The 123,332-nt window shown below is 47.2% G+C and overlaps 1 protein-coding gene and 1 long non-coding RNA gene across 6 annotated transcripts; one reads left to right on the plus strand and one right to left on the minus strand.

Moving 5' to 3' along the window:
* Positions 1-31,807: 31,807 nt before the first annotated feature.
* On the minus strand, positions 31,808-111,803 carry NNT (nicotinamide nucleotide transhydrogenase). Of its 5 annotated transcripts, none has more exons than XM_028519139.2 (22): positions 111,681-111,803; positions 106,930-107,133; positions 101,419-101,648; positions 98,407-98,624; positions 94,766-94,853; positions 92,450-92,538; positions 90,015-90,202; positions 75,444-75,577; positions 74,785-74,976; positions 74,092-74,245; positions 70,920-71,081; positions 69,763-69,873; positions 68,770-68,915; positions 67,309-67,504; positions 65,516-65,749; positions 64,315-64,475; positions 61,475-61,654; positions 55,438-55,597; positions 53,339-53,420; positions 35,926-36,044; positions 34,535-34,650; positions 31,808-32,790 (listed from the first exon to the last, which is right to left on the minus strand). In XM_028519139.2, the coding sequence occupies exons 2-22, from the start codon at positions 107,078-107,080 to the stop codon at positions 32,641-32,643; spliced, it is 3,261 nt and encodes a 1,086-aa protein (XP_028374940.1). In that variant the 5' UTR covers positions 107,081-107,133; positions 111,681-111,803; the 3' UTR covers positions 31,808-32,640. The 5 variants fall into 5 exon arrangements, with proteins under 5 accessions (XP_028374940.1, XP_035876057.1, XP_028374923.1 ...); XM_036020164.1 differs by having other exon boundaries at positions 106,930-107,136; positions 111,691-111,767; XM_028519122.2 differs by lacking the exon at positions 111,681-111,803 and adding an exon at positions 111,421-111,540.
* A 17-nt stretch (positions 111,804-111,820) lies between these two features.
* LOC118499407 lies at positions 111,821-113,099 on the plus strand. Its single transcript, XR_004901883.1, has 2 exons — positions 111,821-112,431; positions 112,796-113,099. It is a non-coding gene; the product is annotated as an uncharacterized LOC118499407 (long non-coding RNA).
* Positions 113,100-123,332: the final 10,233 nt, after the last annotated feature.

Here is a 123,332-nt window from a genome sequence, read left to right on the forward strand (position 1 = left end):
GCTCTGCGGCCCAGGCCCTGACAGGCCCGGACTGGTACCGGCCCACGGCCCGGGGGTTGGGGGTCCGAGCGCCAGCCAAGCTGCTGCTATCCTGGCACCGTGCCCGCAGGTCTGTTGCAAGTTGCTATTTGTTAGTCTACACCAGTGTTTTTCAATCTTCTTCAACTCATGGCACACATAAATGAATCGCACTAAAACTCTGCTGCCCGCCAAAAAAATCTATTTTTGCCAACCTGACAAAAACAGGTACAATTTTGATTCATTCATACCAGACTGCTGTTGTGTTGGCTGTTGTCACTTTTTATTTGACGGTCTCAGGGAAAAGAGGTCAGTGCCCCTGACTAAACAAACAGTCAGGGGGTGCGTGCTTTAAAAATTCTCGTGGCGCAAATTCTTGCGGTGAAAACTGCGGGCCTATCCAGGTGAGATAATGACCCACACGCGTCAGCGAGCCTCAGGTCTTCCCAGGAGAGCGGGGCCCACAGAGCATCGTCCACCACCGTTTCTTCACTCACAATTTGTCCAGATAGTCAAACCAGCTCAAGCTCCCTGGAAACACCCTATTCATTTCAAGGAACCCAGCAGAACCCCATCCAGCCGAAGGCTTAGCAAAATGCCTACAGCTAATCCAAGGCCCGCGGGTTCACTGGGAGCTCGTTGGAGAGGAGGTCAAAGCTTACACACAAGGGAAAACAAAACATGTGCGAACGTGGCTAAGCCTTTCCTCCCAGAGCAGAGCTGGACAACTCGTGTAAATACACAAATACGCCGAGCTGTGTTGTGAAAGGAGCCATTTGTTTTACTAACACAAGTTGGTATGGTGCAAGATTTTTCTTGGCAAACAAACAGAACACAATGGAAAAATTTGTAAACAATGGGGTTTTCTGGCAACTTTTTGCAAACTGAAGGAACAGCCTTTCCAGAAGGTAAAAACCCTCTCCTTTGCCTCCATCCCCCACGAGTTACCGCTTACACACAATCACTTTCACAGTCGAAGCAGATGAAGGGATACAGCTCAGGGACCCGCAAAGCATGTTCAAAGCACCGTGGGGTCCCTGGTGCGCTCACCTGACAAACGCTCCACTCGGGGAAGCGCGTGGGCCCAGCCAGTCTGGCCGGAAGGAGAAGTGTCTCGGCGAGGGTCGCGTGCTACATACAGGTCAGGAGGTGAAGAAATCGCTCCTCTTCCCAGAACTCCTCCCCAGGGTAGGGATCATCACAGTGACGGAGGTTCGAATACAGGAATTGCTTTCTTTACCAAATGTGACAAGGAAGACCAAATGTTCCTGTGTAAACACAGGTTTCATTGGAAAAGTGTTGGCCGAAGGGCAAAAATGTAGAACGGTTCCCTGGAGATCAGGTATACGATGCTGGCTTAAGAAGTCTCAGCCTCTGCGGTCACACCTGTCCCCTGAGCAGATCCCGGGGTTGCGTGGGTGAAGTCCCTCTGCCCTCGGCATCCTGTGGCTCTCTCTCTGCTCAGTCGCTCACAGAGCTGAACACACACACTGTTTGGAGTGGCCGTCAGACTCATCTCATCCACATGCTCAGAAAGTACATTTACGTGATGCATGCGTGAGAGATGCAAGGAGCTATGAATTAAATATTTTCTAACATCAATTTATGTCCAAACATTTCTGAGTGAAACCTGTATACACGTCACTGTACCTAATTGTACAAAACTACACCTAAAAGGTGAACATCAGGTTTTACTTTCCGACTCTGACTCCCCCTCCCTAAGGAACTGGTAATGATCCCTTTTTTTTAAGATTTTATTTATTTATTTTTAGAGAGGGAAGGGAGAGAGAGAGAAAGATCAATGTGCAGTTGCTGGGAGCCATGGCCTGCAACCTAGGCATGTGCCCTGACTGGGAATCGAACCTGCGATGCCTGGTTCATAGCTCACGCTCAATCCACTGAGCTACGCCAGACAGGGCTAGGAACTGGTAATAACCCTTCATCACTATGACCAGAGATTAATGCTGGTATAATTCCAGATCCTCTCCTCTGTGTTCCACACTAGGTTCATTCCACCTGCTTTGTACCGGGATCTATCCTTACTTACTTCAGGGTTTCTGCCATCAGAGTTCACAGGTGCTGTTTAAGCCTATCGGCCCTCAACCAAGTAACCGATGTCAACAACCTGTTAACCTGTCTGTGTATTTCATACTCTTCTGCATCCTCATACATTCCTATATAAGCACATACATAATATGTACGTATGTTTATGTGCCGATTTGATATATATACTAATATAGGTGTTGGGAATTTTTTTTATTTTTAAGAATGAGATTCCATACAAACATACAGACTATTTTTATTCTCAGCTAAGAGTACATCATGGAAAGCCCCCCAAGTTTAGCTCATTTCCTTTCATGGCCATTTGCAAGTTCCTAGTAAGTATTCGCCACAGTTTAACCAGTCATCTGCCTGGTGATGGGGATTTACCTCGCTGCCCGTCTATAAAGTAGTTCTATCCCACTAGGGGCGCAGACGATGGGATAGATGTAACAGCCACGTCTGCAGAGTGAAGGCGCGAGGCCACCTACAGACACAGCAGGAAAGAAGGACTATGCACACACACTGTGTGTCCCTTCGCCCCTCCGCTGGTCCCGTCACCACGCCAACGGTGCGGCGGTCCCCAGCCGGTCTCTCTGCTCCCGCTCGTGCCTGTCTACGGTCCACGCTTCACACAGCACCCAGTGAACTGTGAAAGGGATCAGTCGTCCGAGTTCATCTCCCTGCTGAGAACATTCCAACAGCCCCCATGCACGCAAAGAATTAAGTCCACAGCCAACCAAGTCCTGTACCATCCGGTCCTTGGCCGTCTCTCCAACCTCATCACCCAGACATGCTCCCCACACTCATCCCGCTAACCAAATTCCCTTTCTGGTTGTTCCTGAACGGCCCCAAGAATCCCCCAACTACTGACCTTTGTCCCTGGTGTTCCTTATGCCTACGCACTCGTCCCCAGAAGTCCCGGGCTCCCTTCCCCAGTTTACACAAGCCTCCGCTTAACTGCCCTCTCCTCAGAGAAGCCTCCTCGAATTACCCTACGTGAAATAGCCACTCACCTTGCTATACGTGTCTTCCAATCCCTGACCACTGCCTGATGGTATATTATTTAATTATGCAATTATATATTTCCCTCCATTAGAATGCAAGCCCCATGCCTTGTCCCCCACGGTATCCCCAGGCCTCAGAACACTGCATAGTATGTAGTAGGTGCTAAATAAATACTTGTTGAATACATGAATGAACAAGGGGACGCGTGCAGAAGGTTAAAAGGGGAATACTAGGCTGTAGATACAACACACGGAGACTCTGAGCCCTTTCGGGGAGCTGTAGCTGAGGGCATTCTGCTGGGGTGGGCTCTGGCAGGCACTTCGTCTGGTACGAGTGCTTTTTGCCACTAAATCGTCTTCTGCTAGAGTTAAAGTTGTCTCCGAAAGCCGACGGTCAGGAAAAGGCCCTGACGATTCCTCATGCCACTTGAACTCCTGCACACAGTTGCCCGAGTTGCCGGTCAACGTCACCCTTCGGGGTCTCCCCGAGCATGAGCCGCAGTGACGCGCGGAGACCAAGGGCGACACTGGAGAGAACAACGTCCCTGCATGTGAAGGGTGTTCTGTGTCCCTCTTGGGAGTAATACAAGAAGGACTAGTGGAAAGTGGATGCTGAGTTGCATTGTTTCCCATTTTCCTTGGAGTTCAATATAATTCAAAAGACAGACACTCCCACTATCGCCTGTTTACGAACATGGACACGCACTTAGGCTTCTTCAGCAGGAAGAGGTCGTTAACCAGTAAGGACCACGCGTTTCGTGAAATGGGACGTGGGACGCGCGTGGACAGGGCCGGTTCGGTTTGCGGTGGGACGGCCTCTCTGCTGACTCCTCGTGTTTTCACTGTTGTCTCTGCCTCCAGGACCCTCCGTCCCAGGCAGCAAACTGAGCCGTCCCGCTCCACCACAAGCTTTGTGGGTCCCGCTTCTTCTCCCGGGCGGACCCAGAGAAGTCTTCCAGCAGCGGGAAGGGTTCACCACTCGGTGGGAAAGCGTGGGATTCCCGTGGGAAGAGCCCACCGGGGAACCCCTCCACCGCTCCCTCAGCAAGGGCGGGGGAGCGGTGCCCTTCCCAGCCTGGGCAATCCCACCCCGACCTCTGCCCGAGGGTGTCTTTGGTGATGATTTCGATTTAACACCATTTGAGCTCAGATGCTAACAAAGAGAGCAGAGGGCAGTGCATACATTTTCTTTCTAATTTATCACAGAGTTGTACAGATTGCTGTTTGTCAGACATTGCTGGAAGAATTTAAAATGACAGCTCATTCACCCTTCATGTCAACCCTATTAGGTGGCAGGTATGATTAAACCAGTCACTGATTCGTCCAAGTCACAGAACCGCAGACTTGCAGACCCAGGGCTGACCCTGGTGTATGACTCCAGGGCCCACGCTTCCACCCCGACGGCACTGCCCCTCCGCCGTGGGCATGGCCTCTGACAGTGGGAAGAGCTCAAAGTCTCATCTACAACCTTTTCTTTCGAGTCCAAAAATCTATTTGTGAGAAGGGACCACCTCAAAATGTTTTAAAGCGTATCTACTACCTTAGCAAAACTCAGCTTGAAGAGGAAACTCTTTCTGTGAGGGGAAAAAAAAATGGGTAAAATGTTAATACTTAATACCCTGGATTTAGGTTAGACCACGACTCTCTGATGATGCTAATTTCACTCGCACCGGTCATTTGAAAACCTGCTCCAGAAAGGGGGTCCCGTTTCACAGGCCCACCCCGTCATAAGCCTTGTAATCTATGGTTAATTCCTACAGGACTGCGTGTGCCCCCTGTTTATCCAAACAAAAGTGGGCTGGGTTCCTGTCGTATATACATGTGAACTGTATGTACTTAACAATGCATGAACTCAGTTTTCCTATTATATCTAATATTACTTTACAGCAGTTTTTCAGAATGTTCTGTACTGTGGGGAATGTGTTTTACGCCATGTGAGAACAGGCAGGAATGGGATGAGAGATGATGTGCTTTGAGAGAGGGACATATCAAGCAGAAACTATTTATAAAATATGTAAACTAAAAAAAGAGGAGTTGAAGATTATAATCCCACTAGCTTCCATTCTACAGTTCCTCTCATCCCACGGTCTGAGGTATCAAATGAGATCTCCTCAGAGGAGATCTTCTCTCGTTTGGAAAAGCAAATTATTCCAAAAAGAGAAGTTTGTTTGCAGATTAACTGTGGAGAACCTAGGGTATTGTTGCCATCTTGCAATACAGTAAGGACTCGGAGTGTCCACTAACTTAAAAATAATCAATAAGAAATATTTTCTGCCTTATCAAAACAGCAATAACCCAAAAACATACTTTTAAAGTCGTTTAGAAGGAATGTTCAAAGCCTATCCGAGAATCACAAAAGGCTCTGACTCTAACAAAAGCAGAACAAACGGAAAGGCATCCCAGGGCCTCGAAGAGAACCCCGCGTCATATGGATGTCATTTCCCCCTACCTTTATTTATAAATTATGAAATCCAAACAAACACAGCTCTCAGAATTTTTGAAAACTAGACAAGTATGTTAGAACGTTTGGAGGGAACAGACAGACAAGCAATAACAGTAAGCAATAATCTTAAAATAAGAGCAATGAGAAGATGCGGTCTTATAGACATTAAATATATTTTAAACCCCCTATAATTAAAATTATATGATCTTGGCTCGCGTATAAACAGACCAGTGCAACAGAAAATCCAGAAATAGAATAACATACATATAGAAATTTAATGTGTAGTAAACACAGCATCACAAGTAGTTTGGGAAAATGAGTGGCTGGAAGATAATAAAAGTGGTTTGGAGCCAGTTAAAGAGCTGTATGGGGGTAAAAACATATCCAGCTCTCACACCAAGTGAATACGGGATCTAAATGTAAAATAAAAATAAAAAGACTACATGAGACCATGACAGAATTTCTGAGTAATATGGAAGTGAGGACAACTTTCCTAATCATGATGCAAAACCCAGATGCAATAAAGGAAAAGACTGAGAAATTTAGTATTTTTTTACAAATCTACTACTACTAATAATAATAATACAATTGCCCCCCTTACCCACCAAGGATACATTCCAAGACCCCCAGGATATGCCTGAAACCTCAGATGGTACTGAATTCTGTACATACTACGTTTTTTCCTATGATAAAGTTTAACTTCTAAATTAGGCACAGTAAGAGAGTGAGAATATCTAATAATAAAATAAAACAATTGTAACACTGTACTGTGGCACATGCAAATATGCTCTCTCTGTTAGCAAACTAGTTGTGTGTTCTTCTTCCTTCTTCACAATTTCAAAGACAGATTTGTTCTTACCATAGCTTTTAGAAACCTCAGCATATTGTTTTATTTTATTTCCTTATGAAGTCAAGAACATTCACCTTTTCACTTATACTTTGAAGGGTTTACAGGAACGAGTATAAAGGACACACGGATAAAAACTAGGGGAGGGTGGAAATGGGAGGGAGGAGGGGAGGGTTGGGTGGGTGGATTGGGATGGGAGTAAAAGATAGAAAATTGTACTGCAACAACAATTTAAATAAAATTTTAAAAATAAATAAAATAAACAAAAAATTTAAAAAGTACTTTGCAGCTTCCCTTTGGCATATACGGATTTCCAGCATCAGTTCTCATGCATCCTGGGGCCATCGTTAAGTAGAATAAGGGTGACTTCAACACAGGCCCTGAGAGGCTGCAGAAGCCAGTTGGGGGGTGGGAGGGGGGGCAGGGTGGAGATGCTGAGAAAGGGACGGGGCACCGAGGGAGCAAGCCTCTCGAGGTTTCATCATGCTACTCAGAACTGCCCCGCAATTCAAAACGTCACGAGCTGTTCATTTTTGGAGTTTTCCAGCGAATAGTTCCAGACCGTGGTTGACCACAGGTAACTGAAACCTCAAAAAGTGAAACCACGGATAAGGCGAAACTACTGTCATTTTTGCAACTCAGAACACTCCATAAGCAAAGTAAAACTGCAAATGATAAACTGGGGAGATTATCTGACATTCCTATCACAGACAAAGGGTGAATATCCTTAATATGAAAGAGTGATATCCATCAAAATAGGCTCGACTTGGCTGTAGCAACAATCGGAAACATCTCAGTGGCATAACTGTTTCCGACCCTGCAGGCTTGCTGCTGGCCAGCAGGGAGGGCTATGATCCTGTTGCCTTGGGGGCCCACACTGCTCGAGGCTTCATCTCATCACAGATGTCCACAATGGCAGGGGGTAGGGGGCACAGTCCTCCTACCCCCTGCCATTGGGGGCACAGTCCTCTGACCGAGCCGGGCCAGCGGGCTTGCGCAAACAATGCAGTCAAATAACCCCCAGGCCACATGTGACATCCCTTCCATGAAATATTTGGTGCTATCGGAAGAAGAAAATGGTCCCATAAAGAGCATCTGCAAGAACACTGTATACCCTTTTAAATGATAAAAGTGAAAATTCCGGAAAAGCAGTCATGGAAAGCACGCAGATTTTGGAGGCAGGCAATGTGCCTTCAAACCCTACTTCCGTCGCTCGCCCAGCTCCCAGGTGTCTGGCTGCTGGACAGGCTGTTTAAATCCTCCAAGCTTCGCCCTCTTCTTTGTCAGGTGGATGTGAAAATGCCTATTTAACAAAGCTGGTGTGGGGTTAAAAAAAAGTTTTACACACAGCACTTAGTAAGCCACACCATGAGGACTAAACAAATAATAGGCATTACAGTTAAGTGAGTCAGATTGACAAAACGTTCTAGCCATTTGAGATGGGAGGCTCTGAAACTACTTTGCAACAGAATTAGAAATAAAGGAATCCAATGAACCATTTTAAAGACTGTTTCAACTGCATCACAACACATGAATACTTTATGGATCATTAATCAATGCCGAATACCTGTCTCCCCTGATGCGACAGGAAGAGATCTCTAACTCCACATACAAAGACCAAACTACATTACCCAGAGTCCCTGGGGTAGAGAGAACACTTGGCCGGTGGAAGTCTCAGCTCTCTTTCCTACTGTCACTCATGAAATTTCCATCCGTCCATTTGCCACATCCCATCGATTCCTACCCAACCTGGTGTACAAACCCTGTGGCCATGCCCACCTTGAGCGCTCACCCATTATCTTGTCTCTGAAATGCACTTATCCTTTTCTTCGTGTCATACAAAAACTACCTGGTCCATTTTTTATAGTGTAACTTCCCGAATTTATCAGTAAGGTTATTTCTAGTGTGTGACAATTTGGGTAGGCTTTTACCTGTTGCTTTGCAAACTTACCATTTATGGAACAAACTAATAGTATAAACATGCCTTCAGTTAGTTGCTCCTTCTCTGACATTTGCAAAATACTGTATAAATTGGTATTAATAATAATACAGCTAGTCCTTGTATTCATCATGGGCTAATAATTCTACTGTGTCTAATATGCATCAAGTAGCTTAATCCTAATAACAACCCTATAATTAAGGTAGTATTATTATCTCCCTTATATAACATGCAAATTAAGGCTCAGAAAAGTTCTATTACTTTCTGGATGTCTCATAGCTGGCACATGGAGGAATTCTAGTAAGAGCTCAGTACGTCAGATTCCAGAACCCTTCTTGCTATTCCTATCACATATTAGTATTTAGGATTCTGTCTTGTGGTTACTATATAAGCTCCTATTATTTATCAAATAATAAAAATACAACTCTGAGCCAGTGAAGATCCTGTCTCATTCACCTGTGCACCAGCGCTGGAACGAGACCCTGGCACATGCATGACAATCAGTCTTTGAAGAATGAACCAATCAATTGATAGCACACAAAAATATGAAATCATCAGCAAAGTTGTTAGATTTTATTTCTTTGGTATTTTAACCTAATCTGAACATTTTAGTATTATTCATTTACCAACAGACTAACATATTAGGTTAAAAAACATTATAATCTATTAATTTAATATAAAACCCCTGAGAACTTTATATGAGCAATATTTTACAACCTAGCATGTTTTATGTGCTTCTAAGTCAACTCCCTTGCCCCTCTCACAGATTCCGAATGCTACTAAAATCTAATCCTCTGTGTATTGTATGCCTAGCCCTAAAAACTTGATGTGACTAGAGAAAAGCAGGCCACCACACAATGGGTCTCACCACACTTATTTGACTTACCTACAAAGGGCTCTTGGGGGCATATGCTAGGGGCCACTGCCTGGACCACTCAGCTGGCCATTGGGAGATTAGGAGACTTCTAGCCAAGATGGAGGCATAAGTAAACACACTTTGCTTCTGTGCACAACTACAGCAAAAATTACAACTAAACTGCAAAATAAACATCGCCCAGATTCATCAGAAAATCAAGCTGTATGCAAGCCCAACAACGAAGAATTTAAAGAAGCCATGTTTATCCAGACGGGTGCCTTTTCTACAGTAGGCCATGCTACTAAGACAGAGAGTCACAACAGCTCTACCTAATACACAGGAAAGGCTGACAAATTGACGAGACAAAGAAATATGGCCCAAATGAAAGAATAGAACAAAACCCCAGGAAAAGAACTAAATGAAATGGAAATAAGATTTGCTTATAATCTTATTATAAGCAACCTGTAAGATACAGAGTTCAAAATGCTGCTGATCAGGATGCTCAGAGAAATCACTGGGTACTGCAACAGTATAAAAATGACCCAGTCAGAAATGAAGGTTACACTAAGTGAAATAAAGAAAAGTCTACAGGGAACCAACAGTGGAGGAGATGAAGCCAATATGCAAATCAATGATTGAGAACATAAGGAAGAAAAAGAATTCAATCAGAACAGCAAGAAGAAAAAAGAATTCAAAAAAAAAAAAAAAGGATAGTCCTGGCTGGTGTGATTCAGTGGATTGAGTGCTGGCCTGAGAACCAAAGGGTCACCGGTTCAATTCCCAGTCAGGGCACATACCTGGGTTGTGAGCCAGGTCCCCAGTAGGCAACCACACATTGCTGTTTCTCTCCCTTTCTTTCTCCCTCCTTTCCCCTCTCCCTAAAAATAAATAAATAAAATCTTTTAAAAAAACACAAGGATATTATAAGGAATCTCTGGGACATCTCCAAACGTACCAACATCCAGATTATACGGGTGCCAGAAAGAGAAGAGAAAGACCAAGAAATTGAAAACTTACTTGAAAGAATAATGACAGAAAACTTCCCTAATTTGATGAAGGAAACAGATATACAAGTCCAGGAAGCACAGAGAGTCCCAAACAAGTTGGACCCAAAGAAGAACACACCAAGCCACATCATAATTAAAATGCCAAAGGTTAAAGATAAAGAGAAAATCTTAAAAGCAGCAAGGGAAAAGCAGAGAGTTCCCTACAGAGGAGTTCCCATAAGACTGTCAGCTGATCTCTCAAAAGAAACTTTGCAGGCTAGAAGGGACAGGCAAGGAGTATGCAAAGTGATGAAGAGCAAGGACCTACAGCCTAGACTACTCTATCCAGCAAAGCTATCATTTAGAATGGAAGAGCAGATAAAGTGCTTCCCAGACAAGGTAAAACTAAAGGAGTTCATCATCACCAAGCCATTATTACATGAAATGTTAAAGGGAACTAACTATATAAGAAAACCGAGATCAAAAATATGAACATTAAAATGGCAAAAAAATGCACAGCTGCCAGCAACTGAATCTAAAAAACAAACTAAGCAAACAACCAGAGGAGGAATAAAATCATAGATGTGGAGATCATTTGGAGGGCTATCAGCTGGGAGGGGGAAGGGGGAGAATGGGGGAAAAGGTGCAGAGATCAAGAAGCACAAATTGGTAGGTTCAAAATAGAGGGAGGGATGTTAGGATCAGTATAGGAATGGAGAAGCCAAAGAACTTACACACACAACCCATGGACATGAACTAAGGGAGGGGGTTGCTGGACGGAATAGGGTTACCAGGCAGAGGGGAGAAAAGGGGGAAAATTGGGACAACTGTAATAGTAAAATCAATAAAATACATTCTAAAAATATTTTTAAAACAGGGCTCTTGGTGTTGCCTGGCAATCCTCCTCTCACTCGCCCCTCCCCTGCCCTGCTGTCCCAGAAATCTACTTCACATTCTCTGTTCCAGCAGCAAACATCCCCTCTGCCTCCTCCCTGCCGGCTCCAGGCTTTAGTTCCTCTCTCACGGAGCAGGCAGAAGCTGTCAGAAGTGTGACTTCCCCATTTCCCCATCCCATCTACTACCCGATACACCCCACCTTCCTGCCCGTTAGAAAGGGCAGACTGCCTGGGCGTCCATCGGGACCGCTCGTCCAAGTGCACCTGGTTCCGCCTACTCTCATGTGATCAAGGTCATGGCGTCTGCTGCTGCCTCTGCCCTCTCGTGTGGCACTAACTTCACTCCCTCTTACATCAGCAGCATTGGTTTCTCCTTTTTGCATCAGTTCCTTGCCTTGCTGATGAGACATCACTTCCTCATGGTTCTTTTTCTTTTTTTTTAATTATTTTTAAAGACTTTTTTAAGATGTTTTATTTATTTATTTTTAGAGAGGGAAGGAAAGGAGAAAGAGAGAGAGAGTAACATCAATGTGCGGTTGCTGGGGGCCGTGGCCTGCAACCCAGGCATGTACCCTGGCTGGGAATCGAACCTGCGACACTTTGGTTCGAAGCCCGCGCTCAATCCACTGAGCTACGCCAGCCAGGGCTCTCATGGTTCTTTTTCTACTTCAGGAGCTGCTCTTACTCAGTCTCCTTTGCTGATTTTTCCTCATGCTCCCAAACTTGAAATGTTGGAGTGATAAGACCTTTCATGTTCTCTATCTATTAGCCACTCCTCCGTGATCTCAGGTCTGTACTTCACAGGGAGTCTTGTGAGTGTTAGGCATTAAAGACATCCTAGCTCCAAAGTGAAACTTGCTCCTTGAGGGATCAGAAGGTCTTGTGGCAAATTGTAGGTAGTTTACATTCTCACCATTCGCATCTGTGTTATTTAAGGATGTGTGTGTACCACCTGAACCTTCTTGTTTCAGCCCTGGGGTGTGTACTCCATCCCTTGGGAAATGATGGTTTAGTGGATGGTTGAACCCCTAACTGTATCAGCTCTTCTACCCTGATGTCCCCACCTTCACAGTGGATGTAACCAGCAGACTCACTGGAAGCTTCCGTGGACCAGGTAAGACGCACTTTATGCCTGGACAGTGCGGGAATGAATATCATCAACAGTTGTTTCTGACTTTATTTCTACACTTCCAAGCCCTTTCCTAATGCACAATTTTTTTCTTTGAATATGGCAATACTTACATCAAGAAACAGTCAAAGCTTTTATACCAGGAAACAGTTTCATTTCTTCAAAGTAACTTTGTAAATCTCTAATCTGATACGGGGCGTATTTATTATGCTTTTTGACTCTCAGAATACAATCTTATTTCTTTCTTCTTCGTATTTTTAGCAGGACATTTACTGTCACCTGTGTTCTCCTTGTAAGTGCATGGCACTACGACACTATTGGAGCAGGAGCGGCCGGTCTGTGAGCCGTGACAGGCCCAGTGCCAGAGGGGAGGCCACAAGAGGGCTCAGGCCACCAAGAGGAGTTTGCCCTTTCTAAACAGAGAGGGTAAGCAAAGTGCATCCAGGTGGAAGGAGCAGCATGGGCAAGGGCATAGAAGTACGAAAAACTAAAATATATTCAGGGATCGAAACTACTTACATACGGTCTGGGAAGAGATGAGTTCAGTTTAAACGGTGGATTATCAGAGGGCGCAGCCCCTGCAAAAGGAACAGAATCCGCAATGCACGCGGTAGCAATCGGCACAGCAGAGAGGCAGGAGACAGCGGAATTTGGGGGCAGGTTTGGGCTACGACCTCAGCTTCCAGTAGCATTCTTCCTATGACGCTGGGCAAACTACTTAACATTATAAGCCTTCACTTTCCTGCCTATAAAATGGGAAGCAATACAATAAATGATCCTACCTATTTCGCAGAGTTATTCTGAGGGTCAAATTAGATAGTATCCCTGACCACTGGTTCTCCATGGTGGGGCATTTGCCCCCCGGGGACATTGAGGACCATCTGGAGACATTGATTGCCAGGACCCAAGCGGTGCGGGGAGAGGCTGCGGTGGCCTTCGGCAGGTCAAGGTCAGGGAGACTGCTTCAAATCCTGCAACGCACAGGACAGCCCCCACCTCGGAGGCTATTTGGACCCGAATATGAAAGGCGCTGAGGAAGAGAAACCCCAGTTCAGCCTAACACCCAGCTGACAGCATGCAGTCAACAAACGTTCTCCAGAAAGGGAGGAGAGGCGGAAGGGGGTGCCGCTGGGCCGAGGAGGCGTGTCCACTGCAGCCGCTTCCTGCGACGGTGAACGTCAGGCCCTCGCGACCCACTGCCATGGAGCGCACCCCCAACCCCAGGCCCAGCTGTGTTTCTGCACGGACAATCGGTCACAGGTGCCTGGATAAGAAGCACAGACGAGCAGGCCTGGCAGAGCGGTCATGCCCCTGACCACAAGGAAGTCTTGTGCAACCAGGAGATGCACCGAACCTCCTCATACCTCGAACTCACAGCCACCGTCTCTGGTCCCTGCAAGCATCGCAGGCCTGAGAACAGCAAACAGGCACGATCCAACGACTAGGGCTGCAAGTTCCTTCGATCCACTAGCCTTGAAACAGTGAATCATCACAACTCAGGTCAAGTGGACCAGACACGTATTTAAAAAGGACCGCAGCACCCTGTTCGAACAGGTCTTGCATATAGAACCGGAAAGCCTTCTGATGACCCGCCCACCCACAGGCTAAGGACGGCTGGGGACCCTCAGAAGAGAGGGCGCCCTGGCGAGTACAGGGTTAGTTAGCTTCAGCTAACCACACTGTGGCAGCACGCGACCCAGAAGCGAGGCTCTGCCAACAGAGGCTCGAGCCACAGGCCGGAGAGCAATCTGCATGTATACATGATGTGGAGAGACGGCTCGTCAGCTGTTGGTTTCTCCCAGCCACAGCCTCCTCGCACGCGGCGGTGTCATCTTCAAATTAGGAAGGACAGTTGGGGTCTTGAGCTATGCGGGCGTGCGAGAAACGAATGAAGGAGAATGCCCTCCGCTGACAAGTTACTGTCTCAGCAGGAAAGGCCAATTAGGAAACGTGGCATCGGGGTGCTGCCTGTAATTCCAGAATCGGCTCAGACAACGTCTCTGTTTGAACTGACATCCCGGGGTAGCGGATAAAGGCTGAGGCTCTGGAGTTGGGCAGCACTGCCTCCGAATACTGGCTGCACCGTTCGCTGCCTAGGGAAGGTGCCATGTAATATGCCTCAGTGCTAGAAGGGGGATGATCGCAATGGCTATTGGGTGGAGCTGGGCTGAAGATTAAGTGTGATGTTTCAGGTAGAATTCCTACCACCACACCCAGCAACACAGAGGGGCCCTTTGCTGAATACCTGCTACCTTGTGACTATTGGTGTCCATCCAAGAAATCATGTAGCTCATTTTCACATCACCCCCTGCACTGAAGAGCAAAGGACACAGCTACTGTCCATTGTGTCCCATGCTGAGAGCCATGCCCTGGGGCACAGGGGCCCGTGGGTGCTACAGACTCCTGGCACGTTGGAACTGCGACTCCTAAATGCGTGATTCTCCCCACACGTGGACACAGCCCTTTTTCAGTCTTGATAGGTCCACACGGACATTCGTCCTATGTTCTTTGTCACGCCCATATCGCCACCGTTTGGGGAAGAAAACAAGTTTCTTTTGAATAATTTCTTCCCCATACACTTTTCTTTCTTTGCTGTGATACTGGGCAGCCACATGGCACCTGCCGGTTTGTGTCGGCACCTGAGGTTCCCCTGGGGAGAAGCCTGTACTGGTCAGTGCAACGTTCGTCTCAGGGCCTTCCCGGAGAAGACAAAACTCAGAAGAAGCTAAGGTACTACCCCCAACACCACGCACCGGACCACAATCCCTCTACTGAGCTCCAAGGGCCAGTCTGCTGCCTGAAGAAATGCTTGGTAACGTACAAGTCAGCTTCGTGGATAGAGGCAGGGAAGGAATACAATGAAAGAAAGGAGAGAAGCATGAATTTAATTACATTGGTATTTCCTGTGATTGTTCTGTGGGCTGTGATGCAGAAATGGCAAGAACGCTCACTTTTTTTTTTTTGAGGGCTTACTATGTGCCGGGCACCGTTTTAATTCTCTTGCTGTATTGTCACAACCATCTTATGAGATGGAAACTATGGCAGCCACGTTTGGCAAGATAAGGGAAAGGGAGGTTAGAGAGATGGTGTATCAAGATAACAGAGCTAATAAGTAGCAAGTCCTGGGTTTGAACTCAAGCTGTATGAACCCAGAGCCTTCCCTTAGAATTTCCACACTTTAATGCCTCTGACTAGAAGTAAAGGAATATTGCCTATCAGACACCATTGAAAATCTATATAATCACCCATTTCACAAAATAACATTAGGAAATGAAATGATGTTCTCATCATGGACAATGGTTTTGCTTGAGCCAAATAGTAAGCTTGTATTTTAAGGAGAGGAAAGAGATTTTTTTAATTTACTAGGCTGGACAGTTAGTCTACAAAACATTTAGAATTTGGTGACTATAATGGTCCTAATGAGCATTATTTTTTCTTCCAAGTGTTTAACATTTTTACGGGAAAGGAAGATGAAATTTTCTCCAAGTAGTCTAGCAACTATAAAGGGCAGTCTTAAATTTTTCTGATTTTTCATTGCCTCATTCCATTTAATTCACAAATTTCCCTTGTTTCCCCATAAGTAAATAAAGCATAAATTCAGTCTTTTCCTAATTGGCTCACAAGCACCACCTAGTGAAGAAACAGAGTAATTCCTACTAGCAATCATGATTTGATCTTTCCTAAGTAAAGCCTAAATGTGCCCCATTTTACCATTGTTCTAAAACAGAGACTTACTTGTTCAATTCGAACATGGCAGATAAGGTTATACATATTGTGTATTTTGAGTTCCGGTATTGTGTTGAATTTTTAGAAACTGAGAATTTGCTTGGTTTCTAATTCCCACTCCCACTGGCCTCTCTGCTCCCCACGCCTGCAGGTCCGCAGGCAGCAGTTCAAGCGCCATGTCTCCCTGCAGCGATATTTCAGGGCAGCTGGTCCTGGTCCTTTCTCCGTACCAGCCCAAACTCTGCTTCCTTCCTGCTCCCTTTCACTTAGCACACCAAAAGGAAATGCGAATACAGCCTCCCTACTCACTGGTCAAGGGCCATCTCTGCCCTCAAAAGGCTCACACTCCAGTAGAGGCAGACTCTAGGGAAAAGAAAGTATGGCAGGTGGAGAGGAGAGTTAGTGCATCGACTCAGAAGGGTCAGACAGAGTTGGCTACCATTTGGCAATTTCATCAAACGGGAAAAAGAGCATCTTTTCCTCCAGCAGCCACTTTCCTTGTCAACCTCCATTTAACTGACTCATCCCATTAACTGGAGCCCTCCACCCCATCTGTAAAATATCCGACGCATGCCCACTGCCCGCTGAATACTCAAGGCTATGCCTACTCCAAGACAGCCACGAGCTTCTGTTCCTACCCGCTGAATAGAACACTTCACAAGAGGCCATTGGATTTTGTCCCCAAATATCATAGAAACACGCCAGTTTAAGTTGCAGTTGCACAATATTAATTACACAGCTTAAGTAAATATAATATCAATTATATTTATCAATAAGTTCAAAAATTAGCCTCAAATTAAATACAGAAGATTGGACAAAAATTATAAAAATTGGGAAGGATTTTACATTTAGTTTGAATTGAAGATATTTTTAGATTCCTGCTCTAGTTTTTAAAAAAACAGAACCTGGAAAATCTTAGCTGACATTTGTGGGTACGTTTTATGCAAGAAAGGCAATGCACGGCATGGCCAGGATCTCAAACTTTGAAAGGAAGCAAAAAAAGATGACAAAAGGATTCATCACCAAGAAAAATATTAAAAAGTGGCACAGAGGTAGAAGACAGGCGCCAAAGAAAGCAAAAGTACAAGACGAACTCAAGACTGTGGAAAAATAGAACAATCGACATCAAATGGCATTTAGAGAAAGCGGAGGTCATAAGTGGTACATGTCTGGGGACTCTGGCAAGGGCTGCCACAATGACGAGGAGCAGAGAGAAAGTTGACATTCCTCAAACCCCCGCGTCCTTCCATCTTGGCAAAGGAAAGTGAACTTTTTCTGAAGAAGGAAGAAGAGAGGACTTCGTAAATAACCTCCTAAGGCCTCCAAAATGTGACTTGTATGTGCAATTCAGAAGTGCCTTGAGACTGCTCAGTCCGTTGTCAGTCCTCTTGGAGGATATCAGACAGGCAGGGGAAACCTTAAAAGACAGATTGTGGGCAGACACATTCCTGACCTTCCAGAAAGGGCGAGAAGCAGATATTGCAAACGATGACCTAGAAATATGCCGATCATCCTCAACTACACTCGGCACAAAATATTGAAATGGCAGGCGATGAGCATTTGAAAAGGGAGCAGTGTTGAGTAGGAATCACCATCAGTTTGTAGGGAACGAGTTCTAATGAAACTAACTCACCTGTTTTTGTAGGTTTCTTGGGTTATTTCATTTCCTGTGTGTGTGTACTTTTAGAAGACATTTGACAAAAATGTAAAGAGACCCTTCTGGACCAAAAAGTGAGGACATTGCTGTTTATGCCTGGATGGTCCTAAATACCAGATCAAAGCCAGGCCCAGAGAGTAGTCTGCTACATGTGCTATCCAGTTTCAACCCAGCCCTTCAAAATCAGGACGATTTTTTTTTCCTCAATGAATTTAATACGAAAATTGGTGCCATACTTGCAGGTGACCTGCAAGGTTAGGACTCGTCAACTCTCTGGATGGCAGACTCAGGATCCTGATCCCAAAGGATAGGCAATGGGCCCAAAGGAGTCAAGGTTAAAAAAAAAAAAACTATAGAGTGGACAGGAGACAGAGATTAATTTTCAGCAGAGCATGTGGGAAAACAGTAGAGGATCTTAGTTAAGTCGTACACGTCAGCGAGGGAGAGGTGATGTGCTCATAGACCGTATTAACGGCAGTAGCAGCGCCCTAGGAGAGGATGCGTCCTCCATACTGGCTGATCGGTAGTGCCAAATGCTACAGAGATGTCTGTGAAAGTGAGTTCTGAGATGCACATTCGGTGCTAAGGAGGTTGTTGTTGACTTCCAGGAGAGCAAGTTTAGTTCGGTAACCAGGACAGTACCCAACACCAGAGGTTTCTGAGGGATGGAGAGGGCGTGAACAACAAGAAACTACCCATTGGAGACCTTTGATTGGTAAAAGAAAGAAAACAGTTTTTAAGTAGAGAAGATGAACTAAGGCTGAATTAATGTTAAGTTCTCTTGTTTCAGAGAGCTTTGATGATTTTACACAATTAAGAGCAAAACACAAAGCCAGAATTAAAGCGTGAGGACACTACGCGTTGGCGTCTTAGACGATCATGCAGCGGCAGCCGTGCTCCGCCTCCGATAACCCACAAGTGTTTGTGTTTTATTTCACTTTTACATTTATTGTATAAATAAGCATATCAGAAAGACTGGCTCTTGGGTGTTACAGAAGAACTAGAACATAGTTTGGCAGAATTATCCGGCCAGGAAAAAGGAGAGAGGGGTCTACTTTGTGAGCAACTACAGACAGAAAGACAATTTTCTGCAAAAACCCCATCAGCTCTACTGCAGAAAAGCAACCTCCTCAGGGGACATGGGCCAGGAGGGGACAAAGGGGAAGGTCAGAGGATGATGAAGAACCAGAGAAGAACGAAGAGCAGGACCAGAAATAGAGGCGGGGTGGAGATCCCGCCCCAACCAGATGGCACTACAGGTTACTACTAGACAGTTACTGCGTAAGTGCCTGGTAGAAAGGCATGGTAATTAACACCAGAACCATGATGCGGTTTTGTAGTTGAATTATTTGTAGCACACTGGGTGGATCTGAGTGCTTGAGTACTATAAGGCCTGCAGCTACGGCATTTAAAAAGGAAAACTCAAGAGCGACGTGCCCTTTAAAATGACTAGCTCATCCTCGAGTGAAGCACAGGACTCCTTTCAGGGCCCCGACCCCAAAATGACAGATTCCGTATTGCTGAAAGGTGAAGAAATCTCTCGGAAAAATTGACGCTGCCAAACACATGCATGGAGTTAAGCAAATGTCAAATTGGTACATTAATCAGTTCTTCTTTGCTTCTTTGTTTAGCAACCCGAAGAGTTCATAAATTACAAGTAGTTCCCAACTTACCAAGAAGTTGTTTTCTAAAAATTAGTTGGCAGACCAGTTCCATGACAGCGCAGTACTGAGGATTGGAGTGGAGCCGGGCCACCCAGGTTCAAATCCAGAACCTGCCACCTGCCGAACTCATTGGAATCTGGCTTCCATGGCTGTAAAATGGGATACCTGCTCCAAGGATTGTTTTGTGGGTGATTAGGGAGCTATTGCTCTGAAAGTTCTTAGAATCATGCCTGGCACAAAATGAGTGGTCAACAGAGGCTGGCTATTATTATAATTAGCGCAGTTATAAAAACAGGAACACAGTAAGTATTTACTAGAACAGCAGGACCAGAGGGGACAGCAGTTATGGGAAAGGACAAGGGAGAAATATGTCACCAGGGATTTGGTAAAATGCCCATACGTCCCCATAGGCATAAGAGGAGACTTCTCTCTAGGTTATATCTGCCAAAGTGTTTAGCAAAACACATTTACATTCTAAAGAGTGCCCTAGGCTGCTGTGGCTCAGTGGATTGAGTGCTGGCCTGTGAACCAAAGGGTCACCGGTTCAATTCTCAGTCAGGATATATGTCTGGGTTGCAGGCCAGGTCCCCAGTAGGGGGCACGCAATAGGCAACCACACACTGGTGTTTCTCTCCCTCTTTCTCCCTCCCTTCCCCTCTGTCTAAAAATAAATGAGTAAAATCTTTAAAATAAATAACTTCTAAAGAGCATGTTAAGCATAAATAAATATGCTTCATTAAATTGTAAAATTCAGTAATCAGATGGAAACAGGAAATGGTGTATATATATCATATCTTAGGGATGCACAGTGTACGTTATCCATCCTGTAATTAAAAGAAGAAAAATCCTGTTGAACTTGGTTTCATCCAGCATCTTCTACACTTCTGTGCCCCTGGAGCCAGCATCTTCTTCCCCGCCCCTAGGAGGAGCACAGATGGGCAAAGGCCGCTCCAGCTTGGGCACTTGCCAGAGACTCCAAATCGAAGCACAAAGACCAGCTATCCCCAAGGAAACCAAAGTGGAGGCCTTCGACCCACCACCCTCGGGGAACTGTGAAAACACTCTCCATAGTCGGAACATTGGCGGAGTCTTGACCGCTCTTGTTGCTCCGCCCCTTCGACGTCAGACTAGCGACGTTAAAATAACACCTAGAATGCCAGCACTTCCTTTTCTCTGCTCATTTTAGTCAGCCCGCTCTACATCATTTTTCTGTTTCATTAAATCTGAGAACTGTAAAGTCTATTGGTGCATCACAGTTCTCCCTTAATAAATCCGAAATGGTTTAATTTTTAAAGAAAGGGAAGCTTTTAACTACTATTGCATGGAAAAACGGGTAATACAGCCACCCAGTGGCGTTTTTACAATGCATGCTGGGACTCCTGTTAGTGCCCACTGGTTTTCTTGCTGGCGATTCATCTGTGAGTTCAAATGTAAATGGCTCGGGCCTTGCAGAGGGGCCCACGTTGCTCTAATAAGTCTTGACCTCAGCAAAGCTTCCTCAGCTTTCGCTTCCCTTTACGAAACCTCTCATAGATCTTTTAGAATGCTGGGTGCCTACTTTCTTGCCCACAGTAGCAATAAAACACTCCGTCTAGGCACAGACATTTCTCATGTAAGAAGTAAGAAAGCATCTAATTGTTCAGACTCAGCCTCAGGCTGCATGCCCCTTGCTAATAGCCCATTAGCCAAAGCAAATCACAAGCCTGGAGTCAAACAATTGATTCCCACATGCAAGAACAAAGGAATTGCTAAAACTGGTTATGTCTTTTTCTGCATGTGCACCTACACTATCAGCAAAGCATCCTTAGAAATACTTAGCCTCCTCCTTTTATCACATCTGCAAACATCCTCCACACACACCCCCACTCCCTGCCACAAAGGAAACAGACTTCACAAGTGTCTCCAAGTCCCTCGTGGCATTAAATTGTGCCCTCTGCAGAAAGCAAATATTTATATCGAAGAATCACCAAGTAAATTTATCATTCGACTCATTTGTAAAAGACAGTGAAACATGAGTCACCCGATTTTGCCATGTGTGAGGCGAGATGGTTGAAATTACTACATAAAATGTTAAATCATCTGTGATTCCAACGACTTACGCCATCCCAGTTCCTCCCCACAAACCAGCTATGTGAGGACGCATGACGGGTCCAGTAAATCAACCGACGACAAGCGCGGGCGAGGCTGCGGCGAGGAGGGAGCCCTCGTGCACTGTTGGTGGGAGTGCAGACTGGCGCGGCCACTGTGGGGAACAGGATGGCGTTTCCTCAGAAAACTAAAAGTGGATCTGCCTTTTGACCCAGTGATTCCACTGCTGGGGCTATATCGTGAGAATCCTGGAACATCAATTCAAAAGAACCTATGCACCCCTGTGGTCACTGCAGCATTATTTACAATAGCCAAGATCTGGGAACAGCCTAAGGGCCCACCCGTAGATGAGCGAACACAGAAGCTGTGGTACATTTACGCAATGGAATACCACGCAGCAGTGAAAAAGGAGGAATGCTTACCTTTTGCAACAGTGGAACGGGAGACTATTCTGCTAAGTGAAGTAAGCCAGTCCGAGAAACACAAATGCCATGTGAGCTCACTTATATGTGGAAGCTAATGAACAAATGAGCAAAATAGAGCCAGAGGCATGGAAACGTGGAAGAGACTGACAGCTGTTGGAGGGGTGGGGGTGGGGACTGGTTGAACGAAGGTGACAGGAGCAGCCAAAGAATGCATACGCATGACCCACGGACCTGAACAACGGTGTGGGGGTTGCCTGAGCTAGTCGTGGGGGGCGGGGTGTAAGGGGGCAAAGGGGGAAACGCTGGAGCGACTGTAATCGCATAAGCAATAAAACATAATTTTTCAAAACAGAATTCATGGTGTGCGCTCAGGGAACTGTGCCAGTGGGGGGTTGATCAGGGGAGCAGAAGCACTCCGCGGGAAAGGAAGAAAGCGGGTCACTAGGACCTCAGCTCCGCACAGTGCGGGTGCTGGGAACCAAGGCTGGGAACGGCTGTGGCTCTGCTCCTGCTGGTGGGTGTGAGGGGGCAGTAGGCGAGCAACGACAAGCTGGAGCCTTCGACTGTGTCTCCCGCTCAGCCGCACGGGTCACTGCAGAAGCCGGGGCCCTTCCCCACGGACCTGCACACGTGTCCTGCCCAGGAGGGTGTCCAGAAGCTAAGAAGGTCTCTACCCAGCAGGAACGGGAGGAGCTGAGGTCCCACCGGGCGGTCAAGACCAACAGCAGGCCTGGAGATCCCGGTGGGTGTGCACAGGCTCTGAACAGGCTTCCTCCCGGTCCACCTCTCACTGCGCTCCTCCTGGGGCTGACCCAAAACCGGGCAGGGAAGGAAGTTCTGGGAAACGGACTCCCGGCTGAGCGCAGTGGACGCTGCACTGCGGGAACCGTGCCCATCACCCCTCCGAAACGGCGCCGCTTCTCACCTGATAGACTGATCTGAAGTCAACCCAGAAGGAAAAAAAGAAAAAAAAAAACAGTCTCCAGGAAAAGGCAGAGAAACTCGAGCCACGGAATTGCTGCTGCCCCCGTGGACTCGATGTTTTCTTGGGAGCAGGAGCCCCCTGTCACCAGAGCACGGATCTCCTCCTTCCCGCGTGCTCTGGCGAGACGGGGTCGGGACAGACTGTGGGAGTTCCCAGCGATGTCGTTTTTTATTCCGCTTTTGCTCGAGAGCAGCAGCAGAAGGAAAGGGAGACTAGTCAGCATGAAAACTGACAAATGACCATTGGAAGGCATTTTTTTAAATGTGACTGTTCCGGGAGTTACGACCTCAAACCTGTTCTTCACGCTGACACTAACCATGGTGATCCCATAGCGATGGCACTTATTGAAAACGTTAAACACTATTCATTAAAACACATTACTGTGTTACGTATTTCAGGAGAATTACTGCCTTTGACGTGTCTTGACTCGGTGAATTGTCGCCTGCTTTCTCCTCCGTTTAAACGCCTGTCTCTTCCTTGTCGGACTTGACTAACCTTCTCTTACTCAACCGCCAGGACCCTCCTCTGCACAAGCTCCCCAGAGTGCACTCCGCTTACCCCAGGCAGCAATAATCCGTCTCTTCCCGGAGCTCCCGCCGTAACTTGCAAAGCTTGTCATTTTCACACTTACACCGAATCATAATTTTATTGTCCTTATACGCGTCCCACACGGCCCAGCATGGGCCCGTGTCGCATGCACCTGTTACCTGGTCGGGCTTCTCACTGGCCCTCCTCGATAACGTGTTTTGCGGACGGGAGGCCAAATGAAGTCAGAGGCGGAGGGACCAGAATTCAAAACATTTCAGGTGTGAGCAATTTCTCACATCACCCTCAGATCTCAAAGAGGGCACTCACAACTACCATTCGCTTTTTTTATGGCGTCTTCTCATTTGAATTGCAAGCCCTCACGGCCACATTCCTTCCAAACATCTTATGCTAATGACGTCTGCTTCTCCGCCCGGTGGACATTCCCTGCCTCCATCTGGAATCTAAGAAAATCACCGGTCCTTTGGGTTGCACCCGCCTCAGGAAGGCTCCTTTGGTCCCTCTCTCCCTGGGGGCTTCCCCCCTCCCCCGCCCCGCAGCCCGTGCCGTGGGAGGTGCGTGTTCCAATGCAGAGGGCTCCGCGCCCCGTGGACACGCCCCTCATGCCCCGGGCTCGTGCATGAGAAACAGCTCTTAGGCTAAGCTCTACCTTAGGGCCCCACATTCTCCCTTGCAATCAGTTCTAATTTCATGCTCAGGTAATGGCATGAAAATATTAAATCGTGGCCATTTTTTAAACATGTTTTTCTTCTTTGTTCCATTTTGTTCAACTTCCTTTATTTCTGGGGAGAAAAAAAAATACATTATTCCAGAGGAGCAGAAAGCTTATGTACAAAATAGGAACCGTGACATTTTTTGAAATGACCAAGCACTAGTAATTTAAGAAAGAAATCTAATGAATTGGCAGAAGATATGGTTCTTGTTGTTCCATCTGCCACAGAGTAATTATGGGAAGATCGTGATATTTGTTTCTGCGCCAGTTTCTCCAGTGAAAATTACAATTAATAACATACACAGAAATCGCCATTTTTTAAAAAGTTGCACTAGTACAAAAAAATTAGGTGGACTAAAAATGCTAACTGGTATGCTTAAAAAGACAATAATGACCAAGAGAGCTGTGGTTTGACCCTTCTATCTTTGTTTCAGATGCGCTCCAACTGTGAGTGAGGGGTTCTTCTCAACGTCTGGCTATGGATGTGATACCAAAGCACTGCTGATAAGCCAGTAGAATGTGGACGATGGAGCATTTAATACTCCTTGCAGGGCAAGGGGCGAGAAAGGAAAAACCTTCTCCAGAACAATTCAATGTCTCACGATGTTTTTAAAAACACAGATATCTAAAGCAATTCAGTCCGTCTCAGAGGAATAATCAAATGGCTCCTCTAAATGCTTTGCTTAAAAACACTTGGTTTTTATTGGTTTTCTTAAAAGATGTTATTTATTTTTAGAGAGGAGAAGGGAAGGAGAAAGAGATGGAGAGAAACATCAGTGCGTGGTTGCCTCTTGTACGTCCCCTACTGGGGACCTGGCCCACAATCCAGGCATGTGCCCTGACTGGGAATCGAACTGACGACCATTTGTTGGTTCACAGGTGGGCACTCAATCCACTGAGCCACACACCAGCCAGGGCTACTTAAAGGCATTTGAATCTATTCCATTTCAAATTGTCTAAATAATACAGCACCTACTACTTTTTTGTGCAAATACATTAATATTCCATTCTCACATAAAACCCTTTTTAAAATTTTCACACCCAAAGACAGATTGTGGTAATGGATAAATTTGCCAAAATATGCATAGTGGTTGCCACACCCCCTACCTTGTGAATTTGTTCCTTCCTATTCCATATGCTTGAAACATTTTGTAGCTTCTTCCCTCCCATTTAGCCCCCAGAAGAACTGGAGGATGTCAATGGGGGAAGATACTGTGACCAAGGCTGGGTGGACAACACTCACTTCAGAGGACGTCAGACTGGACAGAGGAAGACCAAGGGCCCGCCCCACTCCACTCTCCCTTGGATGCCGTGTAACTCACCTTGATGGCCACCCCGCTCTGTCCCCCAAATAAAGATGTACCCCCAGGGGCAGAATGAGGAGGCGGAAACACCCCAAATTAAGGTCAAGTTCCCATCCTCAGGGAAAACGGGAGCTCAAGAGAGGGATTTGGTTTGGTTACAGAAAAAGAAAAGTCCTGTGTTGGCACATCTGAGTGAACGACCTGAGCGATGAAAACTCATAGCAAAAAGCTTCGGCCTGCGTGGCTGTGTGGCTGCCAGGTGGGAAGGTGTCAGAAGTCCAAGCTGGTTGGAAGGTTGAGCAGGTCTGGTCCTAGAAAGCAAACCCCAAAAGAGGAGACAAGGGACCTGAGCCAAAGCCACCTCTACTCTGCCCCCCAGGAAAAGAAGTATCCTGAGGGTGTAGGCTTTCGTTTTGAGGCAAACACGGCAGCAGCTGCTCAGAGAGAAAGGTGGAGGCGCACACAGCGCCATCTGCAGGGCTGTCCGAAAGCAGCGGGTGGGCGCTGGCTTCCTCCAGGGGGGTGGGTGGACACCGGCCTTCCCATCCTCCTGGGAACAGTCGGCACCTTCTTGCTGGACTTGCAGCTGGGCTAAAACATACATACATACGTGAATAGTTTGGTTTGATATGGTTCGTCCTGTCACAAATGGCGCCAACCGAGTGGCGAAGCAGGTCTTGCTGTCAGCCGGATCCGAGTTGGTCCCGCTCTGCTCATTTCTGCGGATGCCCGGGTAGGATGCTGCTCTGCACACGAGGAGTCCGCGTTCGTTCGCTAGTAGCTCCTCTCACTACGCCCCGCCCATCGAGCTGCCAACATGAATGAGGGGCGGCCTTTCCATCCAGAATTTTTTCAAAGCTCAGATACGCTTTCAGTCAATGAACACTGCCTACACGCGGTCAGTGTGGAGCGCACACCGTCACGCTTTGCCCTTCCTCCGCTCTGCAGGGCAATGAGCCCTCGTGCTTATTTTACCAAAAGGTGACGTGAACCCTGGAAACGTAAGCGTGATCGAAAGTGATTGGTGATGCCGAAAGCAGTCCCACCTCCACAGCAATGCGATTACGTAACGACGCGTCTTGGGCTCATCTCCTAAATCCACGCTTTGGTGCCGCTTACACAGACAGCATCTGGGGTGAGATGCTTCCAGCAAGGACCAAAGCCGGCCTAGGTACTTCTAAATTCTCATGTGTACAGAATCCTCATCAGATTTTCTGTTATGGTCTTTGAACGTGCTATTGGTCTCATTTACACTAATGATCCTAATCTCTGTACGACCGTGTTTCCAAGTTACATAATTAATAGCCAACAGCAATGAAGCAGTTATCCCCAATCAGACACAAGGGGGGACCTGAAGTATGTCTAAATCTCATGCCCATTTATAGACCAAAGGGACAAAACCACAGAGTTAGCTATAATTTGCAAGAGCAAAATTTTCCATGAATCGGTAAAGCCCAGAAACCTTTCAAAGGCCTCTTCGAACAAGTAACTTCTGAAGCATGGTGCTCTGGCGAACTCAGAGGGCATCCGTCCCCGCTTGTCCAGGACAGCTGTGTAGCAGGACCCGGAGTGGACGCCCGAAACGAGGGGGAGTACCGAACCCCTCTGTGTTGCAACACCTTGGGTTTTCCTCTACATACACAACTTTTCACTTAAAAGAAGCACTTCCCTTTGAAACAGTTGAATTGTCAGCATCACTACTCTTGGGCTTTGGGGCGATAGTGAAGTAAGATAAAAGTCACTTGGACACACTGTCAATCTGACCAGCACAGCGGCTACTCCACACGTACAGGGTGGAGATGCCAGACAAAGGGGTGACTCAGGTCCACTGTTGGGGTGGGGCAGAGCAGGGCGCACAAAAAATTCATCAGGCTATTCAGGACGGTGCGCAATTTAAAACTGATAAACTGTTGATTTCTGGAATTTTCCATGTTATATTCTTAGAGCATGACTGACCATGGAAACTGAAGCTGCAGATTACGGTGGGGGGGCAGGGCGGTGTGTGTGACATTCTGTTCCAGGCCCATGGGGAGAGAATCACCTCCCTCCTGACATGCTCGAAGGGGGTTACTTGGACCCCTCTCTCCCAGGCCTCTGGGGAGTTCCGGGAGGGCCCGTGCAGCCCCAGCCCAGCGAGGCCCCTGCCCGTGTGGGGGGCAGGACGAGACTCACAAGGTGGCAGGAGAGCTGATGGGGCACAAGGCCCTGCTGTGATGGGGCGGGGGAAGCACCATGCTCCAGTGGGCAGGGCTGGCTGGTAGCAACTCACTGGCTTTTGGAAAACCCGTTCCAGAGAAGGACTGGTTTAGACTAAAGTTCCTGGGCAAAACTGAGTTGTACACTTTATGGTAGGAGCTTCCAGGTTCTGCCTTTCCTTTAGTAAACCAAAAACAAAGTAGGATAGAAAATGATGGCCCACGTCAGTGTCTCCGTGGTCCCTGTCCATGGGTCGCTGCCATTCCCTGCATCCCATCCCATCGCTGTGTGTTTTTCCTCTTCCATGCAACGGAAGGAGGCAGAGAACAGGCTGGTGAGATCCTCATATTCCACCTGCACACCTGGCCTCCAGGAGCAACTCCAACCGCCTTCTCTGAGTTCTCACTTCCCCTCCCACGGGTCTCCATGGTGGCAGTAAGGAACTAGCCGCCATCACCCTGCGAGTCACCTGTGTGGTCCAGATCACAGCCCCGCCTCAACTCTCACAGCCCAAGACAAGCGCTGCTGCCCGCCACATCCTACTGCAGCCACGTGGACTTGCCCCTGAACTTGGTCACCCTCCGGGGCCCCATCGCGCAGGCCCTCTCCAGCCCAGCACCTCACGTCTTCCTCATCCACCACGACCCAAACAACGCTGCCTGAGTGCCCAGTTCCTGGGGGCCTGCTTGGATCCAGGGGTGACATGTAAGAGGCCCAGGGGCCAACTGGACCTCACATCTGTGAGGCAATCTTTCCATTAGTATTACGCTTCACAAATAGGCTTTGGAAAGAACTGGAAAGCAAAGTTCAAGGTTGTCATCTTTGGCAAGAATATGAAGTGCAAATACTTTATATAGAACAAGGCTTTGACAATCAACATAACGAAGATGTATTATCTCCCCATTACTTAGGCTTCAAGATTTTAAAGTTCTCCATAATCATGAACTGACGGTCCTCTACCTCTCTCCAGGACGATTTTGACTCTTGCCCCAAGAACTTATCTATTATGACCTATTTTTTCCTAACACTATCTTAATCATTATATATGAGAGTTTCAAATGTCTAATTTCTGTCTCATCACCTACATCATTGTTTTACCAGAATCCAAAAGATTTCCATCCAGAATTACGCTATACACTGTGTTAAACGTCTATAATCACTTAAATAGTGAAGAACACAGCTCAATCCCTTAGCCCAATATGTCACTAAGAGATAAGAGTTTAAGAACAGCAATCTTAAGGGCTTTGAAATTCAAGTGTTACCATTTCTGCTACTTGGCTAAACAAAGTTTCACAAGAAAGTTTTTGTTCCTCTTTATTAATTAACTTAATTCTTCTTTTTAGAATCTAAAGAGCAGCTGGGTTATGCAAGTTGTTGCCACTCCTGCGAAGAGTTTTGGGGGATTTTTACCATTCTGACCCTATATAACATTTGTTTGCAAAGACTCTCGAAAACTGGCAAGAGCTATGAATTAGACATTTGAACTATTCTCCAACTTTCCAGCACTGAAATGCTTTACTTCACAAGACTCAGGCCTTCGGGGACTAGACCGTTTGCCTGTACGTCAGATGAACACAGGGATTATGAGTTATTATTTATACAGAAAACTGTATGTGATCAGAGGAATTGAACTAAACCCTAAGGCTGACTGATCCATAATCTATCCCACATTTGTGCTGGATGAGAACACAGCAAAATCTGCAAGACAGGGTGGTCACGACCTGAACAGAATCAGAAAGTCCACGGCCCACTTTCCATGTTCTTGACCAAATACCTAACTGCTACCCCTGACTCAAAGAAGGCCAGAAAGCAAGAAGGGACTGTCCGCTCCACTCCAATCCCACATCTACTTATCTGTGCTCTTTCCTTAGGTGAGTCACTTAGTCACAGGCTCCCGATTTAAGGAAAAACAAGGAAAAAATAAAGAACGGTTAATAAGGCCTAAAAGACAAATCAGTATTAGCTTTTCACTGCCTAAGAGGGATTCTTTTCCTTCTCACACCAGACAATAGGATACAATGGAATAAAAAGAGATATTTCTGTTTGGACAGCAAAAAGATACAGTCAACAATACAAGAATAAAAGTCAGTCATTTCTTATCAGTTGTTATGACCGAACAGAAAAAGAGGAACAATCAAATAGGATAGGCCCTGGCTGTGGTGGCTCAGTGGATTGAGCGCAGGCCTGCAAACCAAAGGGTCGCTGGTTGGATTCCCAGTCAGGGCACATGCCTGGGTTTCGGGCCAGGTCCCCAGTGGAGGCCACATGAGAGGCAACCACACATTGATGTTTCTCTCCCTCTCTTTCTCCCCGCCTTCCCCTATAAATAAATAAATAAATAAATCCCTTTTTTTAAAGATTTTATTTTTATTTTTAGAGAGAGAAGAGAGGGACAGAGAGAGAAACATCAATGTGCGGTTGCTGGGGGTCATGGCCTGCAACCCAGGCATGTGCCCTGACTGGTAATCGAACCTGCGACACTTTGGTTTGCAGCCTGTGCTCAATCCACTGAGCTACGCCAGCCAGAATAAATCCCTTTAAAAAAAAAATAGGATAGAAGAGCCCCGGCCAGGTGATTCAGTTGGTTGGAGCGTTGTCCCATACACCAAAAAAAGGTTCCATGTTTGATCCCTGGTCAGGGCATACACTGAGGTTTGGGGCTGGACCCCCAGTCGGGGCGTGTGCAGGAGGCAGCCCATCTCCACCCACATCCATGCTTGTCTGTCTCCTTCTCTCTTCTTCTCCCTCTGAAATCAATAAATACATCCTCAACTGAGGATTTTTAAAAAATAAAAATAAGAGATGAAATTTATGTTTGTTGATTTTGGACTTCACCGTAATTAATAATCCAAGACCAGCAATCTTGGAGTATCTTTTGGAGTACTGACTTAGAAAATTATGTTTAAAAAAAAAACTCTTCAAATATCCTACCCAAAAAGTAAAACAAAACCAAATGGAGCATAAATTTTCAATTCAACTAACACAAACTGATAACAAAGGATTACTGAGTATCAAAGAATGAGATCATCCTAAATTTTAAAAATATTTCATGTAAATGATGAAAAATAAATCAATAAAGCCAACTGTAATTTCTTTGGTTTGCGGTGAATGCAGGCATTTCCTCAAGAAAACCACCCAAGCTGCTGCTGTCCAGAGGAACCTACAGCTACCCTGAGAGAAGTGCAAGGGCGCAGCGACGCTACCTACCCTCTTCCGGGAGAACATTCATGATACAATTCAGTCCCGAGGTCCCCTGCAGCCTGAGCCCCATTAGCAAATCACATTCGTCACTTAAAAACTAAAAAGGAGTTGTTTCTGTCTCACAACAAATACACACGCATACACACAATCTCAATTTCATGCATAGCCAAACTGAAAGGGATCGCCAAACTGACAGGTATTGTGAGTTGTGAACTCAGAAAACAGAAGCATCACAGTAAAAACTTTCTCACCGGGCTGGGCTGGGTGGGTGGGTTGGGATGGGAGTAAAGGATAGAAAATTGTACTGCAACAATTAAAATAAAAAATATTATTTAAAAAAAAAAAAACCTCAGCCCTGGCTGGCGTAGCTCAGTGGATTGAGCGCAGGCTGCGAACCAAAGCATCGCAGGTTTGATTCCCAGTCAGGGTACATGCCTGGGTTGCAGGCCACAGCCCCCAGCAACCGCACATTGATGTTTCTCTCTCTCTTTCTCCCTTCCCTCTCTAAAAATAAATAAATGAAATCTTCAAAAAAAAAGAATTGGGTAACCATTAAAATGTTAAAAAGAAAAAAAAAACCCTTCTCACCAGGCTGGGCTGGGTGGGCGGGTCGGGATGGGAGTAAAAGATAGAAAATTGTACTGCAACAACAATTAAAATAAAAAATATTATTTAAAAAAAAACCTTCTCACCAGTTATTTCTTTTTTGTTGCTTCCGAGATAGTTCTTATGTGTTAATAATTGTCTCAAGAAACTCAGTGCCCCATTATATACAGAGACATGTATTGTAAACAATCATCACACATCCAACCTATACAGAGCTTTAGGCAATGCAGCAGTCACAAAAAAAATAAAATCTACACTTTTACTGCAAAAAAAGACGTGGTCTTTACTGGTGCTCAAACAAAAAAGGTAGCTAAAAAAAAAAAGTGCCATCATTTCTCCCCGAATGTGATCAATTACATAAGACTTTAAAGCACACTCCGATTTGGGGAATAAAACTAATAATTTCTTGAGAAGTGAACTTTTAATACAGGTTAATTTCATCTATTTTATAGTAGCAAGTCTTCCCCTGATGTTAATAACAAGCAGAGCTATTCAATGTTAGCATTTTGTCGCCAGAGACAATTGCTACGGCACTGTGCAAACATAATGAACTCATTTTATTAGGCAAATAGTTGAATTCCATTCAAGTGCACTTAGTACAGTACTACACATTATAAATTGATTGAAATTAAAGAGATCTCCGATTACAAATGGGGTTTTAAAAAATACAGCTAATACTGATTTCACATTATGTTTCATCGGTGTTCTAATGAAACACACAAAGCGAATGATTTAACTGCTTCCAGCATCGCTGGAAGACCACCTCATCCTTCAATGTATTAAAATAGAAGTGAGAAAACACACCCCTGAAATCTACAATTGAAAGTACAGTTTGGAGAACCGAAGCCCGTGTGGTGTGGATGACTCAGGTTACGGTTAGAGGTCAGAGGATGGCTCAGGAGCTGACGAAAGTTTCAAATTAGTCACATTTGTCGAAAAACCATAACCACAGGTGCCTGTGATGTTCACGCTGCATTGGATTTTTCAGATCCACGTTGGGTTAAATCTTCCGATCCTAGCCTTAATTTCTTAAAACTTGACTGGCTACTGAGCAGGAATTTTTAAAAATCCAAATGGAGTACATACAAAATGAGGCTGCTCTTTCTCCTTTTAGAAAATACTTTTTATTCATAACACCAAAAAAAAAATATGCACAGAAAGACATTCAGAATTTTCGATCCTTTTTTAAAACCGAGGGATGGTGGCTCTTGAAAAGTCTCCCTGAGTCCGCTTTGCTTTCTTCAGGGCCTCCCTCATCTTCCAAGAGCTTTGCCCCAGCTGTGTATCAGCTGTTTCTAATGATACTTGCATTGCCTGTTCCCACGACCGGAGAGGTGGCTTTGTGAGACAACAGCGTCCCCTCTGGAGGTTACTTCTCGTATGATTCTCGAACTTTCGCCTGCAGGGCATCACACGTCTTCTTGGCGTCGCCCAGGAGCATGGACGTGTTGGGTTTGTAGAAGATCGGGTTGTCCACTGCAGCGTAGCCAACACCCAAGGACCTCTTCATGACAATGACCTGCAGCCGAAGAGGAAGGCAGAGAGTGCGGTTAACAGACCTGGCGAGGAGGCGCCGGGCACACGAGCACGGCCCTGCCCTAACGCGGAACAGGCTTTCAGAGACTTTTCCAATACACAAGGAGTGTTTTTAATGCACACTTACATTGCATTAACTTTAATTTTTTAAGTGGTCCCATACTTTTATACCCATGAGAGAAAAAGTCATTTCAATAGTTTATCACTGAGTGAGAAGACTGTAGGTGATTTTCTTCCTAGCGTTTTTGTCCATCAAGACTATGCATGGCATTTACTAGTCAGAAAAATAAGCATCTTCCTATGAATGGGCTGAGGAGAACAAACAGAGCACGTAAGCTTCTACTAAAAATTTTAAAATAAATGTAGTTGAGTGGGAAAAATGGTATGATTCCTATTCTACCACTTTGGCAAACTACATCAGAAAGTTCTAACACAAAAGCTCAAAGAGCAACCCAGCTTGTCACAGGGGCGTGTTAATAACTAGTAACGCCACAGAGCAGAGTGGAAGGGGTCGGTGCACCTCTAATGCTGACGGGCTACAGTCGTTTACGGTTACGCAGCTTATGGAGGGTGACGTCCCATTCAATATCCAGGCGGTTCCTAAGCAATGAAAAGCCTTTCTGTGGTCCTCCAGGACAGGTCATCGATCCAAAAATGAAAGCAGTGCAACGGGCTCATGCTTCAAACAGCACTAGCACAATAATGCCCTCTGCAAACTCTCAAATGTTAATAATGACCAAGGCGATAATGCTTCATACTCACATGACCCAGCGCATGGCATATGTACTCACGCACCACAAACACTAAGGTTTAAATTTACGTATGTACGATAAAGAGGAAGAAACTGAAAGGGGAAATGTACATTCTGTAATTACAGTTCTTTTTTTCAATTTTTTTAAAGATTTTATTTTATTTATTTATTTATTTTTAGAGAGAAGGGACGGGAGGGAGGAAGAGGGTGAGAAACATCCATGTGTGGTTGCCTCCCATGTGGCCCCCACTGGGGACCTGGCCCACAACCCAGGCATGTGCCCTGACTGGGAATCGAACCGGCGACCCTTTGGTTCGCAGCCCGTGCTCAAGCCACTGAGCCACACCAGCCAGGGCTGTAATGATAGTTCTTAAAAAGCAGCTGTGACTCGGGAGCGGTGCAGAGATGCGCCCACCGCTGGGGCCGAGGGGAACTGACCAGCCTCTGAGCCCCCTACACCTGGCCATCCGCTCCTTCAGAAGTCAAGTGCACATGCAGAACTTGCTTCCTCGCGCCGTGCTGTTGTTCGGATTTCCAAGGTGCCCTCCTTCTAGACACCCCAGAACAACACAGACATTCCCCTTCAGTAACACCAAATGGAAATACGTGCTCGTCTTCATATACAAGGGCGACGATGCTGACTCGCTGTCCCGGAGAGAAGCCACCGGCTTCCCTGGACTCACGCTGGAATTCAGCCAGACTCAGCCCGGAGCTCTGGCCTCCGCAGGGGCTACAGACCCCGCTCCCCCAGCCACACAGTCCCATCGAGCTCCGCTCAGGACCGGGGCACGCATTCAGACTCTCTGCTGACCACGGAGTGGACAGAGGCTGGCTCGAGAGAACGGGACCCTAAACACACTCGAACCCCCGGGCCTCCTAAGCCTTCGTCGCTTCTGGCGGAGTGACCCGGGAAAGCTCTGTGTGTGCGTCTGAAGCGGGTGTCGAGCACGGCACGGAGCACAAGTCTGCGCCGTACCTGCTTTGACTTCCAGACCTCGAGCACCGGCATGCCTGCAATGATGGAGTTGGGGTCTTCCTGAGCCGCTGAATTGACGGTGTCGTTGGCTCCAATGACAAGGACCAAATCAGTGTCTGCGTCATGAGAGAAAAAAGAGAAAAGATCAACCTCCAGGGAGTCGCTTTCACTTCCCCTCAGGCGAATTACTGTGGTCTGACTTCAGAAAAACAATAACAACGAAAGCTAGTATTTATAGGACCTACACTTCTGCCAGGCACCGTACAAAGAGCTTTACCAGAGAGGTTCAGTAACTTAGCCAACGTCACACAGCTAAAGAGCCATATTACCCTGCATCGAAACCTGGGAATCCCGGCTGGAACGTGCGTGCTACAATGCTTTCGCTCCCCACAATGGACCTACCTAATGTGACTTCACCTACTTCTTTCGCTATCCCAAAAGGATCTTGCCAGTTACATTATTTTATAATGTTTGCATTCCACCTTTTAACTTCTAAAGTGACCAGTTAAATGCAACTTGATGTCTAAAAGAAAATGGTCGAAGAGTCTATACTGCGTTAAAGCTGTGTCCATAATTCCCGGAACTGGCAGCCTTCACACATAATTAAGCAACAATGAAATCTGAAAGAAGGCATAAAACTAAAATGGCAAAAAAAAAAAACCCTAAAATGGCCTAAATGCCCTCTTTAAGCCCTATAATATAAACTGCCTAGAACTCTGCCAAAATGCCATGTGAATCTGGACGTGCACATGAGTTCATTGTTGTTCTCTAATAAACAATATTTTTTTTTAAGTTTACAGTGGATGCTTGCCACAGGGAACCGGTTTAATTTTAACAAACACGACCCTGGGCCAAATGTCATTAGCGTTCGATACCCAGGGACCGCCACGAAGTCCAGCACCTCACCTAGTCAAGTCCCAGCACTCCAAAGGAAACAGAGACCTGCTTTACTGATCGTGAACTGACACAACGGGAAACCAATAAACACGGTGAAAATGAGACACTGATTCACCAACAGCAGTTTTACAAATGAGGAACCTGACGCTGAGTAGCTAGTTCAAGATCACGAGAGAGAGAGTCGGGGCCTGGAGTGCAAAGCCGGGGGGCCCCCGAGTCCCCGCGCGCAATTCCCGCTGCGCATCACCGCCCAGGGCCTGCAGTATCCCTCCGCTCTCCGCACAGGGACACAAGGAGCTGCGCCGCTTACAAGTTTGGCGACCCCCGGTCTGTACTGGTTCATTTATTTGGTTTCCACTGCGTCCCTACTGGGAGCAGGTTCCTCTCCCTCTGACGAGGAGGTCTTCCGCGATCCCACGACCCACGTCTTAAGACGGGCGTAGCTTCAGTCACCCTAAGAAGATGTAAACGCCCCCATCGGCCCCATCCCTTACCTGGGAAATCATGGTTGATCTCGTCCATTTCCAGCACAATATCGTATGGCACCCCGGCCTCGGCCAGCAGCACATTAAGCTGGCCAGGCATCCTGCCGGCGACTGGGTGGATTCCAAACCTGGACATGAAACACACGAACAGCTGGCCTTACTTGACGGGCCCAAGCGCACAGAGACCCCGGTATCACCTCCCGATCTGCACGGTCTGTTCTTGGCACCCCGGCCTCTGCTGGTACTATCTCATCTCCACAGGCAGGAACAGAATTAGCCCCGATATGCGGTCCATTTACAAATGTTGAAGTTGGAGATTCACAGCTCTGTGTACACACACGAGAACGCCCCTCAGAAAAATAAGTGTAACTTTAGAACCTGACTCTTCTATGCACGCTTTAAGTACAATGAACTTTCAACAATATTAATATATAATATCGCCTTACATTGAATAAGCAGTGTTCTTTCACTATGCTTTCTGACATATCTTGAATCTTTAAAAACGTATGGAAGTCAGCACGGCATTAAGCAGTTGGCATGGAAAAAATCAACATTATTCCGCCAAAATCTGACTCTACATTCAACTTTAACCTCTATGTTCAAAAGTGGGGAAATAACACATCATTGAGGACATAGCTATGGCCTCCAGTCTTCCAGAGAGCGAGACGAAGCATTGCTCCACGTCACAGAACAAATGTGTGAGTAACACGCTGGAGTATTTAAAAGCCAGAGAACCACACGAAGCAGAGCTCCGCACTTGACCGAGGCGAAAGAAGCTGAAGCACCGAGTCACTTCTTTCAGCCACGGCCACAATGGGGTCTCTGCGGTCATTGAATCCGACTCCTCCCCATCGTACTGATCACTGTCTCCCATCACGGGGCACAGTGCCCGTCACATAGCAAGGGCTCAGTAAAAAGGGAGTGAGCGAGTGAATGAATGAATCCAGTGAAGAAATGCATTTTATAGAATCCCTTGGCTGGGATCCACCCAGTCTCAGCTTAAGTTCCTTCAGTGACCAGAAACTTACTCCTTCCTAAGGTTTACTGCATTACTACACAATCCCGATAATGACATATAATGCATGCACGTGCACGCACACTCACTACAGGAAGCCAGGGAGAACCCCCACCTCAGGGCTCTCCCAGGCCCGCAGTTTTGCCATCTGGGACCGTGAGTCTACTCCCCCTTTCATACGGGAGTCCCTCTCAGCTATCCTAGGATGCCCACTAGGCAAAACATCCTCAATCCTTTCAACTATGCAACGACCAGCAGGATGTCCTAGTTACCTGTCCCCGCCTCCACTGGCCAATGGCCAGCTCAATCCTCAGTGCCCCAAAGAGACAGTATGCTGGGTGTGATCTAGATGCACAAGGCCCAGCAAGAAAATCACATCCTCGGATCCACCGCTGACGAACGTCCGTCTGGACGGGCACCTACAGCCAGAGCTCACGCCGCTCTCTCACAAACAAAACATGCGGCCACTGGCCGTGCGCTGCTGCCCGCTGCTGCCCAGTCAGGCCACCCCCACACACACACTCCTAACACAGGTCCTGTTAGGAACAGACTGAAGCACAAGAACGGATCCCCGGACAGACCTGAAAGGAGCTACAAAATGGCCTGACACCACCCGGACAACTGACCCGCACCCTTCCACAGCATTAAAACCGATCGTGAAGAGCACGAATTACTGGAAGGCTTGTGACTGGGAAAAAGGAAGGACATCAAGTGACAGACAGTCTCTTTTACCAAATTCCCCTTTACATAATCCTCCCTCTGGGATCACTGAATGTTCCTAAGTAACCAACTCATATTTTAAAAAAAAACAGAACTCGGGCCAAGAGGAAACAAAACAGTGATCTGTAGGTGGCTGTGCAATGCAGCATCATTTCGTTTCTCCTCCTTTTAATATTTTTCTATGAGAATGCACAGTTTAAATTAACTATAGTTGAAATAAATTAACATGCCTTGCTTTTATATTGTGATACCATTTATAAGTAATTTCTCAGATATTATTTTAGTCTGTCCCTAACAATCTCCATCAAGAATTAGAATTTAGGGTGGTTGACTCAAATCTAGTACTTACTTATTTACTTAAATAAACTGGGTTTTAGAGCTGCATTCCTATACCCGAAAAAGTGAGCAAGAATGTACGCAAGTATAAACAATAAAATGTAGACAAATAAAACCAACAATGGAAGAAAAAAGAATGTACACCTGAGGGGCTGGTGTACATTGTGGCATAATGGCTACGACCGACAGTTTAGGATGCACGGCGCAATTTGCTGAGCCTTTCAGTAAATAGTTAAACTGCTATTCAAACTCAGGTCCTTCTTTCTGAAGAGTCTGAACTTTTTTTTTATTTTAATCATTGTTCAAGTACAGTTTTCTCCCTTTTACTCCCATTCCAGCCCACCCACCCAACCCTCCCCACTTCCTTCCCATTACCACCCTCCCCCTAGCTTTTGTCCATGTGTCCTTTAAATTTGTTCCTGTGAACCCTTCCCATTGTCCCCTGAAATTCCCCCCCCCTCCCCTCTGGTCACTGTCAGTCTGTTCTCTATTTCAGTGTCTTTGGTTATATTTTGCTTGTGTCTTTGTTTTGTTGATTAGGTTCCTGTTAAAGGTGAGATCATATGGTGTTTGTCCCTCACCGCCTGGCTTATTTCGCTTAGCATAATGCTCTCCAGCTCCATCCACGCTGTTGCAAAGGATAGAAGCTCCTTCTTTCTTTCTGCTGCATAGAATTCCATTGTGTAAATGTACCACAGTTTTTTGATCCACTCATTTCCTGATGGGCATCTAGGTTGCTTCCAGAGAGTCTGAACTTGCAACCACTATACGATGTGGTCAGTAGAGTCAGGCAATTTAAGAGATTCCGTTTAATTAACAGCTTAGGTTAACCAGCTGTGTGATGTTGGGCAAGTTCCTTACTGACCCTCCCTGCCTCAGTTTTCCCACAGAGCAGTGACCAGCTGTTCGTATAAGCCCACACCGTGCCTAGGACTACAAAAACTTGGTGTAGAGGAGCTCTGAGAAACACCTATTTATCTCTGCTTGAATGGGTGAAATAAGGAGTTCCAAGATCCAATTTATTGTGTGTTTTGAGGAAAACTGAGAGCCAAGAAATGTTCAACAATGCTACAAGCTATTGGAAAAGTTAAATAGTTGCATGGACACATAGACATAGGAGAAAGAAAATGTCTCCTGTATGCAAAGTACCACAACCATGCGAATCCTTTACCAGAACCCCTTCGATGCTATGGAAGCAGACTTCGAAAACATGGCTAGAGCGGGGTGGGAGAAACGAACTGGATAAAATAAACTACTAATCATCTAAGATTCGCTTGAAAGAAGTCACCACCTCTTCCTTCAGCGGGCCGCTGCGGTCGAGCAGTTACCCGGTTACTGCAGACGGTGCTCACCCAACCTCACCCTCTCACCAGGTTTTAGTTCTGTACCCGTACTTTCTCCGATCATTTTGGGGAACATAACAGTTCAACACCTGAGTGAAAAATTTTAAAAATGAGCCCTGGCTGGAGTAGCTCAGTGGATTGAGTGCGGGCTGCAAACCAAAGTGTCAGAGGTTTGATTCCCAGTCAGGGCACATGCCTGGGTGCAGGCACATGAGATAAATAAATAAAATCTTTTTTAAAAAGTGACTTCTTTAAAAAAATTTTTTAATGGTCTCTAAGAACAATATTGCTGAAATCCTAATGCCTCCTCTGTTCCACACCAGCCTCTTCGATCGCCCCTGAAGACAAGAGCGGTGAGGCAAAGGCTGGCCCCCGACGCTCGCGCTCTCCCCGCGGGAACACGAGGCACGCTCCACGCGGCTCTTTCCCACCGCCTCTGGGAAGGCGGCTCCAGGAGGCACCGCCAAGCTGTCACTCAGACTCTCCAGTTCAGATATCTGCTTTAAAACGTTCATATTTTTCCAGTGGCAATAAAACATTTGAAAAAAAATTTCTCTGGGTACCTAAGTAAATGGGAATTATTACTAAACTTTAAATCTGAGCATAAATATCATTTTAACATTTTAATAACAACAGCATTGTACACATGAACATAAAAGGACAGACTCGGAAAGAAAATGCACTATATTAAAATAACCAACACACACTCTTCAGCCTGCCAGTGGCCATGACTTCAGGACATGCTGAGGGGCAGTGTCCTCTAGGACAGGATGGCTGAATAATCCCTTGTGTTCATGGGCAACAGCAGCAGTGAGAAAAATACACTGTCAGGCTCAGAGAAGGTAAGGTCACTTACATGTAATAATTCAAACTTTAAAAAAGAGGGGAGACTGGATGTGTGTGATCCTTGCTTACAGTGAGAAAGAGGGCAGAGCCCAGGGCAAAACGAATGCACCCGAGAGAGAGGCTTGGCCATGCGGCTTTAGGGCACGCAGGACACTAAAGTATGCGAAAATACGAAAGCAATTTGAACAGCAAAATAAATAAGGATAGCAGTAGACTATAAACGACTGGAGAAAATGGGAATTCATTGGTCAAGACTGATAACAGACTCGTAAGTCAGTAAGGAAGGGAAGGAAAGAAGGAGGGAAGGAGGGAGAGAGGGAGACTCTACCCTACAGTGGTAGACCATCAGCTGATAAATGTGGTGGGTTACAAAACCACTATTTTGTAACCATCGTAATAAAATTGGTTTGGATAAAAATCAGCAGCATGCATTCAATCTAGGGAGTAAATTTGATGAGTGGCATTTGCAAGATCTTAAACAGAGCTCAAAGCAATGTGCCCATCCCTTACTCTTACCTCAGCAAAGAAAGAAAAAAATTTAAAGACGTTCAGTGCTTTCTCTGAGAGCTATTTTATTGCAATTGATCAAAAAGAATGAGTGATGATTGGAAATAGTAAACATCTATACTTTTTACACTACGGGCATTTGATTAAATGGACAGAGTCCATATTTCTCTTTCTCCTCAGCTAACAGTGCCTTGTGAATACCTAACAAAACAGATTACCAAGATTAACAAACTAAATCTCAGCCAAGAAGAACTTACAACACTGGGACTGTAATTTCTTATTTTAATGCACTGTTGGGCTTACATGGGTACTAACTGAACATTCTTCCAAGTATTATGCGGGAGAACCAGAGGCCCGGAGAACACACTCCAACAACGGCAGAGATCCTGTAATTAAATTGCAGGGGCCTGATGTGTCCTCTGTTTTTAACAACGATGGGACGGAATAATTTCAAACAGAACATCTTAAAATCAAAACTTGCAGTTTAGAAAGGTCGTTTCACTTTAAGGAGGTTCTAACGTATTACTAGTCAGCTGATTTTCATTCAAGGGTAATGCCAGTTTGCATGTCAACCGTGTCCACTTCAAGCCAACATTCCAAGTTAATACAGGTTTGTTTCCCCACCTTCACAAACCAGTGCTCTCACCTCTGCCACTGACCAGACCCAATGACGTAACCAAGTAACTAGATTTAGTTCAGGGAGTTGCTGCTTAAAAGCAACAGAGGTTCAAGGAAAACACAAAATACCCAAAGACTTAGAGAACAGCATACTCTGAGTGAAAAAAAAAAATTGGCAGGCTAGAAAAAAGGCAAAACATTACTTTCAAGCAGACCAAACAAAACAGAAGTTGAGCAAATAGTCCTCATTTTTTGGAGAACAGGAAAAAAATAAAATGGTCTTCAAATGCAAAAGCAGGAATTGGAATTAATTTTTTTTTTTTTTAAATCTTTCTGTTAATTTAAAACAAATGCGCTAGTGAGGGAATGTTACAGACTTCTGTGGACCAGGGAGAGCGAGCCGATGCACAAACCACCCATTCAGCACAAAGGGGAGTTAAAATATTTCACACAGAAATGCGGAGGATGGCAGGTCGGCAACTGCCGTGATAAAGCCAGTCCTAGCAGCTGGGACAGCCCCGCAGGTATGGGAGCGGGGAAGGGACCGAAGCCAATGGTCTGAACTACTAACAAGAAAGCAGCAGCTTAGGTGGGACTTGGGACTTCCAGAACCTAGGACATTATGCTACCTCGATCCTGGAATATTGATTGCCATGAATTACTCATCTGAGAGTCTTTTGAGATGTTAATAATAGTCTCGGACACCAAAAACTTAATCTCCCGATCCTTCTGATCACAAGTAAGTATTCTCTGCTTTCCCCGGGTCCCTTCCTTTTTCCAAAACCTGGCTGGTGAGACTTAAGAAAGAGGCTAAGAGTCATTGTACTGCATGACACGTAAGGTCTGAATTCGGTTCCCATTGCTGCTGTAACCAATGACCACAAATTTAGCAGCTTAAAACAACACACACTAATGCCCGTCCAGTTCTGGAGGCCAGAAGTCCGAACCCGGTTTTCCTGCACTGCAGTCAAGGTGTTGGCAGGGCTGGGTCTCCCCCAGGAACCCGTTCCTTGCCTTTTCCCGTGTCAGGAGGCTGCCCTTGCCCCTTGGCTTGCAGCGGCATCACTGTGACCTCTCTTCCCACTGTCACATTTCCTCCTCCGACCCTGACCCTCCTTCCTCTTTCTTCGGAGGGCCCTAGTGACTACGTGGACATGCCTGAACAGTCCCAGATAATTGCCCCATCTCAAAGTCCTCATCTTAACCCACAAAGTCCCTATTGCCATGTAAGGCCACACATTCACAGACTTTCAGGATTAAGAGATGAACTTATATGGGAGCCATTTTTCAGCCTACCACAAACCCCCTTTCCAGCCCTAGACTGCCATGAACCAGGGCTTCTCTTCTAGCTGAATAAGCCAACATACACTTTGTGATTGACTTTTGGATTTCAATGTTGTAGTCCTCCTTGATTCCAGTTTTTTGTTTGTTTAACTCTATTTGCCTTTAATACTGCCTTTACTTATCTTTAAATTAATCCATCTGGCTATATCATCTTCGTGCTTTCACTTAGGTGCCTTGGACCAAATCAGGAATCAAAAACCTCTAAATGTATTCATTATCATTGTAATATTTGATTAACTGCAGACTTCATGAAGACGAAGTTCCCTTTGAGCTGGTTGCGAAGGGTAAATAATCACACAGCTAACCAATATGTTATGCTGAGCATCCCAAAGGACAGATCACTTTATATCTGTTTGCATGATAATTTATTATACTAAACTTTAAGACGCTAAGATTGGAGGAAAAACACACGCAAGGCTATTACAACAGAATGCCAATGTTTTGAGAGAAACAACAGAACACACTACATTTATAGAAATATGTATGTGCACGTTGATGAGGCAATGTGAGTCTGTAACAACTCTGGCCCGTGTAACTGGCTGATCTCCAAAGTACGGATTAAAGTTAATTATATCAGACATCGGCTGGCCATTGCCGCCAATTTCCAGGAACCGCCGGCCAAAGCTCATCAATGCTCCATCATCACATGAAGAATATCCAGAATTCCAAACTGCAAAACCTACTGGCCTGTTACTTCTTCCCTTTGAACTACAAAAATATAATTTTTATTGCGTACATGCTTCACAAAACAGAGTCGACTGTCCCTGACCACAACAGTATCCTACCGAAGGGAGAGAGCTACTGAAACGAGATCACAGGAGACCTTCCGCCCCGCCCCCTGCTTCCTGTATGCACCTGCTCTTCCCACGCCCGTGACCTCGTGCCTGGTGGGCACGGCTGCGCGCTCCAGACGGAGAGCTCCTGGAGCACAGAGCTGCAGCTCATTCGGCAGCTCCCATGGTGCCTGGCACTCGCCCCTAAGCGGTCAACTAAGATGAGGGGGGTTTTAGGCAACATAGTGTGCCCCACATGGCGTGCTGACTCATAAACTTTTTACACCTCCTTTTAGACAAAGAACTTAGGGAATTCATATAGAGTAGCAGTTAAATGCTCTGGAGTCCCACTGCCTGAGTTCAAAACATTTGCTTCGTACAAATGTGCCCTGGCGGGTGTGGCTCAGCTGGCTGAGCGTCGTCCTGTAAACCAAAAGGCTGCAGTTCGATTCCCAGTCAGGGCACGTGCCTGGTTTGTGGGTTCAGCCAGTTAAGAAGCAACCAGTTGATGTTCGATGGTTCCTCCCACTCTTTCTCCCTCCCTTCCCCTCTCTCTAAAATCACTATGTTATCAGGTGAGGATAAAAAAAAATGTGAAGCCCTGGCTGGCGTAGCTCAGTGGATTGAGCGGGGGCTGAGAACCAAAGCATCGCAGGTTCGATTCCCAGTCAAGGCACATGGCTGGGTTGCAGGCCACGGCCCCCAGCAACCGCACACTGATGTTTCTCTCTCTCTCTCTCTCTTTCTCCCTCCCTTCCCTTCCCTCTCTAAAAATAAATAAATAAAATCTTTTTTAAAAAATGTGGACAATTTACATCTGTGTGCCTTCTGTCCTCATGTACACAGTGTGACTGATAAAAAAAAAAATGTCTCCAGTGGATCACTGTGAGATTTCGGTGAGACAGCCTCTGTAGAGAGCTTTTCATGCAAAGCACTTTAGATCGACCAAGGGCTGGCCCACACAAGCCGTCAATAAATGTAACCTATAATTATGACATTATATGCAAATACACTTTGGTAATTTAATGTTCACCTGTATTTTTCACCTAAACACACATTTTAGTGATCATTTACATAAAAAGAAACACATTTTTACATTAAAACAAATGCTGGTTTGATATCCGCGCTTTCTAAGTTGGTTTTCTAATTTTTACCTTGAAATCCTAGTAAATATCAATATAATCCAATAAGAAAACATAAATTATTTGTACTTACAACTACATCAAGACTAGAGAAATGTTACCGTCAACACAGACTGAGGCAAACAACGGTGAACACTGCACTCATTGGGAACTGGGTGGAAACTAACATTCGAATACAGGCTGACATTGACAGAGTCAGATTTCAGAAGGCCGTATTTAACCCTTCCACAGATACTACTGAGCAAAAAGTATCATTTCCTCGGCTGACAACGTCATCAAGTCAGGGCAGTCTCTTCAATTATCTTGAAGTGAGAAAATTTTTAACACTTTTTGCTACTTTCCTCTCTCACACATGAAAATGATCAAGTCTTTCGTAGAACATCACATAACAAAGGCTAAGTCTTCACTCCCCAATAAACATAGACCCAGGCACAGCTTTGTGGGGTTTTTTGTAGAATAATCTACTCAAATGAAACAACCTGATCTTCAGAGCCTTTTAAATTAATCAAAAAAGAATAAAAACAAATAAATGTGTATATAGGAGCTGTCCATGAATATTGTATGAACTGGGTAAAATTTGGTAAAGAAGCAATTTCTTTAAAAACCATAACCTTAAGCCTCGCTTATATGATACAAATCTCATTCTTAAACGTTTTTTACCACCTCACATTAGATGTCAGACACCACATGTTCTAAAGGGGACACAGCAAGGGGAACTTCTACGACCATGGGCCTCGGAGACAATGTGCCCCGACCGCTGTCTGGACACCACTATGTCCCGGCCGGGGTGCACTGTGTCAGGGGCTCTTGGCTACGTGGGAACATTCCAGAGCGTGAAACAGCCACATGGGTCCCACCACAACTGTTCAAATGCAAGAAGGAACTACGTTCTCCTTCTTGCATGATGGAAATACCCAGACTCAGTTCCATAACAAACCTCGAAGGAGAGCCAAGCACCCCCGACACAGGGACAACCGTGCCCTGTTCCAGAGTACTTGGAGTGTTTTCTCCATTTTACAGCCTCTTGCAAATAAACAGTGAAAAGGATCTCCGGATTGTTTTAATCTCTTTAGATGTTTTGGGCATCACTGTGCAAAACCTATTTTCATACTCAAGGTATTCAAAGGGTTCATTTCCTTTCTGTTCCTGTGTTTTCTATTCTAAAAATCAAACTACGGGACAATGTACATTGATGGGATTTTGGAACTCTGCCTGTCCAATACCATCATCCCACATTTACCGAAATACATTCGTTCTTCTCAGCTCCAAGGAGTAAGACAAATTAACTAGAAAAAAGACATAACAAAGGAAAAAAAATAAAAGGAGGGTCCCTTTATTAGAAGCCTACTTATTCTTCCTGTTTTGAATCATAAGTATTTATAAATCAATAAAACCTTAAAAGTTAACGTAGCCCTTAACGATCCTCCAATCCAACTGTTTCTTAAGGCAGGAACCCTTCATGTGGCATCGCAGCAAATATGTGCACCCGCTGTTCAGCCGCAGAACGAGCTGGGAGTTCCCCTGGGTGGCAACAGGTCGTCCCTGGAACGGGCTACACCTTAAGGACCTTTTATTCTACGTTTGCCTGTGGCAGTGCTCCACTCTGCCACAGAAGGGCCACTCTGAGAAGGGCCTGTGGAGGTAATAAAAAGATGTGCTGCTACAGCCAATATTTTTTAATTGTGCATTTCACCAGGGAAGAGTAAGGTGGCACCTGAAAAAGGCAGGTTCCTTTCGTTTCTCACTTTCTGATCCGAACTTCTGATTGACAGTTCCATGTCACTTGCTGAACGTGCAAGGAAAGACTATTTTTTGAAGCACTTACTAATTTTAGCAGATGGCGTTTGGGATAAAACAGGAAGGAGGGTCACTGTGACGTGAACGGCCCTCGCGGATGAAAGGCTGGGAGCAGCCGGGTGGGGCTGGCCTCTCCATCTCCAGGGGAACGTGGTAGCGGAGCGGGGAAAAGTCTTCCTCCCAAGGCGGACCGCGTCCACAAAGCCTGATTAATGACAGCGACGAGGGAACCAGCTTTCTGGCGAAGCTTCGTAGGCAAAAGGACAGAGACGTCCAGCTTTCAAAGTTGTGAAAGTCCTTCCTGCAAGCAGTGGCCCACACGCACGCACTCATACAATTCCAAGTGAAAAAAAAAAATGTTCAGTTGATTCCCCGGGATGGTCCGCCAGCCAGGATGAGAGAACAGTCTGTATCTTCCTGTCAGCGAGGGGGGGCTGAGCGGCTGCTCTGATCTGACGCCTGGTGCTCAGCCACGGCCCGTCTCTCTCCAGGAAGACAATGACAGAGGCTAAAGGGCTTGTGATAATGTCCCGGGGGTGCAGTTTTTGTAGTGGAGAAGAGCAGAACCTGTTCTATGGCGGGGAATGAGGACATGTTTGGTGGAGGGCGACGGTCACATCTTCCATGTGGACATGTGGCCTGTGACAGGGAGGCCACCCAAAGAAGGAGACATCATCTGAAGGGCATGCGATCGGGCCACTGAGTGCAAACACTAACCAACCATGTCACTTGGAGGAGACTATGAAAGATGGGGCCCAGATACGGCTTTTCTACCACCTAACCCGATCCAGCTACCAAACCCCAGAGATAATCGGAAGCACTACTAGAGCAGTTTTTATTCCAAAATAACCAGCGAGGCTGTGAAGAATGATACCAGAGAGAAAGCCAAACTTCTCCTTTGCCGCTGCTGCCCTAGACCATGACATCCTGACACGCTGCAGGGATTCAGTGCAAACTGCATGCAAGTGCCTCATTCTGTCTGAGGCTGCTGAGTGGCTCTTGGGACGCCATGGCGGGCGAGCACCCTAACGTGCAAACCGTAAGCAAGAGACTGAAGGATCAGAGCAGGGAGCGAGAAGAGGGCTTTTACTTCTTTACACCCCGCCGCATTTGCATGGCTCAGGGGGTTTGTTACGACTAACGCCAGCACGAAGAGCCCAGAGTCGCCCCGATGGCCAGAGTGTCCCAGGAGCGAGTCTGGAATGCACGGCTGGCGCAGGCTTCGGAAAAGCAGTAAGTCACAGGTTTCTGACACAGTCTTCGGTGGTGGGTGGTGTAAAGCGACAGGGAGTCCGGCGGACAGTCCACACCCAGGAGGGAGACGGCCACAGCAGTCACCTCTGACCTGAGAGGGCACTGGCAATGCCGTACGTAGGTTGGACAGAGATGTGAATGAGGACCCACGCCTTCTCTGGTTTTCCTCTACGCCGCTGCAAGTGCCACTCGCTGGACCAATTACACAGGTAATTCCCACCAGCCCCCCTCTCTCCGGCCACCGTGTTTTTCAGGAAGGCAAAGAAACACCCCATATTCTCTCAGAAAACCAGAAGCACTGGCTAAACTGTCACCAGACGGAGCCAGTTACGACTCTGAAAGTGACACTTCACTCCAACTGGCACCTGACCTGGAAACACAATGGGGTTCTAAGAGACTCGCAGTTCGGAGGATCCGAAAGCCTGGTAACCAGCCTCCCGCTGAACGTGAGCTCCGCCGCGTCAGGCGTGCCAGTCTGTGAGTTCACTGGCGTGTCCCCCTGACCCAGAACATGTCCCCCTGACCCAGAACAGTGCCCGGCACAACGCAGTGTGCACTTAACTACTTGTCCGGGGAATGGCCACTCATGCTCACAAACAGTCATGTCTGATAGAGGGTACTGCAGAGCTGGCAGGAAATGCTAAGGAATGTCCACTTCTTTACCCAAATACCCCACTGAACCTTTCGTCTGGCCCAATTTCTATTCTCTTTGGAAACACGTACCTTTACTGCTTTATAAATTTGCGTGTCTTACCTCTTCCGGCACCCCCAAAACACAACAAATCTAAGAAAGCTGAACACTGTTTACTTCCATTGCATGTAATCCATGAAATACGGGAAAATTCAGTTAGAGCGACAAAATCTTTCCGAATCTTCGAAAGAATGGGGTGTTTTGTAAAAATAACATACATTTACACCTCTAGCCATGTCAGACAAGACTGTAAAACACTATTAAACTGTAAGTACCACTGGCAGCTATATGTGTTAAGAGACAGAGGAAGAAAAAAATTAATATTTATTTTCAAAAACCTGCAAAAAAGGCTGGCTGGCGTAGCTCAGTGGATTGAGCGCAGGCTGGGAACCAAAGTGTCACAGGTTCGATTCCCAGTCAGGGCACATGCCGGGGTTGCAGGCCACGGCCCCCAGCAACCGCACATTGATGTTTCTCTCTCTCTTTCTCCCTCCCTTCCCTCTCCAAAAATAAAATAAATTTAAAAAATCTAAAAAAAACCTTCAAAAAACCTTTGTGTGATGAGTAGTGTAAGTGGGTTGCAATGTCCCCTGGGCAGTTACCTGTCCCTCTCCTCTGCATTCCTTCCCTACTTCTGCGCTGCTTCCCTAAGCAAACGAACGGAGAACGGAGCTCATCGGCTGCTGTGTTTGTTTCTAGATTTGTTTTCTTTACAACTATGATCTTGGAGAGCAGGACCTGGGCTAACGCATTCTTCTTGCAGTCTCAGTGCCCAGCAATAAATTTCTGTCAATAAATCATGAATAGAAAGACACAGTTGAACATCAATATGAAAGCAATATTTAGTATCAGTTAGTCAATCAAAGAAGTCGAAAGGTGGTTTGATGAGTTCAAAAAACTTCTGTGATAATCCAAGCTAATAATGTTTCACAAAAAGAAACTCAAGCAGCGATTAATGGTAAAAAAAAAAATTACACCTGTTCCTAGGGATGATTCACTAGGGGCACTAGCTCTGTTTCATAAGGAAAAGCCTATCGTATCAACGCAAGGATTGGGAAACCAAGACAGAAAACGTCTATGCTCTGGTAAGCTCTCCCCCTGAAACGCTTTCAGAAATCAGCATAGGTTAGGTGAGCTCCAGAGGCGCCCCGGGCACCTGGGCAGCAGCGGTACCTGGGCCGCATTACCCGCCCTCAGCCGCCCGTGACCGTGTTATGGCTGCGGCCGAAGGGGAGGCGCACGGGGGCGTCTCGACATCAGTCATGGGCCATGAAGTCAGGCAGTCTGCGTGACAGATGCGATTTTTCTTGGCACCGCGCGGGCGCAGCTCGCTGATGACAGTCGTGCGTCCGCACTGGCGCCTCTCCACCAGGGACGGGTGCGAACGCATCGCCACATCTGGACGCTGGGCACGCTGGGGTCCCGGCGCCCGGTGCGCTCCCCAACCGGAGCCCCGCAGCTGTGCTCAATGAACACAGCGGGAGCGCCACGGGGTGATGAAAGGGCTAAATGACCGCAAACTGTAAATACAGACTTCTTTCATTAAAACCCGAGGTAACCGCGGCAGCCATCTCCTGCTGCAAAAGACGGCCTGGCTCTTGAAAGAGCAGCCAGCGGCTTGTCTGTACGGATTCCTCACTTTGTAAAGAAAATACGCGTTTCTGCTAGGAAAAGATGACGACACGCTCGAAGCAAAATCAACAAAGTTCCTGTGATTCCCTTTAAGTTAAGGAAAAAAAATCTTCGCCCAGAAGAAAGGAAAACTGTGTAATCCAGTCGTCATGACATCAGTAAGAACCGCTCTCCCCCATTTAAATCAAATGTGAGATGTACATAGCTTGTTACAAAGCCCGTGCGCAAAGTTCAACCTACTGCAGTAAAAAAACAAAAATCTATTATACACTAACACAATTAAATATCTCCCGTAAACCTTCCGTCAAATAACCACTTTTCCCAGGCAGTGGGACAGATGCCACAACGGCGGTGTGTGCGTCCTCGTGGACAAAATGCAAACTTTGATGAGGTCAGAAACCGCACTTGCAGAGGCCTCGTCCTTTCCTTTCCAGACCACCTCTTCCACCCGCTCATTCCCCTCCTTTCAGTTCTCGCCTGCTGTCAGGCTGCCCAGCAGCCCGACAATGCTCCTCCGCTCTGCACCCACCTAACACTGCACCCATCTGCCACGGCGCCCAGCGGACGCGGCTGACCAGCGGCACGCAGGCAGCAACGTCGAATGAATCATTTTCCCTTCTCTCTCGTGTTGCCATGTTTGCCACTCATCTCCTAAACATTTATGTGGTGACAGAAGGCACTGCTAATACATCCGACTTTTCACATGTGGATCGAATACAGAGAGGCCATTTCTTTTTAGGAAAATCGTGCTTTCACAATTCTTCAACACATCTTTTCCGCTGGTGGGTCTGCAAATGCTCTGAGCGGCAAGCGTGACTAAAAGGGAAGCGGCGTTTCAGAGCCCACGGGAAACGAGGAGCGAGTTACTGCAACGAGACTTCTCACGGGAGAGTGGAGAGACAGAGTCGACGGATTTCTGGCCTTCCGTCTGCAGCGCTCTCGGGAAACACTAACTGGGGGAGCCCTGGACAGCCCAGGGATGCCAGGCCTGCCACAAAACAGTGTTTTAACTCTTTGTACGTAAAACACACACACACACACACACACACACACACGAGACCGCCGGGTGGCAGACATCGGAGGAAGGAGCAAGAGAAGAAAGGGTGGGGGAGAGGAGAGAAAGAAAGGAGAGAGAAAGAAAGTGCCACCTACAGTGAACATCTTAGGTAACGCCCCGCTTTTATCAGGAGTCTCTCACCACTACTAACAGCTGAGACATTGCAGCTGAAGCTCCGGGCTCTGCATTCAGTCCTGCAAACATCCTGACTAGTTCTAGTCTGGGGCACGCCATTTCACTTATTTTCTTTGTTTCTTTTTTAAAGGTTTTATTTATTTATTTTTAGAGAGGGGGAAGGGAGGGAGAGAAACATGGATTGGCTGCCTCTCGCACACCCTCCACAGGGGACCCGGGCTGCGACCCAGGCGTGTGCCCTGGCTGGGAATCAGACCAGCGACTTGATCACTCGCAGGTCCGCACTCTATCTGCTGAGCCACACCAGCCAGGGCCGGCTTCTTTTCTTATCATCCGCCCTCAGGCGAAAGTATAAGGTTGGCATCTACAAGAAATCTTTATTTAAGGACATCGGCAGTTTTGTCAACATACCTTAACATCCTGGGGAACAAACTAATTCACTTGACCTGAGTTATCCCGTCTCTCAAGGGGATGCACCTGCTCCCGCACAAACCACGGCAGTCTGCCTTCCCTCCGGGGAGAGGTCCGCAGTGCGCCTGCGCCACCTCCCAGGGAGAAGCCCGCACGGCGCCTGCGCCGCCGCCTCGCGACCCAGCTGCAGAGCAGGGATCCCAAGGTGCGAAGGACAGATGACAGGAGGCGCGAGGGTCAGCCCCCACTGGCCCCACGGTCACATCCCTCAAACCCGCTCTCTATCCAAGGCCCTTCGGAATGATCTAGAGGTGCAGAGTGCTCCCCTTTGCCATTCTTCCACCCTCCCAAGAGCAGAGTCCTTTGCCCAAATAGCAACTGGCCGCCACAGCTTTTGCTTCAATTTGTATTTCATAAACTGGATGGTTTCATAAGAAGAGAAGTGTCAGCAGCCTCTTCCACCCTGCGAGTACGAGAGCTGACTGAGTCCACTGTCAGCCCCTGCACGGGCTTCCCGGACCCCCTCTTTAAAGACCTCTGGCCTGTGGTGATTTCCTTTGGTGTCAGCGACAGAGGCCACGGCCACACCTGGATGTGGCTCAAAGGCCTTGCCTGACCTTCTTCCCTAAATCAAACCACAGAGAAACAGGGCTTCTGTTTCTCCCCATGAGCATCCTGGAATAAATATTAGCATAAAATCTCCCTTTCTGAAATAAGCCTATATGGCCCTGGCTGGTGTGGCTCAGTGGACTGAGTTCCAGCCTGTGAACCAAAGGGTCGCCGGTTGGATTCCCAGTCAGGACACATGCCTGGGTTGCAGGCAAGGTCCCCAGTAGGGGGCAGGCATGCAAGAGGCAACCACACGTTGATGTGTCTTTCCCTCTCTTTCTCTCTTCCTAAAAATAAATAAATGAATAATCTTTAAAATAAGCCTATATCTAGGTTCCACGTTATTAGACAGACAGCAAAAACCAGGTAATAAGAATAAGGCTAGAACAGGGTTTTCTGCAACTTAGTTTCTTTACCTAAGATTACACATGCAAAACTGCACTTCGAGAAATAGTCATAAATATCTAACTACTATGCCCTACTCCAGAAACCAATAAAATATTGAATGCCAACTGTAATTGAAAAATTAATAATTTTTTTTTACTTTTTTAACTCAATTTCCCAGTCCAAGCCCAGTAAAGTTAGGGGCTAAGCCCCGAGAGGTTAGGGGCTACCGCACTGGGAGCGGGCCGCTCTAGAACACTCCCGTTTTCCCAGAACGTTCCGGTGGTGGGTGTTGGAGCGGCTCCACTCGGGCCTCGGGGCCAGGATGTGGGCGCATCTCCCGGAGTGACATCTGTGCTCTCACCCTTCACAACCCCCCGGGGAGGGGGTACAGGGCGGCGGGAGGGAGACGGGTGCCCTCAAGGTACTTCTGCAGCGGGGTCACTAAAGGAGTGTCTCCGACCCTGCAGGGCACCCGAGACGGGGGGAGAGGGGTGCTGTTCAATGAGTACACAGGCACAGTTACCTGACGACCACTCTCACCTCGGAAAACAAATGCTTAAGTGGTGAGAAGGGGCCCAAAAAGGCTCCTAGGGACCGGGGTTACCTTTTTCTTCTTCCTATTTATGTATTCAGTAAGCACAATGTTCCTTTCTTAATTCACAGAAACTGCACTTCAGGTTGCGGACAAAAGGCGCAGCCCTGCAGGAACAGGCAGCGGTTCTCCTCTCGCACGCCCCGCCCACCCCTGCACCACCCCCACTCCCCCCACAAGCGCCGCCGCCCCCCCCCCCGCGCATGCGCCTACCTGACGTTCTTGCCCTGGGCGCAGAGCATCTTGACCAGGTCGGCGATGGGGTACTGAGCCTTGGCCGCACAGAGACCGTAGCCTGCGAGGGGCAAGGACCCACACGTGAGAAGGTGGGTTTTAGTTCGAAATATGTTTTTTTAGTTTGAAATGTTTTCATTTCTTTCTTGATCACATCATTTCTATGCCCAAACCAGCAGCCCAATAGCAGGACTAGAAATGAAAGCACGAGTTATAACGTGCACTTTTTAAACTACTGGCCCACATGTCAACTTCCAAATCTAAGGGCCCCTCCCCCTAGTGCCGGGCGCCCCCTCCCACACTCGTGTTCCCTCTGTCTGTCTGTCTGTCCATCTCTCTCACTCTTCCTCTCTCACGGAAATGTGTTCAGACCCTCTGCACACGTGGCCGTGATCACACTGCAGTCCCCGGTTCCCCTCCTCACTTCCTTCTCTTCTTCCTCCTTCCTCGCACCGGGCTTCTCCTGCTGCCCCCTTGCACCAGGAAGCTCCCCGCAGCCTGGCCTAGACCCTGCCTCGCCCTTTCCTCGGGAAACCTCAGCCGGCCCCGTGGCTCCCCGCCCTCCGATGGCTCAATGGCTCGCAGTCTGTCCCAGGCTCGGCCTGCCACTCAAGCTACAGGGCAGCATGTCCACCGCCCCGCCTCCACCTCACCTCCCCCTCAAGCTTAACGTCTTCAAGAAGAAACTTAAAAATCTCTCCCTATGCCAAAAAAAAAAAAAACCAAAAACAAAACCCTCCAGATTTCAGATGTTGGTACAGGTACAACCAAAAGCCTCAGTCCTCTTTCTTCTCTAACCTTCTGCCCCTGGTCTGTGAAGTCGCCCATCGGCCCCACTGTCCTGCCCCATTTCCCCGGATCCCACGCTCCTCTCAAGCTGTCCCCTCTGCCTCCCCCCCACCACTCCCAGCGCCACCCACCCTGCAAGGCCCGAAACAAACCCTCAGCTGCCGACAATCTCCCCTGCTCCCTGGGGCAGAAACACGTCCACACGGCCCAGCTCGGCTCTCTGCAGAACCCACCTGCATCAGCCGTCCGACCCTTGACTAGATGCAAAGTGCCCACAGGGAAGAGTGTGTCCGTCACATCTTTCCACCTCCAGCCCCGTGTTTCTCAACAGGGTAACACCAGCGCCACCCAGGCAGGGACAACTCTTCATGCAAGGGGGTGTCCCGGGCATTACAGCAAAAGGACGTGTCTGCTCCCACACCCGGCGGACGGCAGCCGCCCCGACTCTGAGACCATCGGAACCCGGAGCCCATGTGTCCAGCTTGGCCCCAGGTGGGAAGGCTTGCACCTGAGCATTCAGCTATGCTTACCTTTACTGACGGCTTAGTACATAACCAACCAAACTACCCCCGTGTCAAACCAGAAGATCTTCTTTACGGAAAACTCCTATGACACAACGTGAGCGAGGGAAAACCTTCATCAGAAACCAAGGTCTCGCCTGCAACACCACAGCATGCTGCTGTCGCAGCGGGGAGGGACTGAACTCGGCCTCGGAAAAGGGGGAAACTGAGGCCTGCAGAGATCAAACGACTCGACCAGGGTCCTGTCAACTGTTCGAAGCAAAAGGAAGCCAAAGCGAGATTCTGAGACTCCCAGACTCTCCCTACGGGGCCAGGGGACCTGGGCTTGTTGGAAACCACGGGCTTCGCAATGATTTGTTAAGCATTTACCTTTAAAAAGAAACAGGTTAACACTCCCTGGGCAAGGCTGAAGCGTGAGCTAGAGCCTTCCATAGACTGTATCTGACTTAATCCTGACAATAGGCCCAAAAATGATCAACAATAACCAAGACTCAAAGATGATTTACACATTTGTACAGAATCACTGAAAGACATGGTACACTTCATCAATCTGTAGAATCTCTATGTGATCCCCAAAGCATTAAGCTAAGCTGAGAATTCTCAGTCTTCTTCATTTTGTAAGGATAAGGTTGCTTCTACATTCCCATTATGTTTTCAAAAACAAACAGGTCCCAGTTAGATGAGTCCCAGTTAGCCCAGTAAGTCCCGGCTAGGTCAACTACAATAACTATTGCAAGTTGTTCGTTTGCTTTTGCTTTTTTCCCTTACCTGGAGTAATAATAATGCTATTAGCTTCTCGAATCATGTCGACCGCATTGTCAAGGTTGATTTCTGTATGCGTTCCAGTAATTTCCATAGGTTTTCCACCAGCTGTCGACGTGGTGCCGTAGCCGCCGAGAATCACGTTGGCCAGGGAGCGATTCATGGCCTGGAACACAGAATGATCCGCTGTGAGCGCTTAATCCACACAGCTTCCCGAGAATGGGCGGTGTCTGTGATATTCAGAACCCTTAAAAGAGGTGTATCTGACCACCGGAAACATTTTAACCACGTACTTTGATCTAGCTTCTGAAAATTATTTCAAAGAGGTAAGTGCAAAGAAGACACCTGGGAAACCACATACGCTTTTCTATAAAATCAACTGTACTCAAGTATATTTTCAATAAGAGAGTGAAATTTGTTAAGGCACTTGATGGAAAGTTACCAGTTACATTCAGAAATTAATGAAAACCGCAGATCTGGTTGCTGCCGTGCACACACTGACGGAGCAGGCTGCACTTCCGTACCCCCGCACATTTCACACGAGGAAAGAGAAAGCACAGGGGCGTGCAATTCTGCAAGGCGACCTCAGAGATCTCTCAGGTGAGTCCTGCTACCGGCGGCAGGCTGTCCAGAGAAGCAACCAGGGAGAATAAAAGGGTAGGGACTCATTTCGTTTAGAGCTCTGCTGCCCTCTGCTGTCAAGAAAAAAAAAATGTACAAATTGCTACTGTTTAGTTTCCAAATCAGCTTCGTGAAGCTGTACTAGAAGTGACTGGATGCATTATTAGACTCCTAAAATAATATTTTATTTCCAGAAAGATAAGTTACATGCTGTTTCATTAAACTACGTACCCACCCACTTAACCTGGAAAAATCATCGCGGAACAAACAGTAGGAAGGACTTCTTGTCCTTGTATCATCACCTAACGATGTCCTTCCCACACAAACAGCACAACTGAAATGTGACAGTAACCGGCTGGATTTGGAAAATAGTTCATTTGTAAACCCCTTGAGGTGAGGTGGTAAAAGAGAAGAAAAAGAAAAGACAGCCCTGGCTGGTCAGTTGGTTAGAACGCTGTCCCATAGGCCAAGGTTTGGGGTTTGACCCCCAATGAGGACACATACAAAAAACAAGCAGAAAATGCATGAATATATGAACAAACAACAAAATGGAACAATAAATCAATATCTATCTCTCTCTCTCTCTCTCTCTTTCACCCCCTTCCTCCCTCCCCTCCTCTCTCTGAAAATCAATTTTTAAAAAACAAAAAGACAGGAAGTCAGATGTTTTGAGCAATCAAATGCACTTTAAGAGTCCAAGTCCATGTGCATGATCCAAGCAGTCGTCCCACATAACCAGAACTGAGTTTATCACTTCAAAAAAAAATCCAAAAATTATCAAACCCTATATTAAGGGTCGTGATAAATATATCATTGATCCATTGTTTATACCCTTTATAAGCTATATAATTATCAATCTATTACTTTTTTTAAAAAGACACATTCTTATTAAAAGGCAAAAAAGCACCTGGAGATTTGCAGTGACGGGTGACAGAGAAAAAAACAGGACTCCCCACCTGAGGACAGCCCCGCCCACTGCCCCCTCAGGGCAGACGTGCCCCTACCCTGCTGAGAGGGACTGGGGACACAGGGACGGGACACAGAGACAGATGCAGACATACAACCAACCCCTCTATTCTAACTTGACTTAAAAGGAGCCGTTCTTTACTTCCCATGAAACAAAACGGAGAAGAAGGGAAGAATTCCTAAGGACACCTAATTAACACATACCCTCATCCGACGGTATCTCAGGGAGGAAGCTGGGGAACCACACGGTAGTTCAACAATCAAAGTCAACTTGTTAGACACGTACCCACAATTATATCGCCATTAGGCTAATTCCATGTGGTCTCTTAAGAACTAAATTATTTCTTGTCTCTGAATTGACCATTGCAACACCGTATTTTCAACAAATGTTTAGGGTTCAGGGCGTGGTTTCCTCTTTTCTTTTTCTTCCTCTGGCTTGTCTAAGTGCTTGAGTGATTAATGAGACTATCATGTGACCACCGATCCCCAGACTGAAAGAGTTCCCAGCTTCCAAGACAAAGCGTTTGCAACACTGTCCAAGACTGTTCCTTTCAAGTTGTTAAGCCCTATAATGAAATTGGTATGCTACATTAAAGGGATCCTTAATTCAAATAACTCTAAGCAAAATGTAAGAAAAAAAATACGAAAACAAAGAAAAGGTCACGAAAGAGACGAGACCAAAGCAATAACAACATATATGCCATTCGCTAGCATCTCTCGTTTCAGTGCTTTGTAGGTGCTAATGAATTGGTCACAAGGCAAAAAAAAAAAAATTAGTTTGGCACTGATCCCCTTCATTCTGTTCTATTGTCATTTGAACACAAGCGGCAAAATGCAAAAATTAAAAAATGTGGTCTGAAAATGCTGTTCCATTTCCCAAGTAAAATGGACTATAAAATCATAAAAAGAATAATATCTAATGACATCTGGATATAAGGCAAATCATTCCTTGGAGCTGGTTCTTTGAACGCTGTTGACACTTTTTGGTTTTTACAATGCTGGGTGTTGTGCAACCGCACCACTGGGCTCGGAGGACACCCAGAAGGACTCGCTGTCCGAGCAAAAACTCGGTGTCCTCAGTGTCGGGGACTGCTGCTCCGTCACCTCGGTGCATTCCATTCCCTCTCACAGAGCAAAACCACCCTGCTCCGGCTTGGACCTGCACATCTCAGCACAAAGTAAAATGAGGAAGGTCAATCTACTGGTGATGATAACAGGTATTGAGACACGGTGGTGCATCTGCTATTGTGACCTATCTAGAGAGGATTCCAAAATACGAAAGGAGCTAACGGATAAAGTCTGCATCTAAAAGTTATTTAACAATTATTATATTCATTCGGATGTGCCGGGTCAGGCTCCATAAACACAAGGCAAATAACAAGTGACATCTTAAAATACCTTCCTTGCACCATGAGGACAGCATTCCCTACCTCCAGACTTAGTGTGGGGAGGAAGGGAGCTACTGCCGGCAAAGCACCCGGCATCGTGCCGGCAATCTGGTGCAGGGCCCGACGCCGAGCACCCACTCCATGCTACTCGGCACCAGCCACGAAGAAATGGTTTCCTATCACAAACAAGCACGGGCTGAGCATCAGAGAAGGTGAGTGTGAAAAGTCAGAAATCAGGAAAACTGAGAAGTGAAGGAAACGCCCGTCTTCGGAGCGGAAGCATTCAGCAGGCTGGTTTTTGTCGCTGCTGTCTTCGGCCTGTGACGAGACGGAGGGGCAGAGAGCGTTCCGGAAAACGCCCACTCCGCGCATCGCCCCCTGGGGAGGACTCTCTGCGGAGAATCCCTTGTGGACATCGGTTTATCAATGTCAGCAGCCAACACACACTCCCTTGGACAATGTAACTGAAAAGAAACTGGCCTAAGGAAATCATCAGAGATGCACAAGGAGCATGTGCTGCAAGGAAAAGACAAGGCACAAACAGCTCATAAAATGCTCTTGGGTAAATAAATTACAGGGTGCCTACATGATATAGTTCCCTCTTAGCAGACACTAAGAACTGTTAGAAGACTGCTCGTCAGAAAATTAAACAACACAGAGTGTATTGAAACATGTGCCTGTGGGAAAAAAACTACAATTAGATTATTAAATGTTAACAGTTAAGTGGTAACGGAAATTGAGATGATTTTATTTCCTTATTCGTCCTTTTCTATTTCCTTCCAAATTTCTCACATTAAATGTCTTTTATCTTCATAATTGAATAATTTTTAAAATGAAATCTTCAGCTGTCCTTGAATCCGCATTAATGAAATTGGCTACTACAGAGTATTAGCCTGACCCAGGGGGATACTTATGGCCACAGACAGCTGTAAGAATACCTTCTTAGCCTTATACACAGTATAGGAATAAAAACATATTTACAGGATGCTGACAGTAAACGGCATGCCTGAAGCAGAGGAAAGAGAAACAAAAAAAAAGAATAAGTAGAGAAAGCAGATCAAGAAATAGGAAATAGAAAAAAATTAAGAGTAAAGGCTATAATAATACATAAGTATACCTAGAAAAGGGTATTTTCAACGTGTGCCTCTTTCTACTTTATTCTAGTTACTATTGTAGAACTGCCACTGTCAAAGTTACTACAGTTATTATAACCAAAAATAAGAGATTAAATGAAGAAGGGAAAAGAAATGGAGAAGAAATAAAGGAGACACAGACAGACAGAAACTGGGGAAACAGTACTGATCAACTTAAGAACGTAAAGAAAGCCATTTAAGAAAAAAAGAAGAAAGGCGAGAAGGTACCCATGATGCCACTCCAGGATCCAGGTACCAGTCCTCCCCTTCCCTCCCCATGCCGGAGTGCCACTAGCTTTGTTAAAATGTAAAGCCGCCCATTTAACTTTAAATCAGTATGTTGTGCAACTGTATTAATGAAAATCTGCTGCCCCCTGCTGGTCGTTCAAATCCACCACGTGAAGCCAAGTCAAACTAAGGAAGGGTTCAAGGTTCACTTTGAGAGAAAACTATTTCCAATAAAACTAAAGGAATGTTTTCTTCATCATAAACATTTGTTGTTGTTGTTTTTTAAAAAAAAAAACTAAAGCCTGACACTTTTCAAATAGGCTTTCCAAAATTCCCTGAACAATGTGAGGGATTTGATTTTAAAACCTCTTAACTTGTTTTGAACTTGGGCTATCAAATCCTTTTTTTTATAACATGACCAAAGGGAACTAATTTCTTAATAGAAAAAGGATAAATCCAGCATTCAATTTACAATGAGTTTTTCAGTTAAAAATATAAGAGAAATTCTCATTTGTAAGACATGAGTTTTTTTTAATAGTGTAATAAAAACGGAGGCGGGATAAGCATTCTCTTCTGCATCATTAATCAGTGTAAAGTTCACATGCTGATTCCACTCAGCTTCACGCTTGAACTTGCACAGTCATTCAAAACTAGTACTTAGACAGTAATATCTATAATTAGAGAAAGATTTCTGGTCAAAACCTCTAATTATTTGCAGGATATCTGCTGGCCATCAGGAAGAGAATTTTTAAAAAAGGAAGCTAGAGAGTATTTGTCTTGTTCATTTTTTTTCTTTTCTTTTTTTTTTTTTTAAGAAAAATCATGCTGACCACGACACTGCAGGAGGGCACTCCCACGACGACCAGCGGGAGGGTGCACTGCAGCACGCTCCCCGGAAACCCCTGGGACAGGAGCACAAAAGGCCCTGGAAACGAGCACGCCCCTTCCCGTCGACGGCCCCGAAGTGCAGAGGACGTATGTACACACAGAGAGAAGTAACCACCGGACGCCCTAACAGGTACAGCATCAGGGAAAGGTTAAATATATTTTGTACATCCACATGATGGATCAGGATAAAGTCCCTTCAAATAATATCTTAAAAGGCATTTCTAATGATAAGAAAATGGCAAGAATATCTAGTTTGTAAGATTAAAAAAATAAACATAAAAGTGTCCCTTATGATCAAACAAGTAAATACACAGACATATGTAATACACTAAAAAAATATAAGAGAAGAGCCCTGGCTGGCGTAGCTCAGTGGACTGAGTGCAGGCTGGGAAACAAAGTATCTCAGGTTCGATTCCCAGTCAGGGCACATGCCTGGGTTGCGGGCCACCGCCCCCAGCAACCACACATTGATGTTTCTCTCTCTCTCTCTATCTCCCTCCCTTCCCTCTCTAAAAACAAATAAATAAAATCTTTTAAAAATTAAAAAAAAATTTTTTAAATGCAAGAGAAGGAAATAAACCAAAACCTTCAGTGTTTGTCTCAGAGTGAGTGAGAAGATTGTTTGTATTTAATTTTCCTGACGGTCTACACTGGAGTCCTTTAGAAGCAGCCTAGCAAACGTATGCAAATACTACCCTTCGGTCCTCCGGCTGCAGAGAACATAAAGGGGGACCGTCACCGCCGCTGCCCGTGGGAGAACCGGCCGGCCCGTCCCTGCCTGCCGAGCACGCCCGCGTCCGCCCGGCGCGTGTCCCTTACCACACACATGATGTAGGAGAGGATGGCGCCGGAGGAGCCGATGAGCGCGCCCACGATGGTCAGCAGGTTGTTGTTGAGCAGGAAGCCCTCGGCGCACAGGGCCCAGCCGGAGTAGCTGTTCAGCACCGTGATGACCACGGGCATGTCCGCACCCCCGATGGCGGCCGTCAGCGTCACGCCCTGGGGAGAAAGGCGAGCGCAGCTCAGAGATCGGAAAGTAAAAAAGAAAGCCTCTGACCTGGGGCATCTTGGTTCCTAACCATCCCAATTCTCCAATTACTATACTTAACATACAAGTTTCTTGGCCAGTAACGACCAGGCGCCCCCACCTGGCCTACTCTCCCACAGACGGAACAAACGGACACCCGGGACCACCTCCCCACAAAAAAGTCCCAAAGTCCCAACAGGCAGTGCTGGAAAGCAGGCCTGGCCTGGATGGGGGTCTGCAAACACGCAAGAGCACTGAGGGAACATCCCAGCTCTTGTGGCGTTCGCCTCAGGGCAGGGCCTTGTTGGTGCCAAGTGTGCAAAGGCAAAAACAAGCCCTGGCTGGCGTAGCTCAGTGGATTGAGCGCAGGCTGGGAACCAAAGTGTCCCAGGTTCGATTCCCAGTCAGGGTACATGCCTGGGTTGCAGGCCAGAACCACCAGCAACCGCACATTGATGTTTCTCTCTCTCTCTTTCCCTCTCTCTCCCTCTCTCTCTCTCTCTCTCTCTCTCTCTCTCTCTCTCTCTCTGCCTCTCCCTTCCCTCTCTAAAAATAAATAAATAAAATTTTTTTAAAAAAAGGCAAAAACAAAATACAAGCCCACAGTCTCCCTAGACTCAGGATCCAAGGGTAGGGTCCGGGGTGGCTAAGGCAGTGGGAAAGTGAGAAGGTAAATTCCGCAAAGGAGGAGGCTACAAAAAGAAAGCCAGAAATTCTGTGCGGAAACTCTGCCCAAATTCCTGGCTGACTCCTGAACGAGGCACGTGTGGGCAGACCCCACGCAATCCTGTTACGGATAAAATAACGACAGATTGTTGGGGTGGAAACTACCTCCCAGGGAATGCCGTCAATGATACTGTAATGACTGTGTGTGGTGCCGGGTGGGGACTGGGAATACCGTGGGAAACACTCCGTAAAGTGTGACTTCCTAACCATTGTGCGGTACCCCTGAAACCAATACAAAATAATACTGAGTGTCAACTTCGGTTGAAAATTTTTCTAAAAGATTGCAGCTGCCCCCTACCATCGGGGAGCCAGATTTTGAAATCTGGACCCAGCCTGGTGAGGTGCCTACAAAAACAAATTTAAAACAGCAATAATCAATACTCCTTGGAGGAATACAACAGAATCCAAAGGTTCTATCTTTCACGAAGTCCATGATGTGACCCCCAAATCACTAAACCAGAAAGGAAAAGGGATGGTGGAGAGAAAGATTTCTGCTTTGTATCCCAGATACTCCTACATATTCTGAGTTTCTTATGATATAGATGCGTTCTTGTATTACTTACTGAAGTTGAAGCCAATTATATTAGTCCACGAAAGGTTTTACCTTACTCAGACATTCTCAGGGGTCCACTAAGCATCTCTTAAATATCGAATTCACCTCCTCTCAAAGCTAACAATCCTTGAAGTTTTACATTTCAATGCTACAGTTTTGATTTTTGAGAAATTTTTTACTTCTTCTGCCCTATTGGATAACAAAACATCAAAACTATTTTTTCTTTTGCTTAAAATAAAACAAAAATCAGCGCTACATAAGCCAGAATAAAATTAGATCATCAGTAGTCATAGAAAGATAGAAGTTTAAGTTACTTTTCAGTGTTCTAAAGGTTCTGTATTGAAATCACAGCCAAACTCTTAGGATTATGTAAAAATCAGTATCTTTTCAACACTAAATCTTGTGTTTCTACCAGTATTTGAAAAGCCATTGTTACATATCTATAACACTAAGTTATTTAAAATACTGAAAACATAAACCCTGCTTACAAAGTACACACAAGGCCAGATAAACGTAACACAACTCATTAACAACACAGCGGTACGCTACAGCATCGTGCACTGGTAAAATAAAATGATAGGTTGTAAATATAGACAACCAAAGAACACTGCATGTATGAACATCCTGAGTGGGGACACTAGAGAGGAAGAGGAGGACAGGCCTGTCATGAAAGGCTTCCCGGAGCTGCCTCACTGAACAGTTGTTGAGGCGCCTTTCACTTTACGGGATTACTAGACTTGGTGCCACAGCTGCCAACGAACGTGCGAGCGACCCATGGGCAGGGGCAGCCCTACCCTCGCTGCAGAAACTGCTTTGTAGGCCTCGTCACACAGCAGGCACGCAATGAATGCAACGGGAACGCGTGGCGTTTTGTCCTGGCGGGTAGCTCAGCTGCTTAGAGCACCGTCTGGACACACCAAGGGAGCAGGTTCAATCCCCGGGCACGGCACACACGGGAGTCGACCAGTGAGTGCATCCGTACGTGGAACAGCAAAGTGACGTCTCTTTCTCTTTCTCTCTCTCTCTCAATTCAATAAATATGAATGAGTGAATGGGTGAATGAATGAATGAATGTTTGGCCTTTTAAAACACACGGATCCAGTGAAATGACCCCAGAGCAATAAGGATGTCACATGAGACAACTTTAAAAGGAGCGATGAAGTAGAAAAAGTGATTTTCTCCTTACACCTTCCTCTACTTTCCAGATTCTAAAAACATAAACACCCAACATCGTTTTAAAACATTCTGACTCCGTCGGGGGTGTTGAAGCGAGAGAAACGTGCGACAAGACCCTAATCGGACACACCACCGGCGCCCCGGAGGCCGCCCCACCCGGGACCCGCCCGTACTCACCATGACCGAGGAGAGCGCGGACACGGCGCCCAGGCAGAGGATGCCCGTGCCGAAGCTGGGGTCCAGCATGAACGGGATGATCCCGCCCGCGCTGGCGGCCAGCAGGCCCGCGTTCAGCATGTGCCTCCCGGGGAGCAGCAGGGGCGCGGAGTTCAGGATCCCTAGGGCCGGGCACACGGCAGTCAGAACCCCACGCGCACGAGTGGAGGGGGCCGCCTCACCCGAAACGACCAAAAGGTGATGTTCGAGTGAAAACGTGGCACTGGAAATACCGCTCTGGGCCACCAGGTGGAGCTGCACGGGGGGAGCAGGGGAGAGTTCCCGCGGGTAGCGGAGACTGCAGGCGGCCGGGACACAACGCCCCCACCCCGCCGTTCTCTACCCGACTTGACTCCTGTGGGTCGCGGAGTCGCGAAAGGTCCCTTCCCCCCCACCCCCAGGACCGACATGGAAGTTAAATGTCTTATTTATTTAAAACGTCACAACGGAGTCCTAGCGCGTAAGCATTTCTGAGGCTATCAGCTGAGCCCAGACGAGAAGACGCTGGCTTGCTAGCTGTTTCTAAAGATACGTTGTCGTCTCGACGTTCTCTCTATAATGTTTCACTTCCATGGAAGCTCCCCCCTTAAATTTAGTGACTCGATGACTGAGAGGCGAGACGAGATTTTTTAAATCACAAGCTAGCTTTTCTAGAGACTCGCTTTTTCATGGAAACCCTGGAAGCAGTCTGTGTGGGGTTTTTTTTTCTTTGCTTCTATTTTCACGCTTGGGTTTCAGCAGTCGCAGAAGCTGCCAGACTAGAGCCCTAAAATGCGTGTTTGTTTTTAAGATCCGTGCTGTGTACGAATCACATAAACTTATTCAGTAAGCCTCCCTCTGTTCTGGAAACCGAGGACTGGGAAGACGTCGTTTTGTGCGTACATATCGGTATCCTGAAACACCACTCAGCCCCTCTGGGCGAGAGCCTGGGCCCTGTCTCTGCCCCCGGCTGTGCGCAGAGGAACAAGCTTCCAAGCGGTATGAGATTTGTGATGACGGTAGGAAGCCACCTCTAAGAGGAAAAAAAAATGTTTATCTACCCAGAGTGCTACACAAACTAACAGGTTCTACTGTTAAGCTACTTTCTGAACTCGAAACGGACCTCTCACCCCCTCACCCTGAACAAGAGCGACTCAGCCCCCTATCGGACGGGCCCACTTACCCTGCAGTTTTCCATAGGCAATGAGAGACCCACTGAACGTGACGCCGCCGATGTAGGTCCCGAGGTAGGCCACGATCTTGGTGAGGTTCGCTGCCGCGTCCGTGGCGAAGTGCGGGTACTCCACGATGTACTCGGCCACGCAGGTCAGCACGGCCGCCAGGCCCACCAGGCTGTGGAAGGCGGCCACCAGCTGAGGTAAGTCGGAGATCTGGATGCGCTTGGCGATCGTCAGTCCTGTCGGGAAACGCAGGCCAGAGAGGAATTTTAAAAACTGGACGGGCCCTTGAGAGGTAACCACAAGAAAGACCACGCTTAAGGATTTCCATCCTCGTCACTGCCAGTTATCTGCTTGCTGGCGTGGGCTAAAGACACTCTAGGGGGACTGGATGGGCGGTAAGGACACCGGCCACACACGCCCCTTCAAGGAGCAGGTGTTCTTCAACTCACCTGAGCAAGGCCCAGCTCCCAAGAGCCCCCGCCCTTCCCAACCGCCCCCCCCCACGCGCCCTGGCCGAGCGCAACCTCCCGCGATCGAACCCCCTCACATTCTCCCCGCGGCACGAACGACCAAGGCCCTGCACATAGGAAACAGCCAGATGTGACGAAGGCCTAGGTTTGCAGGTGGGTGGACAGAGGCCAAGGCCAAAGGCAGTGAAATGCACACATCTGGGGAGTCAATGTCCACATCGGGAGACACTGAAGGAGTTTCACGCCTCTAGCTAGGTCATGTAAAGGGGCTAAGTTCATGCCTGAGGGTTTTCCTGCCCGGACCCACAGCACAGAGGTCATCCTGCGAGCGTCTTTCTGGGCACAGCCAGGGTAAAGGGGGCAGAAGAACAGGGAGCTGGTAAGTGTTTAGCCAGCAGCGCCTCGGGCAAAAAGGTCTGTGTGTGTAGCTATGCACTCGACCTTTACAGACATAGAGGTATGCCGCACACCGTTCGCGAGGGATAATGAAATACACAGTAATAGTCTTTAGTGTAAATTGCACATGGCCAGCTGGCTTTCACAGAATGCTTTTGTTGGTGTTGGCCAGACTCGGGTATCACCGCCAACCTAGTGTCTGCCGATGGCCGAGAGTGGCTCCAGGTGAATCTGGGTTGGCAGTTCTGTCGGCAGTGAGGAGTAAGATGAAAGTGAGACAAGACGCACGTGAGAACGTCACTCACTGTCGGACACATGAGCGACAACCTCGCTGGGTCCAGCCCCAGTCCCCAAACACTGGAGGGACACTGGCTCAGGCTCTTGTGCTGTTCACGATGGAATGGCTACAGACACAGCACACTTTCCAGTTTAAGCTGCATTGCTAACATTTTCTCCATCGCTTTCCAAGGGCTGGACAATCGGCGAAACAATAAAGCAGCCCAGATGTGTAGCGCTTGGTGATTTCCGTGGTACAAACACAGCCACCACGGCCGAATCCAAGCCACCGACGGGGCCACGCAGCCCGGAGTCGAGAGGAGGTGAGCCCAGTGTCTCCGCCCCATGGATACAACAGACAGGGGTGACCTCAGGAGCCGAGATAAGAAACATATCAACTAGACAAGTATTGTAGAGTTATACTACCTCTGTTTCTAATATGATGCATTTTATTTCGGTGAAAAGTCATCACAATTGGCATAATTCTCATTCAAACACAAACACTTTAAAACATTTGAGTAATTAATTTATAAAATATCATCTATCAAATATCATTTATTAAATCTATCAAATATCATTTATTTGATAGAGTTAAAAGCGGCCTAAGAGGCGGGCCCGGGGTCACGCAGAGGCCGAGGCCCACGAGTGCTTACCTATGGTGCCACCCAGGGCCATTGCTCCGGACATCTGGGCCAACAGTTCGGGGGTCGGGTTCAGGCCTCCCAACGTGGCTGCCAGGCCGCCGGACACACCGATCATGCCCAAGGCATTGCCGAGACGAGCAGTCCCCTGGGTGGAAAGGCCGGCCAAGGCACCAACACAGCACAGGCCTGAGCCCAGGTACATGATCTTCCCGAAGGAGAAGGGAGAGGGAGGGAGGGAGGGGAGGAGAGAGAGAGAGGGAGAGAGGGAGAGAGAGAGAGGGAGAGACGATCAAAACTTTCAGTGTACCAACACAGGGAGGACCCCTCTTGAGCCAACAGGGTTCTCCAAAGACAATTTTAAATCCAGGCAACAGAGAGACCAACACAGACTCTTCCTCCACTACCTCAATACACTCTCCCATCCACTGGGGATGCTAAGGACATCATACTTGCAAATATACCTCCCGTGTCCATCGGTTTCTTCGGGATTCCATCAAACCCACAAGGCACAGAAAAGTACCTAACCCTAAATTATGTCGTCATGGGATCCCACCAAATGCCACAAAGGAAGCAACCGCCGACGCCCTAAGTGCCGGGGACCAGGCCACAGGCATCTCGGATGCTGCAACTCAGTCCCCTGAGACCCGCGGGGGGAGACACTCGTTGGCCTCACTTCACAAGTGAGAGAACCAAAGCTTAAAGGGGTTCCATGATTTTTTCCAAGGTCGGATGATCAGCAAATAGCAGCAAATCTGGGTCAGACAGGCCCCTCCCTGACTCACAGCTCCGAGTGTTGTCAGAAGAGATTTTGTTCACTCGACAGACGCCACGTGCTGGCAATGGGAGGAGTTGGGGGAGGGGGGGGACCCGATTTTCCCGCTGTCAGGGAGGCCGCGGCCCAGTGCCAGTCACGGCGAAGAAATGGAAAATGCTCGGTTCAAAGTGGAGTGTTGTAATTACATTTAGACCTTTCAAAGTTCAACTTGATTATGTGTGCTTCTACAGAGCATGTGTTTTTAAACTACCTTTGTTAACTTAATTGGCATAACATCCCTTAAAAAGAGATGATGTACTGAAATTGGGGGGGGGGGGGGGGGGAGAAAAGGACTGATAGTATTTAGTAACAGACACTTCTCAAATCTGTCACTGATTATTTCCTCGTGTCCCTCCACTGATCCAGCCAGGCACATAAAGAGGACACTAACAACTTCCTCGTCCCTTCCAAGGTGTGGGAAAACATGGACACGCAGGCACACCATACCTGTGCATCCAGGTAGCGGGTAAACCTGTCTCCAGGACCCACGGCCCTGATTCTTTGGGGATGGAAATGTTTCCCTTGACTAAGATGTCTCTAGAGTTGTTGTGGTATCTGCTTGACAGAGTTTGAACGTCGGTGATGACACTGTCACATCACTCTACTCAGGGGAAGAAGACAGTGGCAAAAACAAAACTTTCCAAAGAGCCTCTTACTTGTTCAATGTTATAACCACTGGAGAGAGCAGCTAAATATCCTCCAACGAAGGTCCCAGCGGGGAGCAGATACAGGTAATTGTATTCTGGGGGGTCCGTGGGACGCTTAAACATGTCCAACATTCTCTGAGTCACCAGAAAGCCACCTTAGCAAAGTAAACAGAAAACACAGAGGTCATCGTATTGAGCGACATGATTTCTTAAAGTGCTACAATTTTTCAATTTTACACACATCTTTATCATCTATAGATAAACATCCTTTTGAGTAACATTTTAGACTGTCAACATTAGAACATTAGAAGTTATTTTATTACTCAAGCCAGTTCCACTGAAGGAGGAAAAAAATCCCCTAAATTGGCTATTGGTGCAGAACCAACTATTTCCGCATGACTACAAGTGAATAGCCTTTCAAACAGCTTAGGAATGCAACCCATGAAAGGCCAGGATTTATCTTCCAACAGGTTATCCTGGTTGATAAACCCTGCAATGAAAGATAGAAACAAAAAGGACCACACCAGCAGGCACCAAGTTTCTTGGACCCATTAAAGAATCTTTAGCTACAAAATAGCATCAAATGAGTTTCACGCACAAATGCATGTGCTGGGCTTTCAGATTTTAGAAATGAACACAAGCCAGGCTAAGGCAAAAGGCTCAAGTTTTATCTCAAATTACACTCGTTTGGAGATGTTATGGCGATAGCGCTTCATCAGCGTAGCGCCAAACTATGCGTTAGTAACTGGCCGGCTAACTTGCAGCCAAGACATCCTTCTGTGTGTTTTGGGGGGTCCTGGGGGTTTTATCAAGCGCTCCTAAAAATCACAGACAGGCAAAATAAACTAATTTCCCCTCATAGATAGCATTTACAGCCTGAGTGAAACATTTGTTCAAGGCACAAAGTCTTAACATCAGAATGCCTATTCTATACTTCTAATTATATTCGTTTCTCATGTCTCCACCCAAAACAGCACTGGGCTTCTCGCGCCGACGCCGTACCTGCAATGTTGACCGAGGATATGAACGTGGCAAGGGCGGCGAGGCCCTGAGAAGTCGTGGAAGGGTACAGATGTCCTCCCATCAGCGCCAACCCCCCGACTGCAGTCAACCCTGTGGAGAAAGCAGCGGTGTGGTCAACAGTTACGGCGACGCCGCCAACCAGACGGCACAGGGGTCAGGCCTCGCACGCACCGATTCCTAAAGCAGAAAGTTCTCACGCACCATCCCCACTGACGGACTCTCTGGGCAAAGAGTTAACAAACCCCTTCTCCTTTGGCACAGAATCTTGACCTCCCCTTATCTTTTTCATCTCTGCTCCCCTGACAGAAAGACATGAATCAACAGGGCTATCAGGCCACGGGGCCTACGGTAAGAAGGGCCCCGGGAGGGAAGATTGCATCAGAACTGGAAGGCACTACCCCCGGACTGGAATGGGAGCCGTGGAAGCCATGGTGGGGGGGGGGGGGGGGGGCTTTCCTGAGGACAGTGCTTCTTGGAACTGGACACGTTATCCCCATGGAGATCCCGAAAGCTCTGCCTGCGACAAGGTTACGAGAGAGAGCCCCCCCCCCCGGGGCCAGGATGCTTCCAAGAAGGGCAGCTCCCATGTCTGTACACACTGGGTCTCACTCCTTAGAACTGAGCCTTCACTGGGGGCCGAAGGGAACAGCTCCAGGGCAGCGGTGCGGGCGGCGGCATGGGCCTGTGTAAGGACTCGCACCAAGAGAGACCCGGAGGCTGCCCTGCCAGCCGGCTGTGTTTCCTGTCCCATCAGCATTGGGGCCGGGGTGGCCACCAGTGCCCTGGCTACTCGGAAGGCTTAGCTGAATCTAAGGGCCCCGAAAGGATGCCACAGCTGTGATCCTAGGGGAAACACGGGTTTCCAAGTGCTATCAGAGGAATCCTTGCTTTGAAGGAAATCGTAACTGAAGGCAGTAACAGCGGCCTGCACGGCTTGAAATGGAGGCAGCCCAGCACACCCCCGGGCCCCGGGGGAGCCCACGTCACCAAGCACGAGCCCAGATGCCAACCCGAACAAGGTGCACACACAGACTCCGTAACCTCATGTGGCTCTGTAACACAGACTCCACTAACCTCATGGCGAGCGCCCTACACCCATGAAACGCAGCCGGGACGAGGGAAGGCGAGGAACAAACCTGAGATGGCATTGGTCACAGACATCAGCGGTGAGTGGAGGGCGGGGGTCACTCCCCAGACGGTGTGGTAGCCCACGATGCCGGCTAAGCCGAAGGTGGTCACCATCTGGGAAAAGGCCAAATTGGGAGCTGCGACGCCCAAGCCCAGGATCCCCGTGAGCCCTGGAGAAGGAGAGGGCGGAGGGTGAGCTGACAGCCAGGTGTCTGTGGACCGTGAGCAGCACACACCCCCCGAACACACAGAAACACACGTGGCACAGTCAGTGCTTTGCGAGTCCACTCACTCGCCAGCAAGGAGCAGAGCTTGGAGACATTTCGTGACTGGGAGGGGGGGCAGAGACAAGGTGAGAGGTACCGCAAACACAACCCGCCTTCGTGTCCACCAAGCCCCAAAACAGAATACGCTGTACAGATCTATTCAAGTTTATGAGTCACCTTTATAACTGCCTGCACGTTTTCCCTTGTGTGGCTCGTTCCCTTCCCTGGTTTAAGTTTCCCGGAAGATGGTGCCACGTGTGTTGGCACAAGTGTCTTTATCCCAAAATGACAGGCCTACAGAAGACCCACCAAGGCTCGCTCTACCTGGGCAAGAAGGACACCACCTTCACGTGACAGGACTTCCGTGAGGCCAGCTTTATGTCCCCTCGGACCTGGCTGAGGAAGCGGGGTTGGAAAAGAGTAGGAAGGATTTCATTCCCTCCGGCACCTCCCCAGCACACATGGCTCCCACCCACCGGGGACAGAGTTTTGCAATGGCTCCCGAATCTGGGCCGGACTGCTGGCCAGGGCAGCCGGCTCCGGCCTCAGCACCGAGTCAGCAAACGGGAGTGTACAAAGCAAAGGGGGGGAAAAAAAGCACAAATTAAATTAAGAATGTGCAGAATACAACCAGTCAGCTCTGAACATGCATCTTCAATTATCGCCTCTCCGGCCGGCAAACATGTGGACAGCAGTTCTGGGAGAGAGGGAAGGGCTGACCCCGTGGTCAGGAGACACAGGGGGACCGTGGGTGACCAGGGAGCTGAAGCTTACTTCTCCCGACTGAGCTCCTTCCCCCCCCCTTGATATGAACTATTTCTCTAGAAGTGGCGCAAGTGGAACATTAATTTTACCTTCAATTATTATTATTTATTATCCAATAAAACTGTAGTTTTAATTTCTACTTCCCCACATCCACAAGGTTTCTCCTGCGGGGCCTGGTAACCCTCTGGAGGGAGAGTTAGGTAGAACTGTGTGTCGGGCTCCAGTGCATCACGGGAGGAGCGGTGCAGGGCTGGGGTGAAGGGTACCTTTTCTTAAGCCACACTGCCTGCTGCGGATCCCGACTCTACGGTTTGCCAGCTGTGTGATCTCAGGCAGGTTACTGAACCTCCCTGTGCTACAGTATCCTCACCTGCAAAGTTATTAAACCTCTCTGTTCTCATCTGGAAAAAGATAAGAAATCACGTGGCTGAAGGTATTCCTATCACCTACTTAAGAAACTAATATCCTTTCTATAATACATGTAATAATGTCAATTGTGCTATTTCTATAGTCTGTATACAACAGGAAAAAGAAGAGGAAGGCAGAGAAAAAAAGAAGAAAAAAGAAAATCAAATTCCTTGAAGCATACCGTACAAATAGATTCTTCAATACATAGACAATAAAAATACTTGCTTTTATCACAAAGGAGGAAGTTCAAGGTAAAACAAAACAAACACAAGGCCATCCTCTTATTCCCTGGAATATGCTCTTGTCACATCCATGAAAATGCAATAACTTTGCCTTAACCAATGTAAGACAAACCCAGAAAAACAAATCATCATGCACGCCTCTCTGTGTTTCCTCAAGAATCTCGAAGACAGATGGCAGCTCGCAATGCTCCCGATAATACTCTCCATGTACACTACAAAAATTTGGCTTCTTTTCTTTCAGCCAGTGAGTGCAAGTAGGGACACTGCCCCGTTTATTCACAGTGTTCACCACCAGAGAGTCTCCTGGTCATTTTGCTGAGACTTGCTCTTCCTTCAAGGAGAGTTAGTTACGTACTTGGCTTCACAACAGCTGGCCTCACAGGGGACTGGGGAGAATGCTGAGGCTGCAAGAATTCCCTCCGCTGGTGCTGGTCCTTGATTCTGGGTAGCTTGCTTTTGTTTGGTTTTTGTTTTGGCTCTAAGCAGGCCTAAACATTCTTTTAAAGGATTTTATTTAGTTTTAGAAAGATGGGAAGGGAGGGAGAAAGAGAGGGTGAGAAACATCGATGTACAGGACATACATCAGTTGGCTGCCTCTCGCACGCCCCCAACCAGGGACCTGGCCTGCAGCCCCGGCACATGCCCTGGCTGGGAATCGAACTGATGAATTTTCAGTTCGCAGGCCAGTCCTCAATCCACTGAGCCACACCAGCCAGGGCAGGTCTAAACATTTTTCATTCATCCTATGGGAGAGACACCAATATAATATCAACTATCCCTATGTCAGACTCATTAATTCATAGCCAGAATGAGTGTCTGTCCTGACATCACAGTAATTCTTTAGTGTTTTCACAAAGATGGATTTAAAAGCAAAGAACTGACATTAAATTATAAAGAAAAAGATAAGCATTTGAAAACTGGGTGTTTGTTTTTTTTTTACCGGGCGAGCAGTTCAGAGTGCTGGGCAAACGTCCGAAGGCGGCGTGCCCGAGTCGCGGGCCTGCTCTCCGCGGAAGCAGCTGGGCCCCTCGTCTCTCCCAGCTGTGCGGGTGGTCGCAACCGCGGTTCCATAAACCACCAAACACACACGCGCGCGCACACACACACACACACAAGCAGCCACATAGCCACACACCCAACATCAGCACAATCTGATGGACATCATTACTCTCTCTACCTGATGTAGAGAAAAACAGTAACAATTACATGTAAGGTGTTTTTCTAAAAGGAAAGGACTAGCTTGTACATTCTTTCACACACACTCATCCCAGTGTTGAGCACAGCGCCCCCTGTCGCCCCGGCCGGCGAATCCCCACAATCTCCACTCCCAAAGGGGGCGGGGCAAAGAACACAGTGCACGAAAAAGTGCTCCCAACAGGCCCGATTCCGAATGCAATCCAAAGATGGGCAGGAGTGTTCCCCTTAACGGTGTTGACAATGAATGCATCACTTTCTCAAGTCAAAGAACCGCGGCTACGTCGGGACGAGCGGGGCCGCACCTGCCGTGTAGGCGGAAGCCGTGGTCATCGTTTTCCTGAAGGGAGTCACAGAAGCCGCTTTTTCGGCTTCCAGCTCAGCCACCGTCTTCGGCTTCGCCGGCGCACCTTGAGGAATATTTTTGGGTGTGGGAGCAGGGAAAATCACTTTGCCATCCTAACAGAAATTAAAAAAACAGCATTTTTAAGTCAATCCAGTATTTCAAAAATATACACCGTGGAGGATAAAATGTTCTTTTAAAAATAATTTTAAATAAATTCTAATAATGCATAGCTTATCACTTTATATAAATACATAATGCATGTGTGCATAAATATACAACATTGTTATTACACACATAGGCATCGATGTAATTTGTGTGTGCATAAAACATGCATGGAAAAATACAGATCAAACCCTTAAAAGCAAATAGATTTGAGAAACACTTCATTTTTATTTTTTCAATTCTGATTTTTTGTTTTATTTGTTTTTCAAAAGCAGTGCTTATTTTAGGTGAGTCACATATATACACATATATATATATCATTGCAATATTTAAATCATTCCGCATTTTTAAACAATTTTTATTGGCACAAACCCAACATAACAACACTATTAGAATAGATCTCAATTCCAGAACAGGACTCTTCCATGAGCAGAAAACCCAAAACAAACCTACAGTGAAAACTCAGAAAGGACCAGATCTCTTTGCTTACCTTCATCACCACAGTCCCTCTGATGACATGGCCCATTGTACCAAAGTCAAAGTCATCCTTCACTTCAAAGTAAAAGTTGTCTTTGTCAGGGCTGATGGCCTTCAGGAGCTTGGTGATGTTGTTGGAGTACAGCGTGCTGGCCTGCGTGGCCATTCGGCTGGGCAGGTCTGTGTAGCCTATGTGCGTGACACCCTAAATGGACACAAACACCGTCAGAAAGCTCTGTGGCTGCGAGCTCACACTCTTTCCAGAACAAGTCCCAGTCACGGGCAAGGGCGAGTTTAGAAATTCTGCCTCTTTAGAAATATATGCCTTGGCTGGCGTAGCTCAGTGGATTGAGTGTGGGCTGGGAACCAAAGCATCGCAGTTTCGATTCCCAGTCAGGGCACATGCCTGGGTTGCAGGCCACGGCCCCCAGCAACTGCACATTGATGTTTCTCTCTCTCTCTCTTTCTCCCTCCCTTACCTCTCTAAAAATAAATAAATAAAATATTTTAAAAAAAGAAATATATACACATACTCACAAACAAATACATATTCCAAAACGAGCCTTAAATGTGCCTCTATCTTTATTTTTAGCATTTCATTTCAGGCTTCGGTGTCTCTAAACACTTCAAGGCGTGAGCAGTCTCACGCGAACCACAGCAGCGGGCCCATACCTTGTGGACGTACAGTTCCCCCGGCCTCGTGGTCTCAAAGTTCCCGCCGGCCTCGGCAGCCAGATCCACAACGACGGAGCCTTCCTTCATCGACTCGATCATTTCTCGGCTAAACAAGACGGGGGCTTTTTTACCTAATGGAATAAAAGAAAAGCACAAACTATAGTTTTTTAAAGTGTATTCTGAGTATGACCGTAGTCCCTGGGCCCTTAGGAAGCTAACGTCTGGAACTGGAACTCTTCCCAGAGATGCCTCAAGTCCACACGGCGGGGGTGGGGGACACTGGTCCTTCTCCTGGGGAAGCAATGAGACGGTGGGCTGCGGAGCTGGCGTGCAGGCCGGAGCCCTGTGCGCAGCGTGGAAACCAAAGCACCGTTCTTCCCAAAGGGCTTATGTCCAGTAGCACTCCGGAAGAGAGAAACACTTTGCTTGTTCTTTTTTAAAAAGCACAATAATAAGCTATTAATGAAACTATATGCACCCAAATTGGACAATTCACGAAAACCACAAGTGTCAAGGGAATATTCAATACAAATGTTTTAACCACAGAATGGAATATTCCTAATTATCTTAACAAATGTCACCAGTTTTCCTGCTTGTTCTACTCATCTACCTTAATTTAACACAGGGTAACTTCAAAGAGAGTCAAGAACGTGCCACAACCAATGCACATGTGAAAAAGTGTTCAACGTTACTAACCATCAGAGAGGTGCAAATTAAAATCACAAGGAGACATCACCTCACACCTGTCCGAATGGCCACCATCACTAAGTCAACAAACAACAAGAGCTGGTGAGGATGTGGAGAAAGGGGAACCCTCCAGCACTCTTGGTGGGAATGCAGACTGGTGCAGCCGCTGTGGAAAACAGTACGGAGTCACCCAAAAAATTAAACATGGAACCTCCTTATGACCCAGTGATTCCACTTCTATGAATATGTGCAAAGAAACCCAAAACACCAGAAAGAATATGTGCACCCATTATTGCAGCATTATTTATAAGAGCCGAGACACGGAAGCAACCCAAGTGCCCATCAATAGACAAGTGGATAAAAAAGCTATGGTACATACACACAGTGGAATATTACCCAACCATAAAAAAGAATGAAGTCTTGTGTCATTTGTGACCACATGAATGAACCAAGAAGGTATTATGCTAAGTGAGTTAAGTCAGACAGAGAAAAACAAACACCATATGATTTCACTTACATATGAACTCTAAAGAACAAAATAAGTGAACAAACATTTTGAAACAGACTCGTAGAGACAGAAAACAGACTGATGGTTGCCGGGGTTGGTGGGGTGGAGCGGAGGGATGCTTGGGGGCTGGGGGGAAAAGCTGAAGGGGTTGAGGAGCACGGACTGGTAGTTATGAAACAGTCATGGGGATGTAGAGCACAGCACAGGGGATATAGTCAATAATATTGTGATAACCACGTGTGGTGCCAGCTGGGTGCAGGGAATATCGGGGGGCCACCCTGTAAAGTATTTAATTGTCTAACCACTATGCTGTACACCTGAAACTCATACAAAATTATACTGAATGTAAACTGTAATTAAAAGATAAAATTAGGTCCCCTGGCTGGCGTAGCTCAGTGGATTGAGGGCGGGCTGCAAACCCAAGTGTCGCAGGTTCAATCCCCAGTCAAGGTACATGCCTGGGTTGCAGGCCATGACTCCCAGCAACCGCACATTGATGTTTCTCTCTCTCTCTCTATCTCCCTTTCTTCCCTCTCTAAAAATAAATAAATAAAATCTTTAAAAAAAATAAAATTAAGAGAAAATAAAGTGCTGTGAAATGAAAGCAGTAGGGTGCCGCAACCCCAGAAGCCTTAGGGATCACGCACACACTTCCATTCCCACACAGCGACCACTCTGGTGGGCCAGGCCTTACACCTGGCGATGGGAATGTACTGGTAGAGAAACACAAAATCCCTCACGGAACATTCTCCTCGGGAGATACTTAGCACTTTAAATTCATTCGCTAATTCTTACATAAAACATTAGGCATCACCCTGGCTGGCGTAGCTCAGTGGATTGAGCACAAGCTGCGAACCAAAGCATCGCAGGTTCAATTCCCAGTCAGGGCACATGCCTGGGTTGCAGGCCATGGCCCCCAGCAACCGCACATTAATGTTTCTCCCTCTCTCTCTCTTTCTCCCTCCTTTCCTGCTCTAAAAATAAAATAAAATAAATCTTAAAAAAAAACATAAGGCACCAAATGCAAGAATTTTTCAAGCTCATAAACATCCATATGTTCAAGGGAGGCTGATACTGTCCATACATGTTCAAGATTCACGAAACAACGTAAATACCTGTGCCAAAAAATTAAAAGAAACTTGTGGCACTGGTGTCAGAAAAGCAAAGAGCTAGCAGGCTAATTATCTTTATCTCTTCTTTTCAAAGTTGCCAAATCCGTGCCTACAAAATTTTAGTGAGCACACTCATTTTATAAATGAAAACCTACTCAAATTAAAATCTGCATTGTAATCTGTTTTTCAGTCTCGTTGATTGGAATAAGTGGGATTTAAAAAAAATACTCCTGGTCGGGTAGCTCAGCTGGTTGTACTGTCAGCCTGATTCGCCAGGGCTGCGGGTCTGACCCCGGGCAGGGCACACACAGGAACCAGCCAGCGGATGAAAAAGCCGAGTGAAAAAGAGGAGAACAACAAATGAGGGGAACAACAGATCCAGGTATCTGTCTCTCCCTTCCTCCCTCTCTCTAAAGTCAATAAATAATTTTTAAAAGAAAAATTGCCTTTATTGATAGCACATGTGGAAAAAGAAGTGCTAAAGACACAAGTGGATGTTTATATAGTACCCCCTTTATTTCTGATGCACACTTTGTGCTTCCAAGATCAAGTCCAAACCCTAGGCCTCCTTCTACGAAGGACCCCAGGCTCAGGTCGAAGGGCTCTGTCGAACATTCTCTCGCACTGCCGCCCCACTGGACCCTCCACCCCAGCCCCGCTGGCCGGCTGCCACACGGCGTGTCAGATGACCTCCGGGTCTGTCTCCTGAGTCTCCAAGAAAAAGCAAGAATGAGGAGATGTTTTCCCCCATGACAACACCCTGAGCTCCTAGTAGTTTAATCACTTCTCAAAATTCCTTTCCTCGAACCCGCCACGGGAGACCAGCAAAGGCATCTTCACTATGTAACGAACCTTTACTCGAGCGTGGGAATTCAGGGATGCAACCCACACACATCTGAGGGGAGTCTTCGCAAATCACAGGCCGTGCTGTCCAGCTCCGCGGTGATTTGCGACCGTGGGCCATAGGGCTGTAGCCACAGGAAGTGACAAAGGTAGAGCGAAAACCTGCTCTTTCCAGGTGAATAGTGTGTTCACTGCCGTCGCCCTCCTCCCTGCTGACATGTGGTCCAGAGCCTCTTCCCCAGTAACCAGCCTCTGGCCGGTTCCCGCTCTCGCCCCGCCCCTGGCACCCAGCAGTCCCAGGCAGGCGTGGCTTACACGAGTCTCCGGACCACAGCCCACTGGGATCCGGGTCCACTGGCTTGTCTTCTGACTGCACCAACTTTATGGCCACCGACCTCACAAAATTGATTTGGCATCTGGTTTCTCCTGCCCTCGAAATTCTGGACTCTATCTTTCTTCTGAGACATCTACAGCTAAGGATCCTTCCCCGGACTGCAGTGCTGCCCATTTTAGGAGACAGCCAGTGGCCAAGACCATTTAGGCTCCCTAGAAAATGTCTGATGTGCCGCCTGCTGTCTTCCTGGACTCATTCGACCTTCGCAAAACAGTTACGCCGATGCTGACACCCTCCGCGTCCACACACACACACACACACACACACATGCCCACCTGCATGCCCCTCGGAAATCCAATCCCTTTGGAGAAGATAGCAGATTCTTTCACATAGACTAATTTATTTAGTGTCTAGTCAAATAACTCTGGGTACGTTTAAGAAGTTTACTTAAGTTATAGAGGGATGCTTACAACATGGAATTGTTATTTTATGAGCGCACAACAGCCCTGCCCTGTATGGCTCAGCTGGTTGGAGCATCATCCTGTAAACCAAAGAGTCGTGGGTTTGACTCCCGGTCAAGGCACACGCCTGAGCTGCAGTCCCCAATCAGGGCATGTGTGGGAGGCAACCTACAGATGTTTCCCTCCCCCTCTCTCTCCCCCTCACCTCTCCTCTCTCTACAATCAATAAGCATGTCCTCCTGTGAGGATTTAAAAAAAAAAGAAAGAAAGCATGCAACAAAACAGTATATATAAGATGCTCCCATTCAGTAAAAATAAAACATTTATGCTACATATATAAATGTCTCACATATATGTACACTCATGCATATATAAACTATTACTTATACTCTATAGCTTCTATTAAATTCTACATAATATGATGTTGAACAATACCAGGATATTTTTTGAGTGATGAGACTAATTTATTTTCTTCTTTGTGATTTTCCTTACCTCCTAAATTTTCTATAAGAGCTTGACTTCATTTTATAATTTAAAAAATTAACTGAGGGTGAAAGGGAGCACAATGGCAAATGTAACAGAACAGCCGCCCTCCAGAGCTCACATGTGGATTAGTTTTTTGAAAATTCTGCAAAGTGCAGAGATAAAAATTAAAAGCAGAAGGGAAAAAAACAGGGCCAAAAAAGAAGCAGGGTAATACATAAAAGTCCAAATGAGCAAGTCCTGAGAAGAATAGGTCAAGACACAGAAAAAGGCTGAGAAGGCAATTTCAAAATGTGCTATCTCGCCCTGACGGCCAATGTGACAGAAGTGTCACGTGTGATAAATGTGGCGTCACACAGGGGAAGGGACAAAGGGAATAAGACAATGAGGTAGGTATCGGGGGGGAAATCTATCCAGACAAAATATCACACTTAAACTAACCTCCACATTCTATGAATCAAAATTAATTCCAATATAAGATAATCAACCATAAAGAAAAAGAAAACTAAAAACCTTGGTGAATATCTCTCTAGTCTTTGGATTAGAAAGTACTTCCTAAATTTAAAGCAATGGGGAAAATACAAAGGAAAACGTCAATAGATTTAAATATGAACAATCCTCAAAAAAGCATAAATACAACAAAAATTTAATTAAAAGGTCACAGAAGTTTAAATAAAACAAAACACTAAGATCCTAGTAGATCAATGAACAATAACACAACTGGTCATTTTAAAGAGAAATGGAAACCAAATGAAAAAAAAAAGTCCACCCTCAGTGAGAATCAAAGAAATGTGAGTAAAAAAGTGAGATACTTTGTTTTGTCCCGCTAATTCAAAGAGTCAAAAATTATAAAAATATTGAAATGAAACAATTAGCTAGACAATCTATTGGTGAGATTAGGAGCTAAACAATTGTTCAGAAAAGTGTAGTTCACTGAGTACATACCAACTGGCCAAAATGTTGCTACCCATTCACCCAGTAAATCCACTTCTAAGAGCCAATTAATCCTGAGAAAATTCATGAAAATCCTGACACGGGAATAATGTAGAAAAATGTTAGAGTATTGTTTTTAGTAGAAAAAAATTAAAATAAAAAGCCCAACTTTGAGAGAACTGTTAAATAAAATACAGTACATTCGAACAAGAAAATTCTATAAAACCATTAAAATGTGTTTATTTACAAAGAGCTCTTAATGACTCTGCATATTATATTAAGGGGAAATTTTATTATATAATATTAAGTGGAGAAAATAAGAAAGATATTATATTTTGGTCTAACATGATAAAATACATAAAAGAAAGCTGAGAGGAAATGGAAAGTATTAATAGTATTTCTCACTAAATAGAGAGATCATGGATGATCTATTGCCTACTTGGCACTTTAGTGAGTTTCCAACAAAACTCACATACTATTTTTATAAAATAAATAATAAAGTATTCCTGCATAATCACAACCAGTTTCTGCTTTAAGTTGAAGACATAGGTTAGGTTGAAGACTAGGCCCTGGCTGGTGTGGCTCAGTAGATTGAGTGCCAGCCTACAAAGCAAGGGGTAACTGGTTCGATTCCCAGTCAGGGCACATGCCTGGGTTGCAGGCCAGGTCCCCAGGGAGGGTGCGTGGGAGGCAACCACGCATTGATGTTTCTCTCCCTCCCACCTTTCCCCTCTAAAATTAAATAAAAATTTTAAAAAAAAAAAGAGTTGTACTAGAAAAGTTAAAATAATGTAGAAATGCCATTAGACCAATTGATTTACTGACCAATTGGAATGGCTTCATTCAAAGTCACCTGCCCCTCCTGCCACAGCACTTGAAGCAAAGGCTAAGACAACCTTTCAAAAAGTGCATCACCACACTTTCAAAGGGAGACAGACAGAACTGAGGGTGGATGACCAACAGGGGGGATGAGTACAGCTTTTTCACAATGTAACACATAGAAAAAAAGATATCCAATGATTAATGCAAACCTTCAAATACAAAGAGATGTCTTATATACCCGGAGACAGCCTGGAACAGATCCTGGATACAAAGGTAAAAGATCAAGTGAACATATCAGGTGTTTCAAGACGTAACTGTAGAAGAGATTGGAACAGTTAATTTTAAAAGGCAGATAGGGGGTTTTTTTTTTTAAGATTTTATTTATTTTTAGACAGAGCGGAAGGGAGTGAGAGAGAGGGAGAAAAACAGCAATGTGTGGTTGCCTCTCACATGCCCCCAACTAGGGACCTGGCCCACAACCCAGGCATGTGCCTGACTGGGAATCAAACCAGCGATGCTCTGATTTACAGGCCAGCGCTCAATCCACTGAGCCACACCAGCTAGGGCCAGATAAGGTTATTTTTAAAGACACAGTTGGGATTTCCCCTTTCAACTGTCCATTTCTGTTAATTTTATCATTTTTCTACAAGGGATGAGAGATACAAAAAGACCAAAGTTGTTACGTTTCCACAAACCCACCTTCCTACCCCCCCAAAAAATATCACTGTGATAGAAAATAATGAGAGGAAAAATTTCAATATATCTCCTGGCACAGTACAAACTGTGGATGGAAAATCTGGCCTGATGGTCTACCTCCTGAACCATTTCTGGGTTCCTCCTGGTGATCACACTCTCTGGTAAGATCGCCCAGGTCCCTCCTAGCTGGGAGTATGTTCCCATACTTTTCTGTCAGGGCACCGGTGTGACATCATGTACTCACAGCCATCATTCAACTATCCACTCATTCATTGACTCTATTAATACTTCCTTAGTGCCCACCAAGTACAGGCTAGGTAGGGCAGGAAAATTTTACTTATAGCTCTGAGGTCTAATGTTTTAGGCCTAAAAGACTCTGCATTGGAAGGTTAGTGAACAGTTGTGTTTCTAGACTAGCCGAAGGATTAGAAGCACTCATCTAAAACTCTTAAGTATAGCGTTCCCCAGTTGGGTGGCCATTACCTGGGGTGAGTAGGGGCGCCACAGGTCCGGGTGAGGGGTCCCTGACCCTCTCTCTGCACGCACCGAGACCTGACCTGTAGCCTGACAAAACGCCTCCCTCACGCCCTGTTGGCACCGCGGCTGTGACTCGCACAGATCCACCCTTAAAAGTGACTCAGTTCGTAGTATCTTTTCACAGTCCTGCATTTGCTCATTAATCGAATGCTAAGACGCAGTTATAAAAGTATTAAAATTAGAAACTTCTAAAAAAAAGTACTCACTTCTAAAAATGGCTTTAACAGCTTATCGCTCCGTACAGCAAAAGGACATACCCTTGGTCTCTCTGCAGCGCTAAATGCAGAAAGAGGGGCTGAGCTCAAACGAAACACCAACAATGAGAGATCTACCAGACCGTCGGCGACGCACTGCACCCCTGCGAGGGAGTCGGGCCCGACGTGGTCCTCCGAACTCAAACTGTTCTCGGACTCTGTCCTCCTAGGAAAAGCACCGAGCCCTCGCAGACAACCTCAAGGGCGTCACCAAAGAAAGAAATTAAGAGGAAGCCACTAAAAATATTAAGAACAAGAGACCGAGATGAAATGGGTTTACCACAAAATTTATGATGTTTCCAAAGAGCGTTTTCGCATGATTTACTGGAACTACTCAAGGGCACGTAATCAGATGGAGAAATTCTTAACTTCCGGACCTGGGAGGCATCGAATTAGACCAGGTCAGGGAAAAACTTCCTGCTATCACAAGAACATGATATATATATATATATATATATATATATATAACAGTATAGTAGCAAAGAGATGAGTCGTGTAAATCATGGGATCCATTTACCCAAACCAAAATACATGTGTCACGAGCAAACTCTAGGAAGACAGGGATACTCCTCGATGTGATGCCGTATCAAACACGTTGACTAAATGCAAAACAGAGCGTGAGAAGACCCTGCGAACGAGAGTACCCACGCTCTCAGAAATGTCATTTTAGGAGCACGGTTCCACACTGAGCTCCGCTGGTGCTTCGCCAGCCTCCTTCGCCTCCTCCTGTCACCGCTCTGGTTTTCATTTTCTCCACCCAGTCCAAGAGCCGCAGGAGAAACGACCTCCAGAACTGCTCCAGCGTGGGCCTGGCTGACCTGAGGGTCATCCCGTCACCCCATCAGTGACCGGTGCAGAAACCCAGGGAGAGGCGGAGGGGCATCTCATCGCCCACCTGCACGGGCTGGTTCGCCCCATTGGAACGTCAGGCCAATAAGAACTGCCGTGCCCCTGCGCAAACCCGCCTCTGGATACTCATGCGAGGAACATGAAACTGCTGGCTTCCCGGCCTTACACTATGCCCTGCAGTGTTGCTATCCCAAATTGGGGTCGACAGAGCATTCTCCATCTTTCCTTGGATGGCCCTGGGAAAATGAAAGGAACTGTGCCCACCAACACCTAAGAAAGGTGCCAGGATTAGTAGCTCGGCAGCGTTAGCCGAGCCACTGCTGAGTGCAAGGCTCCACGCCAAGCACGCGCCAGGACGGGATACAGCAAACACTCTCACCCGTGAACAGGGGCACAAGGCAACCGAGGGCAACCGAGGGCAACCGAGAGCAAGGACACTGAGAACAGCTGGCCTGGGAGGCCCTGGCCGAGGGCTGTGAATGAGGGGAAAGGAGGGCTTCCTACCGAGTAGAGCAGGCGATGGTAGAAACTACGGAGGAGGTGTTCGCTGGCTTGGGTAGGACTTTGAAAGGCGGGGCTGGGCAGGGATGCATTCCAAAGGGAAGGAACAATGTGTGTAAAGGCCTGAAAGTCCTTGGCCTATTCCAGGAGGTCAGGGCAGCCAGCATGACTGAAATCAGACCCAGAGAGTAGTAATAAACCAGTTTGACACGAGGCCCGGAAGCTAAATCGGGACGAGAAACTGAAAGGTGAGGAATGTGTTCCAGGGAGCGCAGGCTTTGCAGCACAGGCTGGGTGTGGGGGGGCCGGTGTGCCCCGATCCTGATTGTGTGAGACGCCTTTCCCTAACGATGCTGGGAACCACGGAGCCCCAAGACAGTCCCCATGACTGAACAAACCCCAGGATTTCCAACAGCTTTGGCTCAATTACAAAACGAGGGCAAGACCTGAGGGCGGGAAGGGGACAGTGGGAAAGCTGCATGGCCTCTTGACGCTTAGGATTGTTCCACAAGGTGGTTCTGTCAGCGCAGGCTTGGTGTGAGCTCCGCAGTCCTCAGCTCTCACTGGAATTTGGGGGAAACCTGCCTACACGCAGTTGGAGCTACAGCTCCCCGATGCCTCCTCACCCCACCCCGACTCTCCCCTCCTTAACTCCCTGACCAGATTTTCAACCTCCTCCCGATCACCCACCCCAAGTCTGTGACAAGTCTCTCCAAAACGCGAGGGACGCCTGGGAAAAACCTCTCGTGTCTCAAAAGGTGCAGCAGAGAAGGCCACGAGCACAGCCTGTCCCCGGGAGCAGGGCTGCCTTGCTTTCTGAGGGTGGTGTCCAAGGTCAAAGAGCCGGACAGGAGGTGGGGGGCTCGTCCTTGTGGGCAGAGCACCCCCCAATGGGACAGTCGGCGAGGCCCCATCCTGAAGTCACCTACATGGCGTGACATCCTAGCCTCTAGCCCGGCACCCGACCCCACCCTGGGGGTGTAGGTGCTGGAGCAACGGTGAGGCACACAATCCCCGGCAAGCACGGCAGTTCGCTGGCCCCAGAAAAGTTCCGTTCCCCGCACAACCCGCCTAAGTGGGACATCGTCGTTTCCTCGAGCCCACTGATGGATGGACACCTGGGGGTCACATCGCAGCCAGAAGCTAGCTGCCTGTGTCCCTCTGAACACCGTCGCCCACGCCAGGCCTCCTGGGCCACCACCAGGATCCCAGTCTGAGGAACCTCAACTCGGAGAACTTCTGACATTTAACTTAATCCCCTTTGGATCCCACCCAAGGAAAACCTCAGAATAACTTCTGCCCTAAGAGACTTCCAGGAGTCAGAATGCTGTCAGGTGGCCCAGGCGAAGGCTCGGGACAAAACCCCGCAGAGGTACAAGGCCCAGGACACCAATTTTCAAAGGGCATTCGTGCCTTTCCAAGGGGGGACAAAAACCCTGAACTTATCTATTAAAAATTGTATATTTATTCTTAGCCCTGGCTGGCATAGCTCAGTGGATTGAGCGCAGGCTGCGAACCAAAGTGTCGCAGGTTCAATTCCCAGTCAGGGCACATGCCTGAGTTGCAGTCCACAGCTCCCAGCAACCACACATTGATGTTTCTCTCTCTCTCTCTTTCTCCCTCCCTTCCCTCTCTAAAAATAAATAAATAAAATCTTTTAAAAAAAGAAATTGTACATTTATTCTTACACGTTGAAACTTCAGTCACCTTCAAAGTACTCTCCATTTGATGCAATACACCTACTGAGACTTTTTCTCCCACTGTTCAAAACAGTTTTTGAACTCGTCAATTTTGATGCCTTTTAGCCTCTGCCGTTTTTTGTTTCACCTCTTCCACATCAGCAAAACTTTTCCCCTTGCGCCCTGGCTGGCGTAGCTCAGTGGATTGAGTGCGGGCTGGGAACCAAAGTGTCCCAGGTTCGATTCCCAGCCAGGGTACATTCCTGGGTTGCAGGCCATAACCCCCAGCAACCGCACATTGATGTTTCTCTCTCTCTCTCTCCCTCTCTCTCTCCCTCTCTCTCTCTCTCCCCCCCCTCCCTTCCCTCTCTAAAAAATAAATAAATAAAATATTTAAAAAATAAATAAATAAATAAAATTAAAAAAAAAAAAAAAAAAACTTTTCCCCTTGAGGACTTTTCTCATCCAGAAAAACAACAAAAACAGTCGCTCGAGGGGTGAGATCGGGTGACAGGAAGGGCGGGGCATGGGTGCCATGCCATCTTTGGTCAAGAACTGCTGAACACTCAGTGTGGTGTAGGCAGGTGCGCTCGTAAATCACCCAGCATGAGATGGGCAAACACGTTGAAAGAGTCTTCAAAAAAAATTCCCTGGAACCAAACACAGCCTCTCACAACAACGCCAGCTGGTACACTGATGCAGATGGGTTCTGAGGACACCCACCCAGCAGGGGAAGCCTGTGCTATAAAGGGCCCACCCTCCAGACGATAATTCCAAGTTTTGGGGGGGCCTCCCCCTCATATATAATCTTCTCAGTCTTTTTTTGTAGTGCTCATAGTTTCAGGTTTCAGTCCCCCAGAAATATAAAGGATCTTTAAAAAGATCATCTTCTCCCTTATAATATTTTAATTCACTTTTTTGGGGGGGTGCACTGAGGCAGAGCGCAGCTTCAGAAAAGGCTGCAAACAGGAAAGGCTCAGTGGAACACATCAATTAAACTTCTCAACAAGGCTTCCTTAAGACTTGTGATACAGGCCCAGTGCGCATTCAGCTGGGTAGCCCAGTGGGCAGAGCATTGTCCCAATACGCCAGTGGCTGCGGCTTTGACCCCGGGTCAGGGCACATACAAGAACCAACCAATGAGTGCATAAATAAGAGTAACAGCAAATCGACGTTTCTCTCTCTCGCTCTCCCTCTTCCCCTTTCTCTCTCTCTCTATAATCAATTAAAAAAAAAAAAAAACCTGGGTCCTGGTTGGCGTAGCTCAGTGGATGGAGCGCAGGCTGCAAACCAAAGTGTCGCAAGTTCGATTCCCAGTCAGGGCACATGCCTGGGTTGCAGGCCATGACCCCCAGCAACTTCACATTCATGTTTCTCTCTCTCTCTCTCTCTTTGTCCCTCCCTTCCCTCTCTAAAAATAAATAAATAAAATCTTAAAAAAAAAAAAACTTGTTACACAACCTAACCTTCCACTAAAGTTCACTTACTATAAACTATTTATAAAAAATAACAGCCCTGGCTAGGTGGCTCAGTTGGTTGGAGCATTGTTCCATACTCAGAAAAGTGCAGGTTCGGTCCCCAGTCAGGGCACATACCTAGGTTGCGAGTTCGATCCCTGACCGGGGCACATATGAGAGGCAACCAATCAATGTTTCTCTCTCACATCCATGTTTCTTTTTCTCTCCTTTCCTCCTTCCCTTCCTCTCTCTAAAATCAATAAACATATCCTCAGGTGAAAATTTAAAAAATGATAATAAGACATTATGGGGGGGCATACCCTAAAAGTCAATATGTGTTTTAGATAAGAAATCGTGAGTTCTGTCACTCCCTTCCAGCTTCATGATCAGTGATAATTCTACACCCTGTGTCCAAACTAACCTCGGTTCCTCAGCCAAGTCTGACCAACCGTAGGAATAAATGCTCCAGCGCCCTCTGCTGGCCACTTGACACATCTAGTCAGCTGGTGACTCCTCTCCCCAGCACGAAGCAGCTCCCTTTCCAAGGTCAGAGGGCGCACACACCAAGGCCGCCCCATCCCTCCTCCAAAGCCACCTGTGCTGCAGCCGAGCCAGGAGTCACAGCAGGACGCATCCTGAAGGGCTCTCTTCTGGCAGACGGCACAGAGGCCGCCCTGGGCCCTGGCCGGCCTGACCCGCCCCCACCTGCAGGCCTCATTTCTGCACTCATGGCACCCTCGTCCTCCTCAGCGGGCTGAGCCCTGTGACCCCCCTGCCCCGCAGCCACCTCTGGCGGGATGGGGGTGTCTGGAGAGACGAGCCAACCTACCAGGCATCACCGGCACACACAGAGGGCAGAAAGAGGAGCTTGGGAGGCACGTTTTCCCCACAAACTCGTAGGTATAATAACCCTCCTGCCCCCTGGGTCTCTCAGAGCCAGAACTGCGGGGGAAGGGGGGGGCAGAAGAGTCCTCCCTCACCCCCCCCCCGCCGGGACCTCATGAGAAAGCGGCCTCTGACCGTCCACAGTTCCCTAGCGACGGCGAGGCTGCTCTGGTGGATCAGACATGAGGAACTCCGCAAGCTCTCATTACACGGCCCCCTGTCTTTCAGGAAGGGGAACAGTCACAGTGGGCATGCTATTCACTACCCAACAACACAAGCACAGGTGGAGGGGGACGACTATAAAAGGTAAGATATAAAAGGGCTAGATCAAGCTAGTGTTTATTAATTAATAAGTGCTTATTGGTTTGGCATCTATCACTTACTGAGTGAAAACTATTCTTAGAAGAGGACGTAGTGATGGACTGGAAAGTAATTGCTGACATCGAAAAACCTCACAGTTTGATTGCAAAGACCAAACATGTGAAGGGAAAAAAATCAGACAGGGAGAAAGTGCCATATCCTTAAGTAAAAATACAGGGCCCGGCAGGAGTAAGGCCTGCGTGAGTGTGGCTGGTCGGGTGATGAGAGGGGTGTGACAATTTGTACTTTTATACTGAACGTTCCACCTAAACTGTCATAGGGTGTGCCTGAGTGTGATCTTGTTATGTTACAGAATGACATGCCTGTGATTTTGTAATAAAATGGGAGCGGGGGGTGTTATTTGTGCCAGACCTCGATATACTGGAAACTCCATAAATAAACACACGCACGCAAAGCTCTCCTCTCTTTCTCTCACACATCTGGAAAAACAATCATCGAAATAGTCACAACAGTCCTCTCTGGTGGGGCTTCAGATCTGCACTTTTTCTCCACAGTTTTCAGTACTGTGTGAATGTCCTACAATAAACAGGCAGCATCGTACCAAAGAGAACAGAAATCATTTAAAAAACCAGTTTGCCAAGGATGTAAACAGAGGAAATTATGTACCAATATAACCTTTTTTATGTACAAATGTATCTGTATTCAAAGAAGGTGATCTGTGCACACAGATAAAAACATGCAGAAATGGCCCTGGCTGGCATAGCTCAGTGGATTGAGAGCGGGCTGCGAACCAAAGTGTTGCAAGTTCGATTCCCAGTCAGGGTACATGCCTGGGTTGCAGGCCATAACCCCCAGCAATCGCACATTCATGTTCCTCTCTCTCTCTCTTTCTCCCTCCCTTCCCTCTCTAAAAAATAAATAAATAAATTTTTAAAAATGTTTAAAAAATAGTTTGAAAAAAAAAATGTATTGGTAAAAAAAAATGCAGAAAAAAAGACCAGAAGCAAATACACTAAATCGTCAACGACTGTTTTTCTCTAGGGGCTGCCGTGGTTTGGTCTTTCCTGCCTCTCGCACGTTCTCACGTTCTAGACAGCAAACTGGGCTCCACTTGAAGAAATTCCCACGTGCAACGAGGACTGACCCGCACCGGAAGGCGGCATCACTAGCCACAGCGCCGTGGCAGGGCCCGGGGGCGGCACACACCTGGGATGAGGGCAGTGCTGATGAGAATGTCCACCTCCTTGCACTGCTGAGCGAACAGCTTCATTTCGGCCTCGATGAACTCTTTGGACATCTCTTTGGCGTACCCTCCTTGTCCCTCGCCAGACTCCTTCACGTCCACTTCCAAGGGCTCGGCGCCCAGGGACTTGAACTGCTCCAAAGCTGCGGCTCTGGTATCGCAGGAGGGAAAGCAGAGGTTACAGGTCAGGCCCTTCATACAGACCCGAGATCCTCACTGACACACGCATTTTTAAAAAGAAGAGGTTGTCTATGTTCAAAAGTGGGGGCTCTCTTTTGATGTCTTTGATTGGACTGTGGAAGTGTTTTTCTAAAGGAAGGTAATGCTTTTTATGATGATTTTTTTTCTGACACTAAAGAAACAACAGGAACTTCTTAGTCAAAGGACAAGAGGGATTTCACTCTTTCCAACTCCGGTAACCCACTGTGCTTCACCAGGCTCCCCGGTCAATGATGATGATAAGTCTGACCGGCATTAAGATTTGACTTCATTCAAATCACTCAGGTGGAGGTTTTTGTTAGTAAATGTTCCGATTTATGGGGACTTTTCTCACATGAATGACTCCCACTTAGACATATTTTACCAACATGATTTTGGCCCCAAGTGCTAATTAAACTGTGTTTGAAAAAAGCTATTTTTTTCATCTGCATTTGGTACAATGCCTGAAAGAGAGTAAGCATTTAGGACAGGTATCTGAAAACTACAGCCCTTGACCCGCCAATTACTTTTGTAAATAAAACTTTATTCACACACACACACACACACACAGAAAGGTGAGAAAGAAAATGATGCTTTTATGTTTCTCAACTTTGTAATACAGGCGTTAGGCAAGACACTCACTGTTGTTCTAAGGGGGATCCCCCCGCTATCTGAAAGGATTCAAAAATCATACCCTGTTAATATCACTGGCCAATGTGTTGTCCTTAGGTTTTCAGATGTTTAACTAAAAATATCGTTCGGTTTTCCAAAAAGAATTTACAATCAAGTGTGTTTTCTAATACACTTGGATTACATATTTATCACATGATACCAACCCCCAGTCTCGAAATAGTTATTCATGGGCTATAATTCTTAGAAGAGTATTGTATCCGTTAAACCACAGCCTTCTTCCCTGGGTACTTGAGGTATCTTCGTGAAGGTCAATAAAAACGGAGTTAAGCACCAGCTATATTCTAGCTGTCTTCTCGATACACAATCTAAACCAATGAGATCAGTTAATAAATTCTCGGTAGCTGACCCCACACCAAGTTTCAAATCATCCCTTAGTCAAGTAAAATATACACATTTCCGTTTTAAGAATATCGTCCACCACAGGGAAGACCTGAACCACCCGCTCTTCCCAGGCTTGGGGGGTCTTCCAAAACCTCACATCGGCAAACACCAAAAATGAAAAGGCAGGACTGACGGCATGCACAGCTCTGGCTCTGCTTGGCGCTTGTCCTGGGGACCTTGGAAATGCCCTTTCCTATTTCCGCAGCACAGCTTTTTGTATTAGCACATCGCTTCTCCAAGTCCCGGGCAAGCACTGTGAGCCACGTTCTACAGAACACTTTTTCCTCTCAGAAGTCACATTCTCTCCACCCTCGAGTGGTGGCACATGTTTCTGACCACGCTATGCTGCAGGTTAGTGGAGGTACTATTCCTCCACTGACCTCAGCTGAAAATACGTAACTACGTGGTTCAACCTGGAGAAAGAACTAGAACACAAATGACCACAATATTCAGTAAGCATTTAACGAAATCCAGTATCTAGCACCTTCTGAAAGGAAGATTCATTTTAATGGAACTTCTCTTCAATGAAATTCTGGGAAAATGTTGATATGTCTGCTTTAAAGAAATACACAATGAATACGGTCAAGCACTTCTGCCTAAGGGATCTGCTGTTGCCCAATCAGCTTTACTGCTTCCATCCAATCAATGCAGAGCACGCCCCTCACGCACACACCCCGGTCTATTCTCTAGGGCGTCTCCTACGCTCCTCCTTCAGGCTCACAAGGACCAGGGTTCACACCCAGCCTGATGCCAACCCACTCTGAGCAGAGACAGGGCACAGGAGGGCGACAGGGTAGACACTGAGGACAGAGATAACAACTCTGGCCTCTCTGCTAATCCACGTGAAGAAACAAAACTTGCTTCACGCTTTGTTTCAGAGTGTGAGCTTTCAATTCTTTTGTGGTGGTTGTTTTTTGTGTTGTTGTTTTTTAATGATATCTGGTGTACTGAGTCTGGGTCTTTAAAAGTTTTCCCCTAAGTAATACGTTTTCACTTTGAGTTGACTTTGAAAAAGTGGACCTATTTTCAAAGCTTCCCATGAGCGCCTTGAATTGATAAAGTCTACGGAGAGCATCCACCTGAAATGTGTCCTTCCCTTGACAGCCATCACGAGGACGGCACTCACCTGGTGTCGAATCCCCGCACAATCGCCCCCATCGACTTGGCTGCCCCCGCAGAGGCCAGCCCGGCGACGCCCCCGCCGATGATCAGGATCTGGGAAGGAAGGCAGAGCCCGTATGTGTTCAGTCACAGTCATTATCCACTGATGACAAGAACTCACCTGCTAGTAACTCTCAGGGCCTGGTACACGGGCAGCGCTCAGTCACAAACCAGGTGGCGCCGGTGGCAATGACCAGCCCCCCCAGGACGTACTGAGTGGAGAGACAGCTCTTGAACTGAAGGCCACTGTTCCTTTAAAATTTGCCAAAGGGACACTGCTGGCCAAGGCATCAACCGTCACCAAAAATAGCCCGACAATCAGCATCTCCGGGTAAAAGCTACACCCAGCAAGGTCAGCATTGTTATATGTGTTAAAGGTCAACGGGTTCTTTCAGAAAAGCTCCGTTGACTGACATTCCCAGTGTAGCCTTCTAGCTGACCCCTCGCTTTTTAAATGGTCAGGTTTTACTAAGCTCATAAAATACCAAAATAAGTTTCAAAGATGGATACAATTTCGGTGACACCTCTACTCCAGCCCCAATTTCGAGCTCGAGTGCTTCTGAAAGGAATGGCAGGTAATCACTGCCTAATTTGGACGCATTCTGAATGAATTGTACCTGAAATACAAAGCGATGTCATTAATCTCCCTAACCACAGGAGGCTCAGAGCCAAGGGAACCAAAGAATTCCTCAGAAGCGAGAGTCTCCCCTGCCTTCGAGGAAACAAAATGAGAGCGCCGTGGTCTCCGGTGCGGTGCGGAATAAGCCATCAGGGAAAAGCCCTATTATGCCTTCCAGTCCATTGAAGGCAAGTCCTTGTTGGGGGAGGGAGAGAGGGAGGGAGAAAAAAAGAGCACAGAGAGAGAATGCCACCCACAGGAACAGTGAAGTTCATGGACTCCTACCCACCCACCACGCCCACACCTCCTTCCCCGCTTTCAGAACGCTGGGCCAGTCTAATGGTGCTCCAGCGACCCCCGGGGCAGTGTCTCAAGAATCCTCTGAATTGCTCTTAATGGTGATGGTTTGTTTGGGGTTTTTTTTTTTTGGGGGGGGGGGGGCATGTCTACAGGGAAGGGGACAAAGAGGGACCAGAGGGAACAAACATATTCTGGCAAAAGACCCCACAATTTAAAAGAGGGGATGGCACTAGAATAAAGCAATGCAACCTTACAAGAAGAATATATACTCCTTCTCTCTTGAAACACTTAACGCTTTCTCCACCTGACCTGGTTTGAAAGCAATGAACTAGATTGCTCAAAGCCACTATTGTGCATATTTCATTTTCCTAGGTGATTTATTTTTCGTGAGAACGCTGCATGAATAATGACAGAGCGCTAAAACGCAGGGTGCCCATGTGCACCTGCACCCCACCGACAGGTACACTGTGCAGGTGGATGCCTACGGTTCAAGTCCTGTTTCCTGTTTCCTGTGCTCATATTGTTGCTGTGCGTAGGAAGGGTTGGGGGGGTCACAACGTCATCTACTCTTCCACCTGGCCATCCCTGCCTCTCAACTCTCCACTCCGCTCTCAATTTAGATGAAAGAAACTGCACCCTCTCCCCCTGCCAAATATCCTGATTCTACCACCTCCGTCTCCTGTCCTCATGACCCAAAATTAGACAGAAAGTGAGGAAACCAAAACAATCTTTTCAATGAACCAAAATGTCACAATAATTGGGAAATCAAGAATTTTGCTGAATGGAGGCCCTGGCTGGCATAGCTCAGTTGATTGAGTGTGGGCTGAGAACCAAAGTGTCGCAAGTTCAATTCCCAGTCAGGGCACATGCCTGGGTTGCAGGCCATGACCCCCAGCAACTGCACATTGATGTTTCTCTCTCTCTCTCCTTCTCTCTCTCTCTCTCTCTCTCTCTTTCTCCCTCCCTTCCCTCTCTAAAAAATAAATAAAATCTTTTTAAAAAATCTTCAAAAGTTAAATTTAAAAAATAGACTTAAAAAAAAAGAATTTGCTGAATGGTATCTTGAAGCGTTAAAAAAAATAGTAATAAATGGGAAACACAGAACAAGTTATCCAAAATCCCTTTAAGAATTCAAGTAAATCAAAAACAGAAAAAAGACTAGAATGTTTCTGAATCTCAACGGTTTTTTTTTTCAAGCAATCTTAAGCAGCTCTGAGGCCCTGCCACACATCTGCACAAGCCACAGAGGTCATCAGGGTGAAGGTGACATAACAAACTGGGGAAATGGCTGTCTTTTAAAACCCTACACACCCTCGCCACCAACAAGCTCCTACTATGAGAACAGTGCCAAGGTTCACCTACCTTCGCCGGAGGGACTTTCCCAGCAGCTGTGATCTGACCGGTGAAAAAACGTCCGAAATGATTTGCTGCTAGTACCACGGCCTTATAACTTAAAAAAAAAAGAAAGAAAGAAAGAAACAAATGCATGAATAATTCCATAAAGTGGAAGATGTTAGGCTCATATATCCTCATAAGTCACCCATTATAACTGAATCATCAAGGAATAATAGCTAACATTTTATAGAGTACCTACTATGGATCAAAAAATGATTCTAAGTGCTATAGATACACTTACACCTTTAACCTTCACAGCAATCACGTGCACAGTTACAATTATTATCTTCATTTTACAGGTAAGGACGCTGACACACACAGAGGAAGAAAAAGAGACCTGCCCAAGGTCCCCCAGCTAGTGAACGGCAGAGCCAGACGGCTAACCCAGCATCCAGCCTACAGACACGTATCCTTATCCTTGACGCTCCCCACCCTCTTTATAACAAATGCTGCAGAAGGTCGGCTGTGATGGGGAAAAAATGAAGGAAAGATAAGAAAATGCTCACAATGCTTTTCTTTGGATGCTGGGACCATGGGTATTTCAAACCTTTTGTTTTACTTTATTATATTGTCTGAACTTTCTTTGGTGATGATACAGTATTTATGTAACAGGAGGAAAACTTTAAAATTAAAAAATTAGGTTTGCTATATGCTTATATATAATAAAATTCCAACTCCAACCTCAGAACGAATACAGAAAAGAAAACACCTCCCTAGATCTCTATGGGTTGAAAGCATGGGATTCCAAGACAGAGGGGCCCGGGTCACAGCGAGCCCCCCGCTGACTAGCGGGGTGACCGCCGGCACATGTCCTTAATGCTCCGGCCCTTGCTTTCCTCGTGTGTTAAGTGGGGACGAAAAGAGCATCTCTCAGTGTTGCCACAAGGACTGACCGAGATAGTGCAGGAAAAGCACTTACCCAAAGCTTGTCACAGTGAGTCCTTGGGAAACATTAGTGTTTTTAGCTAAACACACACCCCATGCAATAAAAACTAGTAAAATACACCATCTTTTCCTTAACAGGATATTTTTAACACATTACATGAATTTCACTGTCATACCGTTTTAGGCCTAAAAGATACTTTTACACATTCTCACTCAGTAACACACACTCTAGCTTCATGTTATAATGCAACAATTTAATGGTAAGCTCCACCTGCTGGCTTACAATAAAACCTTAATCATATTTTTACAAAATAAATATTACTTGATATAATAATTGGTGCAAAAGCATGCACTGTTTTAAGTTATATTAAAGCTGGAAAATAAGCCCTGGCTGGCATAGCTCAGTGGACTGAGTGCGAGCTGCGAACCAAAGTGTCGCAGGTTCGATTCCCAGCCAGGGTACATGCCTGGGTTGCAGGCCATAACCCCCAGCAACCGCACATTGATGTTTCTTTCTCTCTCTCTCTCTCCCTCTCCCTCTCTCTCTCTCTCTCTCCCCCCCCCCTCCCTTCCCTCTGTAAAAATAAATCAATAAAAATCTTTAAAAAAAAAAAAGAAAAGAAAATTATTTTTTTTAAAAAGCTGGAAAATACTATTTTAGACATTACATGATTTGTGTATTTCTGAATCCAAGTGATAGAAATTCTCAGACATGATAAAGCAAACATGATAAAGATTCAGAGACCACTGTAAGAAATTAAATTTGGAATTAATGTTTTAAAAGATGCAGTTGCTACACTGAAAAAATAACAAAGTTGATTACACAGGAAATGTACAAGAAAACATTGATGGTGGAGAAAAGGGGAAAGTGGGCTTGTTTCTGGTGAGGGCAACAAAGCTCAGAATCAACATCAATGAACTGGAAGGAACGTGTCTTCAGTGTAGGGTGGCCATGTGTGTGTGTGAGTGATATAGACAGAAAACGATTTATCACATGTTGTGTGACAAGAATACTAGATAATACATCTCAAACTACACCCTTTGCACATGTCAGCTCAGGACACAAGTAGCGATTCTTTAAGCTGTGCTGCATGGGTCCCCACAAGTTCAAATTCCATCCAGCCCCGGGCCCCAGTGGGTGGGACAGAGAAGGGACATGTGTCTGCACACCCCTCCACCCCTCAGCCCAGCTGAGGCCACTCTGTCCTGAGTGGGTTTGTTTCCGTTGCCTCATCACACTTCATTTGCTCAAAAGACTCTGCAGCTAAAAACCACTACCCTAGAGCTACTGGTTTTGATAACCTTTCCCAAAAGTACATTGCACATGGCAAAATCAAGAGCGCCCTTAAAAGTCTACATTGTACATTTTCTATATAAAAGTGTAAGTCCCTCGTTGCAAAACTTTTCTACAAACTAAATAAATATAGCAAACATTTATTTTGTTCCTGTATATATAACTTATATCACAAAAAAATATCTTTAAACCAACCATTTGCCATATTACATTAAGGACAACAAAGTGTGTTTTCACTTTGTCATTTTTCTTTATCGGTCTCATTTACATCCCAAGTGAACAGCTAAAACCCAACGGAGAGTCTGTGGCACATGATACACTCTACCTAAGATAAAAATCTAAGAAAACTTTCAGCTCGTGCATCAGGCTTTATTCGAGTTATTCTTCTTATCACACAAATGTTTTTTCAAATGTTTTCATTTGTGGGTTCCTCATTCATATTAGCAAACTGTGACTACTAATAGTTTTCATGTTTAAAATCTCGTCCAGCCACTTGCTTAGATGAGCTGATTTCATAAGCACCCTCCGATTTCCAGATCCCTCCCACTCTCCAAGCCCAGTGCGCACGCGCCACACTCAGAGGGCCACGCCCATCCCTCCCCAGCGGCAGGCGGGGCTACGCAGAGCCTGACTCCTCCTAGCAGACCCGGTCCTAGCCAGGAGGACCCTCCACCTGGCGCTCCAGGCGGCAGGCTCAGTGCATCAATGCTGGACGGGGCAAATGAAGTTTATCGCCCTCTAGGCCGTACAGGTTAGAGGAAACGGTTCACCTTCAGTTACCAGCGTAGGTTGGGCACCAGATGAAACTTCTTCAAGTGCAGACATTTTCCCTATTAAGTACTTTATGAGTTTACTGGAGCAAAACCTAATGAAAATGCTGAAATCTGCTAATATGTATATATTAGCTTGAAACATAGGAAACCACCCATATCCAACCATTTTTGACCTATAAAAACAGCAAGTTAGGTTAACTAAGCTTATTATGGCAATCATTTCACAACAGAGAACATGAACCTACATGTTATCCTTAAACTTCCGCAGCGCTATGGGTCAACTGGACCTCAGTGACACTGGCAGAAAAGCAGCTATGTCAACCTAATATATGCATATATGCACACACAGATGAAACACAGTAAATTCCTCTTACAAATAATCGGTCAGTTCTTTCCTTCCCTGGGAAGAAATACTCCTTGCCTTCTACCCATGAAGATTGAAAAGGTGCATACAATACGGAGAACCATTTCCTATCTTATGACTGAGAAACAATAAAAGGAGCCTTAAAAACAATTTACGTGCACTCTCCAAAGGCTACACTCTGCAGCCAGGCTACGAGCGAGGTCGCTGGAAGAGAGAAGAGCTACGGGAAGGAGCGTGTGCCTGGGACACCGTGCTTCTTTCTCTCTCTCGGGCGGAGACAGAAGACACCTACCCGGCGATGTTGGCCATGGAGCTCAGCGCGTCATACCCCTGAGCAATCGTGACTCTTGGGACCTGGTCCATCGCCAGGACTGTCGTTTTTCTTTGGGAAAGTTTATCTAGCAAGTCTGGATTTTGGGCCGGATAAATAAAACTGATCAGTGTTCCCGAGTCCTTTAAAAGGTCCGCCTCATGAGCATTGAGTTCCTGATTGAGCATGGGGGCTCGCACCTGCGGAGAAAGTCAAGTCACCGATTAGACATGCAAATACCTTCATGACATTTTTTAAATAAAGAAGACAATTTAAATAATATGCCAGGATGGAAATAATACTCTAGAGGTGATCTTCCAGCAATAAATGTCTGACTAAATTCCTACACAAGGGTAAGGCCACAAAGATCTATGGCATCTTTCCTCTGATGAGGGGCACACTGGGTGGAGTAAGAGCATATACCACCTAAAACAGCCCTGGGACTGGTGTGACAATGCACTACAGGGCAGGGGAACCACACGCAGGTCCTACAATGAACCTGTCCTCCCAAAACCCGTGACTCTGCTATGATTAAGAGACATTATAATAAGCAGGAGATTTTGGTTGTGTATTCAAAGATTCGATTCTTCTCGCTCTAAGAAGCATAAACATTTGGGGTATTGAGAAGTTAAGGACATTATAAGCTAAAATCTCCCAGTCATGTGTATAGATTTATATCACTAACATTCCAGATGAACTCAAGGTCCGGCAGAAGTAAGGCCTGCCTGCGTGTGGTGGGTAGGGTAATAATAGGGGTGTAATAATTTATAGCTTTATTTTGAACATTTCACTTAAAATGTCATATGGTGTGCTTCAGTGTGATGTTGTTATGTTACAGAATTATATGCTTATGATTTGGTAATAAAAGCTTTTGCAATACACAAGGGGCATTATCTGTGCCAGACCCTGTATGTACAGACAGATGAAATCGCAGTACCTCTGAATTGGGTGTAAGCAAAAACCTACAATAAACTCTGTTATGTTAAGAAATGTCAAGTCAATCAACAAATACACACTCCACATGCTTGAAAGTTCCAAAGGTCCACGTTTTAAAGGCACATTTTTCAAATTCCATTTTAAAAGGGTTTTCAAGTGTGTTTTATATCCAAGATTAAAATCAACCTTCAGCGAAAGTTCAGCCCCCAGTTCACAGTAGGGCTTTTAGGCAAGTAAGCATGGGGGAAGAAAAAAAAACATCTCCGGGGCTTAGGGTTTAAGAGGAAATAACAAGCACAAGCCCTGAGCCAATACTTTCATCTCCATCTACCGCCCGAGACACCTTTGTCCGCTACTCCCATTTCGGATGCTGATCTGGTCCTGCATGTGAGGTGAGGTTCTGGACTTTAGTGAAGACCGTCTGACAAGGTCTACCTTTCCTCAGTGAGAATCTATAGTGTATATTTAATAAAAATGAGAGGACAACTTTGAACTGACTCTACTGGCCACTGTGGATGGATGCCCAGCAGAGGCTGTTGACACCGGAGCGAGTTAAGCCAACAGAATGCTCCCTTGAACGCGCTTCGTAGGTCCCTAGTTCCCCGGGATGCTAACCACCCTGACTCAGAAGCTGGGCCCAGGGTCGAGTGAGCCGTTTATCAAGGCAAGGATGAAGTCCCAGTGTGACGGGGTTTCCCGGGGCCCCGAACATGCTTGCACACTGGAAAACTCATAAAGGAACACAGAGCATTTCCAGACTTACGTGCGCCCTCCTAAGCCTGTTTTGTAAGATACCTCAAAAAGCTTTGACCCCCAAAATACACATTAGAATGGGTTGCACCGATTTTTCTATTTTTCCTAAGCTCTTTTACTCTACACCAAGTCACATCACCAAGTATCTGTCTGCACACCTAGACAGTTTTAAAAGCTTCAGCTAAATTACAATTTATCACCATGCCATTCATTTTACTATTTATATTCCATAGGGGAAAAAACCAGCATGGTTTTGTGTCTTCTGCAAGAACCACAATTTAACCCTATCAAGATATTCAGTGGAATTTATGTTAAAAAAAAAAAAACAACCCTATCTGATTGATTCCTGAGAAATTAATACATTAAAAAAAGCTGATCTTTCCTGAAAAAGTGAGCTTATTTTAACCTGATAATCGTGCTCATGTCCTCTGTACTTCCCTCTTCGCCTTGGTTGCAGATGGCTTAGGATCCAGGTTTATGTTCAACTCTAAGTGTCTGTGCTAGATTAGAGATCCAGTCTTTCTTCGTTTCCCTAGATGACTTTTTTTTTTTTACTTCGGAGTTACCGCTCAACTTCTTCAGCGTGCAGATTTCTGTTGCATCCTAAGACCTTTTACTAAAAGTACATAATAAAATAAGGCTCCTCGCCTCTCAGGCCAGCGCCGCATTCTCCAGAACAGCCCTGCCCTTTCTAAAAATAGCACTGACGTCTGCTAAATCACTGTTCCTTCAGAAGATCACCGTACATTCAGTCCCAAGAGCAGGCCCACGATTCCTATTTTAGCAGCAGTTAAATACCTGCGGGGAAACATACGAGCCATGGAGTGCAAAGAGCCCGAGCCAATTAAAAGAGAACCTCCACACAGCAAATGGGAAGCAGAAGATCATTTTTTTCTCTTCTCATGATTAAAGAGATCACACGGCCTAAACGTGAAGAATAGTCCTGCCCTGGCTGGCGTAGCTCAGTGGATTGAGCGCAGGCTGTGAACCAACATGTCGCAGGTTCGATTCCCAGTCAGGGTACATGCCTGGGTTGCAGGCCATGACCCCCAGCAACCGCACATTGATGTTTCTCTCTCTCTCTCTCTATCTTCCTTCCTTCCTTCCCTCTCTAAAAATAAATAAATAAAATCTTAAAAAAAAAAAAAAAAAGAATAGTCCTAACAGGCCACCACGTCTTTGAGAAACAGGCATCGTTTGAAACTATGAAACGCCACCACAGCAGACAACATCAGTGTTCATTTTCCTATGGAAAGGTTTTGAAAAGCCAGCATGCCAGAAAAGGAGGGGGAAAGGAATAATTACTTTGACCACCAAATCAGAGGCCAGCACTTCCTTTGTCCCTTGGATCTGGGCACCTGCGGCTCTGTAGTGGTCGTCCGAGAACTTGGAGGCTTCGCCGGCCCCCGACTCCACCACGACGTTGAAGCCCTGCTTGACCAGCGCCTGCACGCCCGCGGGAGACAGGGCCACGCGCTTCTCATTCTGGAAAATCTCCTTGGGGACTCCGACGGTCAGTTGCTTATATGGAATTCCTACAAAGCCACAAGAGAAAAAAAAGAAAGAAAGACCATTTGGTAAAAAAAAAAAAAAAATGTTTCAATAACAGTTCAGAAAATGGATACGGGTAATCTCTTCAAAACAGACCATCCATATAAATTACTGCTCAGAATGATGCTCCTGATTCAGAATTACAGTTCTTTGACCTTCTTTCAATGGATAAGTTTTTATGCCCACTCTCCTGAAAATTCTAAATATTCTATTTAACCAAATGAGTCTCTTCAAGGTGCGTGATAGCTTAGTTTATCCTTACAGAAAAAAAAAAAAAAAAAAAACACTGTGTTGAGAGCCCACCCAACACGCTAACTCCCCTCTTCAAATTAACCCTCTCAGGTAAACCGGCTCCCTGTTCTCACCTTGAAGGAGGAAGACAGAGGAGTACTTAGCTGTTTTGAGGACCAGCCCTAGACCAGACACCCAAAGGTACCTTCCTGCCATTTTGGCCACAGGTCATGCCTCATAGATTCCCAAGTGTCGTATCCTGAGACCTGACATTCTCGGCCATGGCTCGTTAGACCCAGGGATCAGCAGCTGGGTCAAAGGTTAAGCGTCTCCAGGCCGGACGTGAGAAAAACTGGCAGCCGACGAGATGATGACGGATACAGGAGCTTTGCCAGGGGACACGCCACGCTGGCCAGTGACCACCCACCCAATCAGGGTCTGTGTCCGGACGTTGGAGGGCGGACCCACAGAGAAGGCGGAGGGAGTAGAACAGCATGACGACCAGCAGGGGGCACGGCCGGCCGCGGGGTCCGCAAAGGGAGGTCGGCTCGCGGCGGGAGCAGAAATATCGCGTGGATGGGCAGGGAGGGAAGGCAAGTCACAGCTGGGAAATCCAGAAGGACATCCCACTTCTCCAAGAAGCAGCCGAAGAGCTCCCTGGGCCCCCGCCCTTCCCAGCAGTCCTTGCAACTGAGCCCTCATCACTAAATACGAGCGGGTGGGGTTCTGCGTGATTCAGTTAAAGCGCTCACGCGCGGCTCCGACCAGCTTCGGCTCGAGTACATAGTTTCTTCTGCTGTTGCACTCCACGGGTGGGCATAAGCAGATTTTTCTGATAAACAGGATTTGCTTTCATATGAATTTCACTAAAGTTTAGGAAATCTAGCAAATCGAACTATCTCTACCGAGTAACTTAGGGAGACCTTAGAGAGCTTAGGTCGACCTACAAATGTCTGCATTTGAACAGCCTTAGATTCCACAGTGCTGAAGCAGTAACGACTGAGAGGAAACTCAAGGCAAATACATGCTGCATCTTATACTTTACTTGAAGGAGAGGGAAATAATAGAAGGCTGGCAAATATTCTGGACTGACATACAAAATTAAATCACAGATACTTACCTAGAGTTCCCTGATGTAACCATCTCGATTATCTAGGCCCTACACACCACACGTCAAAGAAGGTACAATCAGAGAAAGGCAATCAAAGAAAGACAATCAAGATCACACCAAAAGGATTTAGGAAACAACCTGAAATGGCCAAATAAGACAAAATTTGAGCATGGAAAAGCATAATTAATTGCAACATAGTAAAATACATCCCAGCCCTGGCCGGTGTGGCTCAGTGGACTGAGCGCTGGTCTGCAGACCACAAGGTTGCCGGTTGGATTCCCAGTCAGGGCACAGGCCTGGGTTGTGGGCCAGGTCCCCAGTAGGGGGCGTGTGAGAAGCAACCACACACGGATGTTTCTTTCTCTCCCTTTCCCTCTCTCTAAAAATAAATAAATAAAATCTTTTAAAAAAGAGAGAAAACAATGATTTAAAAAATAAAATACATCCAAGGATGTTAAAATACATGAGCTCGTGATGATACTCAAAAAAAAAAACAAATAAATACTTTGCAAGAGCTTCCTCGGTCACCTTCGGAGGAAGGCATGTGTGGTGGGCAGGACCACGGTCTCCCAAAGACACCCACGTCCTGACCCTCAGAACCTGGGCCTAGGTCACAACACACAGCAAAGGAGAAGGGACTTGAGGTGCGGGTGGAATTAAGGCTGCTAATCAGATGACCTTGAAAGAGGGAGATTATCCTGGTTTACCTGGGTGTGCCCAGCGTAATCCCAAGGGTCCTTAAATGTGAAAAAAGGGGGCAGAAGAGTCAAGTCGAAGAATAATTTGAAGATGCTGTACTGCTGGCTTTGAAGATGGAGGAAGGGGCCACAAGCCAAGAAACGCAGGTGGTCTCCGGGCTCTGGCAGGGACACGGGGTCAGGTCCTCCCCTGGAGGCTCCGGGAGGAGCGCAGCCCGGCCCACACCTTGCTTTAAGGCCAGTGAGAGCCATTTCAGACTCAGCTTCCAGGAGTGTGAGACAATAAGTTTGGGCCGAAGGAAGCCAGTCAGAGCGTGATCATCTGTTACAGCTAGAACACTCACATGAGGGAACCAGCAGGTTGCCACCGAAACCAGTAGTAACAGGAAAGAATCCACACCTACCCCCCCTTCCCACTGCAACCTCAAGGTGACCAGATAGTAGAGGGAAAGGTGTTCCCTACAGAAAAAGTCTGCCTAATAAACAAAGCTGGAACGAGGAAGCATCACCAGTTTAAACCCCCGATGAAACCAAGGATTTAGTGGATAATCCTCAATCAAATGGCTGCGACAGCCTCTGAGTGAAGAACCGGTGGAGCTTCACGAGGGATGGGTCGCACCGACCACATCTACACTCACAGACTGACCTTCTTGACCGGACGCAGCGGACAGTGCGCAGTGTCACCTGGGAAGCGTTCTTGCCAGAAAAAGCCACCCTGACTCTGCTCCAGCCTTCAGATCTGGCTGAGTGTTGCAGAAAGCACGCGGCCCAGGGAAACGGGTTAAACAACACCGAGGGAAGCCAGCCAGGCAAACCTGGAACCTGAGAAATTCTGTAGGGCGGCAACTACATTCATCAAGAAATAAAATAAAAGGAAAAAAGAGGAGGGGGATGTATAAATCAAACGGGATCTAACGACATAGCAAGCCAACACAACATGTGGACCCTGTTTGGCTTATTACTTGAACAAAACAACTGTAGGAGGGAGGACGGAAGGGAAAAGGGGAGGGAGGGAGGGAGGGAAAAGAAAAGAAAAGAAAAGAAAAGAAAAGAAAAGAAAAGAAAAGAAAAGAAAAGAAAAGAAAAAGAAAAAGAAAAAAGAAAAGAAAAAATTGAGAAAATATAAACAGTGGAATTACTTTTCATGCTTTTCTATGTGATAATGAAATTGTGGTTTTATTAAGGATAAAATGGAATGCTCATCACCTGGCTGGCATAGCTCAGTGGATTGAGCACGGGCTGCGAACCAAAGTGTCGCAGGTTCGATTCCCAGTCAGGGCACATGCCTGGGTTGCAGGCTACAGCCCCCAGCAACCTCACATTGATGTTTCTCTCTCTCTCTTTCTCCCTCCCTTCCCTCTCTGAAGATAAAGACATAAAACCTTAAAAAAAAGTGATATATTTTAAAAAATGGAATGCTCATCTTTTAAAGATTAAAAAGTAATTATCTAGGAAAGAGTCCAGAATCGGAGACTGAACAAAAATAAAGCCTCATACACAATCAATACGGAGGTCCTGATGTCTGTGCATTATTCACAAGGACAACTGTCCTGTCCTCAGGGCAGTCAGTTAATTTTATGTTACACACAGTTTTATCCCACTGGAGAATACGGCTTTCTAGAAAGCTTGTCTGAGTACCTGAAGGTAACGCTGAGGACTCGCAGGCGCAGGGCTCCTGCCAGGGGGACTCAGCACAAGAACACAAGGGGCTGTGGCACCCACTAAAGGCAGGCGTGAGGATTCCCAGGCCCAGGAGCTCAGGGCCCTTCGTGCGCAACAAGCAGCCCTGTGAACCTGAATTTAAAAGGGCCCCCGGATATCCATCCTGTCCCCCTACCTCAGACACCGAATGTCATTTTTAGCTGAGGATGTTGCCATCTGGACAAAAGATGAAACGTCCAAGTGTCCCTGACTGTGACATCTGGCCCCCGGCTGAGGTCTGGCTAGTGAGGCGTGGACGAGAGTGCCGGTGTGGTCTCTGGGTCACGTGCTCGCAGGGATCGGTCTGACCGAGCTGAGGAGGGCCCTCTGTAGCCTTTCCTCCTTCTGGCCTGCACCCCAGAACAGAAGGCAGGGGGAGAGCGGGCAGTTGTAGCCGGGAAGGCCTCGCAGACCACCGGAAGGCTCCAGATGTTACCCTGCCGGAGCCAGGAAGCTAGTGACAATTTCTGGGTAGAAGACGGACGTCACTGTCACACAGAGAACAGACGGTACGGAGACAGAGGTAGAGCACACAGAGACCATTCAGAAAAGTAGTGCTGCCCAGGCTGGTGTAGCTCAGTGGACTGAGCACGGGCTGCGAACCAAAGTGTCACAGGTTCGATTCCCAGCCAGGGCACATGCCTGGGTTGCAGGCCATGGCCCCCAGCAACCGCACACTGATGTTTCTCTCTCTCTCTATCTCCCTCTCTTCCCTCTCTAAAAAAATAAATAAAAATCTTAAAAAAAAAAAAAAAAGAGAAGTAGTACAGGAGTCCAGGTGACAGGCGATGGGGGCCGGGACCAGAATGGGAACATGGCTGACGGTGAGAAGGGGACAGGTTCTGGAGACCAGGTAAAGCCGACCTGCACCTACGGGGAGCACCTGGGGCATCTAAGACAAGAGTCCAGGGGTTGTGGCCTGAGCACCTGAGACGAAGCCGCCACCTGCTGAACAGAGAGGCACTGCTGTGGATGAACTCGCACACGCAGTCCCTCCGCCCTGGGTGCAGGTGAGCCATCCATGGCGCACCTGGCCAGCACCGACTAGGACAGAGGAGGAGCTGCCAGGAGAAGGGGTTACTGTGAACACTAACTCCCAGGGTTCGACTCCACCGGCTGGCCCTTTTTCTTATTCTATCGCCTTCCCTTCTCCATCAGTACTGACGACCTGGAACGTCTATACGTGGACAATGTAAGAAAGGACTCGGGATTGAGCGTGGGCTGCGAACCAAAGTGTCACAGGTTCAATTCCCAGTCAGGGCACATGCCTGGGTTGTGGGCCATGACCCTCAGCAACCGCACATTGATGTTTCTCTCTCTCTCTCTCTTTCTCCCTCCCTTCCCTCTCTAAAAATAAATAAATAAATAAATCTTTAAAAAAAAAAAAAGAAAAGAAAGGACCCGGAACGATCACTGGCCAGCACCAGGCTGTGGCACACGGCTTTTCCTTTTCTCAGTCATCAGGAGGTGATTCGCCCCCACGACACGAAGGCTTGCTCCACGTACACTGAAGTGAGACTTTACCTTGGTTTGTAGGGGATTTACACCGCAGCGCCTGATGAGTATGAAATGTTCGTAAAAACTCCTTCTTCCCAGGGAGAACCCTACAGGACCCCAGACCGCTAAGCCAAGGGCACGAGCAGCCCGTCACCACTGTCTTCAGCAGGTTCGCCATGTTCGTCCGAGCTCCCGACCCTCCGAGTCCCCGATGTCCTTGAAGGTAAGTCACTGAGAGGAAAGAGAATACAATATGTATGTGCTGAGAAAAGCATACTTTCTTTTGAACATCAGAAACATAAAACATACTTCTTATCCAAAGAGCTGGGAATACGACGGTCATTTGGGGGCATCTGCAATGAATTTCTCTGCCAAGTCCTTTACTTACAGAAGTTCATTTCCAGTTCAGGTATTTGAAACGAGCAATCCACTTCCCCACTTAAATTGTAATTATAACTCACTGTTCAGTGCGGAGCCTAGTCACCTACCTCGAGCTGATCCTTAAGGTAGCTGCAAAGTTTTAAAAAATGCTATAGAGGCCAGGCTCACCTTACATGAAAGTGATTTCTAAGTCTGCATGTCCAAATTGCATAGACTGACAGTTGCCCTTGACTGTCCCCGAAACTGGCTGAAACACTGCGAACAGCAGGACCTTGTTTAGACGCCGCGTGGTACAGAAAGCGCGGCTTCCCGGTCCGTGCGCCAGGCTGCCTGCTCATCCTGTGAAAACCCCCAAACTGAGGCTGAATGGAGACTCAGGTTCGCCAAGTACACCTCAAAAGGAAGTCAAACATGTGTGGGATAGGACTCCAATAAAAAAAAAAAGATGGGAAAATTCCAGTTTGTGCTTGCAGATGGGGGTGTAACTAGGGACTCTTCTGCCCGGGGTGCTCCCAAGGGGCCACTTTTTGCCAGCTCGAACCAGGCTGGGTGCAGTGACATTGACCTTTACTGTCACTGACCTAGGCTTCGGTGGCCACCTCCCTTGCTCTCCATAGCAGATTCCCAGGGGTTCAGGGAGGCCCCCCACCACCCCCAGGATTCCCAGTGTTCCCCCATCCTTCTTTCTTTTTCTTCAAAATTGGGACGAAGCAGAGGACCTGGAACTCTGTCAGTCAGGCTCCGCTGACTCCACCAACTGTGCTTCATTCACACTCTGCCCCATCGTGTGGGCCGCCGCAGCACCCAGCACCCAGTACCAGCACCCATCCACAGCACACTCCATAAACACTCCTCCAGCCTCCCGAGGAAGAAGGGTCTAGCTCCTTTTTCATTTCAGAACTGCTGCCGTAACTCCCTGCAGCCAACTTCTTGCCAACACCAGAAAGAAACATGGAGAGTGGCAATCCTCAGTCCCAACCTGACCCTGGAGAAATCTTTTAATTCAACAACCCTGTGCCGAGGGCCGGGTTTCAGAGCCACAGCCACGGGGAGCATCTGGAGAATCAAAGTGGGTAGGTCACATGCTTGGAGATAAGAAGAGTCAACAAGCAACAACGCCACAAAGCAGAGTGAGGCAGGTCCAAAGTTCTCCACCAGAGGAGATCATGTCCTCCCCCAGAGCTCAGAAAGGAAGGAAAAGGCGTTTGAGATGGGGATGGCAATGTGAACAGGAGCTACGGCATAGGGAGCGTGCGAGATGTGTTCAGGCATGCAAACGGAAATATATACGAATAATTCTTTGCATCTGAATAGAAGGTTTTATATTTTCAAAGTGTTTGCACATGCATCATCTCCTTTCTGTCCTAAAGCATTCCTGAGTCCCATAAATAGCCTCCTCATTCATTCATAGGTCACTTCTAGGGTCATACATGGCCAAGGATGGAGAGCAAACAAGGTCAATAGTCAGCCACTCATTCAAAACAGTCCCTGAATCTATGCCAAGAACCAAGGGAAATACAGAGGGAGACCGTGTCCTACCGTTATCGATGACCTAGTCCTCCCCGAACCCTCCCACTCACCCTAGCTTCTCTTCTTGGACCGCCCCAGCTCCCCAACGACTGCCGGTCTCTTGGGCCTGACAGGGCTTGCCCAGGCCTCATCAGCGAAGAAACAGAGCTGGCGCTATGGGAGCCCAGGCCCTGACTGTCTGCCGCTCACACACTGTCCAACCTGAGCATGTGCCTCCGTCTGCTCCTCCGTGAAAGGAGCCTGGGAAGGCTGGTGCATGAGGATCTAGCAACCTTACGATCACCGTATTTTGCCGTGTATAAGGCACTCCTACCTATAATGCACACCCACATTTTTGGCCCAAACTGTCAGGGGAAAAAAAATCTTTCATTTTAACCTTTTAATTAAATTATTTATTTATTTATATTTAGAGACTTGGTTTTTGTATTATAAAGGAGTTTTAGCATTTTTTTTAACATAGTATGGTGCAAACAATTTTAGGTAACAAATCATTACAAAACGCAAGAACAAATACAAGGTATTTCAGGTACTACCCATGCATAATACGCACCCTTATTTTCCTCTCAAAAATGTGGGCAAAAAAAGTGCACGCTATACACAGCAAAATATGGTAGATGAGATTTCGCAACGCTTTAAAGCTGAAGCCCTACTGCACGGCCTGGAGTCCCAACAGGTTCTCTCGCCTGCTTGGAAAACGGTAGTTTGATGCGGAGCAGGTCCCTGGCACCAAATGTCAGCAGGGCCAGAGCCTTCAGAGGTTAATTTCTCCCCAAAATTCCACTTGCTTCAAGTTATGAACATACAGCACAGTCAGTGATCAAGAGAAGTTTATTGTCGGGAGCAGTCCTAAGCCCAAGTCAAATACAAGCGGCCCTGAAAGATATTCGGAGAATAAATATTTGAACCACGCTACCACAGGCTGGTACTTGTTACTAAAAATAGTGTTCCATCATAATTGTCACGTTTTCGCCTCTCTTCATGTTAAAGCTCTCTGCTGTCTTAGTATCCATGTGCTTCTACGGCTTTCCAGCAACACGGGAGGGAAACTTTACAACTCAAAGTCGAAATAAAAGGTGGGGGTTATATGGTATTCCTGTGGCCCCCTTTACCATAAGCTGTTTGGGTAACTATCTGCCCTCAGTGATACTACATGCCTGAGGACAAGCACCTGAGCTGAGAGGCTAAGAGGGTGAACTGGGGATCAGAAGCCCGCACTCCGCAGTGTACTGGCTGTGTGGCCTTGTCAAGGCAGGCACTTAACTTCTGCATACCCAACTTCCTCATCTTTACCATGGAAATAATAATAATAGCACCTACCTTATAGGGCGGTTGGGAGCCAGTGTCACTCACTTGGGTACTACCTCTGGCCCAGTGCTTTGCACAAAGTAGAGGAAATCAACAAGGACTTTCTGACCCAGCGAGTGAATACCCAGGGCTAGGGCCCCGAACCCTGGGGTCTCTGGAACACAGCCTCCAAGGAGTTTCGGGGAATTTCCTTGGAAAATAAAATGCTGTGTAGCCTTGCGGAAAACTATTTCCATCAGCAAGGGTAAGCTGCCTGGGCATGCTTGATTATAAGAAAGTAATTCTAAACTGTCTGTCCATTCAGTTTAAAAAAGAAACAAATAAATAAAAAACAGCCGAGATTTGTCCGTTACAGGGGCGCATGTCAAATAAAAGTAGCCACCCAAACCCCACCTGTCGGAATGGAGCCTGTCCTTACAAGACTCCTCGAAACAGATCGCTTACAGACTGCCCAGCATCACGGGGCGAATAAAGGACGCCTGCACTCGTAAACAAGCCGTGCCTTTGCAAGCGGACAAACCAACCAAGGACGAAATACCCTACAGAAGTTTAGAGTGACAAGCGGCGTGACCTTGCCCAAACCCACCGGTACCGCCCCTTGCTAGGCAACTAAACTGCCATCAGCTAGCATCTGCCTGGGACCGTTATTTATAGCCTTCCCCCGAAGCCCATTGGCGGAGGTTGCATAATGTCATTCCGCCCCCAAAGTTCGAATCCCCCGCCTGCCCCCCGTTGCCTCTCCCTCCCTCCAGCCCGGCCCCGCTCTTGGCCGCCTAGAGGTTTGCCCAAACCACCATTAGCCTTCCCCGACTTAAACCCACTATTTCCCCTCGACACCTATGTCTCCAGCCAGTGACCCACTCGGAATTCCATTAAGATGCAAGAACAATTTCGGGGTGTCCAGCTGCCACCTCTCCTGGTGCGCCCCTGCCAAGAGTCCTCTATGACCTCCCGCCCTCCTCCCATCCGGCTGGCCGAAACGACTCCGGCCTCCCCACAGTGTCCCCAGACCTGTACCTGCACGGCTGCCGCCTTGTCCCCTGCTCCCTGCAGAGACCCAGTTCCCGAACCCACCTCCCACCCCCAGCAAGAGACCAGAAAGGGCGCTCCGCAGGCACCGTTCTACTCCGGACCCGAGAGTCCCGCGGGCCGGCGCCCGGGTCCCTGCCGACCCCGCCCCCTTCTCCTTGACAGGTCTCCGTCCCCGAGGGGCCCGGACAGTCGCCCCGAGCCCCGCGCGCCTCCTCCGACCGCGCTCCCCCGGCTGCGCCCCAGGCGCGCGCCCGCGCCGCCCCCGCTCACCTCGGCGGGGAGGCCCGGCTGTCGCGCGCGGTGCTCGGGGGAGCGCGAGGGGACGCCGCGCTGGCCGACCCGGGCTCGGGCCCCGCGCCGCTGAGCCTCCAACCCGGAAGAACACAGCCCCGACCGGGCAGCGGCGGCCACGTGACGGCGACGCGGCACCCACCCGGCTCGCTCCCCGGCCCTGCTCCCCGGCCCCGGGGGGCACCCTGCCGCCCTCCCGGCCCGCTCCGCCGATCCTCTGGCCCGCAGAGCGACCTCACCAAATGCCGCCTCTGAGCGCCCAGGCCAGGTACCCCCAAGGGCCCTGCACTGTCCTCGGTGGAAGCCGAAACCTCTTTGTCTCTGCTTTCCCTAGGCCCCCCGCCCCGCCTCCGCCCGTTCCCTCTGCCAGTCCTTGTCAATCAAACCTGGAGCCAAACGCGGCGCTGGGGTTTCCAGGGCTACATTTGACCTCTCCCTGGAGAGCCAGTTACCAAGTGTGATTTCCTCTCCGGTGTCCCACCGGAGCAAATAAGGGGATAATAGAGCTGCATTCTTGGTACCCGACTTTCCTCTGCCTCTCCAGGAGAAATCAGAATTTCTGTAACGGGATAGGACCAAAAAGAAAGTGGAAGGAAGCCAGGGGCTGGTGAAGGGCTGGAAGGGTTGCATTGTTTTTCTATGCTGGCCGGAGAGGTAGAGTTAAGTTCCCCGGGAAGGATACCTGGCCCAAAACAGCACAGTCTGTGAACTCGTTGTCCAAAGGTGGCCGGGAGAACGCTGTGTGCTTAGTTAGTATTAATATCCGTCAGGTGGAGAGGACCCTTGGTGGGACTTTCTGTGTCCTGACCAGGCCTAGGCTGATTTCAGCAGAACTCCTAGAGCACTCCGGAACTCAAGGACTTCATTGTTCTTTGCACCGAGTTCTTTTACTTAATCTGCAGGCCTCTCCTGGTTGAAGGGAGGAGGAATGAGATACAGGGTATGAAACGGCAGATCCCCCCTAAAGCTGAATCACCAAGTGTCTGGAAGGTAGAGCACTGCTTTTTTACTTTCATTGAAATATCTGAGGTGACTAAAAGACTGGCGAATCTAAAACAGATATTCCATATTCTTTTTAAAAAAAGATATTTATTTATTTATTTATTTTTTAGAGAGGGAAGGGAAGGGGTGGGGGGAGAGAGAGAAACATCAATGTGCGGTTGCTGGGGGCCATGGCCTGCAACCCAGGCATGTGCCCTGGCTGGGAATCGAACCTGCGACACTTTGGTTCGCAGCCCGAGCGCAATCCACTGAGCTATGCCAGCCAGGGCAGATATTCCATATTCTTAAAAAGAAATATATTACAGAGAACCCCTTACATTGAGGATATTTCTTGTGTTTAACCTTCACAAAGGTCATTCAACTAATGGACCCTCACTGCCCTCCAGACTGGGAGAAAGATTGTCCCTGTCCTCGAAGAGTTCCCAGACGGGGAGAGACGCAGCCAGGTGTTTCAAAATAGTAGCGAACCGTGGCAAGTGCAGCCGTGGGGACGGGTGCAAGATGCTGCAGGTGCAGTGAGTCCGGACTAACTGACAAGGACTGAAACCAAGCTCCTTTCACAACACGTGTCAGTCAAATCATTATGCTACGTATACCTTAAACATATACAGGACAGCATGTCAATTATTTCTCAGTAAAACGGGGGGGAAAGCTAAGTTCTTTGTTTTAAAATGTGTGTGTGTGTCGAGGGGTTGCTTCTTTTCAAAGCTTAAAAATCAGTGGTTCCTACTGCAGACAGTTTTGTCCCCTGGCATCTGGAGACATTTTCTTTTTTTTTTTTTAAGATTTTATTTATTTTTTTGGAGAGGGAAGGGAGGGAGAAAGAGAGAGAAAAACATCAATGTGCAGTTGCTGGGGGCCGTGGCCTGTAACCCAGGCATGTGCCCTGACTGGGAATCAAACCTGCGACACTTTGGTTCGCAGCCCGCGCTCAATCCACTGAGCTACGCCAGCCAGGGCTTGGAGACATGTTCATGATCACAACTGTAAAAGGGAGGGATCTGGAGGGTAGAAGCCAGGGATGCTGCCAAATGTGCTACATCGCCCAGCACAGCCCTGCACAACAAAGAATCATCCACCCAAAAAGTCAGTAGTTCTAAGAGTGAGAAACACTCGATTACATACATGTTCAGTGGATTATCTAATTGACTTACTTATGATCATACCCCCTGGAACAACTCCAAAGATGACAGACGGCTTTTCACTTACTCTGTTAATGTACGCCTGTGGGGATTTTTATTCCATTTATTTTTTGGAAAATAAATTTTGCAATCTTCTATTCCATAAAACTCCAATTCCATAAAATTGATTCCATTCATTTGTCCAACAGCGTTTGGGGACCACGGCTCCCAATGAAAACATTTGTCATTTGGAAGGTTTTGCGTTAGGCCTTAAGCTCCTACGTAGTAATCACAACGTACACGTGAGTCCCCAAAGAAAATCGGATTAAGTTCCAGAATTTGTTCATTGCTTCTGAATCTTAGCCACTGTCTTGTATAAAATTTTTTCCAAGATTGTACATCCCCACCAAGGTGGGAGGGCTTTGTCCAGGTTGATATCTGCTCCTTCCCCGTCGGCTTTCCCGGCCACCGAACAGTAACGCGCACACACGTGCCAGTGTCCGTGACACCTTGTTCTGTGACCGGATACTTAAATTTTAAATATACGTCAAAATTAGAATACACATTAAGCCCTGGCTAGCATAGCTCAGTGGATTGAGCGCGGGCTGCGAACCAAAGTGTCGCAGGTTCAATTCCCAGTCAGGGCACATGCCTGGGTTGCAGGCCATGACCCCCAGCAACCGCACATTGATGTTTCTTTCTCTCTCTGTCTCTCTCTCTCTCTCTCTCTTTCTCCCTCCCTTCCCTCTCTAAAAAAATAACTAAATAAAATCTTTAAAAAAAGAATACACAGTAAAATTTAAGCCCTCTTTCATTTAGGAGACTGTGCCCCCACAAATAACTTAAAGAAAGTATAATCAAAAGCAAAAACAGGTAAACTCTTTAGAAGAATATAACACACCACTAGGCTCTGTTTTGAAGCCTCAAACCGGAGAGGTGTCCAAAGCCCAAACACCGAAACGCGCACCGAGCCTGCGAAGATACATGACGGAAACCGAACTCTACAGGCGGGTCGCCAACTCCCTGCCTCCGGTTAAGACCAGGCCAGAGAACGAGTCCGTGTAATGGATTTTCCTTGTGATGGTCATGGTACACAGTTTATCAGCCGCTGATTGTTTCAAGCTTCCTTTTTGTAAGTAATTGTTAACAAAGCAAACGATGTCAATGAGCTAGATGCCAGGGATTTTTTAATAATGCAGGCACTTGGCAGATTTCAAGGCAACCGTCCAGCCTCAACCCGGGCGCTCCCCCCTCTCCCTGGAAGACCAGCCAAGAGTGTGTGTGTGCGGAGGAAGCAAATGTTAGCCAGCTAAATGCACGTACACAGATCAACATTAATTAGTTAGAGACTTCGGGAGGACTGACAGTCAGCCAACACAAAGTTAGACAATTGTCCGTTTAAGTTATTTAAGGAAAATCAGCTCGTATTTAGAATTGTTATCAGATCTAAAAACTGGCTCTTAGCATACCTATGTGGACATTTTTCTCTCCACAGAGTCAAGTGCCAATGATAAAAATCTATGGTTTTTGCCCCGCCTGGTGTGGCTCAGTGGGCTGAGTGCTGGCCTTCAAACCAAGGGTCACCAGTCTGATTTCCAGTCAGGGCTCACGCCTGGGTTGTGGGTCAGGTTCCCCAGTAGGGGGTGCTCAAGAGGCCACTTGTTGATGTTTCCCTCTTTCTCCCAGCCCCTCTCTCTAAAAGTAAATAAATAAAATCTTTTTTAAAACTCTATGTTTTAGTGCATTGAGCGCAGGCTGCAAACCAAAGTGTCGCAGGTTCGATTCTCAGTCAGGGCACATGCCTGGGTTGCAGGGCACGGCCGCCAGCAACCGTACATGGATGTTTCTGTCTCTCTCTCTCTCTTTCTCCCTCCCTTCCCTCTCTAAAAATAAATAAATAAAATCTTTCTTAAAACTCTATGTTTTATGAATCTAAAAACCTATTTAATAATACCTTTGAGGGGCTGGAAAAACGGTGGGGGACAGAGGCTGTATTCACTTCCTAGGGCTGCTCTAACAAATGACCAGAAATCTAAGGGCCCGAAACAACAGAGATGCATTCTCTCTCTATTCCGGAGGCCAGAAATCCGAAATCAGGGTGTCAGCCGGGTGGATTCCTCTGGCCTCTCTGCGGGAGAAACTGTGCCACGCCCCTCTTCCAGCTCCTGGAGAAGGCTGGTTGTCAGAATTCCTGGCGCTCCTTGCCCTGCACGCACATCACCCAAGCGTCTGCCTCCTCCTCGCCCCGTGGCCACCTCCTCTGTGTGTGTCTCTGTACCCAAGTCTCCCACTTCTTTCTCCCATAAAGACACCAGTCAGTGGGTGTAAGTTTCACCCTAACTCCAGGACTGTTTCATCTTGACATGCTTTAGCTAATTATATCTGCAGGGACCGTGTTTCCAAATAGAGGCGATCACGAATTTTGGGGAGGAATGCCGTTCAACCCAGGAGAGGGGCACCCTCCATGTGTCAGGGTGCCACAGGGTAAAGAGTGGCTTTGCGGGGGTGTTCCTGAAACACGGGTAGATTTCCCAGTTCTTGGGTTCAAAGTAAAAATCCAAATGATTTTTGGGAAATTCAGGTGAAAGTCTTTTTGTATGGATAATTAGAAGGATGTCCTTCTATACTCCTGCTTTCTTAATAAAGGCTCACCCTCACTGAGTTTTCCCTCTTCCTTTTTAATATGTAACGGTTGGCAGTGAGAAGGGCACCAGGTGTTAGGCTGGCGGGGTCAGACCAGACCCTGCTTCCGCTGAGAAAGAATTCGGAGCCAAGACTCAAACTGTAAGAGAAAGTTTACTCAGAACATCGCAGAGGTGGAAGAAGTGAGATGTAGAAGGGGCTGAGGAGACAAGTCACAGAGGCCCAAGAGGGGCCTTGGAGCTCGGGAGGAGAGAGGCGAGGGGAACGTGCCTGGGGAGAGGGGGTCGGGGAAGGAGGCGCCGCACTGAGAAAGTCAGGCTGGGGCCTCAGTCCTGAGGGTCTTTATCTGGAGGTCCCGGGGGAGGCTCCTATCGATTTTTCATCAGCTTTGCAGGTGTGCTCTTTCAGGGCCACGGTCTGCACTGATTGGTCGGCTCCGGGGCAGGGGCCATTCGTGGATGCAGCGGGTCCTGAGGGCAGCCGTGGCATCGCTTGTCTGGTTTTGCTGCTTCTCTGGGCCTGGAGCTGAGACACGACAGAGGCCTGGGTGTATCTGATGCCGGTCAGAACCCCACTGTCTTCGGGGCTTCATGCCTAAGGGCTATTCTCTGGCCCTTTGTTTGCTCCCCTCTGGGGGGGGTCTAACCCACTTGACTAGCAACGTGCCAGGGCAGGACGGGTCAGGGGAAGGTCCAAACCACATACCCAGCACTAGGGAAGGTCAGGGGTCTAAACTGCATGAGCAGAGATACGCTAGGGGAAGAAAGGTCACCCTGGGGTGAGGCTCCAGCCCAGTTTTACCCGTTGCTAGCTGCCCTGGGCTTCCTGCCTTCATGACCTTCTCCTAGCTCCTCGTTCTCGCTCTGCTCTGCTCTGGTCTAATGCCTACCACCTACACACACACACACACACACACACACACACACATATATAACCATGTCGAACTACTTGACTGTAAAACCCCTTAATTACAATTACCATGTTCATATTGAACTTTTCAAACATTGCATTTGATGAAAACTCTAGTTCAAACATGTTTTAGACAGTTTTGTGAAATATCTCTTCATAGATTTTTTTTAAATTTTATTTATTGATTTGAGAGAGAGAGGTGTTCTTCCCCTTCTTGAGGCACTCATTGGTTGCTCCTTGTACGTGCCCTGACCGGAGATCAAACCCCCACAACCTTGGGGTATTGGGAGGGTGCTCTGACCAACCGAACTACCCAGCCAGGGCATAAACCTTTTTAAAAGATATTGCTCATTTAAAAAAAAGAGCAAACACCACAATTTTTCACCTCCATCGGTCTTTGTCATTCCCCTCTCCAGCCTCCTCTGGCTTCTGTAACCATTTATTCTTGGTTCTTGCCCGACTTGAATTGCAAATATCTCAAATGTCCCCTTGGCCCTCCTTCCTTTGAACTCTGACACTCTCTTCCCGGCAGTCCAATGTCAACTGTGCTGTGACAGCTCCCAAAGCTTAATGTCCAGCTCCAGTCTTCCTCCCAAGCTCCTGACTCACGCAGCCAACTGCCTGCTGGGCATTTTCACTGAAATGTCATCCACAGACCTTAAATCTGTCAGGCCAGGGAAACTCCTCTGACCCCTTTCCGTCTTCTGGCTGATCGAATAAATCAAATAATGTACAGATTTATGGAGGAAATCAGATTTTAACACATATGCATAGGGATGTTGCATATGCATGAGAATTCCAAAGACAGGCAAAATGGGCTGTGTCATTTTTGGACTAAGGAGGGGGAGGCACAGCAATTCACACAGACGAGCAAAGCAAACGGGTGGCGAGCAAATCCTTGCCGGGCCACCCAGAAACACTGGGACACAGGAACCTAGGGAATATTTTTATTTATATCCGCCCAGTCTGCCACCCTTAATTCATGTGTGCTAAGCTGAGCATACTAAGGTCCTTTTCCTGAAGCAGTTTCCATCCGAGTTTCTTCAGGCAGGAAAGGGGGAGGTTCAAAACGCACCTCTTCCTGACTTTTTATTGAGCTCTGTTTGCAACTCAGAATAATCTGCCTGCCAAGGTAGCGCATTCCGGGGAGTCCTGAGACCCACCCCCCGACAAACTCAACCTGAGAAAATTCTCTCCTGCTCTCCTCCTTTTAGGACATCACGAAATACTGCTCCCTAACTGTCAGAGCCGCTTCATGCCCCCACCCCGCCCCGCCCCGCCCCCCAAGCTCGACATGGGCCTGGAACAAACACTGTCCCCGCCTTCCCTATGATTTCATCCGTGCTCGTCCTTGGGGGGGGGGGGGGGGGGTAGCTTTTGTCTTCCTCTGTCCAGCCTCCCAGAAAGCCTTATTCCGATCATTTCCCTGAGCTTAGCACAGTGCTTGCCACAGAACAGATGCTAAGTAACTGTTTCGCAGGTTGGTTTGAAGAGGAGAAAAAAACTCGTGTAAAGAAGATAGCCCGGGGTCTGGCACCTAACAGACGTTCGAAAGTGCGCGCCGGGAGGAAAGAGCCTCTTTGAGTGCTGGAGTCTGTGGACAGCCACAGGGGGGAATGAATCTCAACCTAAGTCTCGCAGTTCACACAATCATTAAATCAGACTCAAATGTCGACTTTGCTATGAAACCATAGAACTTTCAGGAAAAAAAAATAGAAAAATCTTCAGGACCTAGTGTTGCCATCAGCATTTAGCTAATCATTTAGAAAAGAAAAGGGAACAAGGTGACTAGACATGGAGCGTGATAAACTCTCGAGAGCACAGGCCTGTTTGCTTTACTGGGAAGCTACAGCTTTGCACCCTCCAGGGAACCGCAGCGCTGTGTCCACCGCCGAGGGGGTTAACACTCCTCCCTCCCCCGCTCCAGTACCGGGTTGTGGGGGGGGGGGGCCTCAGGGGGCGGCGCTGGGCCACAGAGGCCTGTCAGTCTAACTAGGGGGTGTAAACCCATCCGAAGCCCATGAAAGTCTAGGGAATTCAAAGAAGTTCGTTCTATCTCTCTCTCTCTCCCTCTCTGTCTCTCTCTCTGCCTCTCTCTCTCTCTCTCTCTCTCTGTTTCTCTCCCCCCACCCCCATCTCTCTGTCTCTCTCTCTCTCTCTATCTCTCCCTCCACCCCCCCCCAATGACCCGCACTCACACAGTGCACACGCCTGTTCTCTCCTTGGCCATGTGGCCCTAGTAGCCACATGCCCCATGGCAGTGAGGACTCCCCTTGCAGGCTCCAGGAGGGGGCCTGAACACTGCGGCACACCAGCGGACTGCAGCTGAGAGCACACGCCAAGCTAGCCAGACGCTGGACTGGATTAGGCTTTCATAGGGGCACACACCCTGGATGCTGGTTTTTGCTTTGGGCCTGCTGAGGGCAGGGCTGGACTTCCTGCACGGCGGGACGGGCAGAGATGGGGCCTTGGAAACCCAGGGGCAGCGTCTGTTTCTGCCCAATCAAACCAGGCGCACCACAGGCTCCCGTGCACAGGTCCTCGCGTGCTTTTCTCGACACGCCGTGGGAGAGCCTGACTCCCAAGAGGGCTAGGCATGACGCCGAAGGCATGGTGTATAAAAAGAAACTATTGATTGATTCAACCTCATAAAACACATACGCACCCAACTTTGGTTCTGCGAAACACCTGATTAAGGGGATAAAAAGAAAAGCTACAGCTGGGGAGACAATATCTGCAAAAGAGGCAACTATAAGACTTGTGTTTACAATATGTAAAGATCTCTCCAAAACGAAAGATTTCTTTTTATAAAATAAAAAAAAAAGGGGAAGCAAAAGGCATATTTCACCGAAGAGTGATATAAGCACATGGGAGAAAAATGTTCAATATCATTAGCCATGAAGGAAATGAAAACTAAAACCAGCAGGAGACATTACTACACATCTGTAAGAACGTCTAACATAACTAGTGACAACACCAAACGCTGGCAGCGATGAGAAGCTGGACCACTGGAACCTGGCTCATGGGGCGTGACGGGGCACCACCCACTCTGGAACACAGTGTGGTGATGTCTTTGAAAACTAAACATGCATCTGCCATATGGAGACAGCCAGGGACCTGGGGGGGGGGGGCGGGATGGGGAACCCTGGGTGGTCAGGAAGCCAAGGCCACATGGTCAGAAGGAACGCAGCATAAACAGACGGGGAAAATGTCACCACCCCTCCACTCCCTACTCAAAAATGCAGAGGCAGCTGATTTTATCTCCTTTGCAACTGCTGCTTGAACCACCAACCCCAGGCACAGCTGATCAGGGTTGGACCCCTATACAACCTTCCCAGGGTGGGGTGCAGAGCGACACCACCATCCTGCCCCCACAGAGCAGGGGCAGATACTTGCTGTGAAGCAACCCAGCAGGGGGAGTCCCCGGCCCCACCCTGCCTCGGGGAATTCTACTCTGCAGCCCTTCCCCAGCCCGGCGTTCCCACCAGCCTGCTTCTTCCAGCAAGCCCGCTGTGCCCTCAGGTTCTAAAAGCAGCCGGCAGAGCCAGCCCCCAGGCCAGCTCAGAGGACCTTCCTTTCCTCTCTGCTGCCTCCCCTGTGCTCCAGCGTGAACTGCTTAAGATCTGTCTGGAAATTTCTCTGGGGTTTCCTCTAGATTTCTCTCCAGGGGAACTTCCGAACACCAACGCCAGTAACCATATGACCCAGCAATTACACTCCTGGGCATTTACCCCAGAGAAATGAACATGTGTGCTTATCAGAGACCTCTACCCTGCACCTGAATGATCATAGCAGCTATAATATTTTGACATTATTTTATTTTTTATTGAACATATTGGGGTGGCATCAGTTACTAGCGGTAGCTTTATTCACAATAGCCCCTAACTGGAAGCAAACCAGGTGCCCTCCAACCGCTGAGTGGCTGAAACACAATGGCCCCTCCTCACTACGGAATACTTCTCAGCCAAGACGAGGAATGAATTACCGATGTGCAGGAGGGTTTGAACGAACGTCCAGAGAATTGTGCTGACATTCAAAAATACAAAGGGCCAATCTCCAAACATTACATACTGTATAACTCCATTTATACAACGCTGCTGAGGTAACAAAATTATGGAAGTAGGAGAAGACTAGTGGTTTCTAGAGCTCAAGGAGGTGCGGGTAGGTCACTGCGAAAGACCGGGCCGGGGGTCCTTGTGATGACGGACAGGTTCCGCGTCCTGTGTCGACGTCCGCGTCTGGGCTGTGAGAGCTGCACGGGATTGCGAGATGCCGGCACCACGGGAGCAAAGCCGGTAAAGAGTACAGGTGTTCTCTCTCTATTCTTTCTTTCTTTTTTTTTAAGGATTTTATTTATTTATTTCTAGAGAGGGAAGGGAGGGAGAGAAAGAGAGAGACAGAGAGAAACATCAATGTGAGGTTGCTGGGGGCCGTGGCCTGCAACCCAGGCATGTGCCCTGACTGGGAATCGAACCTGCGATGCTTTGGTTCGCAGCCTGCGCTCAATCCACTGAGCGACGCCAGCCAGGGCTCTCTATTATGTCTTACAAGCTGCGTGGAAATCAACGCTTACCTCAAAATAAAAATATTTAATTTAAAAAGTAAGCCCAGCAGGTGTCGTAAAATACTAATGGTAGAATCCAGGTGGTTGGTGCGCAGGTGAGTATATACAACACTTTCGAACTAGCTGCAGTGTTCATTTTTTTCTTAGTATAGTTAGGAGAAAATTTAATGTTAACTATTGTAATTGTATTGAGACAAAGTCTGCCCAGTGCTAAAATCCAAAGGATAAGAATAACGCAGATTCCAGTCATTAGAAGTATTTCTGCATGCCGCTTTCCCCACGGCGTAAGTTTGTCCAATGGCGTTCGCCCACTGAACCACCTTTATTCAGCATTTCAGTTGGGCCTGTTAATCGTCCAATTCCCTCTGTGCTAATAATCATCTTTTTCTCCAAGAACAGCGAAGGTACTCTAAGGAGTGCGATGCTCACTCGGCCGCTAGGTGGCGCTTTAGCCGCCGGACCGTCTTTGTGGCAGCTTTGGCGTGGCGGACCCATAACAATAATTTACGGTATTAACTCAAACATTTTAAGTAGCTCCAGGGAATAATTCACTTCTGATCTTAAACTTGGCAGACCTAAGAACCGCTTGTAAGTCCACAAGGACGGTAAATATTCTTTGTTTCCTAATCTCCTTAATGGGCTCGGGAGTACGAAAGAACCCAGCCTGCATGCCATTTCAGGGCGCTAACACAGTTAACAGTCTGTGTGATGGCTGACAGTGTACACAGCACTTTCGCGGGCATTGCCTCATCTCTGAGCACGTCAGTAACTGAAGTAGGTATTGTTACTCCTATTTTAAGATGAAGAGGCTTCAACGGAGGTCTCCTGACTCGGTGATGCCTGGTGGGGGGAAGAGTGTCCCCCAGGTGGGGCACAGCGGGTCTGTGGAGAGGACGGCACCAAGAGAAGGGAGGGAAACAGAGGAGAAAGCCGCCTCTGGGACCCTCGAGGCCCCCTCACGTCCCCTCCCCCCATTCACCTGCCTGGATGATACGCACTGCTCCTTTATTTCACGAGACAGGACCCCTTCTCCCCGAAGCCTTTCCTGACTTCAGAAACCCAAGGTGCTGGCTGGCGTAGCTCAGTGGATTGAGCGCGGGCTGCGAACCAAAGTGTCGCAGGTTCGATTCCCAGTCAGGGCACATGCCTGGGTTGCGGGCCACCGCCCCCAGCAACCGCACACTGATGTTTCTCTCTCTCTCTCTTTCTCCCTCCCTTCCCTCTCTAAAAATAAATAAATAAAATCTTAAAAAAAAAAAAAGAAGCCCAAGGTGGAGTGAGGTGCTCTCCCATTGAGTCCCTGGTTTTAATATAAGTATAGCACACACCCCTCTGTACTGTTATTGCCCGTCTGACTGCCTCACCGAAGCTTCCTGAGAGCACATATTTCATCTACTGACTGCGAGTCATCAGCGCCTAAGAGACTGGCTTCATTAGGCAGCCAATGAACACGGCTAAAGGAAGAAAAACCTGGGGAGGGTCCTGCAGGAGATGAAACAGAAAGAAGGTGCTGGCTTTTGACGTCATGCCAACAGCTTGAGAGACTGTGCTGGAGAGATAGGGAGACCAGATACACCGGGAACAAAAAGGCCACTCCTTGGCGTTTATACATTAGACATGGGTGTTCCTAACTGTCTTTCCAAAGCCCAATT

This window comes from Phyllostomus discolor, chromosome 3, assembly GCF_004126475.2.
Source record: "Phyllostomus discolor isolate MPI-MPIP mPhyDis1 chromosome 3, mPhyDis1.pri.v3, whole genome shotgun sequence".
NCBI lineage: Eukaryota > Metazoa > Chordata > Mammalia > Chiroptera > Phyllostomidae > Phyllostomus > Phyllostomus discolor.

Bases quoted from the DNA above. Each gene is read 5' to 3' on its own strand.
- NNT (XM_036020163.1), bottom strand. The intron at 90,203-92,449 runs GTGAGTGCCGTC...CTGCGATACCAG, and splicing joins GTGCGGGGATTCGACACCAG to AGCCGCAGCTTTGGAGCAGT. The intron at 53,421-55,437 runs GTAAGGGAAAAA...TGCCCCTCGCAG, and splicing joins TAGCATTATTATTACTCCAG to GCTACGGTCTCTGTGCGGCC.